The sequence below is a fragment of the Pinus tabuliformis genome, chromosome 7 (assembly GCF_031772625.1).
Source record: "Pinus tabuliformis cultivar Carrire ecotype Pingquan chromosome 7, CPIR1, whole genome shotgun sequence".
Taxonomy (NCBI): domain Eukaryota; kingdom Viridiplantae; phylum Streptophyta; class Pinopsida; order Pinales; family Pinaceae; genus Pinus; species Pinus tabuliformis.
Genome location: NC_142293.1, coordinates 1,531,453,518 through 1,531,597,696, shown reverse-complemented (window position 1 = coordinate 1,531,597,696; position 144,179 = coordinate 1,531,453,518). Strand labels below are relative to the sequence as shown.

At 35.9% G+C, this 144,179-nt stretch overlaps 1 protein-coding gene and 5 pseudogenes across 1 annotated transcript; all 6 read right to left on the bottom strand.

Annotated features, from left to right (window-relative positions):
• Positions 1-9,433: 9,433 nt before the first annotated feature.
• Positions 9,434-10,027, bottom strand: LOC149253680 (protein DMR6-LIKE OXYGENASE 1 pseudogene; annotated as a pseudogene).
• Positions 10,028-12,358: 2,331 nt separating this feature from the next.
• LOC149253679 (protein DMR6-LIKE OXYGENASE 1 pseudogene) lies at positions 12,359-12,919 on the bottom strand (annotated as a pseudogene).
• A 245-nt stretch (positions 12,920-13,164) lies between these two features.
• LOC149253678 (protein DMR6-LIKE OXYGENASE 1 pseudogene) lies at positions 13,165-13,824 on the bottom strand (annotated as a pseudogene).
• Positions 13,825-41,519: 27,695 nt separating this feature from the next.
• On the bottom strand, positions 41,520-41,834 carry LOC149253677 (benzyl alcohol O-benzoyltransferase pseudogene; annotated as a pseudogene).
• Positions 41,835-47,207: 5,373 nt separating this feature from the next.
• On the bottom strand, positions 47,208-111,112 carry LOC149253676 (protein RRP6-like 3; annotated as a pseudogene).
• Positions 111,113-131,511: 20,399 nt separating this feature from the next.
• LOC149253675 (uncharacterized) lies at positions 131,512-132,247 on the bottom strand. Its single transcript, XM_089456892.1, has 2 exons — positions 131,915-132,247; positions 131,512-131,807 (listed from the first exon to the last, which is right to left on the bottom strand). Exons 1-2 carry the CDS (start codon positions 132,202-132,204, stop codon positions 131,768-131,770), a joined length of 330 nt encoding a protein of 109 aa, XP_089313018.1. The 5' UTR covers positions 132,205-132,247; the 3' UTR covers positions 131,512-131,767.
• Between the last annotated feature and the right edge of the window lie 11,932 nt (positions 132,248-144,179).

The following is a 144,179-nucleotide window of genomic DNA, read 5'->3' as shown; positions in this document are numbered from 1 at the left end:
TGTTGAATAGAGAAACCATGTCAAATTGTATTAAGTCATGTGTGTCCAATCATATATAAATGTAATACCTTCATATTTATTCCTTCCATATGAGAAAAGTACATTAGCAACAGTGTCGCGCTTTCCAAATTCAAACAATCTATATATCCCAATACTTCCACAATAGAACGGAGCTACTAAAATCCCAAGGTTCATGTCAATGGAAAGCATCAATACACAATGATATAACTTTCATAGCTTGATGCAAAGGGGCGTGAAATAAAAATCAGTCGAGGGAAAAGTTATGAATGCAGTAATAGGAAGAAAATTGATGGAACGACATGTAGAAAGAACAATTATTTATTTTATTGAACAAAATTAACAATTTTATGACCAAATTTACTAGAATTTTAACAAAGTTACACAAAATGGAGCAATGATTTCCCCTGTTGTCAATTAAACTACATCAAACATAATAATTACGTCGTAAGGCGTTCCTCTTTGAAACGAACTCACCTAACTTCCACCGTGTACAATTTTGCAACGTTCTATGAAATGTTAGACGATTAAAACAATATTGGGTGTTAGATCACCATCGACTGCTCCTACTTAATCGTAAACCGACTCAGTATTCCTTTGCTTTTCAAATTCTTCTTCAACCGTCCAAGTTCTTTTTCTTCACCAATAAATTCAACCAAACCAGCTCCTTCGTTAGATCACCACCGACTTCAACAGGCGATTCAGTCGTGCTTGCAACCAGCTCCTCTGGCTTTTTAATTTCTTCGAGGTTTCTACTGTTTCTTCAACTGAAGGGGCTTTTTAATTTCTTCGAGGTTTCCACTGTTTTTTGAAGAGGAGGTTTAGGTATGCTTGGACCTTGGTTAACTGTGTGAAGCGGAGTCTAGGGCGATCAGATTCTACGAGATACCCTAGCCTTTTCGGGTTATCCTTCTCTTTTTTAAAATATTCAACAGGTGATCAATCCTCATCAGGGTTTGTTTTGGTTTTCCCTTAATTCTCTGTTTCTCTTTCTTACAAAAGAATTTATAATAATCTGATCCTTTGTACCAAGCTGGATGCTATTCATCAACCAAGGACGCTGCAGGGGCAATGAAGGCATCCTCTGAGGGGCCATAAAACATAGGAATTAATATACATGTAGCAGATGCATTCGTTACTGCTCGATGTTCAACACTTCTGAATCTACCATTGCTCACAACCTCACAAATTATTAGCATTAATAATAACATTGTCAAATTCCCATTGCTCACAACCTAATAAATTATTAGCATTAGCATTAGCATTAGCATTAGTATTAACAATAACATTGTCAAATTTTCAGGAGGAAATAAAGTATTGGATCTGCTCTTGCTCTTGTTAAATACCTGCAGTTGGTCTGTTTTGTATGTTCAATGAATGCATGCTTTAGATCAAACTATATTCTGAGGCCTTTACATTCAATGGGCTGCACTCAAAAAATTCCTCCTTGAAGAAAGCAGAAAATGTGATTACGGATTAGTTGGTATCTTCTGTCTCTTGAATGAATGAATGGGCTAGATAAAACTGTGTTCTGAGACCTATGCATTTCTGATATGATTGAACCACATGGTTCAGTTTACATCTATGGGAAATCAGTGAATTTCTTTCAGAAACGATGTTCATAACTTAAGAGACCAATATTTGGGATCTAAAATTCAAAATTTGATTGTAGGAAGATGTGGGTGGATTAACCTCTCAAGACCAACCTTTCTAAAAGAGGTATTTAAAATCTTAGGCTATTTATAATTTGTGGGGGAATTTACCTAGATTTTGCAACTATATGAATTACAGGGTTTGTTTTGGTTTTCCCTTAATTCTCTGTTTCTCTTTCTTACAAAAGAATTTATAAGAATCTGATACTTTTTACCAAGCTGGATGCTATTCATCAACCAGGGACGCTGCAGGGGCAATGAAGGCATCCTCCGAGGGGCCATAAAACGTAGGAATTGATATACGTGCAGCAGATGCATTCGTTACTGCTCGATGTTCAACACTTCTGAATCTACCATTGCTCACAACCTGACAAATTATTAGCATTAATAATAACATTGTCAAATTCTCATTGCTCACAACCTAATAAATTATTAGCATTAGCATTAGCATTAACAATAACATTGTCAAATTTTCAGGAGGAAATAAAGTATTGGATCTGCTCTTGCTCTTGTTAAATACCTGCAGTTGATCTGTTTTGTATGTTCAATGAATGCATGCTTTAGATCAAACTATATTCTGAGGCCTTTACATTCAATGGGTTGCACTCAAAAAATTCCTCCTTGAAGAAAGCAGAAAATGTGATTACAGATTAGTTGATATCTTCTGTCTCTTGAATGAATGAATGGGCTAGATAAAACTGTGTTCTGAGACCTATGCATTTCTGATATGATTGAACCACATGGTTCAGTTTACATCTATGGGAAATCAATGAATTTCTTTCAGAAACGATGTTCAGAAATTAAGAGACCAATATTTGGGATCTAAAATTCAAAATTTGATTGTAGGAAGATGTGGGTGGATTAACCTCTCAAGACCAACCTTTCTAAAAGAGGTATTTAAAATCTTAGGCTATTTATAATTTGTGGGGGAATTTACCTAGATTTTGCAACTATATGAATTACAGTGGCTAAGATAGTGTCTACGTTCTGCTGTCTCTATATATCGGTATTGCGTACCTACTTCCTTGCTTTGAACTATGATTAAGACCTTTTAGGATTCCTTTTACTTTTAACTTCTCCTGTAAGATCTTCCAGGGCCAACCATATGAAGGGTTGGTCTTTCAGGATCTTTCCCTAAAGAGGGATAACGAAGTCTTTGTAAATGGGGTATATCATATGAAACGCGTATCTATCTTTTAATTACTTTTGAATGAAATTTCATTATATGGATATGCCACTGTAATAATATCTTCTAATATCACATAGATAACAATCATAACTTTGAGAGTTACTTCAATTGGTTTAACCATCCGACATAAATAGTAAATACAACTACACACTAGAAAGAACGAACCATCCCACATAAATACAACTACAAACTAGAAAGAACCTACAGAATATGACACTGACATTGTTAGTGATGCCAGTATCAAAGAGAAATGAGGTGCTTTAATGCCCTGATGGGGAAGATGTCATTTCTTCATGTCTTTGTGTTCATAATGGTCCTATCCGTACAAAAACAAATAGGATATATATAAACCCTGGATCTATTAATTGTTGTTTAATTTCCTTTTGATCCCTGTATTCAGGTTTAAGTTAGATTTATGGTACTTGGAACATCTTAAATTGGTACGTGAATGAGTACTTATTTCAAAATTAAGATTTGACACTGTAGACATCACAACGAAAGAGCACAAGTTTTTGTATAAGTTACGTTGAGCTGCTAGTGTAATGGTTTCTTTTCCAAATAAAGAGTTAAGATGGATTTATCCTGAATGGAACTTCATTAGTAAATGGATACTTCTAAAATTCAAATTTGAGATTGATGAAGACCTATTGGACTACTTTTCCTAGGACTGAATTATTACTTCGAGATTGTGCAAATTTCTTGTACTTAAATCTTCTACAATTGTTGAGATGAGCATATTCTTGATTTCTTTTTATGGTTGATATATCCAAGTCCAGTTAGGGTAACTTAAATTTTCTCTGCAGTGCGATGTTCAACTCTAGAAGGCGAGGAATCATTCAGCTGCTGGGAGACATTTTTTGAATTTGAGAAGATGAAGGTTTGATTTTCATAAACATTGATATTTGTTCTGTTTAGCATGTAAGAGTAAGAGGCCAGATTTAAGAAGTGATTATTATATCAGAATAGTTGAAAAGCATTAAGGAACAGAGCATCACGTAATTCTTCACTAAATCTCTTCTGCTTTAAACTTGTTTGCAGGTTTTGAGATTGGAAACCTTCATTGATCCCTCTGCTAAAGCTTGCACAACCTATTCTCTATTATAGTTACTAACCCCTTTTCAGATCACGGGAAGCATTCTTTGACATTTATGTTAGGTTTAAATGGGTGGTGTAATTCTACCCCTGTGGAAACCTGAGGACCAGAGTGCTGTGCAGATTGGAGGTGTCTGCATCAAAACATAAAGGCATACTTTTCTCGTAGAAGAACACTGTTAAAAATTCCATATGTGAGCATAACGCATACTTTGCAAATGCAAAATATGAATATATCTTGCTGTGATATGCTTTGTACACACTAGCTTGAGCACTCTAGTATTGTTCATAGCAAATGAGAAGATCCACTGATCTCCATTGTCCTTCACAAAATACACTACTTATTGAATAACACTGAACTTAAAAATTCTTATGAAGTTTATAAATTTTCAACATAAACACATCAAAATAGTCACTAAATACACCACAATGGCAACCCCAACAACACAGAGATGTTTGACCCTGGCCGAAAACAACCATCCAGCAATTAAGATAGCTAATAAATAGAATTAATACAATTATACCAATCGATGTGATGAAGTATATTCCATGAAATCGCAATGTTTGAGATAACTGCATTTAAGATAGAAAAAAATGCCACAATAATATTTTTGTCCAGACAGAGTACAAACCCTTCGCACAATTCTTTCAGGAAAAAGGATGATATTGAAGAATGTAGCTAAATTAAAGGCATATTTGACCATACCATAGGTGAATAACATAAAATAACCATCCATATACAATTACACCAATTGATATGATGAAGCATATTCCATGAAATTGCAATATCTGAGATAACTACATTGGAGAAAAAATTTTGTCACAATGACATTATTGTCCAGATAGGGTACAAACCCTTCATACCATTCTTTCAGGAAAAAGTATGAGAATGAAGAATGTAGCTATTTCTTAGCTACTATAAAGTAAAGGTGATTTGACTACACCATGGGCGAATAGTATATTAAGAAATAAGTTAACTTCCAGTTCAAAATTTATGCAGAAAACTACAATTTCTCTCTAATATTTACAGATAAAAATAGAATCGAATAAAAATAATTAGGCTATATCCTGCACTAGTACCTCCAAAACATATTCCTATTTTGCACTCTCACAAGATCTGGTAGGGTATTCCAAAGCAATTTCTTTCTGCTCCGCAATCCCTTGTTCAACTAGGCATCAAAAGGAGGTTCTTTCACACCATTCCCTCCCTCTGTTAGAAACCTCTCTTGCAGATAAAACAACAGCAATTTCTGTGGAGCAGAGATCTCTCTAACCTTGCCTTCCAACTCACCTACTCTGGTTTCAAGCTCTCCTGCTCTTTCATTCATTCTTGTATCCAACGGCCTTATGAGCTAATTTTGAATCACCTTCTGTATCATCTGGGACCTCTTATACTCATCCACTTCCTGAAGCCACAGATCTGCGAATTGGAAATATTTCCAGGCCTCGAACCAAGGGCCTCCCATTGTATAATGTATAGCTTTGGGAAGTTCCTTGTCATCAATCTCATTGTGACCAACAAGGAAATTCCAGGTGTAGGGAATGGGTCCAATATCATTGTCATCAAGCCAATTTTGGTGTGTTTATGTTGAAAATTTATAACCTTCATAAGCATTTTTAAGTTCACTGTTATTCAATAAGTAGTGTATTTTGTGAAGGACAATGGAGATTAGTGGATCTTCTCATTTGCTGTGAACAATACTAGACTGCTCAAGCTAGTGTGTACAAAGCATATCACAGCAATATATATTCATATTTTGCATGTGCGAAGTATGCATTATGCTCACATATGGAATTTTTAACAATGTTCGTCTACGAGAAAAGTATGCCTTTATGTTTTGATGCAGACACCTCTAATCTGCACAGCACTCTGGTCCTCAGGTTTCCACAGGGGTAGACTTACACCACCCATTTAAACCTAACAGAAATGTCAAAGAACGCTTCCCGTGATCTGAAAAGGGGTGTGTGCAAGCTTTAGCAGAGGGATCAAATGAAGATTTCCAATCTCAAAACCTGCAAACAAGTTTACAGCAGAAGAGATTTAGTGAAGAATTACGTGATGCTCTGTTCTTGCAAACAATTGCAGTATTTATGAATGCAAACCACTAAATTATTCAGGTTGGGGATGAATAATCTACAGGGGACAACACCAATCTTTAGATTGCCGAAAAGCTAGAAAAGTTGTCTTTATTCCATTATCTCTAATCTTTGATACAAAGAAAAGTCCCTAGATAACTAGCATATCGGCCCTACAATCGCTTCCCTCGGTGTATGGCTCATCTGAGCACATTCTTTATCCCCCTATGACAATTATAAGCACTGGATATACATCTATACCAAACCAGACTCCCGTTTAATGAGCTTAAAAAATGCCAGTGGATTGTGACAGATCTCATTGATGGTATGTCCTTCTGGAATTGCCACAGTTGAGTTGTAGAAGTAGCCTGCCCAGCCTGCCCACCTTCTGTCCACGTTTCCTTGTTAGCACCTATTCCCTGGTTAGTTTTTCTTTCTTCACATCATGTAGTGCGGTTTCTTTCCACTAATCATTCTGCTGAGTTGTAAGGAATCTTAAAAGATAACCACGACTGCAGTTGAGGTTAGCCTAGCTAAACTGTAACTTTACATTAGATTATGCTTATTATCATATTCATTTTAAGTCCATTTGAATATCTATTTGCCCAATACAGCACATGGTCAGTGCTGCCTTGTCCTGCACTCTTCAAATGTAGAACTGCTCGAGGAAGGTTAAGAGAGAGGGCAATCACATCACTGAGGATCATGAAATGAGACGAAGAAAAACAATATTATTAAGAGGATGACGGAAAAGAAAATTGGATATGGAAGTATATGAAGATATAACTAAGACTTTCACACTTAACTTCCAATTCCTATTACCATTTACTTGCCTAATAACATTTCATTCCATGTTCTCTCTTTGACACATGCTAATGTATTACGTAAATAATTTACATAATGTGACCATTGCTATAACGCCATAACACTATGACACCACCCTTGATGGTCAAAAAAATGACAAACATAGCTAAAAACATCCCTTCCTAGGTTCTATCGAAGAATGGTTGTTTAAAATTAAAAACCGATTGCTGAGACCATGAATACAGTCCCACACCAAAGAAATGTAAAGATTCCTAAACCACTTTTCCTAAAAATAAAGAATAAAAAAATAGCAGATTAGTTTCCAGCAGTTATAGTAACCTAAAAGACTTTGATGAATCAAATTTAGTAGTATAAATCAAACCCTTACATGAGTGCTGGGAAAAGCAGATGTTCGAAGCGTTTCCTGTACTTCACTTGACAAATTCTTTTTCGGCTTGCTCAAGATGAATGCAGCTTGATCAGGAGTTGCAGCAATAGAAGTTATTCGATACCCATTGTCCCAACGTCTGTGAATATCTTCACTTGGATAGAAAAAATTAAGCTCAACAGCTTTACTTGGATTTCAATTCAATAAGGAAACAAAAGTGTTGGTTGCTTCCGCCATGAACCTGTTAGGCAATCCTTTATCTTCAACATGTTCCTAGCAATTACCATCATGGTTCTATTATTTCATTTAGGCACCCCATTTTATTGAGGCATATATGGAAGATTCGGCTACTTTGTATGCCTTGGTGCTTTGGTGATCTTTAAAAAATATCTTGAAACATATTCCACTATCCCCTGTCCTCGGACTCTTCATCTTTTTGTCACTGAACTTTTCAGCTTGCATGGCAAATGCAACCTGAACTTTTGTGAAGAATAAAAATAATGCTATCTAATTTTTCAGAACAAAAAGATCACCTGATTTGAAAACCCTGCATTCCTTCACATAACCATACCCCATTGATTTCCAGCAGTTACCATTGATGTCACATAAAATCCCTCTTTTGATTTCCTACTAATCCATTTAAATGGAAAAAAGTCGCTCACTTTATATGATTGTTGTTTATAGAGTGTACCTAAGAAAAATCATGCATCATCAGATCACTACAAGGAAGTTTAGTAAACACTCAAAAGCCTCAGCGTCAAGAGTATTTCCGAGAAGCACAAACATTATCGATATTACTCCAACAGTCCAGAGTAACAATCAATACCCCAACTGCAACAACATGGGTTCCTTTATTTTAGGAACTACTATGGCTAAATCAAACTCCAGCAAACATTTATGCTATTATTTCTTCAACTGAAGGGGATTTTTAATTTCTTCGAGGTTTCCACTGTTTTTTGAAGAGGAGGTTCAGGTATGCTTGGACCTTGGTTAACTGTGTGAAGTAGAGTCTAGGGCGATCAGATTCTACGAGATACCCTAGCCTTTTCGGGTTATCCTTCTCTTTTTTAAAATATTCAACAGGTGATCAATTCCTCATCAGGGTTTGTTTTGGTTTCCCCTTAATTCTCTGTTTCTCTTTCTTACAAAAGAATTTATAAGAATCTGAGACATACTCATCAGGGTCTGTTTTCGTTTGTATATCTTACGGTTTATTTCAGAAGGCTTGTGTAGATCCTTGCCCTCAAAATTCAATATGTTTTAACTATTTCGCTACAGAAATAACAACTGGAACTACAGTAAGTGGTTTCTTGAGCAACATTCTAGGGTTTATCCTGCTATAATATTTGCTTCTCGTGTTTGAGATTTATAAGGTCAGTTCATGGTATAATATTTGCTACTGTTGTCTAAATATTTGAGGGCGGACTAATCTTTGCAATAACAATATAATTTTTTTTTTCATACTCAGCATATAGCACGAGCAGTTAGAGATCCAGCAACATAACCACTAGAATCAACGTAAGCATAACTTCTGTTAGATCGATAGCAGTTTCACGAAATAGTTTTGGTTTCTGATGTGACATAGACACTTTTTTTTTGTTCAACTATTCTGTAATGGTCCCCTGCATAAGGGGGTTGGGCTTTTATGTCAGGTCTCTGTATCATAGGGTTTGTTCTGCGACTGCCATACTTGTCATTAATGTTGTGTAATCGGTTTCTGCATGTTTTGTTTCAAATCGATACTTCTGTAACATTGGGCTAGTTCTGCTATTTGAGCACTAAATGCGTTCACATAAGGCACATGTCAAAGCATGCCAATGCTCTCATACACGCAATTGGCCAATTAGTTACCTAACGGTAGATAGGTCGGTGTTGTTTTGTGTTCTAATTTAGGCTAGACCAGTGGTTTTTTGATAGTTGAGAGTAGGTTTAAATGTGCAAAGATTGGAATTGAAAATAAAATTATGTTCAATAGTTAAAACTATGTAATCATCTTTTATTCATCCAGAGGGCAACGGGTTATTGGATGGTCCAGTGATAGTGATAATGTTGATAATGGCTTCCTTAAATCAAATTCAACAACAAATTTCATTCACCGTTGTTCTCTGCATATTCGATTTTGAAATGGTCCAACACTGTCTTATTCTTTAATTCCTGGCTCCAGAAAATTCTCATGAATTGTCCAAACTTATATCCTTTGTACCAAGCTGGATGCTATTCATCAACCAGGGACGCTGCAGGGGCAATGAAGGCATCCTCCGAGGGGCCATAAAATGTAGGAATTGATATACGTGCAGCAGATGCATTCGTTACTGCTCGATGTTCCACACTTCTGAATCTACCATTGCTTACAACCTGACAAATTATTAGCATTAATAATAACATTGTCAAATTCCCATTGCTCACAACCTGATAAATTATTAGCATTAGCATTAGCATTAACAAAAACATTGTCAAATTTTCAGGAGGAAATAAATTATTGAATCTGCTCTTGCTCTTGTTAAATACCTGCATTTGATCTCCCATATTAACAACGAAAGCGTTGGGTATGGTTTCTACAACAACCCACTTTCCATTTCTGAGTACTTACAGACCACTGACCTCGCCTTGCATTAAAACAGTGATGCCACGTGCATCTGAATGGCGTGGTGTGCCAAGAGTAATATCCGGTTTCAGGCATGGAGGATAGTACATTATATCCATGAGTTGGGTATGTTTTCCGAAGATTCTATCCAAGTAACTGGAATCGAGCCCTAGAGCTTCGGAAACGGCAGCCAGCAGCCTTAAAATCAGAGCTCTCACCTTCATAGCTTAGTTGCCTGCGATCTCTCTGTATAAAAGCATATGCAAGATAAGTACTTGTTGTTGTTGCAATATCGTTCCTCCAGAGTTTGGACTTCTTTTAGTTACCCTCTATTGAATCTGGCATGCTCGGTCTTCCACGGGCATTTCGAAGAATTCTTTGGCAATTTCCATCATGCTTTTCATGGTTCCTTCTAGTACGCCATGGTTCACTATCTGCACTCACTTAGATCAACCAGAAGATATGTGGCCATAAAAAAGAATAGTACATACCCTCAGATATGAAACTTGAACCAGTCACTAGATCTTATTAACACATCAGACTGACATTAAAAATATAGATTAAATAATCCTACAACTCTGAAAGTAATAGCTTCAAAAACTTCAGGAATGGAAAACTGATAAGAAATATTCTAGAATATCCATGGCAAGATTAATTTGTAACATAGGGCCTTTTTGGTGTGCATAGAGGAGAATCCAGAGATATTAAAAGAAAAGCACTGGCAAGAGAAGGGGGATTAAAGTATGATGTACCTCGAAAAAGCCATCTTCCACGCACGGATGGTGGATTTCTTCAACTACCCTTGTTCTGTTGGGGCCATCCAGGTCCTAGAGATCCACCATCGGAATGCTCTGAGAGTAAGACACATCAGACTGGTGGGGGCATTCACTGGGAGGCAGGATATATTTATCTTGAACATGAAGATGATTTATTCCATTGGACAGCAGCTTTTCGACAGCATTCACATCCTGGGTCAGGACATCTTCCATTGTAGACAACGTATTTCTTTCTTGAGTGTTGTAAAATTGGCAGTGGCACCTACCTATTGCTGTGAAAAACTAAGCTTCGATTTGCACACCAGAAATAGGATATTGGATGATGGGCAAAAGAAGAGTGAACATTTAAGTGCGTGCATGTAGATCTCTGCAAATGAATTGAAAATACATCCCCATGTTAAAGTTTTCAATATACACTATATAGTTTTACTACTATTTTTTACTCTGTTTCTTTTAATTTTCAGAATCGAAAGAGAGGATGAATTGCGTTTAATAAATAGCAAAAGAATTTAAAAGAAGAATTATAAATTCTGATTATGTCGTTCAAATTCACGGCAAGAGCCAATTGGCATTGTTTTCAATTTTCTGAATGTGCTACGCATGGCTGTAGCGGTGCACAAGTTAGCCCAAGAAGTGAAGATTTCACAAGAGTTGCAGGCTTTGGAAGATAAGTCAGAGTGGAAAATGAGAATCCTTACAAGGTTTGGGCCATCCCCATAATGTACAAAGTTCGAATTTTGGGCTATATCAATGGTTTTGTTAGGGTTTTTGAGGGGTTTCGGTGGATTTTATTTTTGTTTATTTGCTTCTTTGGGTTTCTTCGAAGACCATGTAATAATCCTGTTGATGGTAGAGCTATATGCTGGTAACTGTCCCTGGGCTTGGTATTTGATGTTCTGTAAACTTGTCTGCTTTCTTATCTGGATCTCTGTTGCTCTCAATGAGCTCTCTGTTGATCTCTATAATTGCAAGCTGAATATGCACTATACGGTTTTACTATCTGATTGTTATGGTTTCTTCCGTAAGTGTTTTTAAAAATGACACATTTCACAAAATAGTTTTGGTTTCTGATGTCACATAGACACTTTTTTTTTGTTCAACTATTCTGTAATGGTCCCCTGCATAAGGGGGTTGGGTTTTTACATCAGGTCTCTGTATCGTAGGGTTTGTTCTGCGACTGCCATACTTGTCATTAATGTTGTGTAATGGGTTTCTGCATGTTCTGTTTCGAATCGATACTTTTGTAACATTGGGCTGGTTCTACTGATTGAGAACTAAATGCCTTCACATAAGGCACATGTCAAAGCATGTCAATGCTCTCGTACACGCAACTGGCCAATTAGTTTCCTAGCGGTAGATAGGTCGGTGTTGTTTTGTGTTGTAATTTAGGCTAGACCAGTGGTTTTTTGATGGTTGAGAGCAGGTTTAAATGTGCAAAGATTGGAACTGAAAATAAAATATGTTCAATAGCTAAAACTATGTAATGATCTTTTATTCATCCAAAGGGAAACAGGGTTATTGGATGGTCCAGTGATAGTGATAATGTTGATAATGGCTCCCTTAAATCAAATTCAACAACAAATTTCATTCACCGTTGTTCTCTGTATATTCGATTTTGAAATGGTCCAACACTGTCTTATTCTTTAATTCCTGGCTCCAGAAAATTCTCATGAATTCTCCAAACTTATATCCTTTGTACAGAGCCGGATGTTGTTCATCAACCAAGGACGCTGCAGGGGCAATGAAGGCATCATTTGAAGGGCCATAAAACGTAGGAATTCATATACGTGCAGTAGATGCATTTGTTACTGCTCGATGTTCCACACTTCTGAATCTCCCATTGCTCACAACCTGATAAATTATTAGCATTAATAATAACATTGTCAAATTCTCGTTGTTCACAACCTGATAAATTATTAGCATTAGCATTAGTATTAACAATAACATTGTCAAATTTTCAGGAGGAAATAAAGTATTGGATCTGCTCTTGCTCTTGTTAAATACCTGCAGTTGATCTCCCATATTAACAACGAAAGCGTTGGGTATGGGTTCTACGACAACTCACTTTCCATTTTTGAGTACTTGCAAACCACTGACCTCGCCTTGCATTAAAACAGTGATGCCACGCGCATCTGAATGGCGTGATGTGCTAAGAGTAATATCTGGTTTCGGACATGGAGGATAGTACATTTTATCCATGAGTTGGGTGTGTTTTCCAAAGATTCTGTCCAAGTAACTAGAATCGAGCCCTAGAGCTTCAGAAATGGCAGCCAGCAGCCTTAAAATCAGAGCTCTCACCTTAATAGCGTTGCTGCCTACGATCTCTCTGTATAAAAGCATATGCAAGATAAGTACTTCTTGTTGTTTCAATATCGTTCCTCCAGAGTTTGGACTTCTTTTATTTACCCTCTAATGAATCTGGCATGCTCGGTCTTCCACGGGCATTTCGAAGAATTCTTTGGCAATTTCCATCATGCTTTTCATGGTTATTTACCCTCTATTGAATCTGGCATGCTCGGTCTTCCATGGGCATTTCGAAGAATTCTTTGGCAATTTCCATCATGCTTTTCATGGTTATTTACCCTCTATTGAATCTGGCATGCTCGGTCTTCCACGGGCATTTTGAAGAATTCTTTGGCAATTTCCATCATGCTTTTCATGGTTCCTTCTGGTACGCCATGTTTCACTATCTGCACTCACTTAGATCAACCAGAAGATATGTGGCCATAAAAAAGAATAGTACATACCCTCAGATATGAAACTTGAACCAGTCACTAGATCTTATTAACACATCAGACTGACATTAAAATTATAGATTAAATAATCCTACAACTCTGAAAGTAATAGCCTCAAAAACTTCAGGAATAGAAAACTGATAAGAAATATTCTAGAATATCCATGGCAAGCTTAATTTGTAACATAGGGCCTTTTTGGTGTGCATAGAGGATAATCCAGAGATATTAAAAGAAAAGCACTGGCAAGAGAAGGGGGATCGAAGTATGATGTACCTGGAAAAATCCATATTTCTCGCACGCATGGCGGATTTCTTCAACTACCCTTGTTCTGTTAGGGCCATCCAGGTCCTGGAGATCCACCACCGGAATGCTCTCAGAGTAAGACACCTCAGACAGGTGGGGGCGTTCACTGGGAGGTAGGATATATTTATATTGAACTTGAAGATGATTTATTCCATTGGACAGTAGCTTTTCGACAGCATTCACATCCTGGGTCAAGACTTCTTCCATTGTAGATGGCATATTTCTTTCTCGAGTGCTGTAAAATTGGCAGTGGCACCTACCTATTGCTGTGCAAAACTAAACTTCGATTCGCACACCAGAAATAGGATATCGGATGATGGGAAAAAGAAGAGTGAACATTTAAGTGTGTGCGTGTAGATCTTTGCAAATGAATTGAAAAGACATCCCCATGTTAAAGTTTTCAATATACACTATATAGTTTTACTTCTATTGTTTACTCTCTTTCTTTTAATTTTCAGAATCGAAAGAGAGGATGAATTACGTTTGAATAGCAAAAGAATTTGAAAGAAGAATTATAAATTTTGGTTATGTTGTTCAAATTCACAGCAAGAGCACTTTGGCATCATTTTCGATTTTCTGAATGTGCTATGCATGGCTGTAGCGGTGCACAAGTTAGCCCAAGCAGTGAAGATTTCACAAGAGTTGTAGGCTTTGGAAGACAAGTCAAAGTGGAAAATGAGAATCCTTACAAGGTCTGGGCCATCCCCATAATGTACAAAGTTCGGAATTTTAGGCTATATCAGTGGTTTTGTTAGGGTTTTTGAGGGGTTTCGGTGGATTTTATTTTTGTTTATTTGCTTCTTTGGATTTCTTCAAAGACCATGTAATAATCCTGTTAATGGTAGAGCTATATGTTGGTAAGTGTCCCTGGGCTTGGTATTTGATGTTCTGTAAACTAGTCTGCTTTTTGATCTGGATCTCTAGTGCTCTCGATGAGCTCTCTGTTGATCTCTTTAATTGCAATCTGAATATGCACTATACGGTTTTACTATCTCATCGTTATGGTTTCTTCCGTAAGTGTTTTTAAAAATGACACGTTTCACGAAATGGTTTTGGTTTCTGATGTAACATAGACACTTTTTTTTGGTTCAACTATTCTGTAATGGTCCCCTGCATAAGGGGGTTGGGTTTTTATGTTAGGTCTGTGTATCATAGTGTTTGTTCTGCCACTGCCATACTTGTCATTAATGTTGTGTAATGGGTTTCTGCATGTTCTATTTCGAATCGATACTTCTGTAACATTGGACTGGTTCTGCTATTTGAGCACTAAATACATTCACATAAGGCACATGTCAATGCTCTCGTACACACAATTGGCCAATTAGTTGCCTAACAGTAGATAGGTCGGTGTTGTTTTGTGTTGTAATTTAGGCTAGACCAGTGGTTTTTTGATGGTTGAGAGTAGGTTTAAATGTGCAAATATTGGAATTGAAAATAAAATTATGTTCAATAGTTAAAACTATGTAATCATCTTTTATTCATCGAGAGGGCAACGGTTTTATTGGATGGTCCAGTGATAGTGATAATGTTGATAATGGCTCCCTTAAATCAAATTCAACAACAAATCTCATTCAACGTTGTTCTCTGCATACTTGATTTTGAAATGGTCCAACATTGTCTTATTCTTTAATTCGTTGCTCCAGAAAATTCTCATGAACTCTCCAAACTTATATCCTTTGTACCGAGCCAGATGATGTTCATCAACCAAGGATGTTGTAGGGGCAATGAAGGCGACGCATGGTCGATTTCTTCAACTACCCTTGTTCTGTTAGGTCCATCCAGGTCCTGGAGATCCACCACCAGAATGCTCTTAGAGTAAGACACCTCAGACAGGTGGGGGCGTTCACTGGGAGGCAGGATATATTTATCTTGAACTTGAAGATGATTTATTCCATCGGACAGCAGCTTTTCAACAGCATTCACATCCTGGGTCAGGACATCTTCCATTGTAGATGGCATATTTCTTTCTCAAGTGCTGTAAAATTGTCAGTGGCACCTACCTAGTGCAGTGCAAAACTAAGCTTCGATTCGCACACCAGAAATAGGATACGGATGATGGGAAAAAGAAGAGTGAAAATTTAAGTGCGTGCATGCAGATCTCTGCAAATGAATTGAAAAGACATCCCCATGTTAAAGTTTTCAATATACACTATACAATTTTACTACTATTTTTTACTCTTTCTTTTAATTTTCAGAATCGAAAGAGAGGATGAATTACGTTTAATAAATAGCAAAAGAATTTAAAAGAAGAATTATAAATTCTGGTTATGTTGTTCAAATTCACGGCAAGAGCCAATTGGCATCATTTTCGATTTTCTGAATGTGCTATGCATGGCTGTAGCGGTGCACAAGTTAGCCCAAGCAGTGAAGCTTTCACAAGAGTTATAGGCTTTAGAAGACAAGTCAGAGTGGAAAATGAGAATCCTTACAAGGTCTAGGCCATCCCCATAATGTACAAAGTTCGGAATTTTAGGCTATATCAGTTGTTTTGTTAGGGTTTTTGAGGGTTTTTGGTGGATTTTATTTTTGTTTATTTGCTTCTTTGGATTTCTTCAAAGACCGTGTAATAATCCTGTTGATGGTAGAGCTATATGCTGGTAATTGTCCCTGGGCTTGGTATTTGATGTTCTGTAAACTAGTCTACTTTTTGGGCTTGGTATTCGATGTTCTGTAAACTAGTCTGCTTTTTTATCTGGATCTCTGTTGCTCTCGATTAGCTCTCTGTTGATCTATTTAATTGCAATCTGAATATGCACTATATGGTTTTACTATCTCATCGTTATGGTTTCTTCCATAAGTGTTTTTAAAAATGACACGTTTCAAGAAATAGTTTTGGTTTCTGATGTCACATAGACACTTTTTTTTGGTTCAACTATTCTGTAATGGTCCCCTACATAAGGGGGTTGGGTTTTTATGTCAGGTCTCTGTATCATCAGGTTTGTTCTGCGACTGCCATACTTGTCATTAATGTTGTGTAATGGGTTTCTGCATGTTCTGTTTTGAATCGATACTTCTGTAACGTTGGGTTGGTTTTGTTGTTTCAGCACTAAATGCATTCACTTGGCCAATTAGTTGCCTAACGGTAGATAGGTCGATGCTGTTTTGTGTTGTAATTTAGGCAAGACTAGTGGTTTTTTGATGGTTGAGAGTAGGTTTAAATGTGAAAAGATTGGAATTTTAGGCTATCTAAGCGGTTTTGTGATTAGACCCATCTCTAGTATCTCATGGCAACTCAAGCTCAAGCCTCAGTAAACAACCATCAAGAGCATTCTGACTCTTTCTGCACCCCTAGTTAAAATGCCACTCAGTTCTTGCTGCGTTAGCTCTTTTAAGTCATTCTCTTTCCTCTCCATTTTCAATTACAAGCCCACCTTCAATCGCATAAAACATTCATACTCTTTCAGTCAATGTACACCCGATTCAATTACCCACAACTTCAACCCCTTCTAGATCACCTTCAAAAACCTGGGTATTTCTCAGTTGATATATGCACAGCACAAAAACAACATTCTCAAGGATATGGGTAAGCATACTCTGTCAATGGCATCCATGCTCTTGTTCACCTCTCTGATTCAACAAGTCCAATTGACACCATCTTTAGCAATTACCCAAATCCTGAACTCAGACTTTCAATCCAACATGGCCTCAAAAGAGCCAGAGGCATACAAACATTAAGACCTTAAATTATTGACAAAATGTAGGCCACCATTATACCATTTAATGGGAGAATAATGAGTACCTATCAACATCATTACCATAGGTTTCTCCCATAAAATGGTTTTGGGGTCAATGTCAATAGTGAAAATATCATCTACATAATAATCAACATTTTTTATATCCACTTCTAATGGGATTGAATTTGAAGAGCCACACTTGATTCTTTAAGACAATTTAAGTACATATAGGTTATAGTTTTAATGTTATAGTTAATGTGTTAGGTATTAAAGTTTATGTCTTGTAACATTTTAGGAGTTACATTGTGTTTATGATGAGAGTGTACTAGGGGTCATAATTTTTAGAATTCATTGTGTTAAAAATCATATTGCACTATGGTTTACTTAATAATAGAGTTATTCCCTTAAGGATTATAAGGTATAAATGCCATTTTTTCTTAATGGTAATAGTGGTTAGAAGTTGCATTTTGGAAGGGTTTGCAATTCTCCAAGAGTGATCAAAGTATATTATGGTTTATATGGGATATGGGACATATAAGTATTTTGACTTTCATAATGGTTTTTGGTTAAGACACATTGTATTTGATATTATAGTGACCATAGTGGTGAAAGGTTACATTAAAGAGGGAAAAAATTAGTGGGGCTAATATATAGTGCAATATATATGAATATTTAATAATAAATTCATTATAAGTATTTTTATTCTTCATGAAAGTATTTTTTTGTTGTATTTGCGTTCTTCAATTTATGCCTTATGGTGTTTGCTTTGCAACATCTGGTGCAAATGCTAGTAATAATAAAGAGATTACAGATCGAAGCATGGGATTGGGGAAATAAATGGCATGGTTGTCTAATCGAATTCTAATTACAAATATGATTAATTCATTTTCATGTAAATTGACTTTAGTATTATTTATCCCACGTTGTTTGCACATGTTTATGTACAATTAAGTTCTTTGTATATAGAAATGTTACAATCATTTACCCTAGAGTTTAAATTATATTCAGTGTAAGGCATTCCTTGGGCATGGTCACTTGCATCCGTGACAGAAAAATTATTTACATAATGGGTCATAAAAAGTGAAAAAAAAACATGTAAGAAAACATGCTAACATTAAATTTTCTCATAAAGTCTGAGAAATCTTCCTATTTAGAATTTAAAAAAAAAAAAGAAATTTGAAGAACATATGATAAAAATATAATAGGTTTTCTTTATTGCACATTCTGAAAACTGAGCTACCCAAAACAAAGCAGTAATTTCCCCTTATTTCAATTATATGATAGAAAACATAAAAATAATAGAGAGATGGAAGATCAGCAAACACTCATACACAGACCAACCTTTGACCTCAAGTGGGCCATAGCCTTACACAACTAGTAGAGCCAGGTGAAAATTTACATTCTTCAATTCCCTTTGGCTCCATTATTCCCTTAGTTTCCATAAAATTCTCCAATCTCATGTTTTCATGCAACTTCATTAGCCTAGAAATTGATTTATTATCATTCTGGTGAGTGTAGTCGGGCCATATGTATTCAGAGTATGTGAAGTGGAAGGCACAAGAGAGAAAGTATGATCCCCAACTTCATAGTTGGAGCCCACCTCCAATTTATTTCCAGGTGATTTGAGAATGATGACTCCAAGGAAAATCTTAGCAATTAAATAATTAATGCCACAACATTCTAGTAGTACTATAAAGCATTGAAATGTACAATAGGGTCTGCAATATTTAATGGTGATGAAGTTCATCCTCAAAATCAGTAGCCATGGATGCGGCTGCGCGCTGATGTCACCACTTATAAAAAGATCAAAAGAAATAGTTAGCTTAGCAAATTCGTATGAAAAATCATGGTATGGTCACGATACGGTCTAGATTAATAGGCTAGAGGCAATCATAGATTTCGCTGTGCAAGTGACATAATAATTATATATCTATGATCGAATAATTCTTATTTGTAAATAATATTTAATATTTAAATTTTATAATGAGAAATTTAATGAGATAGAGAAAACATAAAAGCCTATTTATGATCCAGAAATTAAGAGGAATAAGTGAAAATATAGATGAAAATTTATTGAGAGTCATAGAGATACGATGAAGAAATTTCATAGATTGATTTGAACCAAAAATATAATTATTACTATTTTGTCATAATTATTACTACATATGGTTTATGACTAGATATGATTTTATATTGTGACCATTTGTACAATACCACAAGAAATTTTGTTTATATTATTTTTTTCCGTAATTTCTTCGGTACCATGCTTCATTAATATTTTTAAAACCGAACAATTGGTATCATAGGTTTGGTGAAAGAAGCGCTAGTGTGCTATGTGGAAATATGAGCAAGAAATGTGAGCAATCTGTTGTGTGAGGACTACTCATAAGTGATTGAGTTAAAGTCTGCATGGAAGAGTGACCCTATGTGGGGGAGTGTATATCAACATGGAGAAATCAGATATGTGGTATCATTTGCAACCAAGTCTTGGTAGCATGAAATCGTGGCTTGTTCAACTCTGTGATATGTTAAGTACGTGTGATATGTCAAGGAGTGGAGCAACACACGTGGAGAAGCATGGAAAACATGTGACCCGTAGTGTGGATCTATAAAGTGGATCTATGGAGTGTAACAATGACATTTCAGAGTCGATATTGAAATCTTTCATGTTCAATGGAGAGAAACAAATTACGAATAGAAGAAAAGGTTTTGATCAGTATGGTTGGTACATTAGCGTTGGCTTCATTTTAGTGGAAGTATTCAAGGGAAAAAATTATATATAAGAATCTATTCGAATATCTTATTCCTTCAATTGAAATATTCAGTGTCCATGATTACTTTATTAGTGGTGTGATGCCCACAGTGTAGGTATTTCTCTACATTATGACGAAAGTGTTTGCATAAAGCATATTCAAATGCAACATGACCATCTTGATTGCAGAGATGAAAATTGTTCAATGCATTTTTTAAGGAGTGTTTTGTTTTTTATAATATAGAAATGCTTCTTATTTGTTAAGAGATGAACAAAAAAATTTCATCTTCAAATGAAGGGTTGTTCCATTCAAATGTTGTTGAATTTACTAACTCATCTTCAAATGAGGAGCTATGCCATCAAAATGCTATTGAATTTACTAACTTTGTTATTTGTTAGATGATAATTAATCTTCCCGAAGAATCCTTTAGTGGTGGTCAACAATTTTAAGATGGAGCTATCTATGCTAAAATTATAGTTATTGAAAAATGCATGGACTCAATAATATCAAGCCTAAAAGGATACAATCATTCCTATTATGATGTCCAAGAAGAATATATTAGAGTTTATTTTTGCAAGGGTTTTGATTTGCGCAAAGTTGAATAGTAAGTGTTTTGACTTCAAAGACAGTGGGATGATGTCGTGTTATAGAGATGGGTCATGGCATGAGCTATGTTAGCTTATTTCATCGAGCTGGAGCATTTTGTAAAGCCATTGGTAGTTGCACCTTCGAATTGTAAGAACTCGAAGTACAAGTATGCTTGTTGTTGTGAGAAACGTTTTTTTCAAATTCCAATTTCAAGTAGTGCTACCAAAGGACTCCAATAGAATTCAATGTTCCAACCAAGGCTACATGGAGGAACATAAAATATTTTTCATATATGAGAAGCATCCTTGTTGTCATAGGTGTCTTATGAATGTCAACCATGTCTTGTGAAGTTTAGGAGGAAACTTGAGGTGATGACAATAAAGGTTTGGATTGAAAACTTGAGATTGTTGCAGAGGGTTGTGCATTGGTTTGGTTTGAAGTAATCAAATAGATAATGGTACAGTCTCATCATTACAGGAGGATCAAATGCAAAAATAGATGCAATAATAAAAGCAATCAAATTTGAAGGTATGTGCCTAAATGGGTGAAATTTGGGAAATACTTTGGTTTTCTTATGCTTAGGTGTTATTATTGCCACAATGTCTTACCCAATATCAAGATGCATGGAATTTATAATATCAAGCCTAAGAGGATATAGTCATTCATATTATAATGTCCAAGAAGAATACAGTAATGATTTTTTTTGGCACTATGCAAATTGCAAGGGTTTTGATTCATTCAAAGTTCAATAGAAAGTGTTTTGAGTTCAAAGACAGTACAATTTTCAAGGCCTCGAGTTGGAGAGCGCCCAAGAGAGTAAAAAAACTAGGAAAGTGGGTGCAGGCGCACCCATGATGTGTGATGGGTGTGCAAAAAAGTGTTCAGTTAAAGCATTTGGTTAAAGGCGACTCAGGCGGAAGTGCATTCGGTTAAAGGTAACGAGTGTGAGGAGATTCAGTTAAAAGTTTCTCATTAAAGGTTTGTGTTGTTGGGAAGTTCGGTTTAAGGCATCGGGCGTGCTATAGTGGGTAGGTGCCCACCCAACGCAACGGGCGTGTGGACATTATACAAGTGCGAGAATGATGGAGCGAATAAGCAAACAAGTTGGATGAGTCGGGTAGAAGATGGACGAGTCGGGTGGGTGAACCAACAGGTCGGTTCATGTGGAGAAATAAAATATGGGCGCAGGCATGTTTGCATTCAAGTTGGATGGGCATATGTATGGGCGGGTCAATCCATGGGAAGTCCAAAGGTCATGACCCTTGGAGAAATTACAACGATGGGCAGCATATATATTAGAGCATGGGCAAGTTGTTGGAAGGCAAAAAGCAAGAAGAACTCACAAGTTAAGACCTGAATGAGGAGGGCGAGCGAACATAAAATGCAGACCAAGTGAGATGCAATGAAGGTGGTTAGAGCGGGCTCAGCAGGTCGATATGCAAGGCTCTAACATATCGTTGGTCGAGATTGGGGTTCCCCACAATCCAGGTCAAGTATACATTGCACAGTGAAGCGTTGGGTGGCTACAGTATGACAGACCGACTGTCAGTAAAAAGTGAATGGTAGGACAATGCGGGTGGACCATAGCATAGACAGGTCATTGTCAGAATAAAAACATGATGACAGCTTGAGTGCCGCAGGAAGAGTTTGGTGTGGCACTGCATGACCGTAGTGCGGAGGTTGGGCCACAAGCTGATGGGTGGTGAATGATACTATGGGTCGTTATGAAATGAATGGTGGGATGCAATTAGTATTAGAGTGAATGTAGGCCATCGGTAGGCCTACACGAAGGAAGCGATCAGGCAGAACATGTAGGGGCCAAACAAGATTGTAAAAGACTTATATTTTTTTTAAATATAATGCTAGAATTGATTTAAGAGTTGGGTAGACCTATCTGTGCATTTCTCCTCCCATTTTATATGTGTGTACATTTTTTACTGATGATTTTTATTTCCACTATGTAAGAAGATAAATGTTTAAATATAATTGAAGTATATTTCACTGCATAAGACTTAGAAGAAAATTGGTTAAGTGTGAACGTTAGGCATAGTCCAAGAACCGTAGTAGTAAGAAAATGAAAATGTTTGTTGGTGTCGCACCTTGCCCACAAGTGGAAATTAAGTCCCCACTAGTGTGGGGGTGTGAAAGTTGGTGTCAAAGTCCACTTTATAGAAAAAAGGCTTTGAAAATTGAAGGAGGAATATGACAACAATGGTTGCAGTTGGTATTGAAGTATGGCATTGTATAGTTGGTCGCAGTGCAACATTAGGGAGTTTGGCATGGACAAGACAACATGTCAGGCCCAAAGGAAATGGTGAAGTGTATGGTCTTGACACGTTTACAAGAAAAACTAATGGTGGACAATGTAAAGGAACCAGTGACAAGTGAATCAAGCATGAATGCTGAAGCAATTTTCATTAAAAAAGTGTTGGTCCATATTGGTGAAATGTCTTTAGAGATCGATGCGTTGAAAGTTGAGAATTATGGACTTGGATATAAGTTCCCAAATCAGGAAGAGGAACATGGCAACCATAAGGAACGATATGAGTAACTTGAGTGGATGTGTGCACAAAATGTGAATGAGGTCAAGGAATTTGAAGCTACGAAGGATCAAGAATTAGATAATACTACAAAGTTGCAGAAGAGTCTTGATGAGTCTCTCAATGATATTACAATATTGAAGAAAGGAGTTGGACATGGACCAATTAGTGGGATTTCCCATATTAAAATCAAGGAACCCAATTATTATGATGGTATGAGGAGTGCAAAGACACTTGGGAACTTTTTATGGGATATGGAGCAATACTGGGAATGCTTGGGTCTTCGTAATGAAGAGGACAAGGTGAAGGTGGTTTCTCAATTCCTTACAAAGGATGTCAATATGTGGTGGAGGAGGAGAGTGGATCGGATTGCTCATGGTGATGCTGAGGACATCTCTACTAGGAAGAAATGAAGGAAGCACCACAAACTCACTTTAGCCCACGAGATGAGACTTAGGATGCAAGGACGATGATCAAGTACATTAAGAAAATCGGGAGTCTACAAACATATCAACATGAATTTGCGAGTGTGGTCTTGGAGCTACCTAACATGGTGGATAAATACAAGGTCTTCAAATTCATCATTAGGTTGAAACCTTGGGCACACAATGAGGTGAAGAGGAAAAAGATCAAAACACTTAAGAAGGAATTTGTTGCAATTGATATATTAATGGACCACTATGATGAAGGGAATGAATAGAAGAAAAAGAAGTCTGACAAGTAGAAAGAGAAGTCTTCAAAGGAGGATAATGTGAAAGTAGGTGGAAAACTGAAGGCAAAGAAACCTTTGAAATGTTGGTTGTTCGGGAGGATCACATAGTGAAGAATTGTCCTTCAAAACCAGTAGTGGCAGCTCTTGTACAAACTGAAGGAAAGAAGAAGGATGAACCAATAGTTGTGATGATGTAGATATTAGGTGCTATAACAGTTATGGAGGTTGTCCTAAAGTGCAATCCCGAGAGGAATAGATTGGAGTATCTAGACATGAAGTTAGGCAGGGAACATTCCTCACCATGGTGGACAACAGTGAATCCCATAACTTCATTAGAGAAGAGGCAGCAAGGAAATTTGGTTTAAAATGTGTGCCAACTCAAGCTCATCTTAGGGAGTGAATTCTCCACCAAACAAAGTTATTGGTGTTGTAGATAATGCAGAGGCACACATTGGTGAGTGGCTTGGGAAAGTCAACTTCACAGTTGTGCGGATGGATGATTATGAAGCAGTTCTAGGGAGGAATTTATGAAACAATATGAAGCTATGATGGTGTCACATTTTAAGAAGTTGTATATTTTGAATGGACGGGAGGATGAACGATTGGGTATTCCTACCATGGCTGCTATGACAGGTGGATATAAGTTGAAAACAATGGATGTTAAATAAATTAAGCAGGATGAAGAAGTATATGAGAGGTTAAACATTGTGGAGTCAAAACTCATAGAGAATGCAAAGATTATGTGAGAATTCTCTATCAACGTCATGAACTTGACACTTAGACTAGAGGCAATGGAGGATAACAGGGATGTGAGATCAAAGACTCAAGAGGACAGTCGGAAAGCATACATGAAAATTTTGGAAGATGAGGATCCCATCCCATGGATTGAGATGTTGGACAAGGAGAATGGAAGGCCTTCAACATTTCCATCCCCTCCCTCTTTCTAGACTTAGCATGGGGATAGAGATTGTTATCCCCTGCCCATGATAATGAGACCCTTTGAGATGATGAGACGACTTTGGAGATGAGATAAATGTGATTGCAAGTAGGATGCGATGATATTCATGATGATGTGAGATGCATGCATTCTTGTGGAAGAGATGCTACGGTTGGAATAGCTACCCAACTAGTCACTATCACAGGGGGATCTAGCACATGAGATTCTTGCACAATTATGATGGGATATAGACATAGAGCAAGTAATGGTAAACACTATCTGGGTGCCCATATATGGAGATGATTATCTTGAAAATAGATTTTGTTGAGATGGTGTTGTCGAGGATGAAAACCTTTTTAAAATGGACGAGGATGGTAAGGAATTGAGTTGGCAAGCACCCAAGATAGTCAAAAAATTGAGAACATGGGTGCGGGTGCACCCATGATGTGTGACAGACATGCGGAAGAGCATTCGATTAAAGGTGACTTGGGTGGAGGCGTTCGGTTAAATATGACTTGGGTGAAAGTGCATTTTGTTAAATGTGACAAGCATGCAAACATTTGATTAAAAGCGTCCGATTAAGGGTATGTGTAGTTGGGAATTTTTGTTAAAGGCATCAGGCATGCTGTAATGGGTGGCTGCCCACCTAACGTGATAGGAATACAAACATTACACAAGTGCAATGATGATGGAGACACCAGACGACAAGTCGGATTAGTCAAGTAGAGGATGGACAAGTCGACCAGGTGAGAGACATGGTGAACTGACAAGTCCGTTTTTGTGGAGAAATAATATACGTGTGCAGGCATGTTGGATTTTAGGTCAGCTGGGAATATATATGGGTGGCCCGACCCATGGATAGACCAAAAGAGGCGTTCCTTGGAGAAATCAAAATAATGGTAAGAATATATATTAGAGCGTGGGAAAGTTGTTGGAAGGCAGGAAGCAAGCCAAACTCATAATTTCAAAGCTAAACGAGGAGGGCGAGTGAACATATAATGAATACTAGGTGAAAGGAAACGAAGGCAGGTTGAGTGGGGCTCCATAGGCTGAGCAGCAAGGCTGTGACATATTAACACATTGATGGCTGATTTGTGCTTCCCCATAGTCCAAGTCAGGTATACGCTACATGAAAAAGTGTTGGGTGGCCTCAGTGTGGAAGATTAACCATCAGCAGAACATGAGATGGTAGGACAGTGCAAGAAGACCGCAATGCAGACAAATCGCTATGGGAAGAATGACATGACGACAGCTTGAGTTCTGTAGGCAGAGTTGGGTGTAGCACTACATGACCACAGTGTGGAGGTTGGGTCATAGGCCATTAGGTGGTGAGCGAGATTGTGGGTCGCTTTGAACTGAACAGTGGGTTATGGGTAGTGTTAGAGTGAATGTAGGCCATGGGTAAGGCTGCAAAAAGGAAATGCTTAAGAAAAACATGCAAGGGTTGCACAAGACTGTAAAAGAATTTTAATTTTGTAAAATATAATGGCATAATTGATTTAAGAGTTGGGAAAACTTATATGTTAGTTTCCCCTCCCATTTTATATGTGTGTACATTGTTTATTGATGATGTTTATTTCTTCTGCATAAGAAACTAAATATTTAAATATAATTGAAGTAAATTTTGTTGCATAACACTTAGAAGAAAATAGGTTAAATGTGAAGGTTAGGCATAGTTTGAGAACCATAGTAGTAATAAAACGAAAAGTTTTATCGGTGCCACACCCTGCCCACAAGTGGAAATTAAGTCACCACTAGAGCAAGGGCGTGACAAGGATGGTGTCATGTTATAGATATGGGTCATGGCATGAGCTATGTTCGTTTGTTGTTGTTTAGATAGAGCATTGTGTGGAGCCATTGGTAGCAATGCCTTTGAATTGTAAGAAGCCAAAATACAAGTAGGTTTTCCCTTGTGAGAAAAGTTTTTTTCAAATTCCAATTTCAAGTAGTGTTACGTAACAAATTCCATACAATTCAATGTTCCTCACAAGACTACATGGAGGAACATGAAATATGTTTCATATATGAGAAGCATCCTTATCATCACAATTGTCTTATGAATTCCAACAATGCCTTGTGAAGTTGAGGAGGAAACTAGAGGCAATGGAAACAAAGGTTTGGGTTGAAAACTTGAGATTATTGCAGAGGTCTACGTATTGGTTCAAAGCAATCAAATAGATAATCATGCAGTCTCATCATTAGAGGAGGATCAAACAAAAATCAGCTATAAAAATAAAATTGATCAAATTTAAAGGTGTATGCCTAAATGTGTGAAATTTGGCAATACTTTGGTTATCTTAGGCCTAGATGTTATTATTGACACATTCTCTTACCAAAGAAAAATATTGTCTGATTTAATGAGAGGCCATCATGGAGAATAAAAGTCTTGAAAAAGTCATCATTTGATAAAATTCATGTAAAGTTAAAGGCGAGAGATGAAATAAGTCAAGATTAACTCAAATTGGTGGTTTTCTTGCAAATTATAATAGAAATAGAAACTAAGGAGTCTATCTAGTTAAACTATGAATTTAAAATCCATGTCACATTAATTAAGTTCATTCAAAGTGTATGAATTAAAGTTATTCTTAAAAGTTTTGAGGATATTGAAGTTATAGTAAAAGTCAAAGTTATAAAGAAGTTGTTGATGTAAAAAAAAGGTGCATATTCAGTATTACCCAACAACCAAGGTCAAAATGTTTGATCTCAAGTAAAGTGAATATTAAGTCTTGCAAATCATGAAATATGTGCATCAAGTAAGTTTTCCGAAAGACGTGTTGACCAATTCAATTGTAGTAGAATTTCATTACATTTAAATAATCAATATAGGTTGGCAAACTTGTAAAGTATAATGCATAGTATATGCAAGGTTTGGTTTTTAAAATTTTCTATTAAACTCCAATATGAAATAAAAATCTAATCTATCAAAAGTAAATACAATTTGACTAATTCAACACATTCATAGTGCTAAAACTTTATAAAGCTTCATAACCATGTGAATATTTTTCTTAAACCAATTACAAAATTTAATGTTTTTCAATTGAAGATGAACATATCTCTATTCAATTGCATGGTTCATATGAATAGACTACGCCATGTTGACATTCAAACTATAAGTAAACCAAATTGTAAGAATTCAAACTATAAATAAACCAAATTGTAAGAAACTTGTGAGAAAACCAAACTGAAAGAAATCTATTATCAAAGAAAACTATAAGAAAATTGAATAACTGGGAAACACGCTAAACTATAAAAAATTCAAACTAAAATTGAAAGCACTTAAATATTCCTAAAGTGAAATTATTTATAACTAAGTAAGATAAAATAAAAAGACATTGTGCTCCTCTAACATGAGGGCCTTTCTCATTGGTTGCATGTGCGAAATAAAACCAGTAAACTTGAGCTACTATAGCCACAAGTTTGAAATCATTTACAAAGTAATAACGCACCACATAAAATGATAAACAATAAGAAAAAATTGTATTAATGTCAAAATGTTTCCATACAAGAATACTTAGCTACCTTGAAGGTTTTGATTACAACTAATTCTATTGTGAAAATAGATCACATAGATTCATTTTCTCACACATCTCAAAACTGGCTTCGGCTAAAATTTGAGAAAATATGGTTTAAAGAATTGAGAAAATCATATGCATGAAACCCTAATGGGATCATTAATGAAAAAAAATTAGGTTTTAAGTTTTTGATATCCATCATTAGTTTTTTTAGAAATTGTGCTCCAAAATCACTTTATGGAAACTAACAATAATCTTTAGCCAAGAAATTCATTAAGTGCTCAAGTTTCAAACGTGTGACCTTGTTTTGTTTTGATAAATGTAAATCCATATTGGGGAACATACAAACAAAACCCATGTGCTCGATTTTATTCTCGAATTGTATTGATATCTTGATCACAGAGATGGCTACCCAAACTAATTTCAAGAAGAAATGGTAAATTGTAGTTAGTAAAAGAAATCATAATAGTTCATAATTCATTAAAAATAAAGTAAAAAATTATGATAGTCTACATAAACATGTATGAGAGAGTTTTGGTGTGTTTCTAGAGAAAAATGGTTAAATATTATGAGAGTGGGTGATGATAATAAAGTGAAAATGCATAGTTTAAGCAAAAAAGTATGGAACCAAGACAACCCAAAATCTCCCCCAACTTGATATTTTGCATTTCCTCATGAAAATAAAGTAAAAGGAAAGGGTTCTCATAGACTAGTACATCGAAGTAGTTGTCGTTGTTATCAAATCTTTTCCACGTTCATACATTAAAATTTGGCCTCAACTGAGAATTGTGTCAGGATGGTTATGACAACCCTAACAAAGAACATCCTGAACTAATGTCCATTATATACTACACTATATGGATTGTTTCCCGTTCAAATGTATCATCCATTGACTTAGATAAAGGTCCCATGCCTATGGAATTTCATTATCAATTTCCTTTTTACTTCATGATGAGGAAAAAGGTAACAATGAAGTCTTCAAATAGATGGCATTTGATCAAAAGTCTCTAAAGATGTATGAAATACATCTAAAATGAATAACCCATTTATATGATTTGCAAAATCCATTTGAAAGAGAAAATAGGCTCGAAAATCGATATGCAATCATAGTTACTTATATCTCCAATCATAAACAAACCTCCATAAGAAAAAATAGCCTTGGGATATCTATAAGGATGACCTGAAATATTTAATCAATGGGGGCTTCACTCAATGAACCTCTCACATATCACATGTGTTCGTGGCATATTAAACAATACCCTTAATTTGATTATGTATTGGAAAATATCTCTAAAAATCACATTATTTAATCCTCTACCAATACAAACCCAATACATTTTCTGAATTTTAAAAAACCCATAATTTCACTAGATATTGTAGGTATCCATTTTTCCATTAACACTTTTATACCAGTTTATATTTTTTAATTAACTTTAGGCTCCATTTTTTATACCTACCAATATAAAAACCCTTTATCCCCTATATATCCCTCAATATATTATGTCATTTTTTTCTTAATATAATTCCCCCAATATGAATGCACGTGGTATGGCATTACTTCCCTACTGAAGGCCCCTTGATTTACTCATGCTTTCCATATACAAATTTTCTCCCTTCAACATATTATTGTAGTTCATATTAAAGTTGAAAGTGTCCATTAGCCCAATAATGTTCATGTTCATCACCCACACCATGCACATGAGAAATACTACCTTTGATTTCTATAATCATGATACATAATAGAGTTGTATTCATCCAAAGCGCTATTAATATTGTACACTGTTAGTGTCAGACTTGTTAGCCTGTCACCTGGATCAAAAATGTTTTTACTATGGTTTTCCAGGCTTTCAAAATCAAATTTTTCTGTTACTAGGTTTACACAGCAAATTTGGTCATTGTATGGTCAATCTAAAGATGAAGTCATTGTTTGGAAATTAACTCATGCTGGTCACCTATCACACTTTATGAAGGTGTCACAATGAAAATGGGTCAGTCATCATCATCATTCCATTAATACTCAGGTCATCCATTAGGTTGCTAGGGTTTCCAAGGTCCATCATTTCCATGAATAAAACCAGTAGTGAGTAAAACATGACAAAGCAACTTTTGGATAATTGATCTCGATTTTTCACACACTCCTCATACTCTCATGGTATCAAACGTTCCAAAAAAAGAAGCTCCAACACTCAAGAAAGCAAAAGACATCTCAGGTTTGCAATGGTAAAGGTAAAATCTGTCTTCATAAAGTGAAAATCAGTTTCTAAAGGAGGGCAGGTCCCATTTATTTTTGAAAAAGTGGGAAATTTTTCCCTATATAAACTCAAAAATCACATTACTCCTTCATTCATATAATATTCACTCCTCGTCATCAATCCCTCTCACCCAAAAAAGCAAAAAACTTGTCTTCCTAGGAAAAATTAGCAAAAACTTGGAGGCGTTGCGCGTAGAAGAACTGCGCTGCGCTTAGGAGACAAGCGTTGCATGTAGAATCACTGCGTTGCACTTAGGAGATAGGCATTGCACATAGAAGAACTATGTTGTGCTTAGGAGACAGGCGCTGCGCGTAGAAGAACTGTGTTGCGCTTTGGCACTGCACGTAGGAACACTGCGCTGCGCGCAGGACAAAGTGCCTCGAAATTAATCAAAACTCTTCCAAACTTTATTTTTTCACTTCCAAGCTTAATTTCACTGACTTCTAAGCTAAATAACAAGTAAGTACACCATCATCCTCCATATTTTTCTTTCCAAATTTCATTTCATGTCAATAATTCTTCAAGTTAGGGTTTGTATCAAATTTTGCATGGGAAATGTTAGGGTAAACTGGCCATCATAATTTTTTATTTCCAAAACATGTAAAATGATATCCTACACCTACATATATGTTTATTGAGCCATTTTGACCATTTCACCCACATCAAAACAAATTTTAAACACTCAAAAAGCAAAACCCTAGCTCATTCCTAGAGTTTTTTTGGCAAATTTCATCATAAACCCTCTTGTTTCCACCTACAAGCAAAGCATATTTCCACTATTTCTCCACTCATTTTCATCAGCTCTCAAATTCATTTCACCTCTCCCAAGACCCCTTCCATCATTTTGTCAAAATCACCTACATATCACTTCATTTCCATTCACACCTCACATCTTATTTTCACTTCCTGCTGCTAGGGCTTTGTGTCATCATGGAGGTAGAATATTCGCTAGAAAGAAAGAGACAACAAAAAGGATGGAGGATACTCAGATATGAACCATCAGACTGCAACACAATCAACTCCTATCCTTTCATCAAACAATGCTTTGAGGATGTCCACTGCTTGGAATTTTGCAAAAGGGTGAGCGAGGTAGGATTTCATGAGCAACTAACAGATTGGGTAGCAACACAACTGAAAGGAGAGACTGTTTTCATTGTTGGTATTGAGTTCATTTTGTAAGTGGCCTCCATCTCAATATCAACTAGGTTACCGGACAATGGCGAATATTGATTCAAAGGAATGAACCTAGATCTTGAAAACTATAAGCCTTTCTTAAAAACGCCATACAGAGATACACATACTCACCTCTTGCCTTTCAGATATTTATTGGAGAAATATGCACCTTTAATGAAATTTGTCATGAGGTTCTTCACTTGTGGAGGTAGATTCTCCAGGTTGTACGCCTATCATATTCACCTCCTGATGCATTTCACATCTCAAAAGCCACTGAACATGTGTAATTATCTATTCAGGAGCATTTCCAAAATGTCTGAAAAGATACAATTAAAGGACAGGGAACACTCCCCAAGCTTGTTCCATCACAGTCTCATCAAAACCATTGTCCTTCACAAGCTGGCAGAGAGAGGTATGGCTTGGGAAGCCTTTTTGGAAGCAGTCTTGAAATGACATGAGGAAAATGCAGTATCTCAGTCTCCAAGTGCGCCAAAAAAACAAATAGAGGTGGGGTCATCTAGCAAAACAATGGAGAAGACTCAGATATCCAAACCTGAGGTGACTAAAGTGTATAAGAAAGGCTAGAGGCTTGTGTTTTCTTCTCACAAAGAGAAAGGGGCCAAGCCTTCTTCATCGACAAAGAAGGAATCAGTAGCAAAGGATAAAGACACAATAGAAGATGAATTTGAACTAATTGATCCAGAGACTGAAGATCAAACCACAAACATGAGGCAAACTATTAGGAATAAATACTACCAAATCAAAGAGCTGGCAATAAATTTGGAAAGGGAAAAGTATGTCATAACATTCCTTGAATAGGAAAACAGTCAACTCAAAGCAAAGGAGTTGATACTAGAAAAGGAAAAAGTTAAGTTAATGCAGCAGGTCGATAAAGGTAAGGAGATCATAACATCAAGTGAGCTTGAAGCATCAAAGATGAGATAACAAAGGAAAATACCAAGAAAAAGAGGCCTCAAGAAAGCTTTGCAATAGGAACAAGAACAAATTCTACTTAATGAGGATCTTGACCTAGAAGATAGGATCGCCCTAGAAGTTCATCAAGATAAAGAATATTGGCTTAATAGGGTGAATTAACACTTGAAGAAGCTCCTTGAGAAGGTAAAAAAAGACAATAAATTGCTTAGACACATGGCGCATCACTATCAAGCTCAAAACATGATCACCAATGTCAAGGTAAAACAACTTGAAAACAAGCTCAAGGAGGCCAAAAAAGACCAAAAGGATGAGGGAAACTTGGAGATGCTTTCTGAGGCATCCATGAAGTTATAAAAAGCCTATTTTTACACCTCCCCTCCAATTTTGAGAAAATTTTGAGCATTTTGAATTTTTTGAGAATTTTTTGTGCAAGTTCAGAAATGCAGCTGCTCCAGAAGCACAGCGCCTTGGCGCTGTGCTTTTTCCTCAGCCCTCCATTTGAGGAAAGGTCTACATTTTTGGAAATTTATCGCCATCCTCTAGAAACCCATTTGCCCATATTTTGTAGAGGTGGCTTAGTTTTGGAGAAAAATTCAAAAAAGTGGCAAAAAACTAGCATTCTAGACCATTTTTTGACACGCGTTGCGCTTATGGAGCATCCTTAGGATAATGGATTTTTGAAGTTCTTCCCTTGCTCCAAATTCAGAAATTCAAATTGTTCTGAAAACTAGACTTGAAGGGCTAGTTGATTGTTCTCTTAGATTTGTATTTTGACCCTTGGAAGCCACCTGAAAATCAGCTTAAAGTTGGTGTTGTGCTTCTGCACGTTCTATGTTTTTATTTGGAAAATTTCACTGTGTATAATTTCTAGTTTCTAGTCTAACTTGGTCAAAGTCAATATTCTCTATGGAATGGAACTAGTTACGAGGCTAGGTGATGTAGGAATGAATAAATGTACAACACAGGTTGTTTTTTGTGTTTATTAGGCCTCATAAAAGAAGAAAACTCCTAAACAAACTCTTCATGAATATTGGAGTGAGTTCCTCCACCAAGAAATTAGACTCCTGAAGGTGGGAAAGTGATCTAGGAGAGTCTATATGTATCATTTCACTTCAGGAGAAGGGGGTTGAACTTTTTGTAAAGGATGCTTGCATTGTAATCATCATTCAGCTAATACAGATACAGGTTGCATCTATTTTCAAGGAACTCTAGCTCAGTGAGTTCATGGTGCTTGTACTTCATTCTTTTTGTTTCCTCATGGTATAAACATCTTTATCTACATTATATATCTTCTTTCTATGAATGCCTTGTGATAGAATACTTAGAATTCTTGTTTTTCAAGCTCTGTTATCTGGTTTTCATAGTTATGTGTTTTGTCTTCCTAAGCTAATGAAATCATGTTTATTTATGCTCATTAGTTTCTTCCACACTATATCCTCTAGAATACACTGAAAAATACTCAAATTACACCATGGCTTCTGATATCTAGCTCCTTCTTATGTTTTCTCCTGCATTCCCACAGCCTAGACCTACTTGTGGCTCCAAACCCTAAGTTCGGCCAATCCTTAAAAACCAATTTTTCACATAAAAACACACATATCTAGCCTAAAATTCATTTCTTTGAAGTTTTATCACTGATAAGAGACTTAGAGAGATCCCTCTCACGCTCAGTAGGGCTAGCTACTAAGCTGAAGTGGTTTGAGGTTACCCTTGTGGATTTCCTTTTCAGCCTAGGAGATTGTAAGGACTAACATACCCAAAAATATGCCTTTCAATAATTGGTCTCTTGAGACTCTCTCTCATACTACCAGCTGCTTCAAGTGTTGAACTTGACATTAATATGGATTTTAAGATGTTGTTGAAAAACATTCTAAGAGTAGATCATGTAATAAGGACTTCACTTTTGATGTGTAACCAGTTGATCCAAAACCTAAAATTCATGATAGATCTATATTTTTCAAATATACATTTCCAATAATTATCAAATACAAGGATCACCCATTCTTTATTCAATCACCTCTTTAGTAATAAATAATGCATACCTTCCATTTATTACATAACAGGGAATTATTAAAGTAAATGCAACCTAATTTTGAAATGAATATCTACCAATCAGAGTCAGTACAATGGATGTTGTACTCCCTATGGTTAATATTTTTGCTAGGTTCGTTTTGACACCTTCATGCTAAAATTTTCTAGTAAATAGTTTCTTCTATGGTTTCAATTCTAAAAATATTTTCAACAACCAAACAAAAAAGATTATTATATGTTTGTCACAAGATATATCACGATGTGTTTTCTATCCCTATGAAACCACTAAGCATAAGATCATCAATGAGTTTCCTAACGAAGAAAAAATATATATATACTCATGAAATAACCCATCAAAAAACAGGACCATAAGTAATTTAAAGAGCGTGGTTGGAAATGATCATAAGTTGCAACCCATGATATTTTTTTCCGTATCATTGATTCAAATGTAAAAATTGGATCGTAAATTTTGTAAAATATATTTATGTTATCTTCAAAGGAATTGGTCCACGAGTAATATATGCCAAGTACTAAGGGTTCATAGTTGAAATATTTTAAACAAGAGGCTAAGCACTGTTTTTCACATTGAAAACTTATTTCAATAGTTTTTTCAACCTCTTCAAGAAATCGACAAATGATTATTGATATTCATGTGCAAGATGTTGCCCAACTAATGAAATCAATATTCCCACTGTGAAATTTTTTCTAAGGTAATTTAAAAATTATAGAAAGGTGGAGAAATAGAGGGAGTGACAAGGGAGAGATGGAGAGAGAGTGAGAGGGAAGAGAGTGAATTCAAGAAAGGGAAGGACAGGGAGAGGAAGAGGGAGGGAGAAAAAGATAAATAGATATGGAGGGAGAGTGTGTATGTTTTGGGGCTGAGATATAGAGACAAAGAAGGAGAGACAAAGGGAAATAGAGATATATATGAGGAGGGGAGATTCAAGGGAGGAATAGAGAAACAAAGAGAGGGAGGAATGGAGAGAAAGACATGGGGAGAAAGAGTAGTTGGTTTGGGGTGGTGAGTTACAGAGACAAAGAAGGAGAGATAGATGGAGATAGATATATAGATGGCAAGGGGAGAGTGAGGGAAGAAGAGGGAGGTAGAGGGGGAGAGAGAGAGAGGGGAGAGAGGGGAGGAGAGTGAGATAGGGGAGAGAGGGAGGGCAAGAGAGAGAATGGGATAGAGAGGGAGATGACATAGATATGGATGGGAGAGAGAGATATGGAAGAGGAACGAGATAGAGATAAATATAGATATTATATAATATTGAACATTATTAACTATAGAGGAAGAAGAATTAAGGATGTTACAAAAATTAAAAGAAGTTCGATTTAGAAATCCATGAATATTTTGGTTTTTAACTAAAATAGATGCATTGATTTCGGCGTAGATGTTGATTCCTAATCCTATTTGATTACTTTCATTAGATTCGTTGATTTCTAATCCTATTTGATTTCTTACACTAGATGTATTGATTACAGTGTAGATGTTGATTTGTAATCCTATTTGATTACTTGCATTGAATGCATTGATTTCAATGTAGACGTTGATTTATGATTTGATGTAACTAGATATATGATATACATTAATTTCAAAGTAACTAGATTAATAATTTGCATTGATTTCAGCCTAGGCATAAAAAAATTGTTGATGACGTACATTTATTTCGTGTTATAGTAATTCAACCATAAATAAAATACTTGAATTTTCATCTTAAATAAAATGTTCACTTACCTAAAATGTTTGCTTCTTGAAACCGTAAAATACTTGTAGTTGACTGCTTTTTTTTATTCCCATTTTTTAGCATTCAACATTATTAGTTACTTTGCATTCAAATGAGGTAATAGAAAAAAACTACCATTGAATCTTGGGGTTTAACACATCATAAGTCATAATGATTGACTTTATAAAAAACTATTATTAATATTGGAGAGCAAGAGAGACAAGGTATGAAATTTACTATAGTATATCAAGTTAAATATTTGAATTGTCTATGATTTCAACTACCCTTTTCATATTATCGATACAAAATATGACAAAAATAATATGTGCGACAATAAGAACAATAGAAGAAAATAGTTTGAGATTAATCCCAATGAAAACTATTTCTAATTGATTAAATTCTTATTATTCACATTTTCTATCATTCAACACTCTTACAATGTCACTTGCATTCAATTTTTTTAAATCATTTTTCATCGTTCAAGTTATTAAGGGTCTCTATCATTTCAACAAACTAAGGTAACTGAGTAAATTTATAATAAAAATGACGAGATTGATATTATACACATTTAGCATATTTAAAATGATAAGAATAGTTAGATGTTCAACAAATTTTTTGTGACCATGCACAACTGAAACCAACCTGGATCCCTCTTAACCCCAGATCTATCAAGCATCAAGAGTGATCAAATCTGTCAAGGTGAAAACATTTTCTCAAGTTTTGTACTCAAAGAAGCGGTTTAGACCTTGAGATATTTAATCCCGCTCGAACTTGATAGATCCAAAATTAAAATAAATCTAAACTCATAAATACAAAAAAAAATAACATATACATAATTAAATCATAATTCATATAGATACAAAAACACACACATATATATATAAAATGTTGGTAATTAATGATTAGCTTTAAATGTAATATTTCAAAAAAATATATAAGAAATGAGATAGATTCAATATAATTATAAATATATATAATATTCATTCAATTTAATAATAAAAAAATCATTTCATAAACTATGAGTATATATTTTATATATAAAATACATAAGTTTTAATTTAATATCATTTTTAATTAATTATTCAATTAAGCATATATACAAATATTGATTAATCGTTATTAATATTAAATGTTATTATAATTTATATTATTAAATACAATTATATTTATATTTCCTAATATTTATCGTATTATTAAATATTATTACAATTATAAAATTTAAAATAATAATTAGATTCATATTTTATTGTATAAGAATTATTAATAACGTGTTATGAATTACTAAGTGTTACACACATTATAAAAATAATTTCATAACGAGGTCATTGTGAATTGGGTTTCATTATATCTTTATAATTATAATTTTAAATGAAAATATAATAGTATTGTATTATTAAAATTTCAATACAGTATTCAAAAATATTTCTATTTGAAGCTAGATACGTGTTTCAATGTTGATTTTTAATTTGGCATTATATTTTTATAAAGATTAAATGGAAATATTCTAGTATTTATTAGAACTTCAATACATTGTTTTAAAAACGTGTATTTAAAATTAGATAAGTTTTTTGAATGTTTATTTTTATATATATACAAATGTTATTTTTTAATTATTATAAGAAATTAAAAAGGAATTGTCTTTAATGTAAATTTTTTGGGCTTTTTGATGTTAGATTTTGGTGGAAAAATTTAAGTTGAAATCTTGATTTGTGCTATTTAAACTAGTTTTTTGATTGTATATATATATTCAACACCCTGAAAAACTCTTAGGCCACTTCCATTGTGCAGGGGTTTCCCTTCGACGTGTGATTTCAATAAATTCTTGCCCGATTTTAGAGAAATTAGACGGTTAAAACCCACTGGAAAAACTTCCAAAAAGTCTCACTAAAGACAACTCAAATAAAAAATATGAATAAATAAAATAGATTTTTTAATTGCTAATACATTATTAGTATATTATTATTTTAATGATTCATATAAATGTTGATCATTTTATTGTACTTCATATTAAAAATAATAAAAGTTTACACTCATTATATATAATAATTTTATTAAGTTGATGAGTTTTTTTAGGGTTGTACTATGTATCATGTTTGAAAAAGTAGAATGTTTTGAGTGGACACTCCACCTATACTCATGGAACATTTTGAAACTATGACCCTAAACTCTTGGCATCAAAAACCAAAAGGTTGATATCAATTTATCAATGATACCTACTTAATTAGGCCTTCAATACATTCCTTTCTCATGTCATTCTCAAATCAATTCAAAAGCCTCTCCTCTCATATTAAATTTACAATGGAATTGAAAAATGATTTACGTCTTACGTTTCTTGATGTTCTTACCTCTTTTTTTCTCGAAAGATTCCTTACCCACCAATTGTACAAGGAAAAGACCTACATTGACTTGTACATCCATGTTTGTTCCCATTATCATATACCACAAAAAAAATTTGGTGTCACCAACTGTACAAGAAAAACACCTACATTGATTAGTGCATCCATGCTTGTTCCCATTATCATATACCACAAAGAAAATCAGTGCTTCAAACTCTCTTCACTATAGCCATTTAAATATATGATCCTCAATTCCTAAAAAAACAAAAAAACAAAATCATTTAACAAAGGGCTCCAAAAAATAATGTTTACTCCATTTAATTAATTAATAAAGTGTTGGGGTACATTGCACTTAGGAGTTCATCAAGGCATCATTAGGATTTCATTTGGGCAATTATTTGAGTCTCTCGTATACATAATCAGGGGAACATATGACCAAATTTCATTCACTATTAGATTGTCCCTACCATTTGAGACAATAACCTATTTTTGACATTTGTTGTTTTTAGTACGTGTATTTTTAACAACGGTTGACACCTACCATGACATGTGGTAGTGATCGGGAACTAACTAGGATATAACATGACAAATTTCACTCCATTATTTCACATTGCCTTATCTCTGAGGTCCAATACAATTTTTCTCTCATACTTCTAGAGATAATTGTAACCAATTGATCCACTCTTTTTCCTAACTTAGTTTTGGAGTTTGCATGGATAATTATTTCATGTAAGGCTTATTACATGGGTTCTAATTTAATTTATACTCGAGTTACTTTTCTTCAACCCTATCATTAGAATTTTCTTAATTCATGGCAACCCATTCCATTTTTTACTTACTATGTATTTTAGGAATGTTGACTAGTCAACTAAGTGCGTGCAAGAGGGAAGCACAACATACTTCAATTTTTTTACTTTTTTGGAGAGGTTATGTATTGCATTCATGTTTAGGAAAAATATCCCACTAAAATTTCATGGGTTTTTCAAATTCTCCTTTCCTACCTATTCAAATTTTCAATAATTTTATTGTCTCTTCTATTCATTTGCTATATGTAGTTTTGTACCTTTTCACACTTAAATCTTGTGCTTGTGCTTAAAATATAACAAAAATTTTCCAATTCATCTTGCCATCCAAATTCTACATGTAATTTGTCCTTCCAGCTTCAAGCTCTCATTTTTCTACCACATATTGAAGGTACCAACAATCATATCTCAAAAAAAGGGCTAAAAATAATATTGAAACCCCATTTAAACCTTTTAGAACTTTGAAACAATTATTTAAAACTACTAAGCATAAGTTTAATTTAATGTTTCACTTAAGATTTTAAATTCCTTACTTATGTCAAAAACAATATGTAGACGAAATATAACCCACAACCATGTGTCTAAATTAAAGATTGTAGTACTCCTTCACATCCAAGCATAGAATTCTCTCTAACGAAACAAAGTTTCTTCCTCAATTCCATTCTACACATCTTGCATCATCAAAGAAACCCTTGAAATTGAAAAACATTCCAATAATTCTAAAAGGGAAGATGGCTTTCTACTCAGCTAGTCTTAAAGGCTCCTTATTCAATGCTTAAATCATTAGGTTTGAATCGTTAGATATCCTCCTTAATTTTTTTCAATTCTTGCATCATCTAAGAATCCCACAAAATTGAAAACATCCCAATAATTCTAAAAAGGAAGATGGTTATAAGTTCAGTGAGTCCTAAAAACCTCTTATTCAATGCCTAAAACATTAGGTTTGAATCATTACATCTCTTCCTTGATTTATTTTCAACTATCTTACCACCCCCTATTTATTTGGGCTTTAATCTCCTTTCCTATTCCTCCTACCCTATCTATATATCTCTGTTGCAAATTCATAATTTTTCTTTTTCTTTCTCTTTCCTCACATGAGCCTCAATATCCAATCCTTTTCTTTCTTTATAGCCTTTCATTAATTAATAATATTTCATATCTTTTTCATGATTTGGCTTCCTCTCTTACTTAGTATTAATTAATAACCATTAATATTTTCTATATTTCCTTAAATTTATTTCCTTTTTTTCTTTCAAACAATACTCTACAAAATAATCCTCACTCACTTATATTTTCACTTTTCACACTTTTCAAACATTGAGTCCTTTTTAGACATTATGCTTCAATATTCTATAATAATAATAATTGGAATGGCAACATAAATATTTGTAATTATAAAAAAATAAAAAAATCCATAAATTACGAATATATTATTTAAATATTATTATTTTTAAAATAGAAAATAAATTACTAAAGTACGAATATGCCACTTCATTAACGCAAGGTAGTATGAAGAGTATTCACTATAATAAATTTATACAAACCATTCAAGCCAAACCTAACCTGCCCAAACTTGTAACAATTTGGCATCAAACCATTCAAACGACACTTAACACGATAAAACCTAGAACAGCTCAAACCTTACACAAACAACGCAACGTAAGCGAATAGCTACAACATTACCCAACATATCCAACCCAACTTGATAATGGAAATATTGAATTGCGACACAACTGACCTAGAAATCTTATCTGCAAAACACATATTTTAGAGATGGGAACGTGGAAAAGGGGGAGTGTGCTCCATCGCATCACGGATTCCTGCTTCAAATCGTCGCATGGTAGCAGAGGTCAAGCAAATGGGAAACAATACTCCCTCCACACCGCTTGTATTACGAACAGCGATAAATAAGCTGATGATGCCCGGCACTACACCCACTCCATTATTGCAAGTCCTCCGTAGGCTGCCTTCCCCCAACTGAAATCCACATCTCTGAAGCCCATGTTGGTAACGTCAGAAACGAAGAAGGAGCCCACCACTGTAAAGTGAGGTCGCCCTTTCAATTCCATCAGATCTATCGCCGATCGCACGTATTCGTCGTTCACAGCGATTTTTGCCTCGTTTATCACTCTGACAGCAAAAGACAGCGGTTTGGTTAATAGCTCTCCCGCGGTCGTCTTCGCGCATGCAAGGCTTATCCCATTCCCGTACAACACTTCAGAAAGTAGCGGGTCGGTTTTCATCCGGGCATTGACGGGGAATATGAACCGAAATTCCTGCTCCGCAGGCGTTTAGACAACCTTCGTTCTCAGGCGCCACAAAAATGCCGATAGAGCTTCAAAGCTTGAGCACTTGCCTTGCCCTACGGCTTGTCTCTTCAGTGACTCGATTTGCTCGTGTCCGAAGAGGAATGAATTGTGGATCAGCTCGTTAGCGGGCACCATCTGTCCATATTTGTCTTCTATTTGATCGTATTCGTAAAGCGGGAACTTAACAATGGGATCCGTCCGCGGCTCTTCCCCAGACTGGAAGAACAGAAGGCTTTGTCGTGCCCTTCGCCATTTCGGCGAGAGCTGTTAGGACCTGCGGTCCGTGCGACGGGCAGGGCAACTCCACCATGTGAAGTGCGTGCAAAATATGAAACAAAACGAGCCAAGAAACGAGTTTATAAGGTGTTGGATGAGTTGGGCGGGCCGACCCTCCTCTTGGGCGAGATAACACATGTTGAATGAGTTGGCTTGGGCATTTCGTGTGGGTCGGCTAGGTGACATAACCCGCCACCCGCTCGTATATATTGGAGGTCGTTTGGAGGCAAACAATCATCATTCGATCAACACAAGTTCGAATAAGGAGTTCTTCAGTGCGTGGATGAGCCCGCACGACGGGCGGAACTCAGATGTAAACTCGTTCATAAAAGTCGTTCAGACAGTTGTTCGGACAGTCGTTCGGGAAAGTCATTCAGAAAGTTGTCCGGGAAAATCGTTCGAATAGTCGTTCGAGAAAGTTGTTCGGATAGTCGTTCGAACAGTGGTTTGGACAGTCGTTCGAACAGTCATTTGGACAGTCGTTCGGAACAGTCGTTCAGATAGACATTCAAGAAATCCTTCGTGAAGGTCGTTCACAAAAGTCATTCAAGAAGTTCGTTCAGGCAGAACTCGGGCGAGGTCGTGTGGCGACCCGGGTGAGATCGTTTGGGCGACCCGGGCGAAGTCGTGTGGCGACCCGGGTGAGGTCGTTCGGGCAAACCGGGTGAAGTCATGTGGCGACTCGGGTGAACGAAGTTGGGTGAATGGGTAGACGTGTGGACGGGCGGTCGGGCGAGAGCGCGCCGTGCACACCGGAATGAAGAATCGTGCGGACAGGCGACCCGGGTAGGGCACGCAGTGCACGAAGAAACGAAGGAAATGGTTACGAAGAAACGAAGGAAATGGTTACGCGGAGGCGCCCATGTGTGGCGACTTGGTTACGACGAGACGCACCAAAGTTGGGAAAACAACACGATCGTTCGACAAGGTGAACGAAGGGTTGGTGAGTCGTGCGACGACCGTGCGGAGGCACCGACGAGCTGGGCAACCGAGTTTGCCGATGTTTGAAAATTGGCTAAGTGTAAATTTGGGGTTTTCGAAGATTTAACTTGTACTTGTAAAAAAAAATTAAATATATTGATTCGGGCAGACTCATATTGCAGGGAGTTGCCCCTCCCTTTATACTATTGTGCATTTCTCTTGTATAATGTTATTATGTGAATGTTATGGCTTTCACTTGTATAAAGGAACACATGAATAATACTTGGTAACGAAAATAAAACTAAGTATGGAATGTTAGGCGTAGTCTACAATCATAAGTATTGGTGAAAAGAAAATGATTGGTAGTGCCGCACCTCACTATAAGCGGTTGAAAGACTACCGCAGGTGTAGGGGCGTGACAGGTGGTATCAGAGCTGGTGAATTGAATCAAGGAGCTAATTCTACGAAGACTGAAGACTTGGCAGGGAGTTCAAGTTTTGCAGGTGACAGGTGGAATATCAGGGTGATTCAGGTGAATGGTGAAACAGGTTTAGCAAAGGTGAAGCATCGTGCTTGGACCAAGCTGAACGACAAGGCATTGCAGGTTTGGAAGAATGCGAAGGGAAGCTCTTGCTGACTTTATACAGGTTGTAGCAGATGAAAGAAGAGAATCCCCGGATTCGAAAGGAACTTGAAGTCTTGGAAAGGAATTTTGAAGACGAACTTCTTCAACTTGGTTGGGCAATGGAGCAAGGTGAAGTTGCAGATTGTGCTGACAAGGAAGAAGAAGTCGTGATGTTTGAAGATGTTGCAGATATGACAATGATGGAGGATGAACTTGAGATTGATCAAGTTGGACCAGGATCGTGCAGTTTGCAGACATGGATGGATGAGGATACTAATATGGAAGAGCCTCATGATGATGATGTAAGTATTGTTGATACTTGTGTTTCATTTGAACATTTGGTAGATGGATCGTATGCAGGGAAGAGCAAAATCAGTTCGCCGGTGCAAGGGAGCATCTTACCATGGATGTCTATGATGAGACCTTGTATGCAGAAGCAAGGATTGTTGACTGTTGCAGGACTTGTTGGGGTTGTTTGTGACCTTATGGCAGAAGGTACAAAGGCTCATGACAAGGGAGGAACATGATGATCGTTGCAGAGGATTGGGTCATGCTTTAGCCACATGAAGAATTGGCTAAGTGCCCGGCATGACTCATGGACAGATTGGAGGGCACACACTTGAGGTACGATGATGCTTGGGTGGACTTCTCATGGCGGAGACCAAGAGCAACTCTTGGTGAAACCTTTAGTGGAGGAGCCGTGATGGAAGGGACTCGTGATGTGATGATGATTATATGGTTGAGTGATCGAGTTCACTAGACCGAAGATTGCAGACTTGGATGAGGATGACCGATTGTTGTGATGGGTCTACTTGGTGGACTACATGGGCAACTTAGTCATGGACATTGGGTTGGAGACATGGAGCATGGCAGTCTCATGTAGGGACATGATGCAAGAGCACTTATAAAGGTGTCACTTATGGGCATCCAATGAGGAGTGCCAAGGAAGGGATGTTGTGAAGGTGGATTTGCTGATGTGACATGGAGATGTTTCACTTATGAGCCGATGGAGAGGTTGTGCACTCTTGTACAACAAGGATGGAGTTGTGAGCAGACTGTGGAGCATTCCTACTACATGGAGAGCTGAGGCTTCTTGCAGAAACCTTTGGGCCGTGACTCGTCTGCTTGCTGAGATGTTGGTTGGAGATGACTCATGGAGCTCATGATGACATGAGATTGTTGTGACTATTAGGGACTTCATATATGGTGGACTTGGAGGATATGATGCATTGAGGAGCTGAGGTCAGAGACTTTGATGTAGGATGGGGTGCATACTTTCAAGTACATGTATGGGAATGGCTTGGAAGAGTGACTTGATGTGGAGGATCGATATGAGACACTTTGGAGTGATGGAGTTACAACGATGATGATACCTTGGTGGCAACACTTGGGCATGGGTTGAGTCGAGACTCAACCACTTTTGACACATGAGAGCTGATTGATCTATGATCATAGGCAACACATGGATAGATGAGATAGGGATATACTTGTTCCTATGGCAGACTTGAGGGATGGCACATTGCAGATATGATGGAGGTTGTTTCATGGACCTGGATGTGGCACATCAAGAGTCAAAGATTGATGAGATGGTCTCTTCATATTGAGGAGGTACACATATGGATGATGATGTTGGAGTAGATGTGGCTGATTTCATGTAGCTCATTAGTACCAAATATCATGGATATCATGTTGCAGATGAGATGGAGGCTACTTCATGGACTTGAGCATGGCTTACACTTGTATGGAGATGGATTCTTGATTGAGTTGAGGATGTGACAGGATGTTCTAAGAAACCACTGATGATGGCATGAGGATGTGCATTCTCATGGTTTGAGCATGACAGTTGGATTAGCTACCCAACTAGTTCGAATCATAAGGGGATCCAGTGTACAGAGATGTGTTAGCATTGTGTTGGAGTATCATGGCAGCAGTTCACATGAGGACGATACATGATGAGGTCGACACGATATGTTGCAGGAAGCATGTAGCTTGAGATGGGGGGACCAGCGTTCCACGATGGGGAGCAGCATGTGGAGATTGTGACAGGGTGGTTAACGATCATGGATTGAGATGATTTCTGATGTATGACATACCGATGGGGTGTATACCTTGGTATGGTGATCTTGGTGGCAGATGGTTGTCAGGATGAGATAGTCGAGGATGACAATGACTTCCAGTGGGGGAGGATGTTAGGACCTGCGGTCTGTGCGACGGGCAGGGCAACTCCACCATGCAAAGTGCGTGCAAAATATGAAATGAAACGAGCCAAGAAATGAGTTTATAAGGTGTTGGACGAGTTGGGCAAGCCGGCCCTCCTCTTGGGCGAGACAACACATGTTGAACGAGTCGGCTTGGGCATTTCGTGTGGGTCGGTCGAGTGACATAACCCGCCACCCACCCGTATATATTGGAGGTCGTTTGAAGGTAAGCAATCATCATTCGATCAACACGAGTTCTAATAAGGAGTTCTGCAGTGTGTGGATGAGCCCACACAACGGGCAGAGCTCGTGTGTAAACTCATTCAGAAAATTCATTCGGACAGTCGTTCGGGAAAGTCGTTCGGACAGTCGCTTGGGAAAATCGTTCGAACAGTCATTCCGACAATCGTTCAGGACAGTCGTTCGAGAAATCATTCAGGAAGGTTGCTCAGAAAAGTCATTCAGGAAGGTCGTTCAGGTAGAACTCGGGTGAGGTCGTTCGGGCAACCCGGGCGAGGTCGTGTGGCAACCCAGGTGAGGTCGTTCGGGCGACCTGGGCGAAGTCGTGTGGTGACCCGGGTGAGGTCGTTCGGGCGAACCGGGTGAAGTCGTGTGGCGACTTGGGTGAAGGCGTGTGGCGACTTGGGTGAACGAAGTTGGGTGAATGGGTAGACGTGCGGATGGGTGGCCGAGCGAGGGCGCGCCGTGCACGCCAGAACGAAGAATCGTGCGGACGGGTGACCCGGGTATGGCGTGCCGTGCATGACGAAATAGAGGAAACGGTGAAGTGTTGAGAATGTGAACGAAGGTGTGACTTGTGCGAAGGTGCCCGTGTGTGGCAACTTGGTTACGACAAGACGCACCCAAGTTGGGCAAACAACATGATCATGCGACAAGGTGAATGAAGGGTTGGTGAGTCATGCGGCGACCATGCCGAGGTGCCGACGAGCTGGGCAACCAAGTTTGCTGAAGTTTGAAAAATAGCTAAGTGTAAGTTTGGGGTTTCCCAAGATTTAACTTATACTTGTAAAAGAAGATTAAATATATTGATTCGGGCAGACTTATATTGCAGGGAGTTGCCCCTCCCTTTATACTGTTGTGCATTTCTCTTGTATAATGTTGTTATGTGAATGTTATGGGCTTTCACTTGTATAAAGGAACACATTAATAATACTTGGTAACAAAAATAAAACTAAGTATCGAATGTTAGGCGTAGTCTACAATCGTAAGTATTGGTGAAAAGAAAATGATTGGTAGTGCCGCACCTCGCTATAAGCAATTGAAATACTACCGCGGGTGTAGGGGTGTGACAAGAGCGGTCATGAACTGGACGAAGCCAAATGCGTCAGTAACGGTATGATTCACAGCCATGGTGAGTATGCACCCTCCACATCTCAGGCGCGTTACCTGAAACATTATGATAAGCAGTACGGTCAGAAAACACATTTTCGGCTGCAAGAAATAGCAGTCAATGCCACCGTGCAAGATAACTAATGCAGGCTTATACGAACTGAATTCATCAAAGAAAATCGACTCAAAGCATGAATGAATTAACCTGAATTTGAAGGATAGGAAAATTGGTAATAGTCTCTGGGCCGAGCACATCATGCAGCAGACCTTGCGAGCAGGAAAAGGACGGTAGTTGGTCTCCGAATTCCTCCAGAGCAACGTCCACATCGGCTTCCACAAAAAACACACCACCTTTCGTGCACTCAACAGGGAGCTTACCCCTGGGCGCGTCTCTAACTCTTCCGGCCAAAGGGTAATAGAATACTAAAACCTTTGCCAGCCCTTCTCTGATAACCCTTGCGGGATCCTCACCTTTCATTGACGGGTTGAATCGATAGAATTGAAAGAGGGGGATATGAAATCTCAGAGTTCCCTGATCATCGATATTGGAAAGGTATAGAAACTCTTTCGGAGTAAGCGCCAATGGTGGAACTAGGACAGCCCCCTTTCTGGTGACCTTCACTTGCAGAGACACCATTAAATCAAAGTTAACACGAAAGAAATAGTTGAGCGGATTTAGAGACCTTTGCCGCTGATACTGCGTGAGTCCATAATACTTATAATTATTGCATAGAGATGTGCATTATATAGCTCATCATGATGACTATGTGTCATCAGAATTTACATATTGCCTTTAAAATAAGAATAAATGATGGTGGGAAAAAACAATGTTTACTGCGATAATAGTGTAAATTAATAAATAAAAAAACTAATAAATATTTAAAAATATTCATCTATGTCAGTATCACTAGATGCAATAAGTGTAAAGTGGATTATTCAAAAATAAAAATCATGAGAAATTAGTGAGTTACGATTATCTCTCATGAAAATGGTAATAGATGAATGCCTTACTTAACAAAAAAATGATATCTAACTAATAAATATGTTTGGTGTTCAGGAGAGTGATCATTTTCACCTGAATAAAATATCTAAATAGGAATATAAAGTAATTTTATATCAATTTAAGTAAACAAATTTATATTTTCACTTTTGAATGCATAATTTTTATATTTTAATAAAATATTTTAATTTACTTAAATAAATTATTTGAATATTTTTTTAGGGGTAGTGTAACTGGTAATTAAAGTAATGGTGAGTCATGTGAAAACTAAGAGTTTCAAGGTTTAAATGACTTTATTGTGTAACCTGATTTACTTTACTAAGAGTAAGAGATTTACTGGTAGGTGTGTGGAGGCCTTCTTGAATTGTTGAGCAATTAGTTATTGATTTTTGGTAAAAACATTTTAATTAAAAATATCAAAGAGATGTGTTAAAAATATTCCACTCTCACTTTTTGGAATAAATAAATTATTTCAATATCCATGTGAAATAATTTAATTTTATATAAACTTAAAAAATAAAATTAAACCTAGAAAAACTAAAAACTTTTATTTTCAATTTTTAATGCTAGGAAGTTACTTAATTCTTATGCTTCTTTAAAATGTCTCAACTTAAAATTTATATACATGTTAGATAATTTATTTCAATATAATTTTTGTATTTATGGGAATGAAATGTTAATAATAATAAAATGTTTTAATGCCCAAAGAAAATAAGTAATTGAAAGTAAAAAATTTCAATTATTTTGTGATAAGAATAATAAGATAGAGATGTGTCAATCAATTCTTAATATAAAATTAATGTCATCTTTAAAAATATAATAACAATAATAATAAAATTGAATGTGCCTTATAGAAAAAATATTTTATATTAAGAATTAAGTAATATTAATCACAAAAAGATAGTTAATGTTGACAAGGTCCATAAATAAACTATTTTGATGGCCATAGTAAATAAAATATTCAATCTCAATTAGATATATATTATATATGGTTTAAAAAGAGTTTAAAATCAGAAAAATTGAGTTGTGCTATCTACATAATTCAAATGTTCAATAAAATTTTCTAATCATTAAATCTATTTGTATATTTAAAAATACAATTTAAATAATGAAAAATTATATATATTAAATCTAACTAAATATAAACATTGTTTTTTTAAATTTTACACTTCTAAAATATTTACATCTTAAGAAATTTGATTCCTTTTAATACTTACTCTATCCATAATTAAAATAAATACTTTAAATATTTTCATTTATTATAAATTAATTAATAAGTATATTACTTAATCTACATCTTTATTTTTATAATAAGTCATCCACTTTAAAATTTTTATAATAAGTCATCCACTTTAAAATTCACTGGTTGTGAAAACTGATTCCTTTAAAAAAAATTCAATCGTGGCCAACGACTATCATTATGGGGTGAGCGGAATATCCCATTAGGTTATTGAGCACATTATTTTTTCCATCGCTACTTTTTTCTTGGAAATATGATAATTGATTTTAATTTTAATTTTTTAATTTTTATATAACACTTCACAATAGTGCTATTTTCAATTTAGCTACTTTACTTAGGGAGGTGAACTATGATTTATTTTGTAAATAAGATAAAGATGTTAAATTAAATTAAATGTGTTAGCATATAAGTTTTTATATATAACCAAGTAAAAATATTTAATTTATAAATTAAAAATAAAATTATTATTAACGATAATTTTTATCAAAATTCAAATAATGTTGATAATTTTTATCGAGATTCAAATAATGTTTTGCAGAACAATTTGTTTTGCCAGTTACATAGGTCCAAGTATTCTTACTAACATTTATGAAATAAATGGTATAATAATAAAACTAATTTTTGAAATAATTGATTTTCCAAAAATTTTGTTCCAATTAAAATAATAATAATATAAAACATTTATTGATATTTTTTTTATATATATGATATAAGAGTCAAACAGATCAAATTATTAATTGCCTGTAACATCCCTACCATAATAAATCATCATAATAAACCGTTGTACGGGTTGGTTGTAAACCGAAGGTCCGTAGTAACTTAGGGTAAATTATCAGTTATGAATAGTTAACAGTTATTATTCAGAACTGATTCTTGGATTCAAAACTGATTCTTGATTTACGTAAAAGCTGAGATAATGGAAGGAAGCCTGGGATAGCTTACCCTCCAACCACCGCACCCTTCAATAAATATATAGCTGAGCTTTTGGGTATGGTGGACACCGCAAGAATGACTGCGAGGTTTTAGGGATAGGTGGCAGGAAGAAAACAATTCAGTTAATTGTATTTGTGGTCGTCTGGTACCGTGGGATGCGGGAGCATGCAAATTAAAGAAAGCCATTGCAGTATGAGGAAGGGCAAAACCAGAACCTGGAGATAAAAGGACAAATCCAATTCCTGATATATTTCCGGAGAATCCAATTCCTGTGGCTTTAAAGCTTCCGTTGTATGGAAGATAAGCTTCAAGGTTCCTTGCTCGAAAAATGCAAACGATGCAGATGATTCCTCGGCGGATTTTGCCGGGAGGTTTTGGGCGAAGTCCAAATGTTTATGGAGGATTTCCGCGGGGGTTTTCGGTGAGCTGACAACTCACATCATCTACTACGAGTATATAATACTTACGCGTTGCAATAGAGATGGGCTCTACATTCTGCGACAGGCGAGGGGCGGGGAAGAAGTGAAGTTGCCTTTGAGCGCTGGATAGACTGGAACAAAATTTGGAGTGGAAACTGGCCATCGTAAACTATGTGTTTCGATGATGGTCATTCTCAGAAACGCTGAAGATCTCAGCGCGCCTAACAATGCAATAGCCCAACTGGCTTTCGTTGCAACCCAACCCACCAGAAGGTTTTACAATGGGAGACGGCGACGAAGAAGTCGAAGGAAAGAGAGATAAGTTGACCTCATGAAATATTCTTTGTGTATGTGCTGTAAAAGAATGTTTAGATTATATGTTTTCTTAGTATAAAACTTGTTAATGCATGCACGTAGAAATGATTATTTGATATATTCTTCTTGGTGAAGAAAACATACGATATTGCATGCGGTGAAAGATTATCATTATGCTATTAGTTTCATATGGTTTCAATTTAGTCTGCATAATTTGACATTCTTAGCTGGATGCGGAAAGATTGTGTTTTCTTTTTTCTTTTGAGTCATCGCGCAGGGTTTCGATACCTGGTGCCAATTTCCGGGGTTGGAATACGGTTACTTGTTGATAGATGAAAATTGCTTGTTATATTGGGTGACTGCCCCTTTACGACTACACTACCCATTATTGTCGAATGCTTTTCTTTTACAATGTGATTGCCATGACTTCTCCAATGATTGTTATCATATTTATAGTTGAAATTATTGCTTATGCTTGTTTACTTGAACAATGGTCTTGATTCCCTGCTCTTTTAAATCTGATCTATGGCTACTCCTGTAAGGAGGTGCTACGGGGAATTAACAGAAGCTTAGCCCGAAAATACATGCATGTAGGTATTCATGTATTTATGTTGTTATAGTTCTGTTCACAAGACCATGGGAATACTCGTGTACGAGTATTAATTTCAGACGTGGAACGACCATGTTTATTCACTCTTTTGTTGCTATTTACGAAGATTTATCTTGGAAAATAGGAACCTGGTTTGGATTCCTTTCTCGGTTTTACATGAACCAATGAGTTAGAACTCTTATGCATTGGTAAACATTGTGGAGGTCAAACGGTATTATGTGGGTATATATATGCTAGTTAAATAATAAGTCATGCTTGCTTACGCATATGAGTGGATGCTAAAGGATCTCTTTTAGATGTTGTTTATTGATTCTTTAATATGGTATCTAATCTTATCGCCCAAGCTTGTTGTCAACAGCATTGACAGGAAACGATGGCGGATGGTGCCAAAAAAAAAGTGATGTTTAAAGTTGTGGCAGGAAGAGGATCAAGGGTCCATGCAGATGAGTTTGATTTGCATGAACATACAACGCTAGAACAATCATGCCACCGGGAATATTGTATGTGGCGGTATGTAAATAAAAGATTACATGAAAATTGTATTAGCTTTTAGCTAGCTATGTGACAGCTTAATGACAATTCATTGTAATGATTTTAATAACAATGGTTAAGGGATGAAATCCCTTATGAGCCATTGAGTGAGGGGTGAAAACCCTCACGAGCATTTAATAATAAGATTAAACGTTTGCTCGTTTTCACCCTACGGGGTTTCCAGGGTAAAATGGTGTTCAAATGGTGTGATTGCCTTTTGTGTCCATTGATAATGATGAGTCCTTGTTGATGATGGTTCTTTATTTGATGTGACAATTATAATGTCTTATTACATGATTATCTAATATGTTTAAGGATATCAAGAAATGGATGCAAGGATTCATGAGACAGTTTATGTTATTACAATGGTGGCGAAAAGTTATGCAATGGTTATGAAACTTACTGTCTTTGATGGCAATTTACTTAATGTAATAATGAATAGTATATCTACGGTTAATGATGATTTGTGAAGTTGTGAATTGATTAATTACTTGTGGTAATTGTATAAAAACTTCTAACTCCCTACTTTTACATGCGAGGTTATCGGGGTATATGACAAGTGGTATCAGAGCTAAAGGTTGCAGTACTGGCGGCTTTGGGAATTGGTAAGCGGAAAAGAAATTGAGGTACGCCGTTAGTGGGCATTAACTCAGGTATGAGTCTAATCATTCACATATTGATTTACATAGTACACTATTTTTGGCATGATAAGTGTGATTCGTGTTTAAACTGCTTTGAGTAGTAAGTAATTAGTTGTTGCATAACTACGTTCATAACGTTAGATTCCTGATGAGGATAAAAGAAAATGAAACTTTTGTCGCACTTACGAAAAATACTGAACACTCATTACACTTAAGAACAATATTGAACACTCATTGAGGAAAGTGACAATCAACTACCAACTTCTGCTTTGCAAATATGGCAATAACAATGATTCATTTATTAAACAAAATTGAAGTTACAATGAACGAAACTTAATGAGTCAATGCATGGATATAAATTATGGGGAACATCCTTGAATAGGATGAAAAATTGTTTAAAAAGGACATTAGAAGCACCCCTTAGATATTGAAAACATGCAATGAGTCAAGTAGCGAGACTTGATTGTCATAACTAACTTTTGATTCAGTCTTGTCATGGATGCATGAAGACGATTGGTAGTTGAGATTGGTTAGTGTTGTATGACTAACCCATAGAACCTATATGCATTAATTGAATTGGACTTAACATTATTACAATTCGAAAGCTAGTGAAGGTTGATTGATGTCTCATGCATGGAATGTGTGTATGAAGATTCTTACTCTCTCTGTGCTATAGTTCCAGTTGTTTATGAGAAGAGTTCTTAATTTTATTCACCATGAGAATGCATGATGAATAGTATATGCTTATGTCTTAATAGATTAATGATGATTACCCTCTAATTAAGTGAAATCCATCAGCATGGTATGTGTTTATGTTAATCATTACTTGTTGGGAGATAAAAACCATTGGAGCCTTGATTTAACGATGGTTGAATTTATCTCTACTATGGGAATGATGGATTTCTTATGCATGTTGCATTCCAGGGTGAAGTTAATTGTAGAGGCATGTTCAGTGGGTAACATTTCTAGGACCCACTCATGGTATAATTACATGTGATAATTATTCATAAATAGACTACCTGTGTTAATACAGTTGTTAGTAAACTCTAACTACCTTCCCCCAACTATAGATGCTTCCAAAGGAAAAGGAAGCAAGGAGAAGGAAGAAGACCGGGATAGACGGAGATGGGAAAAGAAATCGCTAAGTCTGGTGGTGACCAGATAGCGCAAGCTTTGAGTGTCAGAATCTTGCAGAAGATGCTAAGTCTGGGGATGACTAGATAGCGCTCGATGGGCATATGAGTATTCCCTTGACAATGCTTAAGAAGTTGGAAAACGATAACTATAGTGTGTTGATGTTAATGATTTTCGTAATGTCTCCTTGAACTCATTATTTTGAAATGGTCATAGTAGTGTTATGATAGTTGTTGCATCTAGCATCAAGTGGTAACTCTGGTGCATGTGTGACACTTAGAAGGTCATGCTTCTAATTGCATAAGTAGAGCAATTGCTTCCAGTAAGGGTGGTTTAATTTGTTATTTATGCATATTGAACCAAGGAAAAGATAGGTAACTCTATTCTTTATAGAAAATAATCAGTGGCGTTTTACTAAACAGTTGGAAATATCATGGGATTGATTTCTACAGTAAAGATTGATTGTTTATATGTTTTCTTGGTAGAGAAAATATGATAATACTTGCAGTAAAGAGAATAGGTAGTTCCTCCTAGTAAGACTACATGTGAGTCTTGTGAGGGAAATGTTTGTCTCTTTTCTTGGAATAAAATCCTTGCTAAATAGAGCCAAAGTATCTTCTTGAGAAAAGAAGATGAGGCATATCAACGCCCTAAGGACATAGCATGAAGGGTGGCCAAGTTTTCTTGAATTAAAATATGTATTTTTAGTTGATAAAAGTTTCTTGGAAAATATATATATGCTAATTGCACTATGATACTAGTTAGTTTCTGAGTTCTAGTGAAATGATTATGCATTACATGCATGATAAAGATAGCTAAAGATGTGCTTCTAGGCACATAGATATTCACTTCTAACTTTTTGAAGAAAGAGTACATTATATATATATACATAAATATAGTTTCATTCTAAGAGTGTGCATGCTTCATGCATGAAGATGAAGGATTTTGTGAGAGTTTTCTTGAAAATAAAATTAGAGGTTCTTTCCCTTAAAGACACATTAGAATAGTGTTCATGCAAGAAACAAATCCTTACTTGTTGCATGAAAAGAACAATGTGCAATGATGTAAAGTAATTGTGTCAGGAAAAGACATGTTGCATAATGGTAGCTATTGTGGCTTTGGAATTAGGACTCTGTGTGTACATAGAGGAAGTGATCATGTTAACTTTCTTGAAGACAATAATCTTTGAAGAGATTGTCTTGCTAGATAAGTTGTGTTGATTTCTTGATTTTGGATGGATAAGTAAATCTTGTTCTGTATCCCGATTTTTATGCATAAAGATGAATATCTTTAATAATTCCCTGAAAGGGATGAGGTTAAAATGACTTCCTTTAAGGAAGAGGTATGTAGTTTGTTGTATGAAATAATGGTAGTATTCTAGTGAAGGGAATATGTGTTGCATACATTAAAGAAGGGCTTATATGATAAGCAATGGTATGCACAAAGATTAGTCATTGTGACAAGTGGTATATTATATTAATGACGCATGGCCAATGTTGGCCATAGTAAACGTAAGATAATACTCCATTAATGACGATTTGAATTAAGACAACAGACTATGGAAAAATTGGAAATGTTTAGATTATTAACTCAGTTGTTGTTGACATTCATACATTAATGAATATTTGCATATGCTTTTATACATGACAATATTATAAGCATGAAAATGCTTGGAAATTGAATACGTGTAACTGATGCATATTTATAACTAACGTTGCTGATGGAATTAAGTTGTGGTAGCTTAATGGCAACAAGAAAATTCATCACGTAAATTGCTGCAATGTGAATTGCAATCATAAATGAGAAAGAATGATGTTATATGATATGCATGAATTATGCTATTTGGGGAATTTGCATGCATACAATGTGTATGATAGATATGTTTCCCATCAATCTAGATGTTGTGGACCCATGATGAGGGATAAGTGTAAATGCATGGTGTACATGCATGTTTATTTTGTTAATGATAATGATTATATGGTTCATTATGTAAATTACTTTGGGAAAGATTGATAACAGAGAAATTTAACATGCCAGACAGTTGCAGATAGATGTGAAAGGCTAGAACGCCTTGGGTTGATGGCAGTTACCTGCCCGGAGGGGCTGATGGTACTTGTCTGCCCGGATTGTGAAAGGCTGGAATGCCTTGGGTTGATGGCAATTACCTGCCCGGAGGGGTTGATGGTACTTGTCTGCCCGGAGTTGGGATGATGGCAATTACCTGCCCAGAGGGGTTGATGGTACTTGTCTGCCCGGAGTTGGGTTGATGGCAGCTACCTGCCCGGAGGGGTTGATGGTACCTGTCTGCCCAGATTTCCTCTCCCTGGAATTCTTGAGCTGGTTGGCCAGTGGAATTCCATGTTAGACCTGGTAAGGTCTCTATCAAAGAAACTGTCTGGATGTGAAAATGACTCGGTTTGGTTGTGGAAACCAGTTCCCATGGGTTGGGAATTCTTTAGTCTATTGTGATTTTCATGGCTAAAGGAATTAACTAATCAGTTGTATGTGATGTTAAAAATAAATTCTATATATAGTTGTGTGAAATGTGTTATGCACATTCAACAGGAATGAATTTAATGTTCAATAAGAAGTTATTGGAAATTTTAATTCTTGTATCATTTTATTAATTTTGTGAAAGTCTTAGTAGGGGCTAAGACCATTTTCAAATGATGCAGTGATTGACTGTTTTGATGATTAGAGAGCTAGGTGCTCTTTTGGTACATCTAGAAGCACTTTGCGGATGTCTTTAGTGAGAATTCGTTCAGTGTGCACGTGAGCAATGATTTATCATTTGATTATTAGTGTTAGTGCTCTTTAAGTACTTGTAAAAGTACCGTGATTTAGAAATCATCTAGCATTGCACAATTGATTGTTAATCAAATGTATTTTATTTGACTCAAAATATAGTGACTAATGTGATTGAATTTGTTAGTCATATATTACAGGAATTACTTACCATGGAGGGTTGAAGAGTTGTCCAACCACTATTAAAATGCTTACATGAAAGTATTCATGATTTTCAAGAATAGATGGTAAGTAATGGTAAGTTGACACATAGAATTGTTTATTATGAAGGAATAAGGGCCAAGTGGTGGCGATTAGAAGTTGCATATTTTTGCAATTACGAACGCTTATGAATATTGATGCTTATAACTAATGATATTTCTTATGACTATATCATTACTATTTTGTTTGTTGGCATTTCTTGGAATGAAAAACTTTGATTTTAAAGAGGAAGGATCACACTTTGTGTGGTTTAGATGATTATACAATGAGTAAAATCTCAAGTTCTCAATGAAAGATAAACACCGAGGACGGTGTTCCTGTTAAGGGGGGGAGTATGCAACATCCCTACCATAATAAATCATCATAATAAACCATTGTACGGGTTGGTTGTAAACCGAAGGTCCGTAGTAACTCAGGGTAAATTATCAGTTATGAATAGTTAACAGTTATTATTCAGAACTGATTCTTGGATTCAAAACTGATTCTTAATTTACGTAAAAGCTGAGATAATGGAAGGAAGCCTGGGATAGCTTACCCTCCAACCACCGCACCCTTCAATAAATATATAGCTGATCTTTTGGGTATGGTGGACACCGCAAGAATGACTGCGAGGTTTTAGGGATAGGTGGCAGCAAGAAAACAATTCAGTTAATTGTATTTGTGGTCGTCTGGTACCGTGGGATGCGGGAGCATGCAAATTAAAGAAAGCCATTGCAGTATGAGGAAGGGCAGAACCAGAACCTGGAGATAAAAGGACAAATCCAATTCCTGATATTTTCGCTGAGAATCCAATTCCTGTGGCTTTCAAGCTTCCGTTGTATGGAAGATAAGCTTCAAGGTTCCTTGCTCGAAAAATGCAAACGATGCAGATGATTCCTCGGCGGATTTTGCCGGGCGGTTTTGGGCGGAGTCCAAATGTTTATGGAGGATTGCCGCGGGGGTTTTCGGTGAGCTGACAACTCACATCATCTACTACGAGTATATAATACTTACGCGTTGCAATAGAGATGGGCTCTACATTCTACGACAGGCGAGGGGCGGGGAAGAAGTGAAGTTTCCTTTCAGCGCTAGATAGTCTGGAACAAAATTTGGAGTGGAAAATGGCCATCGTAAACTATGTGTTTCAATGATGGTCATTCTCAGAAACGCTGAAGATCTCAGCGCTCCTAACAATGCAATAGCCCAACTGGCTTTCGTTGCAACCCAACCCACCAGAAGGTTTTACAATGGGAGACGGCGACGAAGAAGTCGAAGGAAAGAGAGATAAGTTGACCTCACGAAATATTCTTTGTGTATGTGCTGTAAAAGAATGTTTAGATTATATGTTTTCTTAGTAGAAAACTTGTTAATGCATGCAGATAGAAATGATTATTTGATATATTCTTCTTGGTGAAGAAAACATACGATATTGCATGCGGTGAAAGATTATCATTATGCTATTAGTTTCATATGGTTTCGATTTAGTCTGCATAATTTGACATTCTTAGCTGGATGCGGAAAGATTGTGTTTTCTTTTTGCTTTTGAGTCACCGCGCAGGGTTTCGATACCTGGTGCCAATTTCCAGGGTTGGAATACGGTTACTTGTTGATAGATGAAGATTGCTTGTTATATTGGGTGACTGCCCCTTTACGACTACACTACCCATTATTGTCGAATGCTTTTCTTTTACAATGTGATTGCCACGACTTCTCCAATGATTGTTATCATATTTATAGTTGAAATTATTTGCTTATGCTTGTTTACTTGAACAATGGTCTTGATTCCCTGCTCTTTTAATCTGATCTATGGCTACTCCTGTAAGGAGGTGCTACGGGGAATTAACAGAAGCTTAGCCCGAAAATACATGCATGTAGGTATTCATGTATTTATGTTGTTATAGTTCTGTTTGCAAGACCATGGGAATACTCGTGTACGAGTATTAATTTCAGACGTGGAACGACCATGTTTATTCACTCTTTTGCTGCTATTTACGAAGATTTATCTTGGAAAATAGGAACCTGGTTTGGATTCCTTTCTCGGTTTTACATGAACCAATGAGTTAGAACTCTTATGCATTGGTAAACATTGTGGAGGTCAAACGGTATTATGTGGGTATATATATGCTAGTTAAATAATAAGTCATGCTTGCTTACGCATATGAGTGGATTCTAAAGGATCTCTTTTAGATGTTGTTTATTGATTCTTTAATATGGTATCTAATCTTATCGCCCAAGCTTGTTGTCAACAGCATTGACAGGAAACGATGGTGGATGGTGCCAAAAAAAAAAAAAAGTGATGTTTAAAGTTGTGGCAGGAAGAGGATCAAGGGTCCATGCAGATGAGTTTGATTTGCAGGAACATACAACGCTAGAACAATCATGCCACAGGGAATATTGTATGTGGCGGTATGTAAATAAAAGATTACATGAAAATTGTATTATCTTTTAGCTAGTTATGTGACAGTTTAATGATAATTCATTGTAATGATTTTAATAACAATGGTTAAGGGATGAAATCCCTTATGAGCCATTGAGTGAGGGGTGAAAACCCTCACGAGCGTTTAATAATAAGATTAAACGTTTCCTGGTTTTCACCCTACGGGGTTTCCAGGGTAAAATGGTGTTCAAATGGTGTGATTGCCTTTTGTGTCCATTGATAATGATGAGTCCTTGTTGATGATGGTTCTTTATTTGATGTGACAATTATAATGTCTTAGTACATGATTATCTAATATGTTTAAGGATATCAAGAAATGGATGCAAGGATTCATGAGACAGTTTATGTTATTACAATGGTGGCGAAAAGTTATGCAATGGTTATGAAACTCACTGTCTTTGATGGCAATTTACTTGATGTAATAATGAATAGTATATCTACGGTTAATGATGATTTGTGAAGTTGTGAATTGATTAATTACTTGTGGTAATTGTATAAAAACTTCTAACTCCCTACTTTTACATGCGAGGTTATTGGGGTATATGACATTGTCCAAAAAAATTTATTTCAATGATAATAATAACAATAATTCACTTACTACTCTTTTATTGTTATTTTTGAAAAACATTTGATTATAATAATAATTTTTTTATTTTACTGACATTCACGTTCCTGCACTATTTACCGCTAAAAATAAGTACATTATGCGAGAAGATTTCAGAGGAATACCAACACTTACGTCAGAACTTGGAGAGAAATATTATGCGTGAGTTTTTTTTTTTTGCTTTAAGAATTTTTAAAATTATATGAATTTAAAGTACTTAAATAAAATTTATAGAAATAGCTTAATAGTTTCATTGGCACTTGTCATTTCATGAAGTATTATCTAAATAATTTTACGAAATATTATATAATTTATGAAATTTAGAGTTGAATAAATATATCTATATTATTTATTTAAAATAAAATTTTCGAATTTTAATTTATTTTTCCATAACATAATTAAAAATATAAACCCAAATCCCAAAAAAACCAATCATTAAATAAATCAAGATGTAAACGGGCGAAAGAATAAGCACTTATCACTTAAAAAACAAAAATCTAACCCCAAAAAAATAATAAATATATACGTCGATTTTTCGGATTTCAAAACGTTTAACAATCGCGAATACTGTGAATAATCCGGGGTTCCTTCTGCAACGAATTTTTCGGGACTATGACGAGTGCTCAAAAACTGTGGGCTTGCGAAATTTTTAACTCAGATTGGAGTGTGGAACTCTCATTTTCCTCATTTGAGGAGTTCAAAGAATTCAGCAAAAATCAAATATGGGAGAATCTATTTTTCAGTTTTGGCAGAATATGAGAAAAAGACGAAATGTTACGTCTCTATTGAAGAAGTCCAGGTTATTGATAAGATTGGTCATTTCACATCTCCATTAAAAAAGTTCAGGTTATTGATAAGATTGGTTATTTTCATCACAATAAGGTTAGGGAGGCCATAAAGATTGAAAGGAGACCAACCAATTTAAATAGAAACAATAGTTAGTAGTTGTTGGGTCCCCACCCTTTCCTCTTGAAGTTTCTTTGTTTTTCTTTAAGTATTTTTATATTTTCATTTAATTTTTGGTAATATTCCATTGTCTCAACTTCTTATTTTTGTGACTTGCTTTGAAAAAGGTATTATAAACTATGTGTGAAGTTCCCTATGTTACTTAGTGCAATGGATCGAAAATATTGCGAATAACATAAACACTTAAACAATTACAAAACACATTCAAACACATCAACACAACCAAATTTGATAAAGGAGTTCACCAGACTCCCTCGCTACGTCTCTTAATCCTTTCGCTTCTAATGCTGATCTCTCTATTATGTCTTCAAATTGTTGTTACAGGGTTGAGCTTAGAAACAGAGTCTGAAACACGAAAATGGAACTCACCACTGATTTCAACTCGAGTTCTCGTGTGAAAACGAGTATAAACTTGACTGTATTTGGTCAATATGACCTCCAGACCCCCTAGAACAGTTCAAAACCACACCTTGTCTACTATTTTATTTCGTGATAGAGTATTAATATACCATGTTTAGTTACAAACTGCAATAAACGCGGAATAATGTGATTATACTAAAAATAGAGGATAAATCAAAGGACCGGCGGGCGTGGAGTTGACCCCAACCATCCTGCCTTTTCCCGGCGCAGATCCCGATACCATACGATTCGACGGTTATCGCGTCGTTCGATCAGCAACTAATCTAGACAATCTCCACCGTCCATCTGTCTTGCTCGCTCTGACAGCTGTCGCGCAATTTCGCGCTCCTACTAGTACATTGGTTAATTCTATGAAAGCACGTGAGAAAATTTGTTTGGGGATGCTACGTGTCGACTGCTGAGTGGAATTGCATTGATTTTTGAAAAACAATTTCCAGTCTTTGAGGCATGCGAAAAACTATTTACCGCTTTCCTGCCAGAATTCAAAGAATTTTAACTTCTTTTGAATAACCTCATCGCGTCCATTTTCCAGAATAACCTGCTTGCATGTCTCGACGCGATATGCATCGATCTCCTTTGATTGGATGATCCAACAACTGTGGTGTGAACTAATCACACATACGCCATTCCTTCTCTGCTGACATCATCCAGAACCTGTGACTCATTCCCAGGTTGCCACTTGTCTTGCTAACGTAAGCATTGACTTTTTGACCTAAATCTTTGATTAGCTCTAATTTCTTCATCCAGACTTGGATTTACGCGCCATTTGCACCATTGGAATTGTATCAATGAGCACTTCGATTTGATTGAATGTTCAACTGAATTTTAAGACTTTTGATATGGAGGTAAAACTGAATCCATTTTGGATCACTCCTCCCTACTAGAAGATTTTGGCCCATCAAAAGTTGGTTTTAGCTATCGAGTAAGTGAGTATAAAGTTCCCTCACTTTTCCAATCTCTATCCATCATGCTTTACTTGGATTTTTACCTTTCAGTCCAACTCGCAGATACTCAACATTTCCCCGTCGTGAAGTTCTTATCCTCTTGTCAAGAATTGTGTCCTCCTGTAACTCATTGAGATACTCGAGCAATAGATCTTCAATGGAAGGTAGATGACCTTACTCTTCGGGATCTTCAATCAATGAAGGTTCATACAATCGCAAGTTTTCAACATTTACGACGGAAAATCTACATATAAGCTGGTAGATATAGGCAGAAAGCATTTTCACCAATTTTGTCAAGTATTTTGAAAGGACCATATCCTATTGGTTTCAACTTCTTACCTTCCCCTTGTAGTCTTTCTTTGCTGATGTACAACCAAACTTGATCACCAACTTGAAAACTATGCTCAACTCGATGCTTGTCATGTTGTGTTTTATACTTTGCTTAGCTCTTTTCCAGTTGTTCCTACACTGCCTGGTGAATTTCCTTGATTTTTTCAATGAACTTGGTTTCTTTGTCCACATCACTATGTCCATCAACTGCTATGTCTTTACCAAAGACAGAATCCAAGGAAGACTTTGGTATAAAACCAAAACAAGTCTCAAAAGGAGATCTTTGAGTAGAAGAATGTTTTGCATGGTTGTAAGCATGTTTCCCATAACACAAATGCTCATCCCAAAGTTTGGGATGCTTGTTGCAATATCTCGAAGCAACTATATCATTGTCCTGTTGACCACTTTTGTCTAACCATCTGTTTTTGGATGAAATGTCGTGCTCTTCTTTAACTTTGTGTCCATTAGCTCCCATAGACTTGACCAAAATTTCCCGACAAATCGAGAATCTCGATCGGATACAATAGAAGTGGGTAACCCAAAATGAATCCATACATTTTGAAAGAAAAACTTTGCAGTTTGTTCAGCTCTGACCTGTTTATTACATGGTGTCAAAATACACATCTTACTGAACCTACCCACAACTACATACAAATAATCATGACTCTTTCTAGACTTTGGAAATCCCCCAACAAAATCCATGGAAACACTTTCCCAAGGATGAGAAGGAATTGGAAGTGGAGTATACAAGCTTAATTTTCTATTACTTGGTTTTCTTGTAGCACACATAGTACATCCTTTAATATATCTAGAAACTGTCTCATTCATTCATGGCCAATAGCAGAATCTTTGTAATTGTGCAACTGTTTTACTTACAACAAAATCACCTGATATGAGAGAAGTATGCGCTTCTCGAATTATGTTAACTTTTTCAGTTTGTGGAATGCATAACTTTCCCAAATGATAGAAGAGTTTGTCTTTCATGTAATTATCCAATTCTTCTACATGCTTGCGATGACTTAAAGTTGCATATACATCCTCAAAATCTGCATCTTGAGCATATTGTTCAATATAGCTTTCATGAATTACTGAATTATGCTTAAGTATTGTGGATGCATTTATGATTAGTCTTGATAACATGTCTGCAACCTTATTATTTATGCCCTTCTTATATCTGATAACAAGATGAAATTGTTGTAGAAAACTCATCCACCGATAGTGTCTCGATTGTTGCAATTTAGTTTGTGAGTGTAAATATTGAATTGGTTGATGATCTGTGTGTATGAATGTTTCTTTACCCATTATGTAATGTTTCCACTTTTTAACACTCTGAACTAATGCAAACAATTCTTTAGCATATGTAGGATAGTTAACTACTATTGATGTAAATGTCTTAGAATGAAAGCATATAGGCTTTCTGTACTACATCAACACTGCCCCCATGGCATATTCACTTACATTTGTCTCGATCTCAAATGGATGTTGAAGATTCAGCAGTGCTAGTAGTTGCGTTATACTGATCATTTCTTTCAATGTGTTGAAGGCTTTTTTTTGTTTACCTCCCCACTGAAAGACCTGTTCCACACTTGTCAAAGCATGTAAAGGAGCTGCAATCAAAGAAAAGTTAGCAATAAACTTTCTCCAATATTGCGCTGCCCCTAAGAAACTTCTAACTTCCGTAGCAGTATTGGGCTTAGGCCAATTTACAATGACTTCAACCTTAAAGAGATCTATATTCAATTCACTACCCCCTACAATATAACCCAAATAATTCAAAGATGTCCTACCAAATTCACATTTCGACAGTTTTACATAGAGATTTTCTCTTTTCAAAACATCTAAAACATGCTTTACATGTTTTACATGTTCATCCCATGTTCTACTAAAAACAAGAATATCATCTAAATAAACTATTACAAAATCATCAATGGATGGTCTAAATACATCATTCATGACTTGCAGGAATGTAGTTGGAGCATTAGTTAAGCCAGAATGCATAACCAACCATTCATAGAGTCCTTGCTTCGTTTTGAATGCAGTCTTCCATACATACTGTTCTGCAACTCTGATCTAATGGTAGCCATTTCGCAAGTCCAATTTAGAGAAGTAAACTGCATCTTTTAACTGATCTAACAAATCATCGATACGAGGAAGAGGATAACAATTCTTTATTGCGATTTTATTTAATGCTCTAAAATAAATGCACATTCTCCATGAACCGTCTTTCTTTTGCACTAACACAATAGGTGATCCAGACAGTGATGTGCTTGGTCGAATAAACCCTTGATTGACAAACTCCTGTACCTGCTTCCTTATCTCTACATTCTCTAGAGCTGATAACCTGTACATTCCAATGTTAGGTGGTGGAGCATCTTTTTGCAAATAAATCTCATGTTCTATCTCTCGCTTGGGTGGAAGCCCTTTAGGATGTTGAAACAAAATATCATAATCAGAAACAACTTTAACTAGATCTGCTTTCTATTTAGTATTACAGCGTTGGAATGCATCGGATTTATCAATATCATTTTCTTTTACAATCATAAGTAAAAATTTCTTACTTGAATTTACAGTTATTTTCATCTGCCCTAAATTTATGAGAGAGAATTTATCTTTAAGTTTATGAGCCCTTACAATATATTCAATTCCATCGTGAGTGAGTTGATGCTCTAAAATAAATGCACATTCTCCATGAACCGTCTTTCTTTTGCACTAACACAATAGGTGATCAAGACAGTGATGTGCTTGGTCGAATAAACCCTTGATTGACAAACTCCTGTACCTTCTTCCTTATCTCTACATTCTCTAGAGCTGATAACCTGTACATTCCAATGTTAGGTGGTGGAGCATCTTTTTGCAAATAAATCTCATGTTCTATCTCTCGCTTGGGTGGAAGCCCTTTAGGATGTTGAAACAAAATATCATAATCAGAAACAACTTTAACTAGATCTGCTTTCTATTTAGTATTACAGCGTTGGAATGCATCGGATTTATCAATATCATTTTCTTTTACAATCATAAGTAAAAATTTCTTACTTGAATTTACAGTTATTTTCATCTGCCCTGAATTTATGAGAGAGAATTTATCTTTAAGTTTATGAGCCCTTACAATATATTCAATTCCATCGTGAGTGAGTTGATACTTCTTTTCAGTTCAATAGAAGATAGCTTTTCTATCGTACAAGTATGGACTTCCTAGTACAATTCCACATATGTCTAATGGGACTATGTCTAACTCAACCTCATCTACAAAATTTGACATAATAGCAAAACGAAGCTTACATTGTTTCGTGACTTGTAGCTTAGTTTTATCACACACCCAACCTGATGGATATGGTGCTTAATGGGGTTTTGTTTCTAGACCCAACTTATTTACAATTGCGTCATAAATCAAATTAACTTGTGACCCACTATCAAATAAAGTATCAATTTTAATATAGCTCATTTCTTTTCCTCTCATCATTATCAACAAAATGCGAAGAATTACTTGTATATGCTTTAGAATCTTTACCTTTTATACCTGTAGCTGTAACTGTTGTCTCGTCACCTGAATCTGACTCCATGTCCTTTTGAACAGTAGCAGCATTCCTTTGCTCTTTACTCCCGAACTTCTTAGGCTTTAATTCTGGATGCAATGACCAGTAGTGTGCCTCATCGTGTCCTTCCTTCTTACAATGAGTGCATGAAGGTTTATCCTTCTTTAGAGTGTTTGTTTTCCTCTCCTTGTTTTTCACTATAGTGTGAACCAATCACACATACGCCATTCCTTCTTTGTTGACATCACCAGAACCTGTGACTCATTCCCGGGTTGCCATGTGTCTTTCTCATGTAGGCATTGACTTTTTGACCTAAATCTTTGATTGGCTCTAATTTGTTCATCTGGACTCAAATTTACATGTCGTTCGCACAATTGGAATTGTATCGATGAGCACTTCGATTTGATTCAACTTTCAACTGAATTTCAAGACTTCTAATTTGGAGGTAAAACTGAATCCATTTTGGATCACTTTTTATTGTTTGTTCTTCTCTTTTTTTATACCTTTTATTGTTAGTTCTTCTCTTTTTCCTTTCTATTGCTTACCTTTTCTTTTAATCTTGATCTGTATATATTTTTTGTATTCATAATTTTTTTTAATAATCCTTATTTTCTTAATATTGTTTCTTTTATTAGTCCTTCAATCTTCTTGTTTTTATTTATTTTTTGAGTTCAAAACTAAATAAAAAACCAATATTTATTAAAACTAAATATTTTATTTATTTAATTAAAAACCAATATTTATTAATCTATGTGTTTCAAAACTTAATATTCAATTATAGATTTAGCATTTTTAATTTTCAAAAATTGAATAAATAATCAAGTAAATAAATAAATATAATATTTATTTAGCCGTAAATCTATTTATCTAAATCTAAATATTTAATTAATTAACCTATACATATTTAGTCCATACATATTTAAATAAATAAATAAAATAAAATATTTATTTACCTATTACATCTGTTTTTCCAATTTGACATTAAAGTATTATTTAAGGTTGTAGTCTAATTATATTGCTTTTTTGCCCTTAAAATCATGGAAATTCCGGCAAGATTTTGATAAAATCTGGTAGGGATTTTTGTAAATCCAGGTTACAATGGTCAAACTTCAAGGTTTTGGGTGCTCTAGAGGTTTTTGAGGGCGCTAAATCAATTTCCACCATCAAAAATATGATTCAAACACTACTAGTGCAAGTTTTTTTGAATTTTTTTTGGTGGATTTCGGACAATTTCTACGCCTCGGTAAACACTTTCTTATTTACGTATGACCTAAATATTAATCTATTTAATCCAAGATATTTTTATTTAATTATGAATTATAATTTATTTTCAAATTATTAATTAACAATTACATTCTAAGGGTGACTTTCATTATATTAAAATATTAATAAATAATAATTTCTAGTCAAAACTAACTATGAGATTCTAACGTTCAAAATTAATTCTCTTCATCGTTATCCCTATTTAATTTTATTTAATCTGATGTCATGATTTGTTTATCCATCTTGTCTTGATGATGAACCATGCGAGACGGTTCGAAACAAAAATTAATTATATTCATGGCTATCCTTATTTAATATTATTTAATATGATGTCATGATTTGTTTATCCATCTTGTCCTAATCAAGAGCCATGCGAGATGGTTCGAAACAAGTGGGCAGATACATTTTGATGTGATTTTCTCCAAATTATTTCTTGCAATTTGAAGAGTTATTTTTTAATGTTACAGTTCTAAGAGTACCTCATTGATTATACAAAGATGGACAGAGTGTAAAATGGAAAAATAGTGTAAATATATTAAAAAAATAGACATGGATTTATTATGGTAAAAAAAAAAAGAGATTAAAAATGAGCGTTGTCTACCGACACAACAAATTCACCTAGATGTCAAATTCTTGTTGGAATCTAGCAAAAGAAATAAAAAATTCGTAATGATGGAGTCTTTGAATCTTTTTCTTGATAGTGGAAATGGATTCAATGCCATCAAGAATCCGTTAGGCACCCAAAATCCTGAATTTTGACAGTTGTAACCCATATTTTCAAAATTTTCTATCTGATTTTGTCATAATCTTGTCGGAATTTTCATCATTTCTGGGCTAATTTGTGGGTTTTTTAGACTACACTTTAAAATTTCTATTCCTTTAAGTAGTTTTCAAATATAATTTTTCCTTTTTGGAAGTTAATCTTTAACCTACCACAAAACATATTAACTTTGATCTTTTTTGAGGGTTGAATTATGTACTTGTCGTGACTCATCAAATAATATAATTATCCATTAGATTCAAATATTTTATGAACAAAAAGTACGATGACAATTTGGATTATTAAAATTTATTTCTCACTTTAAAAAATAGCATTGTCTACCGATGCCACAAATTGCCCGGACGACAACATTCTTGTTGGAATTAGGTAAAAACAAAAAAACAAAAAATCAGAATTCTTGAGTGTTTGAATGGTTTTTTTATGGAAAAAATGGATTTATCACTATCAAGAACCCCTGGGGCACCCGAAATCCTGAAGTTTGAGAGTTGTAACACAAATTTAAAAAAATTTCTACTGGATTATTTCATAATCTTGCCGAAATTTCCATTATTTTCTCGGATAATCTGTGGGTTCTTTAGACTTCATGTAAAAAATATATATATCTAAACTTAATAATGATTCCTTTCAATCTTCACCTTACAAATCAATAATTGAGAATAATTATTGCACGATTTTGATGGGATAATTTTAAAAATAAATTTTATTTCCTACAGAGAAGGAAAAAGATGATAGCATGGAGGATATACTTGAAAACAGCAAACTAAAGAAGGATCTGCCAAGCACTATGGAACTTGATAGGGACCATGAGATGAACCCAAGTGAGGTTGGAACGAAGGACCATGATCTGCAGGAAATTCTTGAAAGGGAGAATCTCGATCTAGAAAAGTTCCTGGAGCAGGGAACTACCAAAGGGGTTGATTCTCTACCACAAGAGGAGTTTGACAGAGTACAACAGCTCTTCCTTTGGAGATCTCAAGCAAATGGTTCTGGAGTAAAAAAAACCATGATAGCCAGGAAAACAGAGGGGTAAAAATGATGGAGGCAACATTGGGAGCTGCTCCCAAGAACCCAGGCATGAAAAGAGGATGAAAAAGGCAGAATGAGTTGCTAATAGAGAGTGGGAAACTCATGATCAACTCAGGTAAGATGAAAGACCTTACTAGCTACTCCTTTACAAACCTTTCTTAATGAAGCTTACAACCTAGAATATTAAGAGTCTAGGAAGCAAAAGGAAACAAAGAAATATTAGTAATAGAATGAAAGAATAAAAACCAGATATGGTGTTTATCCAAGAAACAAACTGTTCAATAGATAAAATAAGAGAGATACATAGAAAATGGCTCATCAAGTATGAATATCTAGAAGTTGAAGCAGACAACACAACAGGAGGGATTCTCACGTTTTGGAACCCCCAGAAACTTGGAATCCTAGATGCTGAAGCATCTAGCAACTTCCTGTTGGGCCATTAATATGTCATTATTATTATCACTTTTGAATGCCTATTCCACCCATTTCTACTTTTTTTTATCATGTCATTTATCATGATTTATCGTATAACTCTATCTTATAATGATTTATGTTCTTATGGAAAAATATTATTTATTCTCCTTTATTTTTAATAAATTGATGATTATGTATAATTTTATTAATGATGGTTTATTAATAAATTGGTTGTAACATTACTCACCATTTTTAGCCTCCAAGATAATTTCTAGATTGAAGATTTGATCATTAAATATTCCATCTCAGAAATTCATTGGAATAAGAAGTGATAGTTTTGTGGTTGAGATTCTGGGCAAATGACGAAGAATCTGGAAAATCCAGAACATTGGTTTTGCCCAGAACGGACCAAGTTAACTTTGAGAGAGAACGGTTTGCCTAAATTTGGCTTGTATTGAGAGAAACGCAGGGTTCTTTGAGCATGATTTTCTCAGATTTGTTGTTGCGACCGTCCTCCAAATCTCAGTTGCAAAGCCAAATTCGCCTTGCTCTTGTTGAAAGATGGATGGAAATATATTTTCTTGTTTATCAATTGGTTAGAAACAATCCAATATTGTTATGAGAGATCATATTTACTATTTGATTTCTCCTCTTTGTGATTATAAAAGGAGAGCATGTATTATGTATTGGGGGAAGATGGCTGAGAGATGGAGAGATTTCTTGTTGTAATTATACAATTCCTCATTTACTCTCATTGATTAAACAAATATCGACTATTTTTAAATATTGTTATGCCTGATTAATACAAGAACGTGTTGCCGTTTAACTTCTTAGTTCTGCAGTAGCTCAGCGGCGTTTCACCGGTGGTTGAGGGCCCGACCCTGGTGGATCGATCCGTTGTTTGTATCTCTACCTTTCCATTATTGTTGTGAGATAGTTCATATTTTCTTTTATTGCAGTTTGCAAGTTAATCGGTTCGTTACTTAATTTCTTTGATATCAGCGTGTTATATTAACGAATCGTGTTGCTGTTCTTTTATTATTTAACAAGAATCTCAACATTGTATAATTTATCTTGTTAATGCCTTAATAGAGCTTCGTTGTTCTATTTCAATTATGGTTTCATTCCACTTCTTGTTCCGTTTGATTGATATTCATTACAGATTGTTGTTCAATAAGATTGGTTATTCGATTCCATTAATTAGAGTTTACTGTTCAAATTTATTAAATAGGATTCGTTGTTTAATTCCTTTAATTACGGTTTGCTGTCCATTTACTTTGTTGTTCATTTATGTTGATTAATTGCAAATAGTTTGCTTTTAAAGAGTTTTCATAGTTTACTTTCAATAGCAGCTTTAGTTCAATTTCTATTTCCTTTTAATTGCTTTAAAGCAGGACTGTCAACTGTAGAGAACATTGGTTATTGCTTCCTTATTCCCAGATTGATTGTCTTGTTCCAGTTTGATTTCAATTGCATCAATCACTAAAGGAATGAGTTATTGCTACTGTATCCTTGATTGATGTTTGTTGAGTGAATAGTTGGATTTTAGAGCATTTGAGTTTATGTTGTTGATTTTCAAGTATCCATTTATTCTTACATTTATAACATTGTACTACATCTTTCATAACATTACTCTTGAATCTGAGACTGAGATTGAGTACACTCTTGAATCAAAAAGTCGTCCCTGGGTTGAAAATTAATGTGAAGATAATTAGGAGTTAAAAAGATACCTTTTATCGCTCAACATCATATCAATCACATCATTTTCAGCTAGAATACCATCAGCAAACCATCTTTTTGGCATATTGCTATCCTTTTTCTTTTTCGCATAACTTATCATCAATCCAAAGCATCCTATCTTTTATTCATAAGTATCTTTACAGACTCTGCTCTCATTATAACCATAACTCTCACCGTCTGATCATTGATATGTGTACTCTGCTTCATGTATTGTTGTATTGTTCATTCCCTTGCCTTGTCGTCAGCACAACACCTTTCATATGCCTTATGGTCATGGAATCCCTCTTCCAACTGGAGGGGGGGAATGTATGCATTATGGAATAGCATGTGATATGATTACTGCACTCTGCCATAACTTGTTGATTTGACAAAATATTAGTATTGCATGTATACAAAAAAATTTCTGATTGAAATTTTTGCATGCATCTTAATCTGTTGCTATTCAAAACTAACACTATAGATTCAAGAACATTGTATGAAAAATAGTGATTTGTTTACAGGAGAACAACAAGGATGGGGAGGAAACTCTATTCACAGCATGATCACACTATTGCAACTAACAAAAGAGGCTTGAGCAACTCGCAAACATGAACAATTGTTCAGACATGATGTGCTTGCCTAAATTCCACCTTTTGCATCACCTTCAACATCAACTCTGCCTACATCTGCTTTAACAAATGCCAGTACGTATATGTCATTCCACATTTTTCTTTTTGGAGGTAAAATAGCATAATTTTCTAATTTATTACAAATTTAGGAGAATTTCATGAAAATCCATTTTGAGCATTATTTATCATCCTTCATTCCACATCTTTACCGCTTCCCATTTTTCAGCGACATCATCTTTCAGTTTGGGGGAGTGTTGCTTTCATTCATTTCTTTGTTATGACCATGTCATTCATATTCTTTATCATCCATTCATATTCATATTCATTCTCAACACCTCCCATATTCCATGTTGTTTTACACCAAGCATAGAATTCAACAAATGGTAGCAACCACTTCAACTTGTTTTCTAGCATTGCATGAGGACATGAAATATATTCAATGTGGGGGTGTGTTGGGCCATTAATATGTAATTATTATTATCACTTTTGAACGCCTATTCCACCCATTTCTACTCTTCTTTATCATGTCATTTATCACGATTTATCATATAACTCCATCTTATAATGATTTATGTTCTTATGGAAAAATATTATTTATTCTCCTTTATTTTTAGTAAATTGATGATTATGCATGATTTTATCAATGATGGTTTATTAATAAATTGGTTGTAACATTACTCACAATTTTTAGCCTCCAAGATAATTTCTAGATTGAAGATTTGATCATTAAATATTCCAACTCAGAAATTCGCTGGAATAAGAAGTGACAGTTTTGCGGTTGAGATTCTGGGCAAATGAAGAAGAATCTGGAAAATCCGGAACATGGGTTTTGCCTAGAACGGACCAAACTAACTTTATTTAAGAATGGTTTTCCCAAATTTGGCTTGTATTGAGAGAAACATAGGGTTCTTTGATCATGATTTTCTCAAATTTGTTGTTGCGGCCATCCTCCAAATCTCAGCTCCAAAGGCAAATTCACCTTGCTCTTGTTCAAAGATGGATGGAAATATATTTTCTTGTTGATCAATTGGTTAGAAACAACTCAATATTGTTATGAGAGATCATATTTACTATTTGATTTCCCCTCTTGGTGATTATAAAAAGAGAGCATGTATTATGTGTTGGGGGAGGATGGTGTGGGGTCGTTAATATGCCACGATTATTCTCACTTGTGAAGGTTTATTCCACCCATTTCCACCATTCTTCATCATGACATTTATTATAATTTATCATTTAAATCCATTTTATAAATAATTTATGCTCTCATGGATGAATGTTATTTATTCTCTTTTATTTTTAATAAATTGATTATTATGCATTATTTTACCAATGATAGTTCTAATAAGTTGGTTGTAACCTTATCTACCATTTTTAGCCTCCAAAGTAACTTCCAGATTGAAGATTTGATTTTTAAATCAGCCAACTCAGAAATTCGTTGGTTTAAGGAGTGACAGTTTTGCGGTTAAGATTCTGAGCAAATGAAGACGAATTTGGAAAATCCGGAACATGGGTTTTGTCCAGAACGGGCCCAATTATCTTCATATAGAACAGTTTGCCCAAATTCGGCTTGTACAGGGAGAAACGCAGGGTTCTTTGAGCACGATTTTCTGGGATTTGCTGTTGCGGCCGCCCTCCAAATCTTAGCTGCAAACCCAAATCCGCCTTGTTCTTGTTGATCAATGGGTTGGAATCAACCTAAATTTGTAAGAGAAATCATGATTGTACTTATCCATGCTCTGATCCTTCTTTATTTAAATAAAACCCAAGATCAGAGACGGGGGGATGGAGAACGACTGTTTTTATAATTCTAGTTTCAGAACCAATGGTGATCGTAGAGTCTTGCTGAAGACCTGACTTTGTTATACTTTTGCTGATGCGATTAATATAAAGACTTAGCGTTCATTCCGTTGTTGCATCTGGAGTAACTTACGGCAGTGTACCATCGGTAGCCAAGGGCCCAGCTCCGACGGACACTTGCCGTTGTATTGTTATATGGTAAATTGCGTGTGGATTGTTTATCTTTCTTACATAGTAATCTGATATATCTTTTATGTGATATGCTATGCTTCATAATTGATATCTGAATCTGAATGAGTTCCTTGTCTCATGTCTCTGCATTTATTCGAATTGCATCTTTCAGCTATTTTTGTAGCGGAATGTTGGTATGAATGCTATTGTTATCAGATCTATGTGAAATAGTATTTGTAAGACTTGAAAGCAATATTACTTCGTTCAGAAACATAGTCATATCATCCATTACTCTCATATTGCTGTAGAACGTGTACATACGGTTGAGGGTTGCTGTTCTATTAGTGTGTTTTGTATATATGATTGACGTTCTTGTTTTACAATGAACCGCTGTTCTAAAATCCATTTGTAAATATTGTCTCATAAAGTAAAGTTCATTGAAATTACTTTTGAAGATTGTTATTTTATTGCCGAATGTATGTAAGTTGATGCCGAGAATTGAGAGTGTTGAACTCGCGAGATTTAGTTTCTTTCCTACCGTTCCTTTTTACTGCTGTTCCATTTCTGAATTGCCATTCCATTCTGCTTTCTTCATGTTCCTTTTTACTTGCATTTATTGCTTTGGTGTGAGAGGAGGATCAAGGCTGTCGTGAGACACAACAGACGCTATTATGCTCCCAGATCCATGATCCATACTCTAATTCCTTTTTCATCAATTTCTAGAGGACTGAGTTATTGCTACCATATCCTCGATTGATGGTTGTTTGAATGAATGATTTAGTTTCTTGCTGTTTCAATTAGATTTCTTTTTCAAGCATTCATTTACTTTTGGGTTTTAAGCACTATATTGCAAAACATTACTCTTAAGAAAATAGCCGCCTCAGACAGAGTACACTCTTGAAATAAAAAGTCGTCCCTGGGTTGATAATTAATGTGAGGTAATTAGGAGTTCACAAGACACCTTTTTATCGCTCCACATTTTGGCGCCGTTGCCGGGGACAGTGTAGCCATTTCTAAAGAGTAGTGTGAATCTGATGAGTGCCTGCTAGGGAAGAGTTGGATCTTAAAAACGGAAGGTAAGAACCTGCGTACGGAGCATGTAAAAGCCCTGCTCCCCCGTCCGCTTTCCAGCAGGACTGTTAAAGAACCTAGGGTAGAGATAGATGCTTGAGTTTTTTGTGTGAAATATTAGGAAAAAGATAGATTTTTTTTTAAAAAAATGAATCACATGATCTCACGCAAGTGGTGATGTAAGCACCACCCATTTCACTAACCGATTGACAGGAACATTTGAAAAAGGAGCCTTGAAGAAACACATGAAGAACATCTTCTATTATGGTAAGAAATGGCTCACGTTTCTACTTTTGAATTTCCTATCAAAGATCTAGGAGTGACACAAATGCACATAATTCCCCCATCTTTACCAAATTTTCATGGTTTAGCAAATGAAGATCCACATACATTTATGTTTGAGTTTGAAATACTTTGTAGAGGATATGATTATTGTACTAATGATCAAAGATTGAAAGTGTTTCCTCTTACTCTAAAAGGAGCAACTCTCCGATGGTTCATGAGCCTAGGTGGGAATTGCATCCAATCATGGGAGGACATGAAGAACATATTCTTGAAGAAGTACCAAGACTATTGCAAAGCCAATGAAGATATTTTCGATATGATACAAGGGGAAGAAGAAAGTTTGGAGGACTATGTAGATCGATTTCATTATAACCTTCAAAAATCAAAGCATAAGCATTTGGAAAAAGAGATCTTAAAAACACTCCTTCTTAAAGGAATCAAAGATGAATTTTTAGAACTTTTAAATCTGATACGAAAAGGTGATGTTTTTCAGTTATCATATGATGATGTTTGTGAGTTGTGCATAAGGTATTCAAGAGGAATCTCTAAGGCTGGTAACAATTCTAGAGATGTTTTTTCTTTGTTTTCCAAATCTGGTACAAGAATAGGAGACATAAGAGCTGAAATCAATGTTTTATTTGAAAATCTTAAAGTTGATTTTATTAGCTCTCTAAATGAAAAATTGGATGTTTTGCAGGTTCATAAAAATGAAGAATTTGATGAAGTGTTTCGTTCTCATGACCGAAAGGAGCATCTCATAGATACTCACTCTTCCTTATCTATGATGGAAGTGGCATATCAAAGAGGTAAGGAAGCTGCAACAAGGTCAAAACCACAGAAATCATGGCCTACAAGTATGGTTCAAAACACTTTTTCTCCATCGTCATACTTGCATAATCCATTATGGAATGCTAATGTGTTAGGGCATCCATGTCAATATAACCACCTATCTTGTTTACAAGTTGGGCATGGTTCATCTTATGATGGCATGACTACTCTCCCTCATCTTGTAGCACAAGCACATTCTCCATATTCTCCACCAGCTCTTTCACAACACCTTGCTTGCCCATTCACACAACCCAATCAGCCACATCATCAAAATGCTCTTGCTCAACTAATTTCACACCCTCACCATAATAAACCAGTACAACATGCTTACAATGTTGAGCTGGAAAATTTACCCACCCTTCCCACCCATTCTATCTCACATGTGTTATTAGAAAACTTACAATGAGATTCAGAATGTTTCAAATTCAAAAATTGTAGAAGCTATGGAAGAAAATGAGGTTTCTTGTAGGTTGCATCAACAAGCCATTTTAAAAGCTCAAGAACTTCATGATATGATGGCTATGCAAGATCAAAAAAGTAACGCATACATTGAAGATTGGTTTCACTCCATCATTTATTTGCAACATCACTCCATGCTTCAACAATTTTTGATATCATTTTTTCAAGGGAAGCCACCTTCTCATACCCTAATTTTCATTAACATCCATTTTTCAAATTTGGGTATGCGTATACATGAAGCCTTATGTCGAAAATGGCTTCACTGGAAGTACTCATATACGTAGTTATATTCATTTTTCAAATCAAAATAGGTTAGTGTAGAAAATAAAATAAAATAAAGACATAAATAAGTGCATTTTGCTCTTTTGTAAAACTAGGGTTTTTGTTGCAACATGCTATGCAAATCAACATCGGTGATATTTTTTTAATTTGTGTTTGTAGATGAATCATAATGGAAATAATAAGTTCTACAAACACTCATTTTCATTTTTATCACCAATTTGAAAAAATGCTTGAATTTCATTTTTTTTGGCTTGCGGGCTTGATGAACTTTCTGGAAAAACAGTCGGGACAGTCATGTTTTGAGGGACCAAAAGTGAATATTTTTAAAACCTGTTTCTACTCTAAGTAGCCCTTGATGTCTACTTTCTAACCCAATTTGAATCACTCAATTTGGATTTGAAACGAAAAAGTTAGAACCAAAACATTGACCGGTTATCTAGCGGGCAGCTCAGGAACAGAGTTGGGACAGTCAGTTTTTGGAGGCCTAAATGACCATATTTTTAAAACCCGTTTCTATCCTAAGTAGCCCTTGATTTCTACTTTCCAATCCAATTTCAATCACTCAATTTGGATTTGAAACGAAAACGTTAGAGCCAAAACATTGACCGGATGTCTAGCGGGCAGCTCAGGAACAGAGTTGGGACAGTCAGTTTTTGGAGGCCTAAATGAATGAATTTTTAAAACCTGTTTCTATGGTAGATTCCCCTATGAATCTAGTTTACAATGCAATTGGAATCACTCATTTTCGATATCGTATGGGGAAGTTATGATCAAAATACTGACTGTCTATCGTAAATCAGCACCCTTAAAACTATGTCTTTCCGGCTGTTCCTTACAATATTTGACCTATCAATTCTTCTTGTCTTCAAAACCTGTTTCTATTGGAGATCAATAAATGAATCTATTTTAATTTCCAATTTGAATCATTTGAATCCGACATCAAACGAAAAAGTTATGCTTGAAATATCAACTGTTGGTCTAAGCCGGGTAATTGAAAATGACTCTATTATGCAGGTTGTTCTAAACAAATTTGACATATCATATCATTGAGTTTTTAAAACCTGTTTCTATTGGAGATAAACCTTTGAATTAGCTCTCATTTGGCTTTGGAATCACTCAATTTGGACGAAAAACAAAGAAGTTGTGATTAAAACACTGCTGGTTAGTATGGTCGACGACTGCTCTCCCGCAGATACCAAATAAATTTTACTTTGTTATTTTCTCTATGGATTTGTTATACAGAGTAACTACTTGTTGTTTTTTGCATAATTCTTGGATTAGGGGAGCCCGCGCACCTCTCTTTCTCCATGATTGAATGTTTTATTGCAGGTAGACACTCGTTTTTTTGCAGGTCCTGGGAAAATAAAGAAGGTCAACTTATGGACGAGTGATTTTTCAAAGAAATTTTTATAAAACAAAGGAATTTTATCAAAATCATTACCCAATGGATTCATAATAGAACAAATGAAGAATTGATTTCAATTTCAAGATTCATGTCTTATTACTACTGCCAAAACATTTTTCAAAAAGATCATTTTTTTTACATAATATCATAGCTGTTGTAACTTAATTTACATATTGTTTTTAAATAAAATGTTGTTTCTTTTCTAATTTCTCTTATATTTTGTGTTTCAGGTGTTGCTTCATTCAAAGTGCAACTCATCCTCAGCATCACTGCAGTGAACAACTAATTCATTCTTTGCGTGTTTGCATTTTATGGTTCCTTTTCTGAAGGGACAGCATTTGTGTGCATTTTTGTCGTTCCTGCTGTTCCTTTTTCAAAGGAACATCATTTTCGTTTTTTATTTTCTAAAGGAATAACACTTTTTTTTATCAAGCCATTCATTTTGTTGTTCCTTTTTCACAGTTCATTTTGCTGTTCCTTTTCGAAATGGAACAGCTGCTGTTCCTTTCCGAAATAGAACAGCACTTTTTGCACTTTTACATTTTGCTGTTCCTTTTCGAAATGGAACAGCAGCACTTCTGCACTTTCACGTTGGGTGTGTTTTTGCTGTTCCTTTTTCAAAAGGAACAGCATTTGGTGTGTTTTTGCTGTTCCTTTTTCAAAAGGAACAGCAGTTTGAGTTTTTGCTGTTCCGTTTTCAAAAGGAACAGCAGTGCGTGTTTTTGTTGTTCCTTTTTCAAAAGGAACAACATTTGGTGTGTTTTTGTTGTTCCTTTTTCAAAAGGAACAACAGTTTGAGTTTTTGCTGTTCCTTTTTCAAAAGGAACAGCAGTTTGAGTTTAAAGGAACAACAGTTTGAGTTTTTTGTTGTTCCTTTTTCAAAAGGAACAGCAGTTTGAGTTTTTGATGTTCCTTTTTCAAAAGGGACAGCAGTTTGAGTTTTTGCTGTTCCTTTTTCAAAAGGAACAGTAGTTTGAGTTTTTTGCTGTTCCTTTTTCAAAAAGGAACAGCAGTTTGAGTTTTTGCTGTTCCTTTTTCAAAAGGAACAGCAGTTTGAGTTTTTACTGTTCCTTTTTCAAAAGGAACAGCAGTTTGAGTTTTTTGCTGTTCCTTTTTCAAAAAGGAACAGCAGTTTGAGTTTTTGTTGTTCCTTTTTCAAAAGGAACAGTAGTTTGAGTTTTTGTTGTTCCTTTTTCAAAAGGAACAGCAGTTTGAGTTTTTTGTTGTTCCTTTTTCAAAAGGAACAGCAGTTTGAGTTTTTGTTGTTCGAGTTTTTGCTTGCATGGATTCTTCTCTTTCAAAAGGAACGACATTTGCATTTTCGCGTTTTCTGTGTGTATTTTTGTTTTTGGTGTGCATTTTCTTTGATGTTCCCTACACGGAACACCACTTTTTGAGTGTTTTTGCTGTTCATTCAAAAGAGCAACACTTTGGGAATATTTTTGAGGGCAACCCTTTCCTTTCTCTTGTGGGATTATTCATAGTTCAGCTCAACCACATTCTCCTGATTCTCTTTCATGGCATGAAGTACACTATTTTTATGACGACAAGAATTATGGATTCTTTTGAAGCAAGTATTATCATTTACGTTATGATCTTTAACAGGACAGCTCCTTGATGACAGATTTTTTTTTTCAAAAGAGACACAATTATTTATATACTACTTTACTGCATTGTTTTCTGTTGAACATGATATTGATTGATCATCTTAATACCATGCTGGTTCCATCATCCCTGGTTATAATCTTCTTTGTCTGTAATAAATGAGATTATGGGTATATTTTTTTCTATTGACATCTTCAACTTCTTCCGCCATCCCTGCTCTTAAGGAGTACTGAGCCTCCCTCTTTTTATCATAAAAATGTGTAATAATAACAAAATTTTGTTCGCAGATGGAGGATAGGGGGTCTCATTACGAGCCAGCCTACCATGTTCATAAGGCTGTAACAAAGTGACATTCCCATTATGGCCACCACACCAGGGTTATGATCCATTGGATAACCAAATTATCCTTGGAACAGGAGGTCTCATCACGAGCCGGCCTGATCACTTTTGCTACCTCCTAGTGAATGGCAGTGTGGTTATCTGGTTACCACGCCAGCACACTGATCTCTTCTGTAGAACAACACTAAAACTCTCCATTTATAAATTGAGGATCCTGGCTCATATGGGTTAAAAAGCAACCCTGCCGAGGCTATGGCCGCCTGCTGGCCGCAGCGGCTCTGCTTATGGTATTGAAGTTATATCTTTTCGTCAATTATTATTATAATACCCTTTTCTTATTTTCTTTTTATCAGAGAAGTTATTTCCTTAACTTTTTCCCTGTTTGAACCTTTATGCATGAGAAATCGTTCTATGATCAATCACATCATTTTCAGCTAGAATACCGTCAGCAAAGCATCTTTTTAGCATATTGATGTCCTTTTTCGTTTTGCATAAACTATCATCACTCCAAAGCGTCCTATCTCTTATTCATAACTATCTTTACACACTTTGCTCTCAAAATAACCATAACTTTCACCGTCCTATCATTGATAAGTGTACTCTGCCTCCCTCACTGATATATTGTTCATTCCATTGCCTTGCCGTCAGCACCACCCCTTTCATATGCTTTATGGTTCTGAAACCCTTTTTCCAATTGGAGGGGGGAATGTATGCATTATGGAATTGCATGCGATATGATTACTACACTTTGCCATACCTTGTTGATTTGACAACATATTAGTATTGCATGTATACATAAGTTTTTCTAATTGCAATTTTGCATGCATTTTATCTGTTGCTATTCAAAGCTAACACTATGGATTCAAGAACATTGTATGCAAAATACTACTTTGTTTACAGGAGAACAACAAGTATGAGCAGAATTCTATTCGTAGCATGACCACACTATTGGACTTCACAGTAGAGGCTCGTGAACGTGAACAATTCTTCAGACATGATGTGCTTCCCTGGATTCCACCTTTTTGCATCACTTTTAGCACCAACTCTGCCTCCATCAGCTTCAACAACTGCCAGTATTTATATGTCATTCCACATTTTTGGAGGTAAAACTTGAGGTAAAATTGCATAGTTTTCTAATTTATTATAAATTTAGGAGAATCTAATGCAAATCCATTTTGAGCATTATTTGTCATCCTTCATTCCACATCTTTACCACTTCCCCTTTTTCAGTAGCATGTCATTTTCGAGTGTGGGGGAGTGTTCTTTTCATTCATTTCTTTCTTATACCCACGTCATTCATATTCTTTATCATCCATTGCTATTCTTATCCACTCTCAACACCTCCCTTATTTCATGTTGTTTTACACCAAGCATAGACTTCAACAGCTGGTAGCAACCACCTCTATTTGTTTTCTCGCATCGCATGAGGACATGCTAATTTTTCAGAGAGGGGGAGGAATCGCTACGCATGATGGATGTTTCCTATTTCCTTTCTCATTTAAGGCATGCAATTTCAGTCATACAATTTCAGTGTAGAAATTGATTTCCCATATTTTCAAAAACTATGAACTCAATTCTTGTGATCTCTGGGAAACACAAACATACTATTAAAATACACATACCTAGATAATTTCAAGAAATATTGGTTCATAAAATTTCGGAAATCATGTACTCTCACCTACAGCCATTTTGTTTATATCTCATGATCCGTGCATCAAAACAATCTGATTTTTGGATCATAGAGACATTCATGTATTGTAAATTTACTAGCAACATTTCAACAAAATCTGGTTTGTAGTTTTGAGAAAATGCTTAATGAAGTTTGTTGTTATCTATATCATATTTTGCTGCAACTTCATACATATAGTTGAATGTCAATGTAAAAATTGTTATGCCTTCATCGAGATTGCTAAAATTGAATATTTATTAATTAAGGAAGCATTCAGTTATTCTCAAATTTTTATTGCTTGGTTAACACATGGTTTTTGTCTTTGGGTTGCATGAGGACATGCAATATTTTCAGTTTTCGTTGCATGAGGACATGCAACATATTGAGTGTGGGGGTGTGTGGGGTCGTTAATATGCCATGATTTTTCTCACTTGTGAAGGTTTATTCCACCCATTTCCACCATTCTTCATCATGACATTTATTATAATTTATCATTTAAATCCATTTTATAAATAATTTATGCTCTCATGGATGAATGTTATTTATTCTCTTTTATTTTTAATAAATTGATTATTATGCATTATTTTACCAATGATAGTTCTAATAAGTTGGTTGTAACCTTATCTACCATTTTTAGCCTCCAAAGTAACTTCCAGATTGAAGATTTGATTTTTAAATCAGCCAACTCAGAAATTCGCTGGTTTAAGGAGTGACAGTTTTGCGGTTAAGATTCTGAGCAAATGAAGACGAATTTGGAAAATCCGGAACATGGGTTTTGTCCAGAACGGGGCCAATTATCTTCATTCAAAACAGTTTGCCCAAATTCGGCTTGTACAGGGAGAAACGCAGGGTTCTTTGAGCACGATTTTCTGGGATTTGCTGTTGCGGCTGCCCTCCAAATCTTAGCTGCAAACCCAAATCCGCCTTGTTCTTGTTGATCAATGGGTTGGAATCAACCTAAATTTGTAAGAGAAATCATGATTGTACTTATCCATGCTCTGATCCTTCTTTATTTAAATAAAACCCAAGATCAGAGACGGGGGGATGGAGAACGACTGTTTTTATAATTCTAGTTTCAGAACCAATGGTGATCGTAGAGTCTTGCTGAAGACCTGACTTTGTTATACTTTTGCTGATGCGATTAATATAAAGACTTAGCATTCATTCCGTTGTTGCATCTGGAGTAACTTACGGCAGTGTACCATCGGTAGCCAAGGGCCCAGCTCCGACGGACACTTGCCGTTGTATTGTTATATGGTAAATTGCGTGTGGATTGTTTATCTTTCTTACATAGTAATCTGATATATCTTTTATGTGATATGCTATGCTTCATAATTGATATCTGAATCTGAATGAGTTCCTTGTCTCATGTCTCTGCATTTATTCGAATTGCATCTTTCAGCTATTTTTGTAGCGGAATGTTGGTATGAATGCTATTGTTATCAGATCTATGTGAAATAGTATTTGTAAGACTTGAAAGCAATATTACTTCGTTCAGAAACATAGTCATATCATCCATTACTCTCATATTGCTGTAGAACGTGTACATACGGTTGAGGGTTGCTGTTCTATTAGTGTGTTTTGTATATATGATTGACGTTCTTGTTTTACAATGAACTGCTGTTCTAAAATCCATTTGTAAATATTGTCTCATAAAGTAAAGTTCATTGAAATTACTTTTGAAGATTGTTATTTTATTGCCGAATGTATGTAAGTTGATGCCGAGAATTGAGAGTGTTGAACTCGCGAGATTTAGTTTCTTTCCTACCGTTCCTTTTTACTGCTGTTCCATTTCTGAATTGCCATTCCATTCTGCTTTCTTGTTGTTCCTTTTTACTTGCATTTATTGCTTTGGTGTGAGAGGAGGATCAAGGCTGTCGTGAGACACAGCAGACGCTATTATGCTCCCAGATCCATGATCCATACTCTAATTCCTTTTTCATCAATTTCTAGAGGACTGAGTTATTGCTACCATATCCTCGATTGATGGTTGTTTGAATGAATGATTTAGTTTCTTGCTGTTTCAATTAGATTTCTTTTTCAAGCATTCATTTACTTTTGGGTTTTAAGCACTATATTGCAAAACATTACTCTTAAGAAAATAGCCGCCTCAGACAGAGTACACTCTTGAAATAAAAAGTCGTCCCTGGGTTGATAATTAATGTGAGGTAATTAGGAGTTCACAAGACACCTTTTTATCGCTCCACAGATGGCTGAGAGATGGAGAGATTTCTTGTTGTAATTATACAATTCCTCATCGACTCTCATTGATTAAACAGAGATCCACTGTTTGTAAACGTTGTTATGCCTGATTAATACAAGAACGTGTTGCCGTTTAACTTCTTAGTTCTGCAATAGCTCAGCGGCATTTCACCGGTGGTTTAGGTCTCGGCCCTAGTGGATCGATCCACTGTTTGTATCTCTACCTTTTCATTATTGTTGTGAGATAGTTCATATTTTCTTTTATTACAGTTTGCAAGTTAATCAGTTTGTTCCTTAATTGCTTTGATATCAGTGTGTTATATTAACGAATCACGTTGTTGTTCTTTTATTATTTAACAAGAATCTCAACACTGTATAATTTATCTTGTTAATGCCTTAATAGAGCTTTGCTGTTCTATTTCAATTATGGTTTCATTCCACTTGCTGTTCTGTTTGATTGATATTCATTACAAATTGTTGTTCAATAGGATTGGTTATTCGATTCCATTAATTAGAGTTTCTTGTTCAGACTTATTAAACAGGATTCGTTGTTTAATTCCTTTAATTACAGTTTGCTATCCATTTACTTTGTTGTTCATTTATGTTGATTAATTGCAAAGAGTTTGCTTTTAAAGAGTTTTCCTAGTTTACTTTCAATAGCAGCTTTATTTCAATTTCTATTTCCTTTTAATTGCTTTAAAGCAGGACTGTCAACTGTAGAGAACATTGGTTATTGCTTCCTCGTTCCTAGATTGATTGTCTTGTTCCGGTTTGATTTCAATTGCATCAATCTCTAGAGGAATGAGTTATTGCTATTGTATCCTCAATTGATGTTTGCTTAGTGAATAGTTGGATTTCAAAGCATTTGAGTTTATGTTGTTGATTTTCAAGTATCCATTTATTCTTACATTTAGAACACTGTACTACATCTTTCATAACATTACTCTTGAGTAAATAGCTGCCTCAGACTGAGTACACTCTTGAAATAAAAAGTCGTCCCTAGGTTGACAATTAATGTGAAGATAATTAGGAGTTAAAAAGACACCTTTTATCGCTCAACACTAGCTATCGATGGTGATCCAACCTTTGAGTGATAAGGAAGTCTAGTTGATCACAAATGTCTATGGTCCTCAAAAACTTGGAGACAAACTCAGGCTTCTTAGCTTACTGGAGGAGCTAAGAGAAAGATATCCTATTATGCTCTAGATTCATGGAGGGGACTTTAATATGATCAGATCTCTTTTAGAAAAAAAAAGGTTTGACCAGAACTTTAGGCAGAGACTCCATAGCCTTTCAGAACTTCCTAAATGACATGAGGCTAGTGGATACGGAGACAAAAAATGGTACCTTCACCTGGAATAATAAGTGGGGAGGAACTTCTGAAGTTGCCTCTAAACTAGATAGATTCATAATCTCTGGGGACCTCATTCTCACAGGCCTTGACTTGTCTGCTTTAATCCTCCCTTTTGGAGGCTCGGATCACTTGGATGTCCAAGTTGAAGCTTCTTTTGTAGGCACTCCGAGAAAAAAACCTTTTAGGCTTGAAATTATTTGGCTCACCCACCCTGACTTCATCAGCAACATTGGAAAAAGGTGGGAAAAAGATAAGCCCATTCAAGGAACCAATATGTTCCTTCTACATCAGAGGCTAGAACACATCAAACTCAGGCTTAAAGAGTGGAACAAAAATGAGTTTGGCAGTATCTTCAAAGCCAAAAAAGAAGTTGAACAGAAACTACAGGGAATTAACCAAGTCCTCACCATAGATGGCTTTACCGAGGAAAGGGAAATATAAGCGAACTCTCTTCAACAGGAATGGGAAGAAAAATGCAAGCAAGAGGAGATCTTCTGGAGACATAAATCGAGAGTGCAATGGATAAAGGAAGGAGAAAGAAACAAAAAAAAAATTCACAAGTCAACCATGGATCACAAGTCCCATAACAAGATTTCAAAACTCAGAGATACTCAAGGAAAACAGATCAACACCCACAAATAAATAGAATCTTCTCTGGTACAACATTTCCAAAGAATAGCAGAGAATCCTCTCATAGTCAGATCACAATACATCAACAACTTATCAAAGCACATTCCTAAGCTTGTAATAAGAGAAGACAATTACATTCTTAACAGGCCAGTGACTGAAGAGGAGGTTAGTGAAGTCATCAAAGAGATGCAAAATGGGAAAGCTCTAAGCCTGGATGGGTTCAATGTAGACTTCTTCAAAGCATGTTGGGAAATAGTCAAACAAGATATCCTTGATGTGGTGGAGGACTCGAGGAAAAACAAAATTGTTTTGAGGGTGCTTAATGCCTCTTTCATAACTTTGATTCCAAAGCAGGAAAAAGCTATGACAGCAGATAGACTTAGACCCATAGCTTTATGCAATGTGGTGTACAAAATTATATCCAAAGTAATTGCAAAAAAGCTCAAGCCCCTCCTTCCAACTCTTGTGTTTGTGGAACAAACTAGATATGTGGAAGGAAGGCAAATTCTAAATAACATCATTCAATCTCACGAGGTGGTTCATTCTCTCAAGAGAAACAAGCAAACAAGTATGATCATATAACTTGACCTAGCAAAAGCTTATGATAAGCTAAGTTGGGCATACATTAGGGAAGTACTAATAGCATATGGCTTTGACCATAACTAGATAAGATGGGTCATGGCCCTGGTCACCACAACTAGTTTTTCAACCTTGCTTAATGGCTCACCATCCAGAACCTTTAGGCCTTCGAGAGGACTCAAAAAAGTAGATCCGCTCTCCCCCTTCCTCTTTATTCTCATGATGGAAGGTTTAGGCAATGCGATCAAATCAGCCAAAGAAGAAGGAAAAATCCAGGGTCTCAAACTCACCATGAATGGGGATGCCTTGACTCATCAACAATTTGTGGATGACACTGTGCTACAGGGAACACCCACAATGAAGGAAGATAAAGCTTTCAAGAAAATCCTGAATGACTTTGCTATGGATGCTGATACAAAGGTAAGCCTTACAAAATCAAAGATTTTCTTTTTTAATACTGACATTGCTATTCAGAGAAACCTCACCAAAATTCTCGACTTTCAAAGAGAACAGCTACCCGCCAAATATCTGGGAATACCTCTAATGGACAAACCTCTGAACAAGGCAATTTGGGAGCCAGTCACTAATAAGCTCCAGGACAAAGTCCAGAAATGGACAAGCAGGTCTTTGAATTTAGTAGGACGGCTAGTGCTAACAAAAGCTGTCCTACAAAATGTTCCCATCTTCATGTTTTCAGCCCTTCCTGCTCTTATGCAACACATCAAAAATATCCAAAGAGACTTTCTTTGGGGAAAAGGGGAAGAGAAAAAGAAATGGGCTTTGGTAGCATGGGATAAGATCTGTAAACCTAAGACACATGGAGGTTTGGAACTTCATGACCCTAAAACCCTAAGCAAGGTTTTGGGGGAAAAACTATGGTGGAGATGACTAAAGGAACCAGTAACCCCTTGGGCCAAGGTCTGGAAACAGAAGTATGCAAATAATTGGCAAGAAATGGATCACATTCGAATGTTTGGACACATCAAAGGCTCCCACATTTGGAACAAAGCATGGGAGAATAGAGCCATTGTTCAAAAACACAGTTTCTGGGGGATCAGAGATGGAAACCTAGATTGGTTTTGGGGGGACAACTAGTAATAGGAACCTAACATGTTAAGAGAAGAACTAGCCAATCTCAACAATGACACTGACAACAAGGGTTTACTCAGGGTAAATGACTTCTGGAATAAGGCTAGGAGCAAGAGAAAATGGAGAATATGGAAGGACCTGGTATATAGTGAAGAAACCCCTTTGAAGGCCCAGGCAGAAGCTCTTGCAGTGATCTTGGAATAGAGAAATATTTTGACATCAACTTCATCAAACCAACTAAGATGGGGAAGAAAAAATGAAGGAAACTTCAACCTCAAAGAAGCCAAGAGAATGGCCCTAGGGCTTGACTTTCCAAACCCTGATAAGGTATGGAAGACCTATGGCAGAACTAGCACTAGATGAAAATCAAATTGTTCATGTGGTTGGTGCAACAACAAAAAAAATTCTGACTTGGGAAAACCTTCGGAAAAGAGGTGTAGCCAATCCATCTAGATGCCAGTTATGCAAATTACAAGAAGAAACAATGGAACATCTACTCAACCTCTGCCCATTCACCTCCACCTTGTGGAATTGGGTGGCTTCAATCTTCAGACAAGCGGATAGGTACAACTTCAGCATTACAGGAACTTTGAAGAATTGGAAGAGAAACTTCTCTGAAAATGAAATAATCAATAAAGCTTGGACTCTGGTTCCAGGCTTTCTAATCTGGGATGTCTGGAAAGAACACAACAATAGGATTTTCAAGAACAGAATTGGCTCATCCCAGAGCATCATAGCTCACATTATTAGACAGCTTAAAGAGACTGTAGGAACCCTCCTAAAGAAACCCCCCGAGATCCCAGCTCAAGACCAGGATGCACAAATACTATTAAATTTGGGTCTACAGGTGCCTTTCCCCCAGGGCATAAGCAAGGTTGTAAGTCATATAATAGCAGATAAGGACTCTTGGAAACCTCCTCCTCATGGTTTTTTCAAATTCAATATAGATGGAGCCTCTAAAAGAAACCCTAGGGTGGCTAGTTATGGCGGAGTCATAACAGATGAGTAGGGATACATAAAAGTCATCTTTCATAGTCGTTTGGAGAAGGCCACTAATAATATGGCGGAACTCATGGACTTAGAGCAATGCCTAGAAATCTTGATTGAATCAAATTTACATAATACTATCATTGAAGTTGAGTCTGAGTTGATAATCAATTCGGTCAATAAAATATGTAATGGCACAGCACCAGAAAGAGTGACAAAACATTGGAGGTTATTTCAGGTCTATCAACGTATACAATCCCACCTGAGAGCCCTGAGAACCCTCAATTTTGTTCATGTGCGCAGAACTTCCAACAAGTTAGTGGATTGTTTAGTGAATGAAGGAGTACTCTGTTCAAAAGGTAATGGAAGATATGACTAGATGTCGACTCCCCCAGGGAGATTGCGTGAAGACTATCACAGACATTGCTACCAAAGATAGGGATTACTTTCAACGCATGAGAAATAAGCAGAGAGACGAATAGTGTTCTGTGTAAAGACAGAGCACGGCATAGAAACTGGGGTTTAAGCATAAATCCATCGATAAGCAAAATATCAATGGAGTAGACAGAAAGAAACAAAAACCATCAGATATTTTAGATCGACATACAGTAATGGTGAAAGAAAGCGGAGTTAATTCGCAAGGATAATTCTTTCAAAACAGTAAAAGTGGTATTTCGGGCGACCTCAAACCCTTAAGTGGTATTGAAGGGTAAGCAGCTGATGCCACTCATCAAGCAACACGTAGCAACGAGGAGGAGAGAGGAAACCACTTTTTGGGTGGATAATCCTCATGCTACTTGTCAACCCAATATCCCTAACAGTGGTTCGATCTAGCACGAGTAGATCAACGGTTGAGGTTTGTCGTGCAAGTTCATTGATCAGGTCAGCAACATCCATCGGATCGAGTGCCAATTAACGGCCAAGATCTAATCGCAAATCGCATTAGAGAAAGGTCAAGGGACGACAGAGATAGAATTGCGATACGTTGATGGGCGATTAAGCGATGAGCTGTTAGCCGTTGGATGGGAAATTGGAATCGACGACGGAGATTGGGCCGATTGGAGATCGGTGCATGGAGAGCACAACAGAATGTTGATGGATTGGGAGTGTGGACTCGCCAATATTTATAATCACAGGTGTAAATTTTTTTAAGTCTGGCCTTATGGGTGTTGCGCGGGATTTCCTGTGTATTCCTTTGTACTCTGTTATAATGAATGGTCCCGGTTTTTGAAAGGAAAACCCGATAAAGTGTTGTGGTCGGGTTTTAAGGCTTAAAGCCTCATTTGAATGCTTCTGATAGGTTTTGTGGGCCATAACCCATAGGCAGATTGTTAATGGGTATTTCTTAGTTTCTCTGCACACTAGGTGGGCGGATGTTTTGTTTTCATCTCCTTTCTAGTCTTGTACGGGCTTTTCACAGTTTTTAGAGTTAGGATAGGATTTTGCCAGCCCAGTTGCTCGTTGAATTTTCACAGAGCTGGTGCTGCTTTGTATACATTAAGTATTTTTCTAGATTAATGGAAGGTCCCACTCTTACTTGATCAAAAAATATTAGTGTAATATTAATAACTAACACAATCACATCAAGAAAGTGGTTGCTATATGCTAGTTCCCTCTCTTTTCCACCTTAAAATAGCATCAATTGACATATAAAAGATAGAAAATGACGTTGATCAGTTCATAGCAATAACTAATAATGTGATTGTGCTAGTTGAGGACTCATTTGCATGGGGCTGATTAGTAGACCATGCTTAACTATAGTTGACAAGGTTGACCATAATTGAGGAGGGTTGATAATGGTTGGTTGATGTTAACCATGCTTGGCCATGGTAAACCATTAATCTAAAAATGTATGTATGTTACATTAATTTTGACAATTATTACTTTATTGTTACACTAATATTTGTCAACCATGGTTGACAATGGTTGATGTTACATTAATGGTTGAACAAGGTTGATGAGGTTGAAAATGGTCAACCATTATTATGAAAAAATATTTATGTTACATTAATATAACATGTTGAACAATAATAACCATGTTTAAACCTGGTGATAATGTTTGACCATGATAAAGCCTCCTTGACAATGTTTAAACATGGTTGAGTATGGTCAATCATAGTCATGTTTAACCATGAACAAGGTAGTATGTTGTCCATGGCTATCATAATTTTCCATGGTTCTCATTGAGTTAACCATTTTGACCATGGTTTTCCATAGGTCAATTGTACTAAGTATGGTTGAGCATGTTGTGTATGGTTGATTATGCTTGAGCATAGATGAACACGGTTGAGCTTCTTTTAACGTGGTTGAGCAAGGTAGATTATGGTTGAACTTGGTGACCATGTCTAAGCATGATTAATCTTTATTAACCATGGTTGAGCTTATTTGACCATGGTGGACTTTGGTCAACATATGGTTGACTATTACTAATCATGGTGGACCAAGATTGTCAATATTTAGCTATAGATGATTATGGTCCACCATGGTTGACCATGATGCCCATGTTAATCATGGTTGGCCATGTTGGAAATGGTTCACCACAGTAAAAAATGGTCAACCATGTACATCATAATTGACAATGATCATTTCACCATGTTTGACCTCGATTGAGCATGGTTCACCATCTTCACCATGTTGAAGACGATTGACCTTGTTGTCTACAATTGGTTATCTTCAACCACATATGACCATAGTTTATTGTGTTTGAGCTCAATTAAATGAGGGAACATCATGATTGATGTGGTTAAACATGGTCAACCATGGTTTTCAATGGTTTTGGTTAAACAAGGTTGGCCATGGCTAAAGTTGGTGACTGTATTTGACCATGTTTGAACATGGTTGATTATGGTCAAAATATTGTTAAATATGGTCAAATAAGGTCAAGTTATGGTTAATCATGAATATAGTAGTCCACATTGTCTATGTTAATGTTAATTGTCCATTATTTGACCATGTTGACAATGATTGATCAGGTTGTCCATGATAGACTATGGTTGAGCATGGGAACACGGTTGGAAATACTTGAGCATGTTTGAACATGGTTGAACTTGGTACCATATTTGATCATGGTTGAGCTTATCCAACCATGGTTCAATATGGTCAACATATTGTTGACTATGGTTAAACATGGTAGATCGAGGTTGTCAACATTAATCTATAGATGATTGTGGTCAACCATGGCTAACCATGATTCCCGTGCTGACCATGGTTGTCCATCTTGATCATGCTTATCATGGTTAACAACAGTTCACCACAGTCAAACATGTTGACCATGTAAACCATTTTGATTGTGGTTTTACCAAATTGGATATTAGTTTAACATGGCTTGTCATTTTAACCATGTTGATCATGGTTGACCTTGTTGTGAAGGATTAACTATGCTTGACCACATATGATCATAGTTGACTGGACTTTAACCTCAATCAAATGAGGGAAGATCATGGTTGACTAGGTTAAACATGGTTGAAATGGTTGTTAATAGTTTTCCTTTATTCATTACAACATCATTTTTGTGTCCAATTATGAATACATCTGAGGTTCATCACATCCTAATGTCATTTGTTGCGCATCACATTGTGATGAAATTTATTCTTCATCGCATATGACGTTATCTATTGTTTTTCACATTACGTCATGATTCATTCTTATGACTTATATCACCATTGAGCCCTCATGTCATAAGGTATATGAACCTCTGCCTTAGTCTAATGTATATTCCATACTTAAATTTATTTATTTTTTATGCAAAGTTAAATGTGAACCACGAGAGTCATGGTTCAACCATGTATCAAACCGTACACCAAGCCACCTACACAACAACCTATGATGGATATTATTGTGCTATTTCCAACCCCATCCTTGAGTACCCTTGGAATTCATGATGAGTGGTCCTTGGTTACATGTCACACCTGTAGTTTACTTCTTTGAGCAATCCATGTGACGAGGTCATAGATGGACAACAAATACATGTTCCATGGAATTTGGATAACATTCATGGCTTGATGCCTCATACTCGTTTGAGTGACTACCATCCCGAACTTTTTCATATGACATTGTGCCTATTTTCTGCAAACAAAGATCTTCTTGACAATGGGTTAGGGTTTGAAGAAATCTACTCAGTTTCCTAGTTGTTACACTAAAAAATGTCACCATGGCTATTTACAGTTAGTATGGCTCTATCAACAGTTATGCTATCCTCTTAGGCAAGTCTTATGCCTCTGCTCTCCATGTCAAACTCCAAAAAGAGAGAAAGTCTTTATAAATGTATTTATCTCTGGGTACGCAGGTTCTCTCAACCTTACCTGCGGGTACGCACCCAATGTTCACAAAAGCTGCGTCCTTGGACGCTCTGTATGTAAAGGGGCAGGTGCGTCCCCCTGTAAAGGTCAAAATGCGCAAGTTTCATCTTTAAAAAGTTACTTGTGGTCATTTCTAGAGCATTCTAGAAGGTTGTTCGACGTGTATTGAGCGCCTCCAGATGGTTCATGTACCCCTACCAAAGAGGAACTTATCCCATCAATAAGGGAGCTATCCCATCCAAAGAGGGGATTATCCCATTGATGGTGGACCTGAATAACTTCCTCTTGAGCACTATAAATACATGCATTGGGCCAGAAGGAGGGGAGGTTGGAAGTTATACATTTCTAAGGGTAGATGCTGCTGGAATTAGGACTCCCATTTAGAAGCTTGTGAGGAGAGATTACCATCTTTGCTTGTTCTATTTGGAAGTGGGTGAGCTTTGTCAAAGTAAAGGAGAACTCTTGATGGACCCTGGGAGGGACTTGCACAACACCAAGGCTCATGTTGTATTTGTTCCTTTTGTTTCCTATTAATGCAAATGAGTCCATTCTTCTCAATAACTTGTTATTTATGAGTTGTTTCATGTACTCCTTGGTCTATGTGTTAAATATGTTTTATTCTATGAGATTATCAAGTGCTATTTATTCGTTTGATTGTTAGTGGATGCAGGTTTCAAAGTGAAGGAGGAGCTCATCCGGATCAGTGAGGCTGGACTGCTACAACAGCGTTGGATTACAGGTAGGATCTAAACACTTGATTTCTTATATAGTAAATGCATGTTTAGAGAAGGATTGCTCTTATTTGTCTTGTTTGTCACTAGAGAGTCTTAGGCTCCTAGGGAGGTTGGTTGTGTCCGCACTATCGACTCTTTTCGCCTAACAAATTGGCGACTCCACTGGGGAATCCATTGATGTGAAAGTCTTTTCCTTTGTATGCAACTTTGATCTGAGAAAAGTCATTTATTTTCTGGTTTTTGGCTCTGTGACTTTGTTTTTGGGTGGGTTAGCTTAAGGTTAGATTCAATTTAGTTTTTCTTGGTTTTTTTAGTAGGACGCACCCTCTGAGTATTGCACAGTGCGTACTTGTACGCACTGTTGCTGTGTGCACAGAGCGGGCCCGCACCTGGCTTAAGTGGTTGCCTACGTCCCCTGCTAAAAATTAAGAAATTTCCATTTTTTACATTTTTCCTCTTAGATTTTGCTTTTTCTTAGTTTTTACTGCCCAGATCCATTAGTCTCCTGTCAAAGATCTTCACCTAAGCTTGTTTCATTGGCATTCCTGCTTTAAGCTTTCATCAATTGGGTGTTTTGAGTCTCTTTTTTGAGAAATTCTTGATTTGATTTCCTTTGGTCATTACTTGGAGGTTTCTCTCAGTTCTTTCACAATTTTGCATCTTTTTGCTTTCGTTTTTGCAAAAAAAATTCCCCCTCATTCGTCGGGGGGGGCTAAATTGTGTATGAGTGTTAATCGCCTTTGAGTGTTTTTATTTTTTGATCTTTGGAACTTTCGCCCAATTTTCTCGACTTGCACTTGATTGGTTCTTAGATCACATTAGAATCGTCTTGTGTTTGAGAATTCTCTTGCATAGATCACATTTGCATAATTAGAATTCTCATTTTCAGAATATGAATGAAAAATGTGCATAGATTACATTTGCATACTTTTCAAGTGAATTGTGCTTAGATTACAATTGCATAGTTTACATTCTGAAAAATCAATCGTAGATTTAGATCAGTTTTCTTTGATTTGAATTTATACAAAATAAAAAAAAAAAAAAAAATGGTTTGGAATTGATTTGCATTAGTTTTTCTTGATGAAATTAGTGCATTAGAGAATTTGTTATATTTTCTCTTAGTGATCAATTTTTTGCATTGTTGGAAGTGAATGGAAACTCTCTCCTTACTCTAGTTAGGATTCATCGAATTGAAAGGATTGCATTATCATATTCGATTTCATTCAGTTGAGTCGGGTCATAACACCATTGGTTTCATATTCATTTACCCATTTGAGTAATAACATCCTTAATAACACAGCGCTTAATTAAAATTCATCTAGTAATTTTTACATTTCTAGGGCTCTGAAACACCAATATAGATCAGGCTAGTGTCTTGGAGTAGGAGAGTAATTAACTCTCCAAGACAGCAAAACCAAACAAGTAGCTCATCTTGTGGTAGGATAAATCCAATTGTTTCATTTGTACTCTGGGAAAGCTCCTCTTAAAGGAGAAGCACGAGCTCGTGTCCGAACCAGTGAGGGGATCAATCCTCCCTTGTTGGGAACGACGCCAGACACGCACGTATTACAAACGGTAAACCTCAGATTAACCATTGTCGAGGAGCCAGGGGTCACTTGTCGGTCAACCTTGGATTATTGTCAAGGAGCCGGCAAGGGGATTGAGCTTGATACTCTGCCCTTGCGTGCTGTCGGAGTGTAGACTGTTCCCCCAGGTGCATTTGTTGCTATTGGTAACCTTAGTGACCATTATCTTTAGGTTTCTACCCAAGGTGACGGTGGAGGGAAGATCCCACTGTACCTGGAGTAGACGTCGGCTAGACTCACTTGGATTTTCCGGGGGGTTCACTTCACTCGAGACGGTTAAAGTGGAGGAACTTGTGCCGGTCTATTCATTAAGCAGGTTGCCGGGGTAACTGTTCCACCCGCCACTTCTGTACTGAATCCGGCGATGTTGGGTTTCATCTCCAACTAGTGTTTTCGGTCCGGAAGGTTACTGTTTGTGTTTGGTTTTACTCCTAGATTTGATAGCGCGTGTTAATTTGTTTGTTTTGACTTTTAGAGACCATAGGTGTGAATCGTGAATTTTAATTGTTAGGTGTGAATTGTGAATTGTTAATTTTAGTTTTAAAAAATTGTTAATAAAATTCACTGAAGTTGAATATAATGGCAAATGTTCCGGAATTTACCAACCTAGGAACCCCTCCTAATGAGAATCCTAGTACTTTTACTTACTTTGGAAATGTTGGTCCTCCTTATATGGCTACTTTGTCATTACCTGGATTTACAATAGGTTTACCGATATGGTTATTTTCAACTTCGTTGGCCCAAAATACTCCAATTGTTCCATCTCAACCGGATGCTTCACCTCAACAGAGTTCACCATCTCAACATCACCAACCTTCTGTTGACCCTTTACCTTCTTCGCCTAATTTTTCTTCCTCCATTTCTTCCTCTTCGCCTGTTAAAAGCCTTGATGCTAGTAACCAGGAGGCTAAGAAGAAGAAGAAAGGGAAGAAGAAGAAGAAGAAGAAGAAGAAGAAGCAAGATAAGAAAGTCAACCAGCCAACCATGGCTGTAAGTGTCAGTTGTGTTGAGGAAAATTCCGACATGCACCGTAAACCCAAATACCCTTGCAGGCTTTGTAAGGGTGACCACTTCCTTGTCAATTGTCCTGGTATTCCAAAGGTCTTGGAAGTATGGTCAGAAAAATCCCATCAACTTTCCATTGATCCATCAACCAGTGATAGTCAGGTTCCTGGGAAAAAGGGTAAAGTTAGGTTTCCTTGTAAGTTATGCAAAGGGAGTCATCAAACTCACATTTGCCCTCACATGGATGAAGCCTCAACATTGTTGGAAAAACTTACTGTTCCACAGCAAGAATTTCCAACTGGTTACCGTAAACTTTCTCCCAACCTACCGTCAACTGACGGAGTGATTGATCTAACTTCAAGTACAGTCGATCACACTCTTCCATTGGAGAGTGAAACTCATGTCACTCAGGTTGATGATCAATTAGTTGATCAAGTGGTCGATTCAATTTCACATTCGGTCGATCCCACTTTCCCTTCAGAGAGTGAACTTCATACCGCTCAGGTTCTTCTTGTTACATCAGATTCTTCTATGCCGGGGGGCATTTCACCTGTTTCTACAGAACCCCCTCCAAGCACTGAGGTCTTTTCCTTTGATTGGAATAGACTGACAGAACCTCGTCTTGCTTCCTTCATCCCTTTCCAAATCATTGTCAAGGCTGGTGGTAGGGACATACATCGTACTCAGGTAGATGAAGGTGCTTCTGTTAGTATTTTATCCTCAACTGTTTGGAAAGCTTTGGGTTCCCCTCATCTTGCGCCTATTACGCAGAATCTGAAAGCTTTTAACAGAACCATTAGTGAACCTTTAGGGATCCTTCCTAAGTTTTCTATTACTTTGGAAGGTAAATCTGTCTGTATTGATCTTATGGTAGTTCGAGGTCCCTTGGATTTCAATTTACTCCTTGGGCGAGACTATGTTTATACAATGAAAGCTGTCGTATCGACACTCTTTCGCGTGATGTCTTTTCCTCACAATGGCAGTACTGTGACTGTAGACCAGCTTTCGTTCCCTAGTCTTGTCTCAACTACCAATAATATGACACCCCTAAATGTTCCTGATTCTAAAGTGGTATCTACCCTGCCACGGGTTAATTATGTGGCAACTGGTCCCATGTTTTCAGTTATCGATGTAAGTGAGCCTCTCACTATTTGCTCATCTTCCTTTGATTTAGATCTGGTAATTGACATGGAAAACTCTATGGGATTACTTGAACACGATGTTCTTATCCCTTTTGAGTCCTTCCTTCCAAAAAACTATTCTTCCTTCGGATGAAGACCTTTTGGAAGCCATGATCAAGGTGTGTCCATTGACATGTCTTTCTTCCAGTTGGAAACCATGATCAATGGTGTGAGGAAAGTTCCTTTTACTGTGTCAACTTCGTTAAAAAATGAAACAAGGAGTGTGAGGAAAGTTCCTTTTACTGTGTCAACCTCGTTAAAAAATGAATCAGGTACGAGGAGAGTTTTTCCTGTATCAACCTCGTTAAAAAATGAAATAGGCTGTTGCGAGGATAGTTTTTTCCTGTACCAACCTCGTTAAAAAATGAAACATGCTGCAGTGAGGATAGTTTCTTCTAGTCTCAACCTCGTTAAAAAATGAAACTGGACGTCATGAGCATAGTTCTTTGTCTTGTGTCAAGCTCATTAAAAAATGAAACAAGGAGCACGAGGAAAGTTCCTTTTACTGTGTCAACCTCGTTAAAAAATGAATCAGTGTGTACGAGGATAGTTTTTTCCTGTATCAACCACGTTAAAAAATGAAACAGGCTAGCATGAGGATAGTTCTTTTACTGAGTCAACCTCATTAAAAAATGAATCAGGTAGATTTTTTAGGATATGTAGGTAGATTGTAGCAAGTAGGGTTTTGAGGATAGTTCTTTTCTTGTGTCAACCTCCTTAAAAAATGAAACAACTCCCTTTTCAAGTTAAATATTGAAAGTAAACCTTCATTCCTTTCATCCATCTGGTTGAATGCAATGAAACCTAGGGGGCATGTACCTCGCTTTGCATCATTATACTGGGGGCATGCGAACTTTTTGAGCATAGTTCCTTGTCTTGTGTCAAGCTCGTTAAAAAATAAAACAAGGGTAGGTTAAGTAGGTAGATTGTAGAGAGTTTTCATGAGCATAGTTCCTTGTCTTGTGTCAAGCTCGTTAAAAAATGAATCAAGGTTTTTATGAGCATAGTTCCTTGTCTTGTGTCAAGCTCGTTAAAAAATGAATCAAGGTTTTTATGAGCATAGTTCCTTGTCTTGTGTCGAGCTCGTTAAAAAATGAAACAAGTATTTTAGAGCATAGTTCCTTGTCTTGTGTCAAGCTCGTTAAAAAATGAATCAAGGTTTTTAGAGTAGAGTTTTTGTTAGGTAGATTGTAGAGAGTAGTCATGAGCATAGTTCCTTATCCTGTGTCAAGCTCGTTTAAAAAATGAAACAAGGGTTTTGAGGATAGTTCTTTTCCTTTGTCAACCTCACTAAAAAATGAAACAACTCCCACAAGTCTTTCCAAGGTCTTGAAAGTAAAGCTTCATTCCATTCACCTCATTGAATGCAATGAAGCTTGGGGGGCATGTACCTCATTTTGCGTCATTATGCTGGGGGCATGCGAGCTTATAACAAGCATAGTTTTTCGTTTCAAGCTTGCGTAAACATGAAACCGAATCTAAGCATAGTTCTTTTCCTGTGTCAAGCTCGTTAAAAAATGAAACAAATCCTCCTCTAATTGAGTCGCGAGTTTGACTAGATCTCATAAATGTTAGGTTGTATATTTCGGTTAGTTATTTCAGTTTTTTACGTAATTTTAGGTCGGGTCTTTCAAATGATCTCGTACTTGAACCTTCATTTCATCCACCATAGTTGAATGAAATGAAGCTGGGGGGGCATGCGCTCTAGCCGTTACGCTTAGGGGGCATCAAGCATAGTTTTCTCTCTGTTTCAAGCTTGTGAAAAAATGAAACTACTTTGAAGCATAGTTTTTATCTGTTTCAAGCTTTTGTAAAAATAAAACCTATCTCGAGTCGATTTCAGCTATTTTCAAGACTCGTTAAAATCATGAAAATCTCGAGATTATTTTGCTATCTTTCATTATCGTAAAACAAATGAAAATGCCGAGTTCTTTCCGTCTTTTCCTGCTCGTAAATTAAATTGAAAGTCGGCCATATGAGTACATTTTTATCATTTTTTCAAACTCATTAAAGCTTACGAAAAAATGAAAACCATGAGTACATTTTTATCATTTTTTCGAACTCGTTAAAACTTACGAAAAAGTGAAACCTCAGAGTCATCTTTTAAGCTCTTTTTTTACTCCTAAAACATGAAAAGATTGCCGAGCGTTTCTTTTACACTCGTTAAAACGGAATTAAAAGACGGTCCCCTTATAGCTCTTTTCTGACCGTAAAATCAAGAAAAGATTGCCGGGTTTTTGTCGTTTCAAACTCGATACGGAAATAAAACGACGTGTCCTTGATCGCGTTTTACTTTTCATGTCAGAGACACTAATCATGAAAGTACTCCTTGGTCGCAAGACCAAGCGGTTCTCCCAGGTATTATTTTATACTTTTTCGGGCTTGGGGGACACAAATTTACGAAAAAGTTCAACCTGGAGTCTTCTTAAGTTTTTTAGACTCTCTAAAATTGAAAAACGCCGAGTTTCTCCTATACTGGGCTCGTTAAAAATTTCACAGTAAAGGACCTGTTCAATTACAAACAGGAACGAACCACTCCTTCCTAGGGTTCGAATCAAAAATAGGTTGGACTCATCCGAAGGATGAGCTTATAATCAAGCATATGTTATCCTCCTCAAGCTTGTTAAAAATAAAGAGGTACTTGCCAGAAATGGTGGGGGAAAAGAGAGAAGAATGAGCCTATTTGTTATCTTTTGTCTCAGAAGAAACTTTATTACCACTCTTGGACACGAAACTTTTCATTCACCTGGGTTGGGAAATCCTTTACCTCACAGTTGATCAAACCACTTTGAAAGTCTTCAGCCGGGTTCCGGGGATTAACTTTGAGTTATTCATCACCAAGCCATCTGTCGTGTCGTTATGTGTTCAAGAGGTCTGCAAGCAAAACTTTCATCTGCAAAATACTTATCATCCATTTGACCATCTATGAGTCAGTCCTTACAGCAACATTTCTTCAACTTGAACAAATGATTTCGTGTTGTGGGCTTGCCTGCAACGGGTCGCTTTCTATCGACATCAGCACATTATCTAGAGAGATGACTTAGAAATAGTCAGTACCTTGGAGTCTGCATGCATCAATGGCAGGTTTCTCGCCTTTGACGTCAGTTTACATCATTGACTTTCAATCGAAGGATTCCGTGAAATGTTCGACATCAACTCATTCATTCACATCTCATGGATTGTACTGGGTACTTTGAGAACCATTGACATTACTGGTGGTCTCTCTCACACTTGTTAACAGTTTACATCATCGACTGGTAATCAAGTGGTTTCTACCATGTTCGACATCAACTCATTTATTCACATGGCTAGAATCGTACCAATTCGAGAAAGTAGAAATGAAGACCCTGGATCTAGTTTCCACCATCCAGGCTGCGAGGAGTTTTGTATTCATTATCTAAGTAGACTAATCATAAGCAGATGGCTGCGCCCATACTGTGTCTACAAAAGTCTATGATTATGATGTACTGCAAGATCATTCCTGTATCAGAGTAGTTAGTCTGTTAGTTAAAGTTTTGATCTGAGTATGGGAATGCCTACCTCAGTGATGATATAATCTTATACATGTATTTTGTGTTGAAAATTGCAGGTTCTGACCAGGCTCTCCACGAGATAATCCTTGAAATGATAAAGCGCTTCACCCTTCCTAGATAATACAAAACCCTAATCTATTACAGGCTTCGCACTTTAGGGGGCAATCTGTTACACTAAAAAATGTCACCGTGGCTATTTACAGTTAGTATGGATCTATCAACAGTCATGCTATCCTCTTAGGCAAGTCTTATGCCTCTGCTCTCCATGTCAAACTCCAAAAAGAGAGAAAGTCTTTATAAATGTATTTATCTCTAGGTACGCAGGTTCTCTCAACCTTACCTGCGGGTACGCACCCAATGTTCACAAAAGCTGCGTCCTTGAACGCTCTGTATGTAAAGGGGCAGGTGTGTCCCCCTGTAAAGGTCAAAATGCGCAAGTTTCATCTTTAAAAAGTTACTTGTGGTCATTTCTAGAGCATTCTAGAAGGTTGTTCGACGTGTATTGAGCGCCTCCAGATGGTTCATGTACCCCTACCAAAGAGGAACTTATCCCATCAATAAGGTAGCTATCCCATCCAAAGAGGGGATTATTCCATTGATGGTGGACCTGAATAACTTCCTCTTGAGCACTATAAACACAGGCATTGGGCCAGAAGGAGGGGAGGTTGGAAGCTATACATTTCTAAGGGTAGATGCTGCTGGAATTAGGATTCCCATTTAGAAGCTTGTGAGGAGAGATTACCATCTTTGCTTGTTCTATTTGGAAGTGGGTGAGCTTTGTCAAAGTAAAGGAGAACTCTTGATGGACCCTGGGAGGGACTTGCACAACACCAAGGCTCAGGTTGTATTTGTTCCTTTTGTTTCCTATTAATGCAAATGAGTCCATTCTTCTCAATAACTTGTTATTTATGAGTTTTTTCATGTACTCCTTGGTCTATGTGTTAAATATGTTTTATTCTATGAGATTATCAAGTGCTATTTAATCGTTTGATTGTTAGTGGATGCAGGTTTCAAAGTGAAGGAGGAGCTCATCCGGATCAGTGAGGCTGGACTGCTACAACAGCGTTGGATTACAGGTAGGATCTAAACACTTGATTTCTTATATAGTAAATGCATGTTTAGAGAAGGATTGCTCTTATTTGTCTTGTTTGTCACTAGAGAGTCTTAGGCTCCTAGGGAGGTTGGTTGTGTCCGCACTATCGACTCTTTCCGCCTGACACTAGTGTTTGATTATACTATGATTCAATAGAGTTTTATTTTCATCTCACCCTATGGTGATGTCTTTAACTGCAACTCGAAAATAATCTACCTTTCATAGCCTATTTGATGAATTATGCTACAGAGGCTTTGTTTCCTAGGTTTGAATTTTTTATTACTTTGTTTATCATGCAAATGGAAAAGAAATCTAACTAATGATTTTATTTAGGGAGTTTTTAGGTTTTACGTTGATCCTTTCAATGATAGCCTGATGCAAAACACTTTGTTTGGATAATGCAGATATTTTAGAGAACATAATAAAAATACCTTGCTATCTGCCATTTCCACATGATGTTTTAACTATTAGCTTTGGAAAGGTATATAGCTTAATTATTGCATTCAACCTTTTTTTTATAACATGTTTTTTCTTATTTGTTATCCTCTCAAAGTTTCAATGAAAGTTGATGCGAGCATTTCTTCTTTTGAATTATTTCCATGGTTTTCTGATTGGAAGAATTATAAGGGTTGCATGCTTGGATTCTTCTTTAGATTTTTGAATAAAGGAAATCACTTGTTGAAATAACCTTTTTTGGTTAAGGTCTAAGTTGGCCATGGACATAGATAATTTGTACTAGGTATTACACCACACTTCCTTTTACTATTCTTTGTTCCTTGAATACTTCTTTTTTATTTTGGGTTACTTTTAGCTTAATTTAGAATAAAGGGTTTCATACTTGAAAACCTTTTATTTTTTGGTTCAATGGTAAGGGTTCCAACTATATACTCAATTCCCTAATAATCTACATATTTTCAAGAAGTTATTTGTTGTCAAATTTTTGGATTCAAGAATTTATTTTATGGCTTATGTTTTTATGGTGAGCTTACTAACATAAATTTATATGATTGTTTTGTAACAAGATTGTTCTCCAAATCCCAACAATACTTTTGGTTTATCACTCCTCATAAGAACCCTCCCTGAACATTATGTTTCTTCCGCAAGTACTTAAAGGATAAAGTGAATGATGTTGATTGATGATTTACCATGAGTACTTCTTATGAGCTTTATTTCTTAGGGTTTATGCATACTCGATCTCGAGTTGTATTTTTAGTTTTAAGGATTCAATATTATTAAATTATTACTTTGTCTTTTGAACAATTTATTCAATGAGACTACAGAGTATGCATACACAACTTGTTTTGGAAATATTCATACACTAGGTTATTCTATACTCAATTTTTTTATGTCTAGGATACTTGAACCCACAATTTATGCACGATTAATCTAAATGATTTAAGAAAGTATTTTGACTATATTATTATGTATGTATGCATTTATTCTCTGTAACTGATTTTATTCTAGAAATATTTCAGCATCACTCCTCAATCGGGAATACGTATGGTTATTATTTTCAATTTGTTCAGTATTTCATTGTTTTAAAATTAGATACTCTTCATATCACATAGTTCATAGTTTATTTCAAATTTTCCTCCTTTATATATTTGACCAAAGTCAAGATTTAGAGTATTTCTTAGCAAAATTTGTGGATAAATGGGTAGTTGCGAGATACATGTACAATTCAATTATGAAGCCACCTATCGAGTGGGTTTTACTTAACGAAGTGGTAATGCATGTGTAACATGCTTAAATATCTCTATTTGACTATGTGGTATATTGAAATAAAATCCTCTATAGAGTTTCCACATACTCCATGTTCATGATAAAGTAGTAGTACTTGTCCAAAATACTATCATATTTGAATTTGATGTTTTAGATAATTCATTGAGGAATATTCCTCCTCTTATAAAGAAAATATACATACCTATATTTTCTCTATTCAACATATCATCCTATATTTATATATGTTCGCTTCATTGACTATGAAACATGCATGTATCCATGCATTACTTGTTTTCAATAGTTAAATGCATTCATAATAATTTCTATAAATTTACTCATGCATGCTAATTACTTGGTTTTCTTCCTCTAGTCATTCAATGTATTGTTCCTTGTTCATTATTGGCATAAACACCCACATGCTAAACATTAATATTAATTACATGTTTTGAAACCAAACCTCTCTGATAAAAAAAATGACTACAATATCCTTTTTACCTATTTGAACACTTGGAAATATAGTAGGATCTAGCAATTTCCTCCCAACCAATGAATTGTAACCACAAAAATTCCCTCCTTAGCAAGAGGATTCTCTACTACTAGTAATATCATCTTCATTTGTTCATATTTTTCCTCCTCCCCATGTAGAGTCTAGGAATGTCCTACTTGTTCCATGTCCAATCACTCTTTTTTGTACCTTGGATTTTTACAGGAGTATTTCTTTCTTTTCTTTCTAGCATTTGCATTTAACTATAACCAAATTCTCCTTTTCCCCCACCCAACATAGAATCTCTCTCTAGTTACATTGTCTCTTGGTTGTGATCATTTCTCCTGGAATCTTGGGGAATCATGGTAGGTTATAACTATGACAATTTCCACCTTTACTTGTCCAGTACTTGGGACTCCATACACAAATAATTACTTGACAATAGAGCAACATGACGACTCATGTACCATTTCGCAATTGGCGGTGCTCGAAATCCATCAACCAAGGGGGTATCCCTGATGTGAAGCCCCAATTATACCACACACCTTTTGGAATAGGAGCCCCATCTACAGTATCATTCTGGTTGCGATATTTTGCTTATAGATTTTTCGTGGCTTTAACTGTCAGCAAGAAAGAGAAGAGTATATGTGCCTTTGGGAAAAAAAGTAAGTGTGCCTGGTGAATGTTCGGTTGTAGGTGTATCCACGTTCTTCTACTGTGGAGGAAGGAATGTGAGCCTCTAAGAGAAAGGTAATTGTAAAACCCTAGTAGAGGTGCACACAAGAGACAAGATCCCTGCCTAACATCGAGAAGAATATTCCACATAGATGTGACAATTGTTACAAGAATTACAACACATTTTCAATTAGATAAGCACTAAAATAACAAAAATGTTCAACTACTTTAGTAAATGTGAAAGAAAATATGGACCATAAATATTCACAGGACAATCTTACAAATATTAACAATCCATGCATGAAAACATGTTGCCCTTCAAGCTTCAAGTATGAAGTAAAATTCCCATGATACATGGATATAACAACCATCACTAGCTCTAATAGTGGAGCATTGGAGCCACTCCTTGCTCCCCAAAAGAAATAGCTTGTCTCTCTTACGTTTACATTGATGACATTCTAATCTTTTCTAAGAACATCCAAGACCATTTCAAGTATGTTCATACATTTAAGCAGCTGGTAAAGCATAATGGTCTAGTTTTAAGTAAGAAAAAGATAGAAGTTTTCCAAACTACTATCAAATTTCTCGGCCATACTATTTTCAATGGCCAAATTTCTCTATAAAAGCATGCGCTTGAATTTGTTGACAGATTTCTAGATTTTATTATAGACAAAAACCAGCTTCAAAGGTTTTTGGGTTGTTTGAATTATGTCAGTAACTTTTATCAAGATTGTGCGACTGACATGAGTACATTAAATAAAAGGCTTAAAAAGAATCCACCTCAGTGGACATAAAAACACACTAGAGCTGTTCAGAACATCAAAGACAAGGTAAAATCTCTTCCTATTCTATATGTCTCTGACGACAATGCATTAAAGATTGTTGAAACAGATGCCAGTGATATAGGATGGGGAGGAATCCTAAAGCAGAGAAAAGATGACACTGAACAAGTTGTCTAGTATGCATCTGGCACCTAGAATCCCGCTGAGCAGAATTACTCCACAATTGAGAAAAAATTCAAAGTTGCATGGAACTACATCAGCAAATTTGATGTCTATTTAATAAACAGACAGTTTTTGCTCCGAACTAATGCTTCAGCCTTATAGAAGGTATTAACTAAGGACATCAAGAAACCAGGCGAGGCAAAATTTTCCAGGTGGCAAGCACTCTTTTCTATCTTCGATTTTCAAGTTGAACATATAAAGGGCACAAAAAATTGTCTCCTACATTTTCTTAGTAGATAGTTTATCCAATCTCAGGAACATATCATGGTCATAGTTACAGAATGGGACCAAGAGCAGAAACAAGAAGTCCTGCGCACTATACCAGACAACTAGGACTGGGAAGAATACAGAGAAAATTGGAAGCCTACATGGCAGCTGAGAAATACAAAAGTACTAGATGCTAATCTGCAAGCACATACTGACATTCAACATCTTGTACCAGAAAGAAGAGTGTATCCAAAAGGGAGTAAATGGATACATGATATGATTTACACAAAGGCAAAAAGGGATGCCTTATATGCAAAAGATGCTCTTCAAAGAGACTTTAATGATATTTCAGGTATATGGTGTCATGGAGGAATCTACAACGGAATTTATGAAAAATATTTCTGCATTCATCGAACCAGGAATCTGGCGTGGCCCATGCCTACTCAGACCTCTACATTATGGCCAGGAGGAGATCCTAAGCTTATTTTTCTGGATAGAATATATGACTTTGCAGCATACAAACAACTATAGTGGGATTTCCTTAATGTAGATGACAAAGAAGAAACCCATTATACTAAATTAAAATTTAGTACAACGGGTATAATGCAAAGAAATCAATAGTGTGACTGGTTACAGAAATGGTGGGCCGAATATGGTGTTAACAGAATAGTAATGGACCCACTCTATAATGAAGGATACTATAGATTCCACTGTGATATTTGTTTTCAACTTAACATCCCACACTTTTTTCACATCCCATACAAAACTAACAATGTAAACTTTGAAACGGGAACTGATACTGTTACCCGTTTTGTAGAGGTGGCAAAAAAATGACCCGATTTTCAAAAGTGTTGATGCAGAATACACATGTTTTTTTTAGAACATGGTTTTTGGAACTTTAATTTTTTTCATGTGCATTAAGTTTTAGAATGGTAGTGAATGGTAGTGATTTTCATCCTGATTTTAAAAAGTGAGTATTATGCATCACACCCTTTTTTTAAAAGACCTATTTTTTGAAAGACCGTTTTTTTTAAAGACCTAGTGTGTGAAATGTAAAAAATTATTTTCTAAATTTGATAGTTTTTGAAGTCGTCATTGTATTCATATTTTCTTGTTCTCTATCTTAATTTTTTTTTTTTTTTAGTGGGGTTTTTATTGTTTTGCGTTTTTAAATTAGAAAGTCGATAGTTTGAATTTTAGATAATCTACATATTTAGACATCCTTAATTAATTTTTCAATCCACATGAAATAATTGTTTCTAAAAAACAACATTTTTTAACAATGGACATAAAAAATAACCATTTTTAACATAAATATAACAAAAAAACTAAACGTTTTGATAATTTTTTGCTAGAATTAACATGTCAAAATCACAATTTTTATACAAAAATATTAACTAAAAATGGTCAAATAATAGTTTTTTTTATGAATTTCATGTCAAAAAGATAATAATAACTACTTTTTTTTCAAAAAATAATGATTAACTTAAAAATCAATGCAAAAATCGCATATTACCAATATTGAACGTATAACAACCCTAATTGAGTGTTTATTCTTCTCATAAAATGTCAAAGTCAAAACATTGCAAATCTTGATTTACAAGCATAACTTAAATTTAATCAACAATGTCACGTAATCCAAACTCTTCGTCCTCTAGAGTTTCATCATTGTCCTCTTCCACAATATTTTTTGTTTCATTTTGCTCATTTTCCTCTTCTAATGGGTCTTTGATGTCTGCAAATCTCCCAATATATGTCTTTCCATACATTCCATGTAATGGTGGTTGGGGTTCCTTTGCCTTTTTTGCCACACGTGATTCACTAAAGTCCCCTTTCTTCAACCCAATTTCTTGCATTGCATCTGGAAGAAATTGAAGAGCATTAATTCTTTGCTGAATGAAATTGCATTGTAATGGATCTTTCTCAATTGCAATGCAATTTCTTCCTTTTTGAGGGTTTTGTTGTTCTGTTTGTGGGTCTATGGCTTTAAGCAGTTTGATATTTCTTTAGCCCAAAGTTCCTTGGGGACTGTTGTATTTTATGTATTTTTTTTTTCCGATTTAATGAAATAGAAGGTACAACTCTTAGTTTAGCAAAACAAAAAGAAAATTTGCTCAGGGGGAGTTCCAGTACAGGTACCAGTTCCCATTGGTTGGGTAGAGCATCTTTCTATTCACTGTGGTTTTGCGGTAGGCCAAGTCATTTATTCATATAAGCGAATGAATGTTAAACATGTATTTTTGTTTTCTGATTTTTGTCTTTATTTTTTATGCTTGTGGTTATTCCAATGTATTAATGTTTTGTAATTTGAAAATTATGAAATCAAAAGAGGAATGTAATATTTCTTTGGGTTAGGTTAGTTATCGAGGTTAATAAACAAACCATAAGTCATTGAACCAAAGGAGAACAATCATAAACGCTAATTAATAGGCTTGAAGATTGCTGCAAGCCCTAGGTTAAGCCTGCATTATCCACAGACTAAACACACATACACACACACACATATAAATACTCTTGAAAACATAAAAAAAATGTGTAAATGAATGTGTAGATTGTTTTTAATACTAAGTGAATTTATTGTTCTAGATATTTCTATCTAACACACATAAACATAATATGATGAATGAAGGCTTTCAAGCTATTTTTGAAAAGTATCAACTATAACTAATATAATGTAATGAGAAAAATATCTGAGTCGAAGAAAGTAATACATGAGAGCTAAGAAAAATTGAAAGAAAAACTAATTTAAAATTAGTAATATTAGTAATATATATGTCAAGCATACTATTATAGGATTTATCATTCACATGTGTTTCCTTCCAAGGTGTTTAATACCCAAAATGGTGAAACAAAATTTAGATGTGAGAACATAAAGGTTTTTCTTTATTTTTCTAATGATAAATGAACAACCACCAAATAAGATGTACAAGCAACATGCATAACATAATAGGTAACCTTTTACAAGCCGACATATCATTTAAACCAAATGTATTTGTTATGCGTTATGTGTGAAGAGACATAAAAAATAACCATCCAAGATCAAACCTCTTATATCAATACATATAAACATATTATTAATATATAAATTTATTAAACAAGGGCAACTTTTTCGGTTAATTATCTCGAACAATATTCCTTATTTTAAAAACCAATATCTCTCATGTCAAAAGAAATATCTTCACGCATATCCATCATGTTGCTGTAAAAATATAATAAACTATATCTTTGATTCCATTGCATTGTATGCAGCAGCTTAATTTTCCATACTTTCGTTTAAACTTATCTTTACAAATATTCATGTTGTATCCGGGGTTTCAAAGTATTCTTCTTAAGCGTACCATGTCGGCTTCAATATTCAATGAATATATTGGCAAATTCTCTTCCACAACAGTGGATGAAATTAATTCTGCATCTGTTCCTTTTGTGCTCAAAGTACTTCTCCACGGAGAGCTATCAACTTCGTTGCCTTTAGAACCACTACTGTCCATAGAACTAGAATTTATGCCAAGCTGCTTAAAAACCAAACCTTTCTTCTTGCTTAAACGCCTTTTCTCCCTTGGACCCATGCCAACAAGTAGGGCAGCCTCTAGGCCTTCCCGAGTAATATTCGTACCTTCGTAATAATTTTTGATTACCATTTCAAGCTCTTCACGTCGTTCATTTGGCATTGTTTATCCATGCCGCAAGAGTGCCATTGCAGCAATTCTCAATTGTAAAGGAGAAACACCTCTTTCACCACCATCTGCAACAAATTCAGCTCCATTGACTCCTCCCTGACTATTCCTAGAATCTACTACCTTTCTTGCAAACAAAGGAATTCCAAACTTAGTAGCAACTTGTCTCTTATACTTCTCAGCGGCAGAATGTGCAATTTCATGACAGTCAACACAAAGCAAAACAATATCATGTGACCGGTGGCTCTTTAAATGTTCTGGAAAATGCATCCTATAGCAAGACGGAATGATCCTGTACCGTAAATAATGATTGCTCTCTCCGCAACCAACACACATGTTCTTTTTGCTTTGAATGTAGAATTCATTGTTTTCATCTTCAGGGCGACCTTTGGGCTCAAAAAGAAGTTTTACAGCTGGAGGGTCATCCTCTATAAGTTCTGCCAAATCCCGACGAATATACCAATCAAGCTTTCTCTGATCGCAATAACAAAGTAGGCGACCATCACTGGCATAGATTCTACAATTGTGATAAACAGGTGACTTGCACGAAAATTTCCGCACAAACTGTGCACGTGAAGCTTCCTTACTGCCTCGTTTTGACACTCTGTCTCGATTTGCCTCAGAGAACATTAACCTCTTTGAATTGAACCTAGAAGATTTTCCTGCTGTATGCCCCTCCCAGTTGTCAACTTGCATGTTTCCACAATAATTACCCTGTTTAACTCCCACACATGCAATATCTTTTTGCAAATTACCGTTCTTGCTGACAACATCCTCTTTAAGGAGGTTGCATAAATCTTTTATGTGCATATAGACCACAGGAGATGGTGAAGGAACTGGTGTCATGAAAGAAGACTCGGTGACGGACTACACAATAGAATCAGCTGCAGAAATTGTACTATAAATCTTTTTTGGACTAGTAGGTGTTGCCTTTGCCAGAAAAAATATTGCTTGATCAGAAAGTATAAAATGTAAACTCTCATCTTTTGCCCGGGCCACAGCACGTGCATACTGGACCATGGCCTCTGGTAGAGGACGTAATCGCCAATCTGCACGCTGAAAGACTTTATTTGAAGATATTCCACAATATGTTTGAAGCAAATATGACAGTGACCTCTGTGGTTTACCAAGAACATCGCATGCCCCCGGCAGCGGCACCCCCGGGCCGCCCCGCCCCGCCCGACCCGCGGCGGGTCGATTCCGGGAATCGACCCGCCGCCGATCGGGGGGGGCGGGGCGGCCCGGGGGTGGCGCTGCAGGTCTAGATCCGCGCAGCGCCACCCCCGGGCCGCCCCACCCCGCCCGACCGACGGCGGGTCGATTCCCGGAATCGACTCGCCGCCAGTCGGGCGGGGCGGGGCGGCCCTGGGTGGCGCTGTGGGTCTCAGTTGCTGCATATATGCAAATAAGTCGTTTATTTATTACTGTCTTCTATTACATTTATTTTGAGCACATAAGAATGTGCATTTTTTTATTTAAGTATATATATATCTTCACAAATACAATGAAAAAATTGCCACAATCAACATTGAATTGAAGAAATTTCTAAATGCGCTTTTAACACAGTGGTTGAACAACATGATAGAATACCTGGAATGTGACATCTGTAACACACGTACCCAAGACGTGGGCATACTTTCCTCTTCTTCTTTATTATTTGAGAATCTGCATTTGCATGTAAAGTAATAAATGTGAGGCAGCACAATTAAGTTGAACAAAATGATACCTCACTCACCCTAAATGAACCTATTTTCATGCTGCTGCATATTTAATTACCTCCTAGTTCACCAGAAGAACACTCGCTGTTGATAGACGTAACATTGGAGATAGAGTTATGAACCCCATCACAAGGTTGTGGCGAGTTGGTTATTTGAGCATAACGTTGAATGGTCTGTTGCAGAGTTTTATTGGACAGCTACGTGTCCAAAAAATTTATTGTTGATGTGATCAACGAACTATTGGTGCTTTATAAATATTGAAGACGATGGGTTGCGGAATAGATACGAACGAGAAATCGGAGTGTATTTTTTGCGTGTTCACTTGTTTTCCCTTTTTGACCATTAAAACTGTGCAAGGAGCATTCTCATGTACTTTTGCATGGCTACACAAGTTTTTATATGAGAGTTAGAAGATGAGGATGGCATCTCTGAAAACACATTTATGTTAATATAATTATGATAGGGTGTCAAAATTTTAATTAATGCAGGTAGAAATTTACTTATGTTTATATTTTATTTTTAATCAAATTAATTAATTAAAAATTGTTATATAAATGTGTTGTATGAATATGAATTATTATTTTTTGGGCATGAATATGAACTATGATTTTTTAGACATGTAGTATTAGTAAGTCATTGTATTAATATATGATATTGTAATGAAATTTGTTTTTAAGAATAGATTGTTACGTGTTTTCTTTTTCTAATTTTAATGTTTAACTCATATATTAATTATTGTTACAACAATAATAATATTAATAATAAAATTATAATATAGTTAATTTTTATAATTTTGGTGATGTGAGATGTATCATGAGATAAGTGTTTTGGTGCCTAAGGAAACAAGATACTACTTTTTGTTTTTATGATATAAATGTAATTTCATGAATGTGTTTTGCCATTTATACATAACACTTGAATAAATTGTTAATTTTATTATTTAATTTTAAAATAGGTTTGTAACAACATTAATCAATGAAATTGTATTTATTCAAATTGAAAATTTATTTGGTGCCTCTTTACTAAATCAAGAGTTCACTTCAAACATTTGCTCTCTAATCCCTCAATCCAATGTAGAACAATGGGTAAGAATACAATAGCCGACCACAATCACAAACTACTACGTGTTTTCTTTTTCTAATTTTAATGTTTAACTCATATATTAATTATTGTTACAACAATAATAATATTAATAATAAAATTATAATATAGTTAATTTTTATAATTTTGGTGATGTGAGATGTATCATGAGATAAGTGTTTTGGTGCCTAAGGAAACAAGATACTACTTTTTGTTTTTATGATATAAATGTAATTTCATGAATGTGTTTTGCCATTTATACATAACACTTGAATAAATTGTTAATTTTATTATTTAATTTTAAAATAGGTTTGTAACAACATTAATCAATGAAAATGTATTTATTCAAATTGAAAATTTATTTGGTGCCTCTTTACTAAATCAAGAGTTCACTTCAAACATTTTCTCTCTAATCCCTCAATCCAATGTAGAACAATGGGTAAGAATACAATAGCCAACCACAATCACAAACTACCAACAATAGCCAACCACAATCATACACTACCAACATGTCATTGCTATTTTTTACTTCTTTTCACTTTTCTTTAATTATAAAAATCCAATCAACAAAGTAAAGTTCCAATTAAGTGTGTCTATCCTCCTCTTCTTCTTCTTTCTTTTTGGTCGACATTTATCAACGTAGGCTTCTCTATCATATGACCTATCCCTATCAACCTAGATTTCTCTATCAAATGACCTATTTCTTTACCCATTGTTTTGACGTTGGTTCATGTTATATGATAAATACTTTGGGCATGTCTCTTGCATCTTGCATGATACACAAACTTGCATCTTGATTCCAGGAATCGACCCGCCGCCGGGTCAGGCGGGGTGAGGCGGCCCGGGGGTGGCGAGGGAGGGCGGGGTGGGCCGGGAGGGGGAGGGGGAGGAAGGGGGGTGGGGCAGCCCGGGTCGGGGGGGGGAGGGGGGTGGGGTGGCCCGGGCGGGGGGCCGCGGGGGGGGGGGTGGGGCGGCCCAAAATGATATTCTACCATAAACATTAATGTGTTTTTTCCTTAAAATTTAACTCTGTTTGAGACATAAAAAATTGGTTTTATTAGCATTTTTTAAAAAGTATGAAAATTGACCCTAAAAAAAAAATTCATTATTCCAGTATCAACAGTTTCGTTTTGAAGCTATATTTTGCAGGAAAATTTCGTAGAAAATTTCGTAGTCACTGCCATTTTTAAAACAGCCGCAAAATTGACACCTAAAAAAAAAATCATTATTCCAGTATCAACACTTTTGTTCTGAAGCTATATTTTGCAGGAAAATTTCATAGAAAATTTCGTAGTCACTGCCATTTTTAAAACAGCCGCAAAATTGACACCTAAAAAAAAATCATTATTCCAGTATCAACACTTTCGTTCTGAAGCTATATTTTGCAGGAAAATTTCGTAGAAAATTTCGTAGTCACTACCATTTTTAAAACAGCCGCAAAATTGACACCTAAAAAGAAACATCGTTCCAGTATACACACTTTTCGTTTTGAGCACTGTTTTTGTGGTTTTTTTGGGGTTTTTGGGCTAGAGTTCCCGTTTTGAGTTTATAGTTCCCGTTTCAAAGTTTACATTGTTAACTGTCAAAGAGATGACAGCAGGTGAATGCTCACCCTTTCATGATGACAATAAAACCCTAAGAGAATATATGACCCGCCATTATGAATGGTTGGTTTTAACTAAAGTTAAGCATCAAATCATTTTAGAGAAACTTATGGTTGTTCGGAGTATTTTCACCAAAACATGGGATGAATTATTGTACAGAAAACACAGATTCCCTAACATTACTGTACTCTGACGGTTGTCATAGGCTTTACCGACAAAAGCATCCATTATTGTAATAATGTTGTCCAATCACAAGGACTTGATTGTAGCCAGCTTTTCTCGTGGGCTTTGCTGGACAAAAGCATCCACTTTGTAAATAATGCAAACAGCATATTTTTCTGTAGGATTTACTTTTCTGGACCAAAAATCTTTGTGTGGATGTCACCTCGGTGTTACCTGAAAGCAATGATTCTGTCCCTTTGTATGATGCCCTATAGTAATGTTTGTCCCCTCTCATTTGTTATAAATTGAGAGTAAGGTTCATTGCTGGGGCATTCGCATTCGGAGAGTCTTAAAGTATTAGAGTCTTAGAGATTTGAGAAGCCTACGTATCAATGTGCTCGGCACTGGTAAGAACCTAAAGTGGTTAGATCTATTAGTAGTCTGAAGTCAGTCAAGTTTGGATATTAGTCGAGTCTGTATATTTGGAGGCAGAGCCTATCTGTTGCCAGATAACCTTTAGTAATGCTTATTCCTCTGTGAAAAGAAAAAGTCCGATAAATGCAATGATAGTCTATCTCTACATGGAATACTCTCTGTAACCTGTGATTTGTAATCTATATCCATTTCTGAGAAATAATATGAGAAGGAATATTCCGCATTTGAATACCGGTGCACTTTTATAAATCGTCTGTTGTGTAGTAGTTATCTCATAATCTTCACTCGAAATTCATTAGGGTTTCGCCAAAGGTTCGAAGGGACGCCAGACCGTTGAAAGGCGAGGAATCTGTGTACCAAGTTGCAGAGCATGAAAGGTCCAAGTAGGTTCGCACTAAGTTCACCAGAGGTCGATCAGTGAAGACAAACGAAGAGACACAACAAGGCCAAGACAACAGAGTGCGACAACAGCACAGCGCGTGGAGCGCGTGGAACTGTAGTAGCACTGTAGCAAGTTTTATGGAAGCCCCTGCTAAAAATTGGTAGTAAACATTGTTTTTTTGGACCCTATTTTATTCTTATTTTAAAGGCAATATGTGAATTCCGATGACACATAGCCATCATGCTGATCTATATAATGCACATCTGTACATAATAATTATGAAGTATTATAGATTGAGGCAGTATCACCGCTAAAGGTGTCTAATGTGGCTTAGGTATTTAATTCGGATTAACTTGATTTAATGGCATCTCTGCAATTCAAGGTCACGAGAAAGGGGGTTGTCCTCATTCCACCATTTGTGCCTACCCCGGAAGAGTTTCTATACCTTTCCAATATTGGTGATCAATGAACTCTGAGATTTCATATTCCTGTCCTTCAGTGCTATCAGTTCAACCCATTGATGAAGGGTGAGGATCTCGCCAGGGTTATCAGGGTTATCAGAGAAGGGCTTGCGAAGGTTTTAGTGTTGGAAACATTAATTCCAACCACCAAACTCATTAAATTCTCAACTATCTCGAGAGTTCAGGAGATGGTGTCTAGACTTTCAGAGACTTCACGGAGCGTCCTGAAGAAGCCATCGACAACCAGAATCCAGAAAATGCTCCACTGTGTATAAAAATCCTTGCCTGGTAATGGAATGAGTAAGTTGTGTTTTGTGTTCAGTGTTTATCTGCATTCTTTGATTTGGTATCAGAGCAAGGTAAGAGTGTGAGTTTGAAATCGCTGAAGGTGTTTGAGGGTGTTGTGTGCTACAGTGTGTGAGAAACTGTTGTGTGAGTCTTTCGCTACAAGTGGTGCAGCTGTGAGAGTTGTTGTAGCTGCAAAGAATGTGCAAAGGTGTGCTGGTGAATCGTTTCTCGGTAGAGGCTGCAACCGGAGAGTCGACTTTGAGTGTGAAAAATCATTAAGGGCGTGTTGCAGAGGAGTATCTGAGTGCAAGGTGTATTTTGGTGAAGGTTGCGTTGGTCGGAGGGCAAGGTTTGTGTCAGATTGATCTTCGTGAAAGTAAGATCTCAAGGAGAAATTTGAGTGTACAGAAGTGTTGGTCGATTAAAGTGCCCAAGAAAACACTAAAAGCGATTGGAAAAGAGAATCGTAAAACAAGAAATCTGTACCTCCTGTCTCCTGCCAGAAAATTTAAAAAAAGGGTAATATTTCTGTAGTTAGTTGTATATTGTTGTGAAGATAGTTGTATATGGTTGTATATTTCCTTTCAAGATTGCTACATATATAGTGAATAATTTCCATCGATCTTTAGTGGTGCTCACATATTTAAAAATTAAAAAAAAAAATCTTATAAGGGTTAAATAATTTTAAATGTCGTTTGAGGGCGCCCGTGTGAACTCGTTCGGGCGGGTCGTTCGGGCGAGGGCGCGCCCGAGCGAACAAGCCCGTATCAAAAATGCTAAGTTGTGACCCGAGGTTGGCTTTGTGCACGTTCGTGCAGCTCGTTTGCCCGGCTCTCCCTTGTCGGTTCGTTTCGGTCGTTCGGGCGCCCATGCAAAATCGTTCGGGCGGGTCGTTTGAGGGCGCCCGTGTGAACTCGTTCGGGTGGGTCGTTTGAGCGAGGGCACGCCCGGGCGAACGAGCCCATATCAAAAATGCTAAGTTGTGACCCGAGGTTGGCTTTGTGCACGTTCGTGCAGCTCGTTTGCCCGGCTCTCCCTTGTCAGTTCGTTTCGGTCGTTCGGGCACCCATGCAAAATCGTTCGGGCGGGTCGTTTGAGGGCGCCCGTGTGAACTCGTTCGGGCGGGTCGTTCGGGCGAGGGTGCGCCCGGGCGAACGAGCCCGTATCAAAAATGCTAAGTTGTGACCCGAGGTTGGTTTTGTGCATGTTCGTGCAGCTCGTTTTCCCGGCTCTCCCTTGTCGGTTCGTTTCGGTCGTTCGGGCGCCCATGCAAAATCATTCGGGCTGGTCATTTGAGGGTGCCCGTCTGATCTCGTTTGGGCGGGTCATTCAGGTGGGTCGTTCGGGCGCGCCCATGTGAACTCGTTCGGGCGAGGGCCATTTCAAAAATTATAAGTTGTGACCCGAGGTTGGCTTTGTGCACGTTCGTGCAGCTCGTTTGCCCGGCTCTCCCTTGTCGGTTCATTTCGGTCGTTCGGGCGCCCATGAAAAATCGTTCGGGCGGGTCGTTTGAGGGCGCCCGTGTGAACTCGTTCGGGCGGGTCGTTCGAGCGAGGGCGTGCCCGGGCGAACGAGCCCGTATAAAAAATGCTAAGTTGTGACACAAGGTTGGCTTTGTGCATGTTCGTGTAGCTTGTTTGCCCGGCTCTCCCTTGTCGGTTCGTTTCGGTCGTTCGGGCGCCCATGAACAATCGTTCGCGCGGGTCGTTTGAGGGCGCCCGTGTGAACTCGTTCAGGCGGGTCGTTCGGCCAGGTCGTTTGAGGGCGCCCATGTGAACTCGTTTGGGCGGGTCGTTCGGGCGAGGGTCGTTTCAAAAATGCTAAGTTGTGACCCGAGGTTGGCTTTGTGCACGTTCGTGCAGCTCGTTTGCCCGGATCTCCCTTGTCGGTTCGTTTCGGTCGTTCGGGCGCCCATGCAAAATCGTTCAGGCGGGTCGTTTGAGGGCGCCCGTGTGAACTCGTTCGGGCGGGTCGTTCGGGCGAGGGCCGTATCAAAAATGCTAAGTTGTGACCCGAGGTTGGCTTTGTGCACGTTCGTGCAGCTCGTTTTCCTGGCTCTCCCTTGTTGGTTCGTTTCGGTCGTTCGGGCACCCATGCAAAATCGTTCGGGCACCCATGCAAAATCGTTCGGGCGGGTCGTTTGAGGGTGCCCGTGTGAACTCGTTCGGGTGGGTCGTTCGGGTGAGGGCTTGCCCGGGCGAACGAGCCCGTATCAAAAATGCTAAGTTGTGGTAAAGTCTAAAGTGTGTGTTGTGCTATCTGTGTTCTATGATTTTCTTTTTAAGAAATCCTTAAGGCAAATAATTCTTTTTTGGAAAGAACGATCTATGCTTTGAAGTAAGAGTATGGTTATTCTTTGTGTTTTTTGTAATAATAATAATGATGATAATAATAATAAAGGGGGGTGTAAATATTAAGTAAAAAAATTAGTTTTAAAAAGGTGAGGTGTTATTATTTGTGATCGAGTAAAAAAAATAAAAATATATATATATATATATATATATATATATATATATATTGAAGTTGTGAAAAGTTTGGTGGTTGGTATATAAAGAATCATAAGGTTATTGATAATGGAAAATGTATTAGCAAAATTTTATTTATCAAATTCTAACAAGTTAGATGGTGAAAATTATGCAAATTGGAAGTTTAAGTTGCACACTTTAATGGAAGACTATAATATATGGACGATTTTGTCTGAAGCTGAAGCCAAACCAGTATCCCCTCAAGCCACAGATGCGGAAATTTAGGATTGGGAGCGACGGGAAAACAAAGCAAAGGAGCTTGTGCAAATGTTCGTTAAGGACAACAGTATTCCACACATTAGAGAGTGCAAAACATCCAAGGAGACATGCGACACTCTAAAAAATTTGTATGAGATGAAGACTACAAATTGAATATTGTATTTAAAGAGTAAGATTATTTCAATTAAAATGGAAGAAAATGAAAGTCCCAGTAGTTTTATTTCTATAATTAAGGATCTAAAGAATAAATTAGGTGATATTGCTGAAACAATATCTACTACATACTTGGTTATTGTGACATTAAATGGAATTCTTGATGAATATCAAATTTTTATCACTGCTCTTTCAGCTAGAGAGAAGGCTCCTACTTTTGATGAGTTCGCAAGTATACATATGCAAGAAGAAGAGGGGAGAAGAAGTCTTAAACATGAATCTCCTAATTCAGATTTAGCATTGATGGCTAAAGGGAAGCAGTCCTTCAAAGGTAAATAGTGGAAGAAAAATAAAGGCAAAAATCCACAGGTAAAATCATTTCAAGGTACACCTTTACCAAGGAAAAATGCCAAATCAAGTATAGATGATGTGTGTTATTACTGTGGAAAACTTGGTCATTTTGCTAAGAATTGCATGAAAATAAGATCTGATCAATTTAAACAAAGAAAGCATTTAGGAAATTACGTTGATAGAGATGAAGCAATTAGTCATGAATTTAGCAATCTTAAATTGTTTGTGTCCAATGTTGCTTTATCAACAGAAATCGATGACGATAATGCTTGGTTTATATATTCTAGTGCATCAATATACATGTCATGCAAAAGAGATTGGTTTGATACTTATCATGAGATTAATAATGGTGGACACATCTATTTATGAGATAATAGATCACATGAAATTAAAGGATATGGTGATATAAGTGTTATAATGCCTAACGGAAAAGAAAAACAAATTCAAAATGTGGTGTATGTTCCAGGATTAAAGAGGAACTTAATTTCAGTCTCTACTATTATAGATCAACATTTAAAAGCTGAATTTGCGAAATCACATTGTTTGGTAAAGGATGTGCAGGACAACTACAAAGTTGTTTCAAAAGGAATGAGAGTTGGAGGCTTATACAAGTTGGATGTAATGAAGAATGGGCATTAAGCTTTGGCGTCAACAGGCATGTCAAATATAGAGCTTTGGCATCAAAGGTATGGACACTTAAATCATAATGACCTATATTACTACAAAAGAAAATGATGGTAGAATGTCTTCCAAATATTAAGGGTGAACACTTTGAATGTGAAGGTTGTGCGTTAGGAGAACAACATAGGAAGGAATGTTATATGCATGAAAATAGAAGAAAATGTGAAATAATTGAACTAGTGCATACTAATGTATGTGGTCCAATGCGAACTAAGTCACTTGGTGGAGCATATTACTTTCTTATATTTATTGATGATAGCACTAAATACACCTAGGTGTACTTTATAAGAAACAAAAGTGATGTGTTTGAATACTTTAAAGGATTCAAGGGTATGCTTGAAAAACAAACAGGAAAGAGCATTAAAATTCTTCGATCAAATAAAGGTGGTGAGTACACTTCAGGAGCTTTTATCAAATATTGCAAACAGAATGCAATTATGCAACAATTTACAGTACCACATACACCTCAGCAAAATGGAGTAGCTGAGAGAAAGAATAGAACATTAGTTGAATGTACTCATAGTATGCTAAAAAGTAAAGTACTTTCTAATAGTTTTTGGGTTGAAGCCATTAATACAGCGGTATATCTTAAAAATGGAAGCCCTACCAAGTATATTGATCACAAAACACCATTTGAAGAATTTTATGGTTTTAAACCTAAAGTTAGTCATTTAAGGATATTTGGATGCAAGATCTTTGCTCATATTCCTAAAGAGGATAGGAGAAAGTTTGATGCCAAAGCCATCAAATGTATTTTTATTGAATATTGTTTTTATCAAAAAGCATATAAAATGTATGATCCAAATACTCATAAGGTCTTTGCAAGTAGATATGTTATATTTCATGAGCATGTAGATAAACAAATAAAAGAAGATGAACATAATGTATGGCAGCCTCCTTATGACAGCTTTAAGGAAGAAGAGTTGTTGAATCAACTCAAGCTCAAGAACACATGGACATTCCAGAAGACATGTCAAGAAGTCAAAGTCCACAAAGAAGTGTTGAAGGAACTCCACAGAGAAGAAGAAGAGTAGAAGTTACTCCACAGTGTAATGAACCTCTAAGAAGGTCAACACGACAGGGTCAGACCACTATCAGGTATAAATATTATGCTTTAATGTCTCAATTAATGACTGTTTTTTATCCTTTAGATTATGAACAAGATAAAAATCATAAAGAATGGATAGAAGCTATGAAAGAAGAATATGACTCTATAATGAAAAATGAAACTTGGGAATTAACAAAATTACCTGAAAATAAAGTCCCTATAGGATCAAAATGGTTGTACAATACAAAATTTAATGCAGATGGTAGCATAGAAAAGTATAAAGCAAGATTGGTTGCAAAAGGTTATTCACAAAGAAAAGGTATAGATTATGAAGATACATTTGCCCCGGTTGCAAAAATGAATACAATCAGAATAATGATAGCATTGGCAACTAAATATGATTGGAAGCTACACCAATTACATGTGAAGTCAGCTTTTTTAAATGGTGACTTAAAAGAGGAGATTTATCTTGTTCATCTAGAAGGATTTATAAAGAAGGGACAAGAACATCTTGTATGCAAGTTAAAAAAGGCCTTATATGGACTAAAACAGGCACCCAGATCTTGGTATGAGAAAATCGACAAATTCTTCTTTCAGAAAGGATTTAACAAAAGCAAAAATGATCATAATTTGTATGTCAAGACAGATAGAAATGGGGATATAGTATTACTCTCTATATATGTTGATGATCTAATAATAACAAGGAGCGCTGATAAATTGATTAAAGATATAAAAATGAAGTTATCACAGGAATTTAAGATGAAGGATCTTGGTGAGATGCACTATTGTCTAGGTCTTGAAGTATGGAGAGATGTTGAAAGGACTTTAATCACACAAAGAAAATATACAAATGAAGTACTAAAGATATTTCATATGAATGGATGTAAAGTAGTGAGTACTCCATTGGAACAAAATATCAAATTGAGAAGTGAAGATGAAACAAAAAAGGTGAATGGAACATTGTATCGACAATTAGTGGGAAGTATGAATTATCTCACTACCACTAGACCAGACATTTCTTATGCAGTAAGCATCCTTAGTCAATTCATGGCTAAGCCTCATGAAAGCCATTGGATAACTAAAAAAAGGGTCCTTCGATATTTAAAGGGAACTATCAATTTTGGTATTGAATATACTAATTCTTGTAATGTTGAGTTGACAAGTCATTCTAATTCTAACTGGGCCGAAAATCCAGATGATAGGAAATCCACCACTGGATACGTCTTCAATATAGGATTTGGAGCTATATCATGGAGCAGTAAGAAACAACCAACAATTTCCTTGTCATCAACTGAAGCAGAGTATAAAGCATTATGTAGTTCCACCTGCGAAGCTATATGGTTCAAAAGAATACTTGAAGATGTTGGTGAGGGTCAACAAGAACCTATAGTGATCAAATGTGATAATCAAAGCACTATCAAACTGGGGAACAATCCTGTGTGTCATGCAAGGTTAAAGCATATAGACACACAATATCATTTTGTAAGAGAAAAGGTCCAATCACAAGAAATTGTCGTAATATATTATAATACAAATGAGAATGTAGCTGAAATATTCACTAAGCCTCTTGGGAAGGAAAAATTTGAGTTTTGTAGAAGTAAGTTATGTGTTGTAGAAAATTTAGATTATGTTGTAAGCCTAGATGAGACTTAGACCAGGAGGCATGTCAATTAAGAATACATGTGTCATATGTATTGTGCTATAGTGTATTTTGTATGTTTATCTTATGGTTGGAATTAAGGGGGAGTGTTGGAAACATTAATTCCAACCACCAAACTCATTAAATGCTCAACCATCTCGAGAGTTCGGGAGATGGCCTCGAGACTTCTGGAGACTTCTGGTAGTGTCCTGAAGAAGCCACCGACAACCAGAATCCAAAAACTTCTCCGTTGTGTATAAAAATCCTTTCTTGGTAATGGAATGAGTAAGTTGTATTTTGCGTTTAGTGTTCTATGCTATGTTCTCTGAGTTTTAGTATTTTACTACCATTTGGCCAGAAGAGTCAGAGACGTGCCCATAAGTAAGCTCCTGATCGAGGGCACGGGAGAAGGTGTGATGTTTGTGGACTCTGATGTAGACATTGCTCTGGAGGAATTCAGAGACCTCCTACCGTCCTTTCCCAACCGAGAATATCTACTGCATGATGTGCCCGCCTCAGAGACTATTTCCGATTCTCCTATCCTTATAATTCAGGTTAATACATTAATGCCTTGAGTCAATTTTATTTGATGAATTCAGTTTGTATTCGCCTCCATTTGTTATCTTGCACAGTGGCATTCACTGTTATTTCTTGCACCCAAAATTGTGTTTTCTAACTGTACTGCTAATCATAATTTTTAGGTAATGCGTCTGAGATGCGGAGGGTTCAAACTCGCCATAGATTTCAATCATTCCATTAGTGACGCATTTGGCCTCTTTCAGTTCATGAACGCTCTTACCGGAATGGCGAAGGGGGCGACAAGACCTTCCATTCTTCTGGTTCTGGAAAAGAAAAATTTTCCATCGGCGAACCCACTACCACACCAAGGGCATTTTTAAGACACTTTTTTTTTACCAAAGAAATCTTTTGTCTTAAAAAATCACTTTTTATTTTAGTTATTTTACATTAAAATTTAATAACAATTGAAACAAATATATTTTAAGACAAAACTTTATATTTAAGACAAAATTATGTTAAAACAAAACTTTAAATTTAATACAAAAATAATTTGAAACATAACTTTATGTTTAAGACAAAAATATTTTAAGACAATGTTTATATTGAAGACAAAAAAAATTGAGCAAAAATATTTTAAGACAAAAACAGTTTAAGACAATTATTTTAAGACAAAGCTTTATATTTAAGACAAGAATAGTTTGAGACAAAAATATTTTGTGGTGTGGCACTTAACATGTCAAGTGGCCATTACATTACGTGGAGTGACTCAACCAAGTTGGCAGACATAGATTTTACACACAAAACCTTAGGTTGATGCACTAACAAGTAGCCAATGTATGTTGGATGGTTGCATAATGTTTTAATTGTAACCTTGACATATGATATGAGTTATTCAACTAGTCTCGACGTTAAATCCCACACACCACTTATTTTGATTAAAGTCCATGCACATTAAAAGAAGGTAGGAACTGGGTTATAACAAGCCCCATTAGATAGATCAGTTGGTGGTGGAGTCATTGTGTCTGCAACGAGACCCTAGGTCAAGTCTCAGTGGCTAATAGGTCTAAAATTTAATTTTATATTTATATACATTCTTTAGAATGAATTCATAAGAGGCCGAAAAGGGACCTTATGTAGAACCAATCACCAGATTTTATCATTTTGTAGAAGTGCACCCAGAAAAGGGGAAATTGTAGAATAATTAATTTGATTTATGATTTTGGAAGGCTTTTGGGGGTTTCTAGACTCATTTTAAGTCTAAATTGAGAGCTGAGAGAAGCATGTTGATCAAGGCTTGAATTTGGAGAATCTTGAAGGCATGAAAAGCTTTTTTGACTTACTTTTTATGATGAAAATATATTATGTATGTTTTGAGGAATTGTGAACATAAAGTAGTAGCTTTTACTTTATGACAGAAATAGATTTCCAAATGAGCTTAATGTGATCGAATTGATTAACATGAAAAAGAAGAGCTATGGCAAGGTCTGTTAGGGCATGGAAAACAATATGGAAGTATCATAATATTCACTTGAAGATTTATTTTGATTAAAGAGTAAGTGGATCCATTTTGAAATATTTTGAAAATAGGACCAGAAGAATTTGAAGGAGGAGGTTGATGCGTCCACTTAGGTTGGATCCTAGAGCATGTTGTAGCATGCTCATCATCAAGTTTGGTGCCTCAACTAGCTTCGAGCCTAAACAAGCTCATTGCTTGCTCATAATCAAGGTTATTCTATCAATCAAGTTTTATCTTACCACAAGTATTAGCTTCCATAAATAAATAAATTGAAGTATGGAATATACATTGGACTAAGGCAGAGGTTCATATACCTTATGACATAAGGGCTCAATGGTTGATATAAGTCATAAGAATGATTCAAAAGAAATAGGTTTCGAGTTCGAGAAGTCGCGCGCTGAAAATGATGCATGCGTTCATTAGTTTCCAAACATATTTTTTCTATTCTCAAGGGAAAACTTTCATTAGTTCCCAAACATATTTTTTTATTCTCAAGGGAAAACCAAACCACATTAAGAGAAGATATTTTTTCCCCTTTTTAAAATTAAAAGAGTATGAATCTTGATGGAAAGAATACCTCAATATCATTTCATCAATCGAAATCACTTAAGATCATACAGATGGCAATATTGATTCTATATGACCTTGGAAGTAGACTCTTTTTTTAAGATCAAACTTCACTACAACTTAATAATGATAGCATGCCAATATTAGATTAAGTAGAATAATTTATTTTTACGTGTAATTTGGAGGTGCATTGCACATGGTGAGTATGGTTGATTGTGTTTTCCTTGTTTTCTTATGGTTCACTATGATTGAGAAAGGATGAAATTTTTTTACCATGGTTAAGCTATAGGATAAATCATGACATAATGTGAAAAACGATAGATAATGTCATATGTGATGAAGAATAAATTTCATCACATTGTGATGCGCAACAAATGACATTAGAATGTGATGAACATCAAACGTCATCATAATTGAACACAAAAATGATGTTGTAATGAAAAAAGGAAAACTATTAACAACCATTGTCAACCATGTTTAACCAAGTCAACCATGATCTTCCATCATTTGATTGAGGTTAAAGGCTAATCAACTATGATCATATGTGGTCAAGCATAGTTAATCCTTTACAACAAGTTAAACCATGATCAAGACGGTTAAAATGGCAAGCCATGTTCAACTAATATCAAATATGGAAAAACCACAATCAAAATGGTTTACATGGTAAACATGTTTGACTATGGTGAACTGTGCTTAATCATGGTAAGCATGATCAAGATGGCCAACCATGGTTAGCATGGGAATGATGGTTAGCCATGGTTGACCACAATCATCTATAGATGAATGTTGACAACCTCGATCTACCATGTTTAACCATAGTCAACCATATGTTGACCATATTGAACCATGGTTGGATAAGCCCAACCATGATCCAATATGGTCACCAAGTTCAACCATTTTCAAACAAGCTCAAGTGTTTCCAACCATGTTTCCATTCTCAACCATAGTCCATCATGGACAACCTAATCAATCATTGTCAACATGGTCAAATAATGGACAACTATCGTTAAGATAGACAACCATAGACAATGTGGACAATTATATTCCTGATTAACCATAACTTGACCTTATTTGACCATAGTTAACAATATTTTTACCATAATCAACCATTTTCAACCATGGTCAAATACGGTTGCCAACTTTAGCCATGGACAACCTTGTTTAACCAAAACCATTGAAAACGATGGCCGACCATGTTTAACCATGCCAATCATGATGTTCCCTCATTTGATTGAGCTCAAACACAATAAAATATGGTCATATGTGGTTGAAGATAGTCAATTGCAAACAACAAGGTCAACCGTCTTCAACATGGTGAAGATGGCAAACCATGCTCAACCAAGGTCAACCATTGTCAAATGATCATTGTCAACGATGATCTACATGGTTCACCATTTTTTTACTGTGGTGAACCATTTCCAACATGGCCAACCACGATTAACATGGGCATCATGGTCAACCACGGTTGACCATAATCATCTAGAGCTAAATATTGACAATCTTGGTCCACCATGTTTAGCAATAGTCAAACATATGTTGACCAAAGTCCACCATGGTTAAATAAGCTCAACCCTGGTTAAGAAATATTAACCATGCTCAAACATGGTCACCAAGTTCAACCATAATCTACCTTTCTCAACCATGTTCATCTATGCTCAAGCATAATCAACAATAATCAAACATACACAACATGATCAACCATACTCAGTACAATTGACCTTTGGAAAACCATGGTAAACATGGTCAACCCAATGACAACCATATCTAATTGTGATAAGCATGGACAACATACTACCTTGTTCATGGTTAGCCATAACTTGACTCTGATTGACCATACTCAACCATGTTCAAAAATTGTCAAGGAGGCTTTATCATGGTCAAACATTGTCACCAATTTTAAACATGGTCATTCTTGTTCAACATGTTATATTAATGTAACATAAATATTTTGTCACAATAATGGTTTACCATGATCAACCTCGTCAACCTTGTTCAATCGTTAATGTAACTTCAACCATTGTCAACCATGGTTGACAAATATTAATGTAACATTAAAGTAATAATGGTCAACATTAATATAACATAAATACATTTTTAGATTAATGGTTTACCATGGCCAAGCATGGTTAACATCAGCCAACCATTACCAACCCTCCTCAATTATGGTCAACCTTGTCAACTATAGTTAACCATGGTCTACTAATCAACCCCATGCACGAGTCCTCAACTAGAACAACCACATTATTAGTGATTGGTATAAGCTGATCAATGTCATTTTCCAACTTTTATATGTCAATTGATGCTATTATAAGGTGGAAAAGAGAGGGAATTAGCGTATAGAAACCACTTTATTGATGTGATTGTGATTGTGTTAGTTATTAATATTACACTAATTCTTATTAATAAATTTTCTTATAAATAAAATTTACTTTTAAAATATCCCATCAAAATCATGTGATAGTTATTCTCAATTATTGATTTGTAAGGTGAAGATTGAAAGGACTTGTTATTAAGTTTAGATATATATTTTTTTACACATGGTTTAAAGAGCCCACATATTAGCCCATAAAATAATGGAAATTTCGGCAAGATTATGAAAAAATCTAGTGGAAATTTTTGAAAATTTGGGTTACAACTCTCAAACTTCAGGATTTTGGGTGCCCCACGAGTTCGTGATAGTGATAAATCCATTCTCACCATATAAAAATAAAATAAAATATTCAAACACTCTAGCATTATGATTTTTGAATTTGTTTACCTAATTATCGTCCCGACAAATTTGTGGCATCGGTACACAATGCTATTTTTTAAAGTGATAAATAAATTTTAATAATCCAAATTATCATCATACTTTTTTGTTCATAAAATATTTGAATCTAATGTATAATTATATTATTTCATGATTCACGAAGTACATTATTCAACTCTAAGAAATGATCAAAGTTGATCTATTTCCTGGTAGGTTAAAGATTAACTTCCAAGAAGGAAAAATTATATTCAAAAACTACTTAAAGGAATAGCAATTTTAAAGCAAATTCTAAAAAGCCCACAATTTAGCTCAGAAATAATGAAAATTCTGGCAAGATTACGACAAAATCCAATAGAAAATTTTGAAAATCTGGGTTACAGCAGTCAAAATTTAGGATTTTGGATGCCCGAAGGATTTTTGATGACGTTGAATCCATTTCCACCATCAAAAAAAGGTTCAAAGACTCCATCATTAAAAAATTTGATCTTTTTTTCTAGATTCCTACTCTTGTGTCAGTAGGCAACGCTTAGTTTTAATCTCCTTTTTTTTTTACCATAATAAACGCAATCTATTTTTTAATATATATTTACATTATTTTTCCTTTTTACACTCGGTCCATGTTAGTATAACCAATGAGGTACTCTTAGCACTGTAACATTGAAAAAATATCTCTTCAAATTGCAAGAAATATTTGGGAGAAAATCACATCAAAATGTATCTGTCCACATGCATCCCTAGTTCATCATTAGGACAAGATGGATAAACAAATCATGACATCAGATTAAATAAGGATAGCCATGAAGAGAATATGACAAGATGGATAAACAAATCATGACATTAGATTAAATAAGGATAGCCATGAAGAGAATTAATTTGTGTTTCGAACCATGTGGCATGGTTCATCATGAGGACAAGATGGATAAACAAATCATGACATCATATTAAATAACATTAAATAGGGATAGGGATGAAGAGAATTAATTTAACGTTAGAATCTCATAGTTAGTTTTGACTCGAAATTATAAATTTATTAACATTTTAATATAATGAAACTCACTCTTAGAATGTAACTCTTAATTAATAATTTGAAAATAAATAATATTTCATAATTAAATAAAAATATCTAGGATTAAATAGATTAATATCTTAGGTCATACTTAAATAAGGAAGTGTCTACATAGGTAGAGGAATTGCCCAGAATCCACGCAAAAAGAATTCAAAAAATCTTGCACTAGGAGTGTTTGAATCATGTTTTTGATAGTGAAAATAGATGCACCCTCAAAAACCTCTAGAGCACCCAAAACCTTGAAGTTTGATAGCTGTAACCTGGATTTACAAAAATCCCTCCCCTTTTTTAATCAAAATCTTGCCGGAACAAAAAAGAAATCTAATTAGACTACTGCCTTTTAAAGGCAAAAAAGAAATTTAATTAGACTACTGCCTTAAATAATACATTAATGTCGGAATTGGAAAAACAAATGTCAAAGAAAAAGGTAAATATTTAATAGATAGATAAAAATATTTTATTTATTTATTTATTTAACTATTTATAGACTAAATATGTGTAGATTAATTACATAAATATTTAGTTTTAGATAAATAAATTTATAGCTAAATAATATTTTATTTATTTATTTATTTACTCGATTATTTATTCAATTTTTTGAAAAATAAAATGCTTTGACTAAGTAAATATATAATTGATTTTTAAGTTTTGAAATACAGGTTAATAAATATTGGCTTTTGATTAAATAAATAAAATATTTAGTTTTATAAATATTGGTTTTTTATTTAGTTTTGAACTCAAAAAATAAATAAAAATAAAAAATGAAGGACTAATAAAAGAAACAATATTATGAAAATAAAGATTATTAAAAGAAATTATGAATACAAAATATATACAAATCAAGATTAAAAGAAAAAATAAACAATAGAAAGGAAAAAGAGAAGAACAAACAATAAAAAGTATAAAAAGAGAACAACACACCATAAAAAGATATAAAAAGAGAGCCAGTCACAAAAATAAGAAGTTGAGAGAAAGGAATATTACCAAAAATTAAATGAAAATATAAAAATATTAAAAGAAAAACAAAAAAAAATTGAGAAGAAAGGGTGGGACTCTCTGTTTATCAATCTTATCAATAAACGAGACTTACTTCTTCAATAGAGAGATGTGATATGTGATGTTTTATCTTTTTCGCATGCTCTATCAAAACTGAGAAACAGATTCTCCCATATTTAATTTCTGCATAGTTCTTTGAACTTTTCAAATGAGGCAAATGACAGTTGCACACTCCAATCTAAGTTGAAAATTTCGCTAGGCCCCACTTTTTGAGCACTCGTCATAGGCCCGAAAAATTCGCACAACACATCGTTTCACGCTGACGGGGAGTCCGATCACGGACCGACGTTGCAAAAGGAACCCCGGATTATCCACAGTATTCGAATGGTTAGCGTTTTGAAATCCGAAAAATCGACGTATATATTTATTATTTTTTTGGTGATAGGTTTTTATTCTTTCGACCGTTTACATCTCCACCTAATCAATGATTGCTTTTTTGTGGTATTTTTGCTTTTAAAATTTTTAATTATATTATGGAAAAATTAACCTTGAATGGAAATGAGGTACTGGAACTCCTTTTGGAACTACTTCACCGAGAAAACATTTATAGTTTGAGAGACTGGAACCTTCTATTTGCATAAAAAGAATCAAGGAAAAAACTGTGTAAAAGTAAGACTGAAGCTAACTAGAAATTCAAGTAAATAAGAGGCCGATTCTGGAGTTTGCCAACAGAGTCGCTAATAATAGCGCGATTACCAGTCCTCTGCGTACCCTAATGGGTTAGCCGCAGACAGAGGCCTCCAGCAGAGAATAAGTCACAGAATTAAAGAGGGTATTCTAAAAAATAAAACCCTCATACCAAAGTGTAACAGCTGATAATGTGTTCGCATATATAATTCGAATTAGTAACTTTACTGTAAATGATAACAGAAGCTACCCCTCCAACTCAAGACTAAAACCCAGCATATTCCAAAGACAGTAATGCATGCAAGAATATAACAGAAACAGAACCATGACTCTAGCTAGAGTATAACCAAACATCTGGAGCAGAAATCGAACAAGCTGAGCATTATTACGGAGAAGAGATAATATCCATGTACACATATCAGAACAGTGAAACGAACAGCTGACCATAACTTAAATATGAAAGTCGAATGACTTATACACATACATATCCAGGAGAAGAGACAAATGTACAAAATTATACAACTTCAAAGCCGAAGCGTAATCGGCACCAAAACCTTACAAGGCCCCCGCGGGCCAAAACCTAAGTACTAAAACTGAACTTAAACGTTTACTATCTCACAGAATACATACCATGATAAAAACCCCCCAGGATAAAAACCCGAAACCCTTCTAGGGCAGAGTCTGGAAAACCAACCTGGTAAGGGAAAGACAAAGTAAGACACCGCTTAAACAAGCGCATCCCTCCACAGGCCATATAGTTTAGGTGGACAACAAAAATAAACATACCCGGAAGGAACTCGCCATGTCTGGAAGGGGAGCTGCCTCACCTTCACAACCGACAGCACTCAACGTTCTCACCGATACACAACCTGCAAACAACAATTTTTGGGTAGTGATGCTGACATTCTTGCATAGGAAAGAAAGTGAACTTAAGGAATAACAGTGCAAGGAAAACGATCAGAGTAAATCAATTCACCTGGCAGTAAGTAGAGCTGACCAAACCGCATGGGAGAGGAACCACCAGACCACCTCTGCAACATGCAGTAAGTGAGATACCTCCAGTCTGCGGATCGGGCAGCCTTCGACCAGAGCAGAGGAACCCCAACAGAGCGCCAGAACCAAATGAAGCAAATGAGTCCCAAACCCTTGCAAGCGAGACTGAAAAGTCACCTGGAGCGATACCAGCCGTGCGATGGAATGGCTTGGATTTCCATCGTCGATGCGCCGGAGGATCCCGAGGTAAGCTGACACCTCTGCAATGTCCATTAAACCGACATTGCAGATAAGTTAATAGACAGAGATTAAATGGGGTAAGTTCGAGGCGGAGGCTATGCTGTCACGCTCCGGTTGAGAATATATTAAATGTAAACTGAGAAGTACTGTCCTAGCACCCCAGTGTTGCTCTTTCATATAATAGTTTAAAAACAATAAGTGTTGTCCGGCGAGATTGATGTAAAAAAAAAAATTACATGTCAAATGTGCTATGGATATTCGCATGGTGAAGCGTTATAATAATGTTTATAGTAATACATGAATATCTTTCGGATTTTTGTTTTTTTTGGAGGTATGACAAAGGTGAATGTTAAGTAAGATTTTTTAGAGAAAATCACATGGAATATCATTTGCCAACGCGTTTCGAACCAACTAGTGTGGTTCATCGTGTGGTTCAACTTGTCATGACGATGAACCACACTAGTTGGTTCGAAACGCGTCGGCAAATGATATTCCATGTGATTTTCTCTGAAGAATCTTTCTTAAAGGTGAATGTTAATAAAAAATTATTATTATAATTAAATGTTGTCAAAAATAAAAATATTTTTATTAATAAAATAATAAAAGGTGGGGGCGGTGGAGGATTTGTTTCACTATTATATTATATATAATTAAAAAATAAAAGTCAAAAATAGTTTTATATTATTATTATTTTAATTGAAACAAGAATTTTTTGGAAAATCAATGATTTCAAATATTAGTTTCACTATTATACCATTTATTTTACAAATGTTATTTCATAAATGTTAGTTACAACACTTGATGTAACATCCTAACAACAATTTTATATATACATATTTATATATTACTATTATCAACCTAGGTATAAATCCACAACCCAAATAAACATATTAATTATTGAAATGAATACAATATAAAGGTAAAGGTTTACTTTGTTGAAATATATGTACTCTAAGCTTTATTAAGCCTGCGTAAGGTGTGGCTCCGATGTCCCATCATGTCAGGCGTCTTAGCTCAGGACCGTTGATATCCTACCCTCAATCCGACGGCGTGCACAGTCTCAAAAACTGATACCCTCCTTGACTTCACGCCCTCGGACCTTGGATGGCTCATTATTGCTCTTGCTTGGCCCTATTTTGTTGTTCTGCTATGGCTATGATTTCCTCCAGCGCTTTCTCGGATAGAAGGTATGCCCTGGATCGCCAGAGGTTGAAAGGGACTCCATTTACTTACAGGTAAGGTTCGCATTTGGAGTTCTAGTTGATTTTAAAAGCTCAGTAATAAGAAATATAGAAACCCCACAGTTGTCTTGTTATAAGCTATGCTAAGTCTTATCATTGTTTTGCAGGTATGGGCTCGGAGGAGTCAGGGTAGCCGACAACAGCCAGCTCCCTGCCACACCAAAGAAGAGGTATAAGGGTTTACCATAACCTTACAACCTGTTCACTTCAGAGTTATTATTGGTTTCTTTTCCTCTTATTTGCTCCATACTTTAACAGTAAGCCTCCTTGATCTCTACAGATTCCTTTCTGTGGCATGGAATGTCATGATAATAGGTAAGGGCACTAAAACTCACTGTCTATTTTCTATTCGCCGGGAGGTTTCACCTGAATCAGCTATTACTAACACCTTACAGCCCTCTCATGCAGGTAAACCCTGGTATGGAAATCTAAAGCTTTTGGTCTATAATTTCCAAGGTTGTATGGGCTTATACACTCCTGATTCTTTTACAAGTTGGCGTCCTAAACTTATAGGCTATGTATTCCTGTCGATACCAAGTTTTGCTGGCAGATTTTACTCTTTAGGGTTTTTAATTTACATTTTGCAAGCCAGACATTATTGTCCAATTATCTTTGCGACAAGTTTGATTGTCAATTACTGAATATGAACCTTGGTTTAACGATTGTAAGGGTGTTGAAATGTTATTGTTCTTAAGACTCGAAATTCTCTTTTAATGGCCTCACAAGCTATACAGCGTCGTTGGGGAATTATTCAAGTATTGTTAAGTTAAATTCAAACTATTAGTTTTCTCTATTTGGTCACTATAATGGTTATTGTAATTATGCTAGCTAGCGATTGGTGTTTGTTCATTTAGTTTGATGTATAATGCACATGTTTTAGTCTTGATGCAAGGGTTTCATGCATTTCGATTATATTCTGGGTTATCAAATTCCAGGTGTTGTGATCTTATTTTCACCTGCACTGTATTTTTGACTTAATTTTGATGTAAATGGATATTTTGAACTAGATGTGAGGCTTCGACGGAAATGCCTCGAAGTTCTTATTGTAGACTTAATTTTGATGTAAATGGATATGTTGAACTAGATGTGAGGCTTCGACGGAAATGCCTCGAAGTTCTTATTGTATACTGACGAAGTTCTTATTGTATACTGAACATTTTCATTTATCTTCGTTGTGAATTTTATGGGAAAAGTGCTATTCCGAGATATTACAGTCAATTAGGTATATGATTACATTGATAGATTTTATTTATTTCTTTCATCGAAAGGAATAGGGTTTGACATGTAATCAGTTATTCGAAATATATTTCCATAATCTGTTGAGAAGGATTTGTATAGATCTGTATAGATTTGTATATCCAATGCATTAGGGTAAAACTCTGCACAGAGGTGATCCCTCTGTCTTTGTTTCTTTTTTTAATTTGTTTATTTCTTCTGTAAGGTAGAAATAACTTCTAAAATTCATTATTCTCAATAGTATTCTAAGGTTTGATTTATACATCTATTGGTCATTAAGTCATAATAACTACTTTGTTTTTGTTTCTTTGTTTAATTTGTTTACTTATTCTGTAAGCAAGAAATAACTTCTAAAATTCATCATTCTCAATAGTATTCTAAGGTTTGATTTATACATCTATTGGTCATTAAGTCATAATAACTACAGTTTGACATTCATAATATACTCGCATACTACATATTTAATATCTGATATTTCTAAAATCATGTAAATAGACTGACTCAAAAACTAAGACTCTCCATATTACTTACTTGTTACCATGCAAGCAATAATGATAAAATAATACTTTCGAGAAAGTCTCCCTTCGTCATTACTAATGGCGTCAGGACTATTGTCCAACCTTCAATTTGTACTCTTGGTTGACTTTCCTGAGCAAGTTTCTCCCACAGGTTTATTCCACCTAGCTCCAGTAGCCTCTTTTGCTCTATGCCCCTCACTATATTACCTCTTTCATTACCTACCTCAGGTAGAGGGTAACCAATTCTTGGCAACTGTTCTTTTAAATGAATAAACAATTTTATTTAAAGTATTACCACCTATAATTTAGGTAATTGTCACATGCATTTCTTGGTTCCTTCCAATAAAAATTCATATTCCTTATCAAATTAAATAACATTTTAAAATATCGTGAAAACAATCATAATAAATTCTTGGCAACTGTTCTTTTAAATGAATAAACAATTTTATTTAAAGTATTACCACCTATAATTTAGGTAATTGTCACATGCATTTCTTGGTTCCTTCCAATAACAATTCATATTCCTTATCAAATTAAATAACATTTTAAAATATCGTGAAAACAATCATAATAAACCTCGTGGAAATTTATGAGACTTGGGATGTTACACTTGAACCTATGTAACTAGCAAAACATATTGTTCACCAAACCATTATTTTAATTTTGATAAACCATTATTTTAATTTTGATAAATGTTATCATTAATAATAATATTATTTTTAATTTATAAATTAAATATTTTTACTTGGTTATATATAAACGTTTATTAATTAATATTTACAAATTAAATAATTCTTATTAATAATTAAATAATAAATTATTCACTTATATGCTAATACATTTAACTTAATTTAACATCTGTTAATAAAAATAATTTTTAATTTAATGTAAAATCGTGGGTCATCTCCCTAAGTAGAATAGCTAATTTGAGAATAACATTATTGTGAAGTGTATATATATATATAACATTATTGTGAAGTATATATATATATATAACTCTTCCAAGATAAAAGTAGCTATAGAAAAAATAATGTGCTAATTAAACTAATGAGGTATGAGGTATCTAGTTCACCACATGAAAGTCATTCACCACGATGTAGATAAAAGTAGCTATAGAAAAAATAATGTGCTAATTAAACTAATGAGGTATGAGGTATCTAGTTCACCACATGAAAGTCATTCACCACGATGTTTTTTAAAAGGAATCATTTTTCACAACCACTCAATTTTAAAGTGGATGACTTATTATAAAAATAATGATGTAGATTAACTAATATACTAATTAATTAATGTATAAATAAATGAAAATGTTTAGAATATTTATTTTAATCATGGATATAGCAAGTAGTGAGAGGAATCAAATTTTTTAAGTTGTAAATATTTTTGAAGTGTAAAACTTAAAAAAAAAAAATTGTGTATACTTCATTAGATTTGATATATATAATTTTCATTATTTAAATTCTATTTTTAAATGTACAAATAGATTTAATGATTGGAAAACTTTATTTGACATTTGAATTGTGTGATCTTATTTTCAATTTTTTTTAAACCATATATAATATATATCTAGTTGAGATTGAGTATTTTACTTAATATGGTCATCAAAATAGTTTATTTATGGACCGTGTCAATGTTAATTATCTTTTTGTTATTAATATTACTTAATTCTTAATATTACAATGTTTTATCTATAACCCACATTCAATTTTATTATTATTGTTATTATATTTTTAAAGATGACATTAATTTTATATTAAGAATTGATTGAGTGACACATCTCTATCTTATTACTCTTATCACAAAATAATTGAAATTTTTTTACTTTCAATTACTTCTTTTCTTTGGGCATTAAAACATTTTATTTAACATTTCCTTCCCATAAATACAAAACTTATATTGAAATAAACTAGTTACCATGTATATAGATTTTACATTGAGATATTTTAGAAAAGTACAAGAATATAAGTTTTTAGCTTTTTAGTTTTTCTAAAATTTTTTTTATTTTTATTTTTATTTTTACATAAAATTAAATTATTTCACATGGACGTTAAATTTATTTATTTATTCTAAAGACATCTCCTTGATATTTTTAATTAAAATGTTAATAACTAATTGCTCAATAATTCAACAGCGCCTCCACACACCTACTAGTAAATCTATTACTCTTAGTAAATCAGGTTCTTCGTCTCCATCCGCTGGTTCTGTTGACAGATCCCCATTTTAATGAAGAGGTCGTGGGTGTTCCAGGCTACAGAATCCCCTCTAAAAGCGTTATGTTTGTCAACATATGGGGTCTTGCACATCACCCAAATTGTGGGACCAGCCTTTCGGATTCAGGCCGGAAAGATTCGAGGACGGATCGAAAACCAATATAAATATCGGCGGGAATGTGTCACGACCTACACACTATAATACACCTATAAATAAAATTTTTATATACTATATAACCGCACCCACTCATGGCTAACATCTTATAATAAATAATCCATTACTGACTATTGTTAACGCCATTGTATCGCGTACATGCCTGACCCAAGGCAATGTATACATGGCAGGCGAACAGGTTATGTATCCAGCTGCCATACCACTAATATATAAATCTGGTTATATGTTAACTATATGGTTGGAGATCTCTATGCACATTCCTCGTATATACCGAGGCTGTACCAAACTCCTTCGCTGGCGTCTCTAGCATTGGACAACTGGCGGTGACTTAATGTTATATCTGACAGGCCATGTGATGAGGGCATGGTTTCTAAGACTGGGTTTTTCCCGCGCCGGTTTTCTGGAAACTGTCGCCCTCATCAACGGCGCTCAGCCACCGGATGCAATCGAGGGTGGTCAGAGCTTCCACGTACCACCGCTGCCCATTAAAGTTTATAAAGGTTTCTCTCCGGATTTTCGAGTCTTTTGTCTTCAGTTTCATTCGTATCTGCTCCTTATTCTTCGCTGCCATGGTTGCTCCTTCATTCCGCGCCAAGAACTACACAGCTCCAGTCTCATACACCGTTCGAGGGGTTTCTAGCTGCGGAGATGGTATTACTGAAACGGACAGGTGAATTTCCTTACCAGTTAATAGGTCTTGTTATGTTTATAGTCATTGAACATTCACGCCGAGCCCTAATTTACTTCTCTGGTTTGACAGGTTGCACCTCCAGCTTCCGGCATCTCTGGTGTAACGTGGAGTCCGAGCTATTGAAGCCCACCAAGCCTTTCACAGGTATTTACCTGAACAAGGGTTTGACTCTCGGTTGGATTCTTTTGGTTTATTTTTGGGGTTGCCAGAGTTTTTCTCTGAGCAAGAGCAGCGACCCAACCTCATTGTCATTCGGTTGGTCGCAGGTCTCAATGGACCTCCCTCCTACTTGGGTACCAAGAACTTCTGGGACCGTTTGAGGAGTCGGGTCCCTCCCCTCCATGGTGAACATCGCTGTTTTTCTGAGGCCGGACTTCTATTGTCTCTATACATATGAATATGTACTTTCGTTTGATTTAAATGCCGGAACTATGGCTTACTTGTGACTGGTTACAAACCCTGGTTCGAGACCAGTGGCCTATTTATTTTTGTACCCATATAGATTGAAAGTCGAGGTTTACAGTATCCCTCTTTTGGTTATATAATGACTTAATGTTCTGTTTAGTAATATGGAATTCTGTAATGCTTATTGTATTTCGTCGTTATCTGTGAAGGGATGTACATATGTTACCCCGCCGTGCCTACATCTGGTTCCGTAGATGCATGGCTAACTGGCTGAGGGTTTGAATTAGCATAGAAGGGTACGCTGTCGCGCCATCATCTGTTACCACAGATGTATGGCCGACAGTGACAACCCTTCATGCAAAGGACTATGAGGTTGACATATGAATGCTCATTTCCATTTCTTTGGCTCATCATATGAATATTGGGATTCTAGTTATAAAGAACAGTGATTATGTTTTCGAACCCTTTCTATGCAGTGAGATTACCACAATGATTGCGGAATGAATGTTGTGGCTCTGCCGCAGGTTCTAGATTCTTCTCTATGTGTGATAATATTTTTCTCGGTAACAAACCCCGGTTTATAATAGGATAATCTCAGCCCTTTCTTTAACGTTCTGATTTCATATGAGCCGCTTGGTACACTATACCGACTCGGGGTTCCGCATTCTGTGTTTTTCCTCATCATTTTAATAATAACTCTGTTAACAGATGATTCGAAGAGTGAAGAGGGTATTCTATTCAGCTGACAGTGTATGCGTTTCTTAGGGTATGGACACCCTCTTGTTCTCTGTCTAATTGTTGCATGAGGTTTTCGGTCCTATTGACTCGGTTATGACTGCGAGATGTAAACTCATTCTGTCATTAGCCCGTTTCATTTACTCCACGGGTCACTGTATTCTTTTCTTGATATTACCGTCACACCGTAAAGGCTTCTCTTTCTTCGCTCAATGTTTCAACTATTTCATCTTTGGCTTTATATCATAACAATGATATCGCGTAAGATTTTCGTTCACATCTTCACTGTCTACTGGCATTTTGCAGCGAATAACTGTAACTGAATACAAGATCTTTACAGTACATCACTACTTAACTTGCCATACAGGCTATCAATAATCTGTACCAGTTACGTGTACCCACTATCTTTAACATTACAGATATTGACTCAGTTTAGACCCTAGACAGTCTTTCTACCACAGTTTAACCATAGACTATCTATAAAAATGATGCAGATAATCACAGTTAATTTTCCAGCTTCACAGATATCCAGACTTGAATGGGTTCCGTTACTTACCTGGTTTCCTGCTGGTAAGATGAAATCTGGAACAACCTTCAGTCAATCCTTGTGTGATGCTTGTTTTCCTCCCAACCGTGAGACCAGTCCTCCAAGACTTGAGTCTCCCCCCAAGCTTCTGCTTACCGGATCACAATCCTCAGTAAACCAGCACTCTGTGCTTGACTATCTGGTCCTTACCAGACGAGTCCTCCAAGACTTGAGTCTCCCCCCAAGCTTCTGCTTACCGGATCACAATCCTCAGTAAACCAGCACTCCGTGCTTGACTATCTGGTCCTTACCAGACGTAGTCCTTTTCAGGCTCTTTTCCCTTTTCTCTCTCACACACTCTGCCTGTCCCTCCAGCACACCATTCTCCATCCACCTTCTCCTGTTCCCCTGTTAGGGTGCTCGCTGATCCATTTAACCAATGCCAAGAATTAGTTGTAACTGATATGTAATTTAAAATTACTTTTACGCAGGTTTGATTAACTGATTGGTAATTTAAAATTACCTTACGTGGGGTTAATCACAATAGGTATATTACATACTCCCCCCCTTAACAGGAACACCGTCCTCGGTGTTCATCTTTCGTTGGAACTTGATATTTTACTCGTGGTATTACCATCTAATCCACACAAAATGTGATCCTTTCTCTTTGAAATCAACGATTTCATTCCAAGAAAAGACGACAAACAAAATAGTAATGATATAGTCTTAAGAAATATCATTAGTTATAAGCATCAATAGTCATAATCATTCGTAACTGCAAAAATATGCAACTTCTAATCGCCACCACCTGGCCCTTATTCATTCATAATAAACAATTCTCTGTGTCAACTTACCATAACTTACCATCTTATGCTTGAAAATCATGAATACTTTCATGTAAGCCTGTTAATAGAGGTTGGACAATTCTTCAACCTTCCATGGTAAGTAGTTCCTGCAATATATGACTAACAAATTCAACCACATTAGTCACTATATTTTGAGTCAAATGAGACACTTTTGACTAGCAATCAATTGTGCAATGTTAGATGCTTTCTAAATCACAGTACTTTTACAAGTACTTAAAGAGCACTAACACTAATCATCAAATGATAAATCACTGCTCATGTGCACACTGAACGAATTCTCACTAAAGACACTCGTAAAGTACTTCAAGAAGTACCAAAAGAGCACCTAGCTCTCTAATCATCAAAACAGTCAATCACTGCATCAAGCAAGAATTGTCTTAGCTCCCACTAAGATGTTCACAACATTAATAACACAATAAAGGAGTTAACATTTCCATTTATTCTTTATTGAGAACTAAGCTCATTTCTTATTAAATGTGCATAACATATTTTACACAACTATATGTAAAATTCATTTTTAACATAACATATAGCTGATTAGTTAATTCCTTTAGCCATGAGTCCACATTGGACTAAAGAATTCCCAACCCATGGAAACTGGTTCTTACAACCAAATCGAGTCATTTTCACATCCAGACAGTTTCTTTGATAGAGACCTTACCAGGTCTAACATGGAATTCCACTGGCCAACCAGCTCAAGAATTCCAGGGAGAGGAAATCTGGGCAGACAAGTACCATCAACCCCTCCGGGCAGGTAGCTGCCATCAACCCAACTCCGGGCAGACAAGTACCATCAACCCCTCTGGGCAGGTAACTGTCATCAACCCAAGGCATTCCAGCCTTTCACCATCCGGGCAGACAAGTACCATCAACCCCTCTGGGCAGGTAACTGTCATCAACCCAAGTATCCACAACTGTCTGTCATGTTAAATTTCTCTTTTATTACTCTTTCTCATAGTAATTTACACAATGAACCATATGAACATTATCATTAGCATAACAAACATGCATGTTTACCATGCATTTACACTTAACCCCCGACATGGGTCCACAACATCAAGTTTGATGGGAAACATATCCATCATCCACGTTGTATGCATGCAAATTTTCTAAATAGCATAATTCATGCATATCATATAACATCATTCTTTCTCATTTATAACTGCATTTCACATTGCAACAATTTATGTGATGAGTTTTCTTGTTGCCATTAAGCTATCACTACTTAATCCCATCAGCAACGTTAGTTATAAATATGCATCAATTAACACGTATTCCATTTCCCAGAATGTTCATGCATACAATATTGTCATGTATAAAAACATATGAAAAGACTCATTAATGTATAAATGTCAACAACAGTTGAGTTAATACCCTCAACATTCCCAATTTTGCCATAGGTTGTTGTTCCAATTCAAATCATCATTAATGGAGTATTATCTTACGTTTACTATGGCTAGCTTTAGTCATGCATCGTTAGTGTAATTAAACAAATTTCTCTAACATACAAGAACATAACTCTTATGTCACATTGACTAATCTTTGTGCATACTATTGCTTATCATATAAGTCCTTCTTTAATGTATGCAACACTTATTCCCTTCACTAGAAGACCACCATCATTTCATACGACAAACCACATACCTCTTTCTTAAGGAAGTCATTTTAATCCTCATTTCTCTATCTTCCGATGTGAGGATTTCTCAAGATTCCCTTTCAAGAATTATTAAAGATGTCTATCTTTCGGCATAAAAACCAAGATACAAAAACAGGGTTTACTTATCCTTTATGCATCAAATCAAGCAATCAACACAGCTCTTCCAACAAGACAATCTCTCCAAGAGATTATTATTTTCAAGGAAGCTATCATGACCATTGTCTCTAAGTACGCACAGTCTCATAATTCCAAAGTCCAAATAGCTACCAATATGCAACATGTGTTCTCCTAACACAATTACTTTACTTTAATGCACATAGTTCTTTTCATGAAACAAGTAAGGATTTTGGTTCTTGTATGAACACTATTCTAATGTGTCTTTAAAGGAAAGAACCTCTATTTCCATTTTCAAGAACTCTCATAAAATCCTTTATCTTCGTACATGAAGTATGCATACTCTTAGGATGAGACTATATTTCTGTATATATGTAATATACCCTTTCCTCGAGAAATTAGGGATAAATATCTATATGCCTAGAAGCACATCCTTAGTTATTTTTTATCATGCATGTAATGCATAATCATTTCACTAGAACTTAGAGACTAACTAGAATCATAATGCAATTAGCATATATATATATATATTTTCAAGAAGCTTTTATCAAATAAAGATACATATTTTAATTCAAGCAAACTTGGCCACCTTCCATGCTATGTTCTCAGGACATTTATATACCTCATCCTCTTTCTCAAGAAGATACTTGGCTATATTTAACAAGGATTTTATAGACCAGAGACAAGCATTTCACACACAAGACTCACGTGGAGTCTTTCTAATAGGAACTACCTATTTTCTTTACCAAGAAAACATACAAGATAATCAATCCTTAACTGCATGCCTTAACACATTTTCTTTACCAAGAAAATCTATAAAAGAACCATTCTTTTATTGCATGCATTCAAATACTTTCTCTACTAAGAAATCATATAAAACATTCATACGTGTTCTTCAAGTAAGTGAACAAGACACTTATCTTATCCCTGGATCAACATGCATAACTAACAAGTTAAACCACCCCTACCGGAAGCAATTGCTCTACTTATGCAATTAGAAGCATAATCTCCTAAGTGTCACACATGCACTAGAGCTACCATTTGGTGCTATATGAAATAACTATCATAACACTACTATGTGACCATTTCAGAATAATGAGTTCAAGGAGACATTATGAAAATCATTAACATCAATACTCTATAGTTATCATTTTCCAACTCCTTAAGCATGGTCAAAGGAATACTCACATGCACATCGAGCGCTTATCTAGTCATCCCAAGACTTAGAGTCTTCCGCGAGATTCTAACACTCAAAGCTTGCTTTATCTGGTCATCACCAGACTTAGCGATTTCTTTTTCCCACCTCCGTCTGTCCCTACAGCACGGTCTTCTTCCTTCTCCTTGCTTCCTTTTCCTTTGGAAGCATCTATAGTTGGGGAAGGTAATTAGAGTTTACTGACAACTGTATTAACACAGGTAGTCTATTTATGAATAATTATCACATGTAATTATACCATGAATGGGTCCTAGAAATGTTACCCACTGAGCATGCCTCTACCCTTAACTTCACACTGGAATGCAACATGCACAAGAAATCCATCATTCCCATAGTAGAGATAAATTCAACCATCATTTAATCGAGGCTCCAATGGTTTTTGTCTCCCAACAAGTAATGATTAACATCAGCACATACC

Coding starts and splice junctions, on each gene's coding strand:
- LOC149253675 (XM_089456892.1), bottom strand. CDS start 132,204: ATGGACATTGCAGAGGTGTCAGCTTACCTCGGGATCCTCCGGCGCATC. Junction 131,808..131,914: donor TCAGCTCTACTTACTGCCAG/GTGAATTGATTT, acceptor TGTTGTTTGCAG/GTTGTGTATCGGTGAGAACG.